At 40.7% G+C, this 135457-nt stretch overlaps 3 protein-coding genes across 3 annotated transcripts in view; 1 reads left to right on the forward strand and 2 right to left on the reverse strand.

The window, feature by feature from the left end:
* The first annotated feature begins 70610 nt into the window (after nucleotides 1-70610).
* On the forward strand, nucleotides 70611-78720 carry psmc5 (proteasome 26S subunit, ATPase 5). Its single transcript, XM_084077915.1, has 12 exons — nucleotides 70611-70652; nucleotides 72959-73030; nucleotides 73133-73202; nucleotides 73330-73427; nucleotides 73538-73594; nucleotides 73743-73973; nucleotides 75970-76096; nucleotides 76492-76682; nucleotides 77155-77253; nucleotides 77382-77492; nucleotides 77760-77846; nucleotides 78515-78720. The coding sequence occupies exons 1-12, from the start codon at nucleotides 70614-70616 to the stop codon at nucleotides 78566-78568; spliced, it is 1236 nt and encodes a 411-aa protein (XP_083934041.1). The 5' UTR covers nucleotides 70611-70613; the 3' UTR covers nucleotides 78569-78720.
* Nucleotides 78721-94160: 15440 nt separating this feature from the next.
* On the reverse strand, nucleotides 94161-120735 carry LOC311060531 (MAGUK p55 subfamily member 3-like). The gene is made up of 19 exons (XM_084078764.1): nucleotides 120577-120735; nucleotides 112272-112409; nucleotides 110306-110424; nucleotides 109133-109210; nucleotides 108844-108924; nucleotides 105790-105927; nucleotides 105586-105667; nucleotides 104721-104806; nucleotides 104524-104598; nucleotides 103513-103709; nucleotides 102541-102605; nucleotides 101471-101488; nucleotides 100765-100806; nucleotides 99052-99210; nucleotides 98494-98574; nucleotides 97681-97774; nucleotides 97227-97335; nucleotides 95861-95980; nucleotides 94161-95043 (listed from the first exon to the last, which is right to left on the reverse strand). Exons 2-19 carry the CDS (start codon nucleotides 112306-112308, stop codon nucleotides 94864-94866), a joined length of 1761 nt encoding a protein of 586 aa, XP_083934890.1. The 5' UTR covers nucleotides 112309-112409; nucleotides 120577-120735; the 3' UTR covers nucleotides 94161-94863.
* Nucleotides 120736-123310: 2575 nt separating this feature from the next.
* Nucleotides 123311-135457, reverse strand: part of lrp2b (low density lipoprotein receptor-related protein 2b) — a gene marked incomplete at both ends in the record, with an annotated part of 75901 nt that continues 63754 nt past the window's right edge. The window contains 17 exons of the mRNA XM_084078221.1: nucleotides 123311-123418; nucleotides 123901-123957; nucleotides 124446-124517; nucleotides 124662-124778; nucleotides 125907-126044; nucleotides 127060-127123; nucleotides 127481-127688; nucleotides 127850-127914; nucleotides 128035-128122; nucleotides 128221-128340; nucleotides 129849-130031; nucleotides 130293-130513; nucleotides 131278-131406; nucleotides 131784-131949; nucleotides 132415-132558; nucleotides 133118-133243; nucleotides 135080-135211. Of these exons, the coding sequence (XP_083934347.1) occupies nucleotides 123311-123418; nucleotides 123901-123957; nucleotides 124446-124517; nucleotides 124662-124778; nucleotides 125907-126044; nucleotides 127060-127123; nucleotides 127481-127688; nucleotides 127850-127914; nucleotides 128035-128122; nucleotides 128221-128340; nucleotides 129849-130031; nucleotides 130293-130513; nucleotides 131278-131406; nucleotides 131784-131949; nucleotides 132415-132558; nucleotides 133118-133243; nucleotides 135080-135211 (2138 nt within the window). The remainder of the gene's footprint in view (nucleotides 123419-123900; nucleotides 123958-124445; nucleotides 124518-124661; nucleotides 124779-125906; nucleotides 126045-127059; nucleotides 127124-127480; nucleotides 127689-127849; nucleotides 127915-128034; nucleotides 128123-128220; nucleotides 128341-129848; nucleotides 130032-130292; nucleotides 130514-131277; nucleotides 131407-131783; nucleotides 131950-132414; nucleotides 132559-133117; nucleotides 133244-135079; nucleotides 135212-135457) is intronic.

Below are 135457 nucleotides of genomic sequence, written 5' to 3' on the forward strand. Positions count from 1 at the left end.
AGATAAGACTCCTTTTTACGCTATGGAATTGATGAAAGATTATTGTCTTTAAGCCATTTACAGTACACAACATAAAGTAAAATGTTAGAATATCCTAAAAAAAAAATGTTTTGTAATAATGTATAATGTTTTTTTATTTTTTATTATTATGCTGTTTGCAGAATCAGACAGCCTACACATACATTTGAGGTTCTGCAGCACAGCGGAGCAGGTGGGTACAACAATACTGATATATATACAATATATACATAAACAAAATTGATTAAAAATGAACTGATTCACATGACAATAGAACTTTGTTGGAGGCGTGCAACAGTTAATCGAACGGTATACATAAGAGTGGGCACCTAAACCTTGTGGGCACCTCAATGTTAAATCGGCTATTTTTTTGTAAATGAAAAGAATACAGAACTTGGAAAATGATCTGAAGTAATGTAAACTATACAGGATTTGAACATGCATGGTACACCATTAAGAGACCTAAATTTACCCTTCAACGACTTGTTTATGCCCCTACTGACTGGCTGATCAGAGGTTTTGTAGCAATATTTTGCAAGTGTAGAAGTATTGGGCCTTAAATGTTCAAGCATGTTCATATCATGTATACTTACTTAATTACTTCAGATTATTTTCCAAATTCTTTCTATTTTTACATTTTGCAAAGAATAGCCAATTTAACAATGAGGTGCCCACAATGTTTAGGTGTCCACTCTTCAGCACAGTATTGCAACCTTTGTGAGGTCTGATCTTGGGTGGACAGTCACTGGCCAATCTCCACCAGGTGCCAGCGTTGAGTGGCTGTCCACCAGGATACAGGCAACATCTGTCGTAAATGTGTACAAGCCTCCACCATCTACACTGACCGTGTCGGCCCTACCGCTTGTCCAGGCACCTGCCATCTATGCAGGGGACTTTAACTGCCAGCACACTGACTGGGGATACTCCCACACGACACCAGACGGAGAGACGCTGTGTGAGTGGGCCTCCAACGCCAATGCTCAGCTCCTGTTCGACCCCAAAGAGCCACCAAGTTTCCAATTCCAGAGAGACAGGTCATCGATAGGTTCCCCCGGTCACACCACCGACCGTCTATCATCAAAGTCCCCTCACTGGTGCAGCCGGTAGGGGGTAAACCTGTCCGTAGGTGGAACTTCCGTGAGGCCAACTGGCAGGCATTCAACGCAGAGACAGAGAGAACGTCAGCCTGTCTCCCGGACCCAGACAATGCTGATGTGGACTCAGCATATGCAGTGCTCCTAAGTGCAGCAAAGAAAACAATCCCTCGCGGCTACAATGCGAGCTAAAACCCGGGCTGGGATGAAGAGTGCAAATACCTCCTGTGTGAACATCAGCAGGCTGGCTCAAGGGAGGATGTGGACGCGACTGCAACGGCACTACTCCACCCGAAGGGCCAGAGGGACTGAAACCGTTGAATCAATCAATTTCACCTAGCTGTAAGGCGTGGCAGATTATCAACCAGCTCACTGGCAGGAAAACAACACCCCCCAAGTGCCCTGTGACAGCAGATGCCATTGCAGCCCAGCTCCTGAAGAACAGCGAATTCCAAGGTGCAGACAAGAACTTCGCCCGCTCTACACAGCGCGAGGTATCTTCCCTCCTCTCTAGGGCACCCAGTCTCGATGCTGCTGACATCTCTGGAGAAATCAGCTTAGGGCGGCCATCGGCAACCATTAGGCAAGGCAAGTCCCCGGGGCATGATAACATCCACCCAAAGTTCGTGAGACAATATCTGCCTGGCTCTGCTCCTTTTTCTCATCCTGCTTCCAGAGGTCCAAATTCCTGGGCTCCGTCAGGCGTCTCGCCGCTCCATGAGGTCCGCAGGGCGCTTACGTCACACTGGGGCGTCAGCAGGTTCTCTTCAGGTGTACTGAAGTACGTTGAGCCTACAGAGATGAGTGGGACAGTAGTGTCAGTCTAGGATCATTTGCAGCATTATGTTGAACCTCCAATTCAGTGGTTCTGAAAGTGGGGTACGGGGACCCACAGGGGGTTCCCCAGCTAAATGTGTTAATATAGAATAGAAAGATGTTCAACCACTATACATTGGCTATTTGAAAATAGCTGATCTACAAGGTCAAAAGGGTACAAAAACTTGTAGATTGGCTATTTTCAAAAGAAATCTTGAAAAGATGTGAAACATATTTTGAAACACAAATCTTGTATGGGGGTCCATCCCAGGTACACACATATTTTCAGATGAGGTCTGTGGCCAAATACATATTCATGTGAGGATCCTTGACATTAAAAGTTTGAGAACCACTGCTATAATTCCATCAAATTTTGTTCTTTATGGATACTCACTCTTGGACTCGCTTCCCTTCCTCAGGAAAGCCGGGCTGAAGTCTTAGTCTTCGGTGGTGCGGAAACTGGTGGTGCTCTCCTGAGTGGCATAGAAATGACAAATGAAAGATGAAGGATTTTATGAAGTACAATGGATCCAGACATTACACTTTTGTTAGTAGTGTTTGTTGTGTGAAAAGAGCCCTGCAGATGTTAAACAAGTGCAATATCATGTTAATTCTGTACATTTCTGAATGGCTTTCTGAATGGCATAGAAATTACAAATGAAAGAAGGATTCTACTCTAATCTCTGGGTCTACAATAGATCCAGAGATTACACTTGTGTTAGTTGTGTAAAAAGAGCCCTGCAGATGTTATACAAGTGCAATATGTTCATTCGGTGCATTTTTCAGTTAGTACCTGGTGGCTCACACAGCTGGTGCATGCCCTGTGAAGGACAAGGATCCGAGTTCGAATCCAAGTTGCAAGTCTCTTTCTCCATCCTAGGGGCCTCTCGTCTTTCAACATGGCTGGAACCTTCTCCATAAGGAATTGCGGTAACACACCTATCAGCACAAGGGAAGTCATTGATTAGTTGATCGGCACATATTAATCAAACTAACTGTTAGTAATCAAAAGTGTATCAAAAGGATGTATTATGTAAGCATTTCTAATATGCACAACAACTTTACCAAATGCTTGTCATTCTATAGAATGAAAATGTGTTTTTGTGGGTAAACATATTCCTAACATTCCAGTACAGAGCCAGCCTCTGCCTCTACTAGACACTAGTAGATTAGAAATGAACTGTGGTGTCTAGAGTCTTACCGAAGTCCTGAGCGTTCTCAATGAAGCATTGAATGACTGCTCTCTGCAGCTTCAGGCGTTTCTCTGTGGCGTCCATATTCTTAGTTCCCTCTCCAGTTGGAAGGAAGTTTGGGGTCAAGACCACAGACAGGTTACTGCTGGCCATCTTGTTCTTTGCACTCCTAGGGTAGAAACAAACAGCAATCATAGAGTACAATTACAATCAGAATCTATTTATTGGCCAGGGAATTAGACTTGGTGCATTGATCTCAAATAGTAGAAAACACATAATAAGCATAAATCTGGAAGAACAGTACAGCATAAAAAGTGTGTATATATATATATATATATATATATTTTTTTTTTAAATATACATTTGTCTTTATTTGATCTGCCCTCCTTCTTTAAGAACAGAAAACAGTCTGTTCTTGAAGGTCAGACAGATGAAACATTATCAAATAAAGATTATGGAGCTGGAAATAAAATAATTCATTAACCACTTAAATCCCAGCATCGGTACTGTGGGGAAAGCTCTCCCCACAATACCAGAAAACAGAAAAGACACTAGTAGTGAGCCCTGAGGGAATTTTGGGTTTAAGTGGTTAATCTAAAAAGCTGGTGAACACACTTACCTCTTGGACACCTTGTGGAGGAAGTCAAAAACGTAGCGCAGCACACTGAGGTTTCTGTCAGGCAGAATGCAGGACAGAAGCAGTGTGGCGGCGGTGCGTTCCTCCTCGCTGTTCAGCTGCTGGGCCTTCAGGAAGGCATCATGCAACTTTTCGGGCAGGACCGGTCCCGGCAGCTCCCTGAAAAACTCCTTCACCAGGCAGGCCACATCGTAGGGATCTGCTGTGGACAGACACTCCTCGCCCGCATCCAACTTGACCTGATGAAACAATGCAAACAAGTTGTGTTTAGACTTCATTTATACTTCAACAGTGTCAGGAGGGCTCTCACGATCATGCATCTTACTTGTCGGTTAATTTAAATAATTGCAATTAATGATTTAATTGTGTTTTTGGCATTGAACATTGGTACATATAAAAAGGAATTGCATTTCTGTTTGCCTTTCATATTTAATAACTTTATACTTTCAAAAGTATATAAAAATAATGCAGAAATGGCCGATCTACAAGCTAAAGCGATACATTGTGTGCTTGTAGATCAGCTATTTTAAATTATTTTTTTATTGTGTAAATGATTATGATGATAATGCAAAAACAAAATCGCAATTAGGCAATTATGTAATCCTGCCTTCAGACCGTCAAGATCACCAAAGGAAAGCAAGGTCAATAGAGCCAAAAACTCACCCTGAGTGCTTTCCGACGAGCAATGGAACCTGTCTTTCTGAACAGGCCCTCTTTGTCTGCGTGCTCCAGCAGCATTGAACATGCATCCACCACAAACCTAAGAAAGCAGACACATGAAATGAAATTAGCAAAGAAATAAACACCTTTTGAACGGGAACATGACAGTAACTGACATTATTTGTTTTCTCCACTTAGGCACTTACCTTGGTACACTCCCATGTTCAGTGTCATACTGAGGTATACTCTCCAGCCGTACACCGAAAACCTTCACCTGAGCGAGAAAAAAAATATTAGAACAGCATTTTAGATTTCACAAAACAAATGGACAAGTTATTATCAATCAAATAGATTGAATGTGCCTTATAAGACTCTCAAGCACAAACATGTGATCTTTAATCTGGGATGGGATGAGTGAGTGTGCTTGGAGTTCTTAAGATACAAGAGATTTTATTCGTCACATGTATTGCTCATACAAGACTCAGTGAGAAAATGACACATTCAAGTAAATAACAATGCATGTTAGTAAGGTTTGTTTATCCATAGACTCACCGTGTTGGTAGATGGTGACTTTGACGTTCGTTTGGTTTTGTAGAACGACTTCTTGATCTTTATCCCGTATGTGGCTCTCAGCTGCTGATCAGCCATCAACCGCTGCAGGCTGGTCAGGCTGTTGATATTGATGTTTTTATTAACAAAAATGCGTATAGATGACCATATATTATTTGTACATATCTGTCAAAAGCAGTGGTTGTGAAACTTTTTTTAATTTCAAAGAGCCTCAGTTTGGTGTGCACTGTGCATGAGTCAGCCACGATAACGCTGAGTATGTACAAATGGATTTGTTACAGATCTGCAAACCCCCTCAATGACCCCTGGGGGTCCCCGAACCCCACTTTGAGAACCACTGGTCAAAAGGATAAAACACAAAAAAGCTGGAGAGCTTATTTACCTGTCATCCACGTCCTTCTTCAGGCCGGTGGAGTTCTGAGGTACTGGCAAGTCATTCAACTCCCCGATCCCACTGTCTTCTGACATGAAGTCGTCCAACTCCCCGATCCCACTGTCTTCTGACATGGTACCTGAGAGGGGGGGGGAGACAGGGAGAGAGAGACAGAGAGACACAGAGAGAGACAGAGAGAGAGAGAGAGAGAGAGAGCAATAAACATGTAGTTCAAATGATAAAAGCCAATGGTGGAAAAAGTACTCACATCCAGGCCAAGGCTTTATCCATTAGAAATGGATTATTATCGCATCTTTGATGTATTTACAAACCGGTATCGAAATGTACTCAAAGTACCAAAAGTAGAAAGCACTCATTATGCAGAATGTCCCATTTCACAAGTTTTCAAATGTATAATTAATAATATCTAAAAATCTTTTGAAAATAGAAGATCTACAAGCTCACAATGCGTCGTGACGCATTGTGAGCTTGTAGATGGGCTATTTTCAAATGGCCAATGTGGTTAATGTATGTTTTGTAATAATCAAAATCTACAAAGTAACTATGTAAATGTAGTAACTAAATAATTGTAAAAGTACAATATTGTAAAAAAAAGTAGCTATGTTAGCTTGCTGAGGGCCCCCTGGAACCCCCCCCAAGGAACCCCTGGGGGTCCCCGGACCCCACTTTGAGAACCAATGCTTTACACCACTGACAAAAACGTGTGCGTGTGTGTGTGTGTCACAGAGTGTGTGTGTGTGTGTGTGTGTGTGTGTGTGTGTGTGTGTGTGTGTGTGTGTGTGTGTGTGTGTGTGTGTGTGTGTGTGTGTGTGTGTGTGTGTGTGTGTGTCTGTGTGTGTGTGTGTGTGTGTGTGACTCCTCTCCTCCACGGCCGTTGAACCTCTTTATACCCCGCAGTACGACGGTGTCGCTTGTCAAAATAGGATCTACAAGCTAACAACAAGCTAACGTTGATAGATCTGTTCTGTTTTGACATGATGTGACATATGGTGATTTACAATGACAACCGGCCTTCCCTCACATTCACTAATCTGTTAACAACGGTTTAAAAAACAACACAACTAAACGTCTATGTTTGACATGATGACAACGGTCAAATTGGGGGCCCTTGGGGGGGTCACATCCAGCTAGGGGGTCCCCAGTAAAAGTAGCTAAGCTAACATAGCATCACAATCATTTGAACCACTTTAACCTTTTATACGTTGGCTATTCAAAAATAGCAGATATACAAGCTCATATATAGCCTAGGCGCAGCACCGAGTGCTATTTTTCAAAAATCTTGAACATTTTTAACACAAATCTTTGCTTCTGGGGGTCCCTGGCACAACACATTTTCAGATGGGGTCCGCGGCCAAAGATGTATTAATTTGGGGGTCCTTGACATGAAAACGTTTGAGAACCACTGTTCTAAAGACGTTAACTCAAGCTATATGAGATGAAACATTTGAAATGCTAACTCATTTCAACCTATATAGCCTTGCACCATGATGACTAACGGTCACCGGCATCAACAATAACTTGTTGTAGCTTCTAAAGACATATTAACTAATAAACGCTACAATCAAACACACAATAAGGCATTTTAAATAAATAGCATAATAACAACGACATTTCCCCCTAACCTAGCCATGGTTCACATGACGCTTATGACAGTCATGTTTCAGGGCTGCCCCTAACCCCAACGGCCCGAGCAGAGCATCATCAAACTTGAAACTTGACTCACCTAGGTGGACGTTAGTTGAAGAAGCTGGTAAAAAAAAGCAAGAAAATAGAAGAAAAACCGTCAAAATCGGACAAATTGTGATCTAAAGCCTGAGCTGTGATCAAAACTGTAGATTCTGTGGTCGTTGATGATAAATCCTCTGGTTTAGCAGACTAGCAGGTCCGTTGATGATGCTGATGTGAGTCAGTCAGTGTTAACGGCAGCTGTAGTTGAGATACGTCTGGTCCAAATCAATATTGCAGGGCATCTGACGATGTTCCCGCTGTTGAAGCATTTAAACCTGAACGAGCGAGCGATACCTTGTCGTTCATTGGTCAACTGACAGTTTGTTCAACGTCACGTGCCAAAGTTCAACTGCTGGGCAGTAACTATGGTAATGATGACGTCACATCATCGCCGTAACGATTTGCGTTGATTTTTTTAAGTGTATTATTTATTTATTTTTGTTTACATTTTGAATTTGAAAAGGAAAGACTCTTTCTGGTCATTAAAGTGACACATTGGGAACATTTCGATCATTTTGAATAGATCGCATAATAAGAAACAGGAAGTGTAGCAGACAGACGAGATTCGATAGGGACACAATTTGGGTGTGACGTTGCATAAGTAAAACACTTTAAACGTCACAGAAAACATGTTTCCCCACCTCAGGAATAAAAGCCCTATTACACCACATGCGATGCATTGTGAGCTTAATTGTAGATCTGCTATTTTCTGCTATATTTTATACATAAAAAAAACTTGTGAAATGGGACATTCTGCACAATGAATACTTTTAATTTTGGTACTTTAAGTACATTGTAATAACGATACTTTTTGAATCCCAGACTTTTACTTGTAACAGAGTATTTCTACATTGCAGTATTGATACTTTTACTTTTTAAAAATCCACCACTGTCGTTGTGTAATGTAACAAACTGGTTTCATGTGTTTATTTTTTTTTATTGCAATTATTATTATTTTGTTTTAATTTTTGTAGGTGTGCAAAAGATTTGATTTGTTTTAATTAAGTGACACATATCAAAATATACTTAAAGTAGCAAAAGTAAAAGTACTTTGCAGAATGTCCGGTTTTACAAGGTATCATAATGTATAACAATTATTAAAATCTTTTTGGCATCGCAAAAAGATCAACGCAAATCGTTACGGTGATGATGTGACGTCATCATTACCATAGTTACTGCCCAGCAGTTGAACTTTGGCACGTGACGTTGAACAAACTGTCAGTTGACCAATGAACGACAAGGTATCGCTCGCTCGTTCAGGTTTAAATGCTGCAACAGCGGGAACATCGTCAGATGCCCTGTACCATCGATTTGGACCAGACGTATCTCAACTACAGCTGCCGTTAACACTGAGACTGACTCACATCAGCATCATCAACGCACCTGCTAGTCTGCTAAACCAGAGGATTTATCATCAACGGACCTGCTAGTCTGCTACGGCCACAGAATCTACAGTTTTGATCACAGCTCAGGCTTTAGATCACAATTTGTCCGATTTGGACGGTTTTTCTTCTATTTTCTTGCTTTTTTTTTTACCAGCTTCTTCAACTAACGTCCAACTAGGTGAGTAAAGTTTCAAGTTTGATGATGCTCGGGCTGTTGGGGTTAGGGGGAAATGTCGTTGTTATGCTATTTATTTAAAATGCCTTATTGTGTGTTTGATTGTAGCGTTTATTAGTTAAAATGTCTTTAGAAGCTACAACAAGTTATTGTGGATGTCGGTGACCGTTAGTTATCATGGTGCAAGCTATATAGGTTGAAATGAGTTAGCATTTCAAATGTTTCATCTCATATAGCTTGAGTTAACCTCTTTAGAACAGTGGTTCTCAAACGTTTTCATGTCAAGGACCCCCAAATTAATACATATTTGGCCGTGGACCCCATCTGAAAATGTGTTGTGCCAGGGACCCCCAGAAGCAAAGATTTGTGTTAAAAATGTTCAAGATTTTTGAAAAATAGCACTCGGTGCTGCGCCTAGCTATATATGAGCTTGTATATCTGCTATTTTTGAATAGCCAACGTATAAAAGGTTAAAGTGGTTCAAATGATTGTGATGCTATGTTAGCTTAGCTACTTGCACTGGGGACCCCCTAGCTGGATGTGACCCCCCCCAAGGGTCCCTGGGGGTCCCCGGACCCCACTTTGAGAACCAATGCTTTTACCGTTGTCATCATGTCAAACATAGACGTTTAGTTGTGTTGTTGATAAAAAAAATGTTTTTTTTAAACCGTTACAAAGTTGTTAACAGATTAGTGAATATGAGGGAAGGCCGGTTGTCATTGTAAATCACCATATGTCACATCATGTCAAAACAGAACAGATCTATCAACGTTAGCTTGTTGTTAGCTTGTAGATCTGTTCTATTTTGACAAGCGACACCGTCGTACTGCGGGGTATAAAGAGGTTCAACGGCCGTGGAGGAGAGTGAAATGGGACATTCTGCATAATGAATACTTTCTACTTTTGGTACTTTGAGTACATTTCGATACCAATACTTACTATACTTTTACTCAAGTAAATTTTGAATTCTGGACTTTTACTTGTAACAGTACTTCTACATTGCAGTAATGATACTTTTACTTAAGTAAAAAAATGTGAGTACTTTTTCCACCATTGGCTATCATCTTGTTTGAACTACATGTTTATTGCTCTCTCTCTCTCTCTCTCTCTCTCTTTCTCTCTGTGTCTCTCTCTGTGTCTCTCTGTCTCTGTCTCTGTCTCCCCCCCCCCCTCTCAGGTACCATGTCAGAAGACAGTGGGATCGGGGAGTTGAACAACTTCATGTCAGAAGACAGTGGGATCGGGGAGTTGAATGACTTGCCAGTACCTCAGAACTCCACCGGCCTGAAGAAGGACGTGGATGACAGGTAAATAAGCTCTCCAGCTTTTTTGTGTTTTATCCTTTTGACCAGTGGTTCTCAAAGTGGGGTTCGGGGACCCCCAGGGGTCATTGAGGGTGTTTGCAGATCTGTAACAAATCCATTTGTACATACTCAGCGTTATCGTGGCTGACTCATGCACAGTGCACACCAAACTGAGGCTCTTTGAAATTAAAAAAGTTTCACAACCACTGCTTTTGACAGATATGTACAAATAATATATGGTCATCTATATGCATTTTTGTTAATAAAAATATCAATATCAACAGCCTGACCAGCCTGCAGCGGTTGATGGCTGATCAGCAGCTGAGAGCTACATACGGCATAAAGATCAAGAAGTCGTTCTACAAAACCAAACAAACGTCAAAGTCACCATCTACCAACACGGTGAGTCTATGGATAAACAAACCTTACTAACATGCATTGTTATTTACTTGAATGTGTCATTTTCTCACTGAGTCTTGTATGAGCAATACATGTGACGAATAAAATCTCTTGTATCTTAAGAACTCCAAGCACACTCACTCATCCCATCCCACATGTTTGTGCTTGAGAGTCTTATAAGGCACATTCAATCTATTTGATTGATAATAACTTGTCCATTTGTTTTGTGAAATCTAAAATGCTGTTCTAATATTTTTTTTCTCGCTCAGGTGAAGGTTTTTGGTGTACGGCTGGAGAGTCTACCTCAGTATGACACTGAACATGGGAGTGTACCAAGGTAAGTGCCTAAGTGGAGAAAACAAATAATGTCAGTTACTGTCATGTTCCCGTTCAAAAGGTGTTTATTTCTTTGCTAATTTCATTTCATGTGTCTGCTTTCTTAGGTTTGTGGTGGATGCATGTTCAATGCTGCTGGAGCACGCAGACAAAGAGGGCCTGTTCAGAAAGACAGGTTCCATTGCTCGTCGGAAAGCACTCAGGGTGAGTTTTTGGCTCTATTGACCATGCTTTCCTTTGGTGATCTTGACGGTCTGAAGGCAGGATTACATAATTGCGATTTTTTTTTGTTGCATTATCATCATAATCATTTACACAATAAAAAAATGATTTAAAATAGCTGATCTACAAGCACACAATGTATCGCTTTAGCTTGTAGATCAGCTATCTCTGCATTATTTTTATATACTTTTGAAAGTATAAAGTTATTAAATATGAAAGACATACAGAAATGCAATTCTTTTTTATATGTACCAATGTTCAATGCCAAAAACACAATTAAATCATTAATTGCAATTATTTAAATGACAATTAACCGACAAGTAAGATGCATGATCGTGAGAGCCCTCCTGACATTGTTGAAGTATAAATGAAGTCTAAACACAACTTGTTTGCATTGTTTCATCAGGTCAAGTTGGATGCGGGCGAGGAGTGTCTGTCCACAGCAGATCCCTACGATGTGGCCTGCCTGGTGAAGGAGTTCTTCAGGGAGTTGCCGGGACCGGTCCTGCCCGGAAAGTTGCACGATGCCTTCCTGAAGGCCCAGCAGCTGAACAGCGAGGAGGAACGCACCGCCGCCACACTGCTTCTGTCCTGCATTCTGCCTGACAGACACCTCAGTGTGCTGCGCTACGTTTTTGAATTCCTCCACAAGGTGTCCAAGAGGTAAGTGTGTTCACCAGCTTTTTAGATTAACCACTTAAACCCCATATTCCCTCAGGGCTCACTACTAGTGTCTTTTCTGTTTTCTGGTATTGTGGGGAGAGCTTTCCCCACGATACCGATGCTGGGATTTAAGTGGTTAATGAATTTTATTTCCAGCTCCATAATCTTTATTTGATAATGTTTCATCTGTCTGACCTTCAAGAACAGACTGTTTTCTGTTCTTAAAGAAGGAGGGCAGATCAAATAAAGACAAATGTATATTTAAAATATATATATATACACTTTTTATGCTGTACTTTTTTTTTTTTCTTCCAGATGTATGCTTTTTATGTGTTTTCTACTATGTGAGATCAATGCACCAAGTCTAATTCCCTGGCCAATAAATAGATTCTGATTGTAATTGTACTCTGTGATTGCTGTTTCTACCCTAGGAGTGCAAAGAACAAGATGGCCAGCAGTAACCTGTCTGTGGTCTTGACCCCAAACTTCCTTCCAACTGGAGAGGGAACTAAGAATATGGACGCCACAGAGAAACGCCTGAAGCTGCAGAGAGCAGTCATTCAATGCTTCATTGAGAACGCTCAGGACTTCGGTAAGACTCTAGACACCACAGTTCATTTCTAATCTATGCCATCAATTTTGACAACAAAATGACAGGTAACCACTTAAACCCTTTATACTTCATTGACCGGGATCCCCCAGGGATCTGTACTTGGTCCCCATATTTTTCCCCTCTACACCAAATCCAGTGGTGTAAAGTAACTAAAGTACATTTACTCAAGTACTGTACTTAAGTACAATTTTGAGGTATTTTGTTTTACTTTACTGCAGTATTTCCAATTTTCTGTACTTTTACTTCTACTCCACTACATCTCAGAGGCAAATATTGTACTTTTACAATTATTTGAAAACTTTGAATTCCAGACATTTACTTGTAACTTAAGTTACAAGTAAGTAAAACTTAAGTGACGAAATCTCATCACTACAAATATCCGATCTACAAGCTGTAGATGCTATTTTTGTCAAATATTATTGAATGTATAATGCTATTATGGCAAGGACAGTAAGGCCACAGCTTATTGGCCATGGTTGTAATTGAATGATTATCACCTGTTATTTGTTTAAAATAAACTAATTGTCTCCACCAGGGGGAGATGTTAGACTTTTAGTCATTAGGCAGAGGCTGGCTCTGTACTGGAATGTTAGGAATATGTTTACCCACAAAAACACATTTTCATTCTATAGAAAGACAAGCATTTGGTAAAGTTGCAGTGCATATTAGAAATGCTTACATAATACATCCCTTTGATACACTTTTGATTACTAACAGTTAGTTTGATTAATATGTGCCGATCAACTAATCAATGACTTCCCTTGTGCTGATAGGTGTGTTACCGCAATTCCTTATGGAGAAGGTTCCAGCCATGTTGAAAGACGAGAGGCCCCTAGGATGGAGAAAGAGACTTGCAACTTGGATTCGAACTCGGATCCTTGTCCTTCACAGGGCATGCACCAGCTGTGTGAGCCACCAGGTACTAACTGAAAAATGCACCGAATGAACATATTGCTCTTGTATAACATCTGCAGGGCTCTTTTTACACAACTAACACAAGTGTAATCTCTGGATCTATTGTAGACCCAGAGATTAGAGTAGAATCCTTCATCTTTCATTTGTCATTTCTATGCCATTCAGAAAGCCATTCAGAAATGTACAGAATTAACATGATATTGCACTTGTTTAACATCTGCAGGGCTCATTTCACACAACAAACACTACTAACAAAAGTGTAATGTCTGGATCCATTGTACTAGATAAAATCCTTCATTTGTCATTTCTATGCCACTCAGGAGAGCACCACCAGTTTCCGCGCCACCGAAGACTAAGACTTCAGCCCGGCTTTCCTGAGGAAGGGAAGCGAGTCCAAGAGTGAGTATCCATAAAGAACTAAATTTGATGGAATTATAGCAGTGGTTCTCAAACTTTTAATGTCAAGGATCCTCACATGAATATGTATTTGGCCACAGACCCCATCTGAAAATATGTGTGTACCTGGGAGGGACCCCCGTACAAGATTTGTGTTGTTAAAATGTTTCAAAATGTTTCACATCTTTTCAAGATTTCTTTTGAAAATAGCCAATCTACAAGTTTTTGTACCTTTTTGACCTTGTAGATCAGCTATTTTCAAATAGCCAATGTATAGTGGTTGAACATCTTTCTATTCTATATTAACACATTTAGCTGGGGAACCCCCTGTGGGTCCCCGTACCCCACTTTCAGAACCACTGAATTAGAGGTTCAACATAATGCTGCAAATGATCCTAGACTGACGCTGCTGTCCCACTCATCTCTGTAGGCTCAACGTACTTCAGTACACCAGAAGAGAACCTGCTGACGCCCCAGTGTGACGTAAGCGCCCTGCGGACCTCATGGAGCGGCGAGACGCCCGACGGAGCCCAGGAATTTGGACCTCTGGAAGCAGGATGAGAAAAAGGAGCAGAGCCAGGCAGATATTGTCTCACAAACTTTGGGTGGATGTTATCATGCCCCGGGGACTTGCCTTGCCTAATGGTTGCCGATGGCCGCCCTAAGCTGATTTCTCCAGAGATGTCAGCAGCATCGAGACTGGGTGCCCTAGAGAGGAGGGAAGATACCTCGCGCTGTGTAGAGCGGGCGAAGTTCTTGTCTGCACCTTGGAATTCGCTATTCTTCAGGAGCTGGGCTGCAATGGCATCTGCTGTCACAGGGCACTTGGGGGGTGTTGTTTTCGTGCCAGTGAGCTGGTTGATAATCTGCCACGCCTTACAGCTAGACTGGGTGAAATTGATTGATTCAACGGTTTCAGTCCCTCTGGCCCTTCGGGTGGAGTAGTGCCGTTGCAGTCGCGTCCACATCCTCCCTTGAGCCAGCCTGCTGATGTTCACACAGGAGGTGTTTGCACTCTTCATCCCAGCCCGAGTTTTAGCTCGCATTGTAGCCGCGAGGGATTGTTTTCTTTGCTGCACTTAGGAGCACTGCATATGCTGAGTCCACATCAGCATTGTCTGGGTCCGGGAGACAGGCTGACGTTCTCTCTGTCAGCCTGTCTCCCGGGCTGACCTTGTACACACCTACGGACAGGTTTACCCCCTACCGGCTGCACCAGTGAGGGGACTTTGATGATAGACGGTCGGTGGTGTGACCGGGGGAACCTATCGATGACCTGTCTCTCTGGAATTGGAAACTTGGTGGCTCTTTGGTGTCGAACAGGAGCTGATTGGCGTTGGAGGCCCACTCACACAGCGTCTCTCCGTCTGGTGTCGTGTGGGAGTATCCCCAGTCAGTGTGCTGCCAGTTAAAGTCCCCTGCATAGATGGCAGGTGCCTGGACAAGCGGTAGGGCCGACACGGTCAGTGTAGATGGTGGAGGCTTGTACACATTTACGACAGATGTTGCCTGTATCCTGGTGGACAGCCACTCAACGCTGGCACCTGGTGGAGATTGGCCAGTGACTGTCCACCCAAGATCAGACCTCACAAAGGTTGCAATACTGTGCTGAAGAGTGGACACCTAAACATTGTGGGCACCTCATTGTTAAATTGGCTAATCTTTGCAAAATGTAAAAATATTAAGAATTTGGAAAATAATCTGAAGTAATTAAGTAAGTATACATGATATGAACATGCTTGAACATTTAAGGCCCAATACTTCTACACTTGCAAAATATTGCTACAAAACCTCTGATCAGCCAGTCAGTAGGGGCATAAACAAGTCGTTGAAGGGTAAATTTAGGTCTCTTAATGGTGTACCATGCATGTTCAAATCCTGTATAGTTTACATTACTTCAGATCATTTTCCAAGTTCTGTATTTTTTTCATTTACAAAAAAATAGCCGATTTAACATTGAGGTGCCCACAAGGTTTAGGTGCCCACTCTTATGTATACCGTTCGATTAACTGTTGCACGCCTCCAACAAAGTTCTATTGTCATGTGAATCAGTTCATTTTTAATCAATTTTGTTTATGTATATATTGTATATATATCAGTATTGGTGTACCCACCTGCTCCGCTGTGCTGCAGAACCTCAAATGTATGTGTAGGCTGTCTGATTCTGCAAACAGCATAATAAAAACTAGACGCGTCGCAATTCCGGGGAAATTGCAGAGTGTGGTTGCGCCGACGCGGTCGGGACTCCAGTAATACGCCGGGAGGAATACCGTCGGAGACTGCGCCAATTACATCGTCACGTCACTCCTGAGATCGCCTGCGTTTCATTTTTAGAGGATTGATCCCCCAAAAATCATGTTTTTGCATCAAACGGTTACGTTTCGAGCATTCGTGGCGCCCCCTATGGATCAAAGTAGAAATGCTTTTGGGGATTGGTTTAGTATACCACCCTCGACATGTGATTCAAATTTGGGATTGACCGGACGTTTCGTTCGTGATTTATGGCATTTTTGGTCAAACGGGCCCCTCCCGCTAACTTTGGAAGCCATTTACGGACGGACGGTACGGACTATCAAAATTCCGCTTGGATAGGTTTATCGCATGGGTCCATAGATCACGTGTACCGATTTGTGTGAGATTTGGAAAAAAATTTAAGGAAAAGGAGCAAAAAGTGTGTTTTGAAGAAAATTCTAAATGGCGGAAAATCTATCCTGACGCAAATGGGCGTGGCCTATATGGGAAGATGCGTCGTGGCCCAAGGAATCCAGGGAAAAAGACATTTTGATTTTACGACCTACGGTTCAAGAGTTATAGGCCAAAAGGTAAAGGGGGCTGTTATAGCGCCACCATGTGGCCGACTGGTGTGATTATTTTCTTAATAATTTTTCAAAAAACTATTAACCTCCCCTCCAAGTTTTGTAACTGTAGCCCTTACGGTTTCCGAGAAAAAAATACTTGAATGGGAGTTTTTGCAATTCCCATTAAAGTGGATGGGGAAATTTAATGCAGAAATAAATCAATATCAAAAAATCTATCCTGACGCAAATGGGCGTGGCCTATATGGGGAGATGCGTAGTGACCCAAGGAATCCAGGTGAAAAGAAATTTTGATTTTCGGACCTACGGTTCAAGAGTTACGGGCCAAAACGTAAAGGGGGCTGTTATAGCGCCACCATGAGGCCGAATGGTGTGATATTTTTTTCAATAATTTCGGACAATATTATAAATTATCCCTCCAAATCTGATAACTGTAGCTCTTACGGTTTCTGAGAAAAAAATACTTGAATTTCAGTTTTTTCACTTTTCCATTAAAGTGGATGGGGACATTTAATGGCACTAATAAATTAATATCAATTAAACTATTCAACCAATCTCTTAGCCCTATACACGCGCACGATTCCCGATTTAGACGGTCATTTTGACATATGGCACAACATTGGGGGATAAAAACTGTGGGAGGAGATGCGGTCACAAAAAAGTTTATCTATAAAGAAATAAAGTGTATAGAGTACTATAGTCTGGTTGCCCTGTTGGGCAACCACACTAATAATAAAAAAACATTATACATTATTACAAAAAATATATATTTTAGCATATTCTAACATTTTACTTTATGTTGTGTACTGTAAATGGCTTAGAGACAATAATCTTTCATCAATTCCATAGCGTAAAAAGGAGTCTTATCTGCCTACTATGTTTAGGTACTGTAGCTTGTGTTTATGGGATAGGGTTTAAGGCTGGATTAAATTCAGAAGATGTGCTCAAAGTAACTGATGTGTGATAAATGTAGTTTTCTGGTAATATACTGTACATCACAGTGTGTCCATTGTATAGCAGCAGTAAGGAACTTAGGTCATGGTGGGACCGGGCTCAGTCTGTCCTCCCCCGCCCCTTCCAATTAATAGAAAATTATGATCTCATAGCCAGTTGAAGTTTACATCTGGTTTAGGGTGCATCACTCTCACATTCAGTGTGAGAGTTTTGGATGCAAGTTCACTGTACAGCTTTTTAGCACAAAGTCAAGCCAGCCCTTAGTTTTCCCTCTTAAGTCAAATGTGCCAGATTGTACAAGAAATAGTAACGTCAAACTGTACAGGTGGTGACGTAAATGTTTTGTTTTCTTTCTTTCTGTGTGTATTGAAGTTGAAGACGTTCCTTCACTGTGGCCTCCTGACACTGTGTGGGACCATAGCGTGGGCCCCAAGTAATGCCTCTTCCATGGCATTGTGCTTAATGACACATGATCCAATAATCTGAACTATCAGCTACCTGTTATGTATGTGCATGATTTGATTTGTGGCGTTGTGCATGTTAGTGCTGCTTGATTTGTTCTTGATTTGACACAAAGTGTGTGTGTGTGTGTGTGTGTGTGTTTCTGTCTCATTGTGTTACTCCTGGTTTTAAATCGTGGCATCGTAACAGTTGGTCTTAAAAAAAAAAGAGTGGAACCATTGGCGTGTATGATTTTATGTGGACTCTGTTCGCCTTGTTTGTTTTTGTATGTTATTTTATGTTGCTATGGACTATGTGTCCTTAATAAAGTTTGATATATATATATATAAATTGTATATAGTTTTAAAATGTATTTTTGCCTTTCTCTTTATTAAATATATAACAAATTCTGGAGTCATAGTGAATTTATTCACATGAATTAATATCCCAACATAATATATCGCTCTAAGGGACAAGCAATCACTGTGCTGTTATTTTAATAGAACTTCCAGGCTTAACTTCTTGGCTAAAAACGTCAAGTTATATGATTCACTGCTCTACCACTAGTGAGGATGTTATGATATGAAGGTTTCAACATAATAATCTACATTATTACAGATGATTTAAGATAGAGACAATTTATATCTGATCTCTGGTAACCTTGACCAGCTCAGCATTGCATTTTCTGTTTTTTGCTTCAATGATTCACTCTCTGCTATAATCGTTTCCAAAATGACATTTCTGTTCTAATAGAACAGCCAGCTGGGACAACCATAATACTTCCTGTAAGATGCATGTACAACAAAGACAAACAGACAGAGCTTGTAGATCTGCTATTTCTGGTGAACGTTCCCTCCCAGAATAGGGATGCTGGGGTTCAACTGATTAAACTGCTGCCGCAAGAAAACATTTAACACTCACAGTAAAACATCATTCAAACACATACACATGTCTGCAATTCATAATTTATTCAAATACTGCTTTACACACACCCTTTTCGTCTTTTTTGTGGTTTACATTAGATTGACTCCTTATGCACAACATCGTCAGTGAATATCATCCATAGACCACAGAAAAGTTGAAAAAGTATGTGATCTAGTCACGTGATCACATAAAATGCGTTATTACAAAACACTAAAGACGAAAAGGGGAGAATCTGAAACACTCCGCTCCGATCAAAACGAAGGTTTGATCAGCAGCACATTCTGACTAGTCTGCCTTTAATGATCAGAGTGAGCGCAGCCGAGACAAGCGTGTGTACGTCACATGCACGCGCTCAGTTGCGCACACGCTCGGGGGAAGCACTTTTCCTAACCCCAAACCTACAAGCGTGTGCACGCGCGGGCGACGACCGGTTGTTACACACCACAGGCAGGACACTCGGTCCACCGATCGTGAAGTTGCAACACGCGCGCTTCGCCATGAGTCCGTGCATGGAGTTTTATTGTCGTGTGCCATGCGGATTGGAGAAGACTACTGAAGGTACTCGCTCGCGTGACGTGTGTGTGTGTGTGTGTGTGTGTGTGTGTGCGTGCCCGCCGCAACATACAAGTGCGACCACACGCACACACCCACACACCGTGTGAAAACACCCGATCCACAAGCAAGCACACAACCTCTGAGCTTGTAGATCGGCTATTTCCCCACTAGGTTTATATTGCTATGTTGTGTGTGGATTTACTGGACTATTGGTCAATTTTGTTAGTTAGGCGGTAGACCTGGTTGCTGCTTATTTCTCGCTCACAACCTGGCGTTGTTTAGAATTTGCAGTGTCACGTGACCGCTAGAGCAGAGGTTCTCAACCTGTGGGCTGGGACCTCAACGCCTCGTTGTGAGCTTGTAGATAGTTATACTTTATTGTCCTTGCGAAAATTCATTTTGTACCAAGCAGCCATCAGGATAGGAAAAAAATCACAAAACAACATAAATACACAATACATAGACAGATCACACAATACATGGACAGTGCTACACATCTCCTCTCTTTACAGAGTAAAGAAGACTAGAAAAGGCTACCAGGGGCCAGGGCATCACATTACATTTTATGCACACTTGCATAGAACATGGGGCCTGTTTGTTCAGGAGTCCTATACTTGACTTGTATAGGACAAATGATCTTGAAGCCATAGCCTGCAACATTGGCACTGTGTATTTTCACAATATTTATCTGTGGAACCGATCTCACTGTGTGTGTGTGTGAGAGAGAGAGAGAGAGACACAGACAGACAGAAGAGAGGGCTAGCTTGTAGATCTGCTATTTCCACAATATTTATCTGTGGAACCTGTCAAACAAAATGGTGGTCCCCAGCTCAAATATGATTATTTTGGGGGGTCACAGCCTGAAAAGGTTGAGAACCACTGCATAGATTAATCAAGTGAGGTATATTTGGTTGCAAATGTTAGAGACATGATCTACAAGCTCAGTAAAAGCTTGTAGATCTGCTATTTGTTGCTATGAATACGGGTGTGGCTTGAGATTTTGACTTGTGTGGGCAAAAAGTTTGGAAAAGGAAGCTCTCGATGAATGTATTGATGTTGAACTTTGAACTTTTATTTATTATTATTTGGAAAAAAAATATTTTGGAAAAAAACAGTGAAAAATGTTGTTTGAAATGATGCAGTGTTCATCAAACCTTTTCATTTCAAGGACCCACAGTTTGATGTGCATTAGGCCACAGACCCATTTTAAACAATTTTATTTTATCTCTGGGACTCTAATCTACTCTGTAAAATCCTCAGTGCCCCCCCCCCCCCCTCTCCCTCTTTGTCGGTTGTTTGATAAAAATAGACAATGGGTTCATTATATCTGTGTGTAAACAAGCAACCTAAATAGTTAATATATATCATCAATTGTTTGGATGCATTTCCTGAAACTCTAATAAGTGAAATCCCCAAATCAATAAAATAATTTCTCATAACATTATACCACCTATGCAAAAAAACAATCAATATGATAATATGATGACCACATGCATCATCGTTATCTCTGTTTACAGTAAGATGGGGAACAAATCTGTGGGGTTGTTTGAGAAAAATATGATGTGGATGATGAACGGTGATTAGCTCCTCCCTGCCTTTTCGATTATTATATTGATATAAAAAAATGTTTTATTTGCAAACCACCCCAATATAGCATTTATATGTAACACTAAGTATACGAAACCACTCAGTCAATGTCCATAAACGGGGTTATTAATGTGTAGATTTGGTTATTTCCGGTCTCGTATCTGCCTGCTCCAAGTCTGCAGACACTCCATACTGTAGTGTGAGGCTGGCTCCTATCATTTGACACAAACCTCCCTCATCATCTCTAGAGGGCGCTGTTGTCAGTAGTTTGAGCTAAAAATCCATATTGGAGTTGGGCACTATCTTCCTGTCTACTATATTTCACAACTTTTGTAACAAGACAGTGAGAAAAAAAAAAACAATTGTGTGGGTAGAAAGAGAGAGAGAGAGGAGTGGATAAATGACCAGCACCAAGAGACATAGCAATTAAACCACACTGAACCGAACCGCATACACCACCATATCTCTTGGAAAGTGAATGGGACTTTAGAATACATGTTACTAATCAGTTGTTTCGTGTCCAGGGAGCTGCTCCACAACGACCTCCAGTCCTTCTGCCAGGGCCCAGAGTCAGACTGAATCATCTGTAGACCATCATAGCACCCAGATTCGTGACCTGCTCAGTGGCATGATGTCAAGTAGGACTTGATACCCAGGGTAACCCCATTAACCCAGAGACGGTCTCCAAATCAAGAAGCGTGGTGTTATCAACTAATATTTGAGCACACTATTGAGAAAATGTGGGCTTTGAATGTATGTCGACGTAGACATAATGACGTTCAGATTTTATTAAAGGACTCTAATATGAGACAATAACAAACAATCCATTGAAAGTGTTCTTAAAGCTACAACCCGTACGTTTTATGTAATTGTCTCCCTGGTGCTGACGGAGAGAGGTAATAGCAACAATGTACAAACTACAGCCAAGATGGCAGTACTGTAGGTGTCCTACCCAAAACCAGGGTGTTAATTAGATTGTATTAGCATATACATACTACTGTATACCATGCAGATTGGTTAAAATAATGTTGTATTCTTAATACCCCACTAAAGTGTTTGGCCAAATTACGGACACTACCTCATAATACTGTACCTTGTGATATTTATGGATACACACAGATGACATCTGTATTTTCTCCTGTCAATTGTATTGTATGAAAGTTGCTGTTTCTGTACCTTCGGTGATAGTTGGTGGTGTTTTTTCCCCCCATTTAAGACTTGATCAGTGAAATTCATATCACTGAAACATATTTTCATCCCCAGTAGATATTCAAAATGTAGCCTTTAACACCATGTATGTGTGATGAGGCCTTTTTTGATCCCTTGAGTATAGATAAGGCTTTAAGAAATACTGCTGTGGTTGTTTGTTAATTTGAAATGCAGTGGAACTGCTGAATTAAAAAGATAACATTAGTTGTGTCGGTTTCCTGTTTTCTATAGGCCAGATCCAAAACATGTTTGTGTATAGTGTTAAAATCACAGTTAACCTGTTAATAATAAACTATGCTTACACAGTTAACATGTTCATAACAAATCAATATTTATTATTTACAGAATTACATAAAATAGTATATTTACAATAAATTATAATTGGATTGAAAAATACATATGTTAATAAATTCCCTTTGAACCACATCATTTACAAAACACAGTCAAAACATAAAAAGCATGGGTAAATAAAACAGGTATCTGAGCAAAAAAACATCAAGGGTCATCACATCCAAGAAGAGAGCAGATGACCTCCAGGTACTGCACCCTGGCACTCAGCTGCTTCTTCTCTGCCTCCAGCTGCTCAACACGATCCTTGAGTGAAGCCATAAAGTCCTTCTTCTTTTGCTGTGATATTTTGGCATGTTCCTTGTTCTTTTGTAACCGCAGTTCCCTCTTGCATGAGGCGTCCATGGCAGACTGTCGGGACCTGCGCGTGGTGGACTTCTGACAGCTTGCGCCGGGGTTGCACTGTCCATAGGCAGACATGTCTGCTGTGGCAACAGGTTCTGCTGGCAGGGTTATCTGGTTGTTGGCATGCAGTAGCTGCATGCCAACAACAGTGTTGACATCAAGAGTGATGTAAGCGGGTGGAAGCCTAGGTTGGATGGCCTGGTAAACAGGAACATATGTTGGTCCTGAAGATGGAAGGACGTTCCATGACTGTTGAGACTGTGCTGTCTCTGGGGCCTTCATCACTGTAGGAGGAAGAGGAAGAGGTGGAGTTGTAGGGTTAACTAAAACGGTCCAAATAATAACAGCTAGAACCCAAAAACATGAGGCTTTACACAAAAACGATGGCTAACTGACACTGTATTGCGTGTTTACAAAACTAACTAAATACATAAATATCCTTAGTTAGTTTTAGTCCAATATTCTTCTTCTTAAAACATTGCGAAAATAGGCAATCCACAAGCTCACAATGTGGCACAATGCGACGCGTTGTGAGCTTGTAGATCTGCTATTTTCACTATTTTTCTAAGCTTTTTGAATCTGACTGACTAGTACCCCATATATTGTAATACAAAACCTAAACTAACACTCAAACTAATAAAAATGCAACTAAAACTAAGCCTTTTGAAAGTCAAAATGAAATAAAAATAAAAACGAATGAATATTTTAAAACTTACGTTGTGGCAAAGCTGTTTGTGGAACAGATGTTGGTCCTGGTGATGGAATGACGTTCCATGACTGCTGTGCGGTCTCTGGTGCCTTCATGTTCACCACTGTAGGAGAAAGAAGAAGAGGTGGTGTTGCAGGGTCATTATAGTTAACTTAAAACTAAAGGAATAACGATAAATAAATACATTATAGGGAACTGAAATGAAAATAAACAGGTTTTACACAAAAACGATAATTTTCTGAAACTGTATTGTGTGTTTACAAAAGAAGTAACTGAAACTAACTAAAATCATACAGAAAGTTTCCTTAGTTAGTCTTTGTCAGTATCCAATATTTTCCTTAAAGCGAAAATAGCCGATCTGCAAGCTCACAAACGCATCGCGATGCGACACGTTGTGAGCTTGTTGATCTGAGTTGAAAGGTTAAAGGGGAGTGACACAGACAGGTTTAGGGGTTAAGGCCAATAAATGCTTCAAAATAATCCATCCGATTTTTTCCCAGGTGGCCCGTCCAAAAACTGTTCTGTGTTCTGAATGCCAGACTCGCCCAGTTACTAATCTGATCAATGAATCGCAGCTGTAACAGCTTCCTCCGTCATCTCCAGCGACTGAATCCAAGCCAGCAGAATGGATCTAATACATGGATGTGGTTCCAACATGCTGTGGGCAATCCGTCATGGAGGTAGGCAGATCTGAGAGACAACATCAGGAATCCTGAATCGCGTCAATCTGTAGTTGTCCGAACAAAGTTCTGTTCAACTTCGGATGGAGTATGAATTGGGCTTTAGGGTCAGGAGTTACCCGGTGCTATCTGAGGCAGGGTATCAGTCGTTGTTCAGACACAGGAAGCCCATGATGGAGAACAGATAGACCAGGATGAGAGCTAACAGAGTGGTCAGCAGGATGGAGTAACCCGTAAGAAAGAGAGAGAGAACGAGAAATAGGGAGGGAGAAAGAGACATTTTTTTAGCATTTCTTGTACATGTTTGAATTGAGGCATCACTTTCTGAGCTGAAAACACAAAAAAACACAACTCTGATAATACTTATCATAATGTGTGTGTGTGTGTGTGTGTGTGTGTGTGTGTTTGTTTATTAAGGATCCCCATTAGTCTACACCTTAGTGGAGACTATTCTTCCTGGGGTCCAGGCAAAATCATCACAATACAAATCATAAAATGCAGTACAACATAATCAATGTTAGTGAACAAAAACAAAAACTTAGAGAACAGCATTTATATTAACAATAAAAAAAAAAATTAAAAACAAAACAAAACAGGTTTGTCTGTCCGAAATACCAAAAATAATAACCTAATCTAATTTCCTTTTTGATTATTGCTTCCTTAAGTTTCTTTTTGAAACCAAATGTATTTCGAGTCAAATATGGGGGGAGCACATTCCAGTATGCCATGGCTCTGTACATTACTGTTTTCTTAAGTGCATTGATTCTGGGCATAGGTAAAGTAAAGTGACCACTTGATGCCTGTCTAGTATTATAACCATGTCTTTCATTTGCAGGTAATAGCTGTAAAAACAAACTAAAGGGTTTCTGTGAGGAATACACATTCTTTAAAAACAGAATAAGGCTGCATGCCAGTCTTTCATCCACCCTCCTCCATTACAGCCTGGCATGCATAGCATCCACACTACTCCTAACAGAGCAGTGAAGTGCTAGTCTTGCCGCTCTGTTCTGAGCAAGCTGAAGTTTACCAAGTTCTTGCTTTGATGCAATAGACCAGATAACACTAGACCTGTGTGTGTGTGTGTGTGTGTGTGTGTGTGTGTGTGTGTGTGTGTGTGTGTGTGTGTGTGTGTGTGTGTGTGTGTGTGTGTGTGTGTGTGTGTGTGTGTGTGTGTGTGTGTGTGTGTGTGTGTGTGTGTGTGCATGCATACCAGTATGCTGTAGAATAGCTTGGAGACACACAGTCCCAGGGTGGAGGTCAGGACGTAGGCTAGATGGTGCTGCAGCTCCACTTTCATCAGCATGGCCTTGTATCTCAGGATGAACTTCCCATTGTTCCCCACCGGACTCACTGGAAAACAACACATTACTGTTACTACCTGCTCCCAGGTGCTTGATCGGTACTCATTTTGAACTGACTGTGATTTTATCAGTGGTGTTTAGTATTGTAGTATTGGAGTATTATTATAACTTTTTAACTAGGAGTAGTTTTAAATTATAGTAAGCCAATGGAACAGAATTTTGTTCAATTATGCATTTCATGTATTGATGAATGACAATAAGGATAGATAGATTTGTATCTATCTATCTATACGTAGTGTTATACCTGAACATCGGTGAACACAGCCAGGTTGAACGTCCTCTGGAGTGCTTCGGTTTCTTGTGATGATTTCGGTAACATGTTTGTTTTAAGGGACGAGGTTGTTAACCTCATTCCCAACCCCCAATATGGAGGACTAGGGATTGTCCTTGGTCTGACCCCTACCCTTTGAGCTGTCTGGCACGGTTGGACATGTCAGGAGAGCTCTCTGGGTCACTGGGATAACACAAGCTCCTCCACCAACGTCAAGGTGACAATCCATGGGAGGAGACCCAATTTAGTCATTGCCAATTCCCAAACTGTCCCCAAGTGTCCTGCAGTCCCTGTTGCTGCTATAAACTGCTATGTGCATCAAGGTTATTATAGTTAACTAAAGATAAATAAAAACTAGGGTAAAAAATACAACTAATTGAAACTGTATATCCTTACAAGACTAATTAAAACTAACAAGAAAATATCCTTACTTTTAGTCTTTGTAAATATTTCATACATAGACTTGTAATGTACCAGTTTTAACTGTGAATACATTTTTTTTTTGGTATGTTTTTATTACACAATACCTATGACCTTTCTGATTCTCACCCCTAAAATAAAAAACTAAACCTAACAATTAATAAAAATTAAACTACGCATTTTCAAAAACTAAACTTAACTAGCAAAGCCACTTTAAAAACAAACTAAAACTGAAAACATGGGAGTCAAAACTAAATACAGAACTAAAACAACCTTGATGTGCATCAGCAGCTTCTGCAGTGCAGCAAAAAGAACATGATCACTTGTTCCATCGCTAGCTTCCCACCTGCAAACACTGTAGCCAATAGTGTTTGTTGGAGCGGCCAGCCAAGCTGGATGCACTGCTGCTGCTGCTGGGTGTTGAACCCAGCTACCTGCGTGGTGTGAGTGTTTTACCTCTACCACACCCAGACGCTCCATAATAGATAGATAAGATAAATTAGACAGACAGACAGACAGACAGACAGACAGACAGACAAACAGTGTGTGTGTGTGTGTGTGTGTGTGTGTGTGTGTGTGTGTGTGTGTGTGTGTGTGTGTGTGTGTGTGTGTGTGTGTGTGTGTGTGTGTGTGTGTGTGTGTGTGTGTGTGTCGATAGATAGACAACAATTTAGGCATTTAGCAGACACTCCTAATCCAGAGCAATTTACAAGGACAACACAGTAATGCATCAATTGCAGATACATAGATAGATAGATAGATAGATAGATATACAACAATTTAGGCATTTGGTTTACAGTAAGCAAGGACAACACAAGGTAATACATCAAATGCAGATAGCTGACAGACAAGATACACAGATACAGTATATATATAATTTTTTTGTTTCGTTTTTATTTGTTTTTGTTGTTATTTTTGGATTATATCATAAGAAATGTATTAAATATACAAACCTGGGACCTACCTTTACTTTTTGGATACGATGTTGTGGAAAAGGTGATCTTGACTGCATTTGGACGGACTCTCACCTCTGTCGCTGGCTGGGTCTCATGCAGCTGGTCAGCCATTTCCACAGCACGTTTCCAGAGCGTTTGGGACCAGGAGGTTTGGACTGCAGCGAGCTGAGCGAGGCCTGAGGCTGCTGTGTCGTTCTCTCCTGGATAATAGAATTATATAAACTTTATTTATATAGCACTTTTCAAAAACAAGTTTACAAAGGCTTAACACACACACACACACACACACACACACACACACACACACACACACACACACACACACAATATAAAGGCAATTCAATGCTGGAAAATGTAAAAACTCACCTGGATCACCTCCCTGATGTTCGTAACCCACTCCTGTTTGGCCTTCATACTGGATGCCTTAAGAACAGTCTTCTTCTGAGAGGTGGGGGTCCTTCCTGCCCACAGAGCAAACGTACAGGGGTCCCCTTCAGTAAGCTCTGTCACCCCCATAAGCTCTGTCACTTTATTCGCATACCGGTACTTGGTTCTGCCAGCTGAGTCTCTGATCTCCTTGCTGAAGACCAGTGAGTTCTCAAACAGGAACAGGTGGTGGTTGCGACCCTTCCGGATGAGAGTCTTGGGGTTCCACACTTGGAAACTGTCATGAAGGATCAGGTCCCCCTGGACATCCAGATTCTCATCAAAACCCTCCAACATGGCGACGTTCATGGCATCATTGGCTTTCTTGGGCACACTGAGCATCACCTCCAAACCAGCCTTAATGTCTCCTCCCTCTCCCTCCTGACAGCAAGACAGTAAGTCCTTGAGCAGTAGCTGGTACTTGGTGATTCTCTGCACAGGCTTGATGAGGTAGAACTCGATGGAATTAGCCGGGCCCAGGCCATGTTTCTGCCGGATGTCATCAAAGAAGGTTTGATGTTCCAATATGAGGTGACTGGAGTCAGCTTTGTTCTTACAGTAGTCCACATACATGTGGAACTCATCGCCCCACATGGTGAAGCAGTGTCCCACATCCTCTGGCAGCTCGCAGTCGATCAACTCATTCAGGAAAATATTGCTGTGAAAGTCATATATCTCCTGGATGTTACCAAAGACGACGTGCTGCTTGTTGAGGATGCCTGCAGGTATCTCCTCATCAACTCCACTGGCCATCTCCCACTGGTAGGTCTCCAGACATTCGTGTAGATCTCTAACGTAGGCTTTCTCTGTCTCTAACAGCTCACCCATGATGAACTTCATCTTCCGGGCCGCCTTCGTCTTCTTCTCGTTGACCTCCTTGTCGTCGCGCAGCTTGATTTTCTGGTCATCGGTCAGAAGAGGTTGGCAGGGAAGCAGTTCTCTGGGGAGCAGCGACAGTCTCTTGTGAAGGACATGTTTGAGCTCTTCGATGTAGGTGGAGACCGCGTCCTCTGGCTGGGTGTGATCGGCGTCCACCTTGAAGAACTTCTCCATCATGGAATCCCTGTGTCGGTCGGAAGGCTTCTGGTAACGGACAACGTCCTCAGATATCAGCCGGGCACAAGTGTTGTAGTTGTTAACCATCATGATCACAATAATCAACAACTGATCAACTGTGGTTGTGAGCGGCGATTTATACCTGAGAGACTACGTTTAAAATCCAAATATCGAATTAAAACATCAGACGTAGTCTGTTGACCAATGGCTGCGCGAGTTGAGTAAACAACTTCTGAAGGACACGCCCACACCTCGTCCAACGTGCTGAACCCCGAGCTAGGAGCGACGTTGCCATGTCCGCTTATTATAAGCAACTTTGGGCTTGTTCTGTGAAGTTGCTTGTAAATATTGGCGTGTTGCGGTTTTTTGGGCTTGTTTCTAAAGTGTAGTTGCTTATTTGGGCTTGTTTATTAAATGTTGTTGCTGTAAACCAGCGGTTCTCAAAATATTTTCATGTCAAGGACCCCCAGATTAATATGTAATATGTATCATATCTACGGAGTGGACCCCCCATCTAAAAATATGTTTTGCCAGGGACCCTACCAGATTTGTGTTGTTAAAATATTTTTTAAATATAATCAAAATGTTTTGCTTTTTTATTTTTTAGATTCGTTTGAAAATATTAGATCTAACAAGCTCATGTGGGTCTACAGTACTCGCTTTTTTTGGGCTTATTTTCATAGAACTGGTTGCTTATTTCTCATGCAAAATCTGGCAACGCTGACCCTGGCCTGAGCCACGTTCAAACAACAACAACACGCATCATCGTATCAAATCAGGTACAGTCAGTTATAGTATAAATAATGCTATTACTGTATTCTGATGGACCTCTGTGTAACATGTCCTCTCTAGGATATAGTGATCAGCCTAAATCAACCTTTATTCATGCAGGCCAACACGTTAGCTTTAGCTAAGCTAACGTTAGCTACTGAAGTTAACATGAAACCAAGCAGGCAACTACTTTGTCCCAGTGGTGTAAAGTAACTAAGTACATTTACTCAAGTTCTGTACTTAACCTATGACTTAAGCACAATTTTTAGGTATGTTTTACTTTAGTGGAGTATTTCCAGTTTCAATACTTTTACTTCTACTCCACTACATCTCAGAGGCAAATATTGTACTTTTACAATTATTTGAAAACATTAGATACTAGTTACTTTTTAGATTTACATTTGTATTATTAAACATACATTAACAACTTAAGCTCTGTATATATTTGTTTGCCGATCTACAAGCTCGTAAGGCTTTGTGAGCTTGTAGATCTGCTATTTTCAAAAGATTTTTAAACATTTTATACATTTGAAAACGTGTGAAATGGGACCTTCTGCACAATGAGTACTTTCTGCTTTTGCTACTTTAAGTACATTTTGATACCAATACTTTTGTACTTTCACTTAAGTAAAAAGGGTGCATGTCTTCGTTCACGAATGTGCGTGTGCGTGCACCATCATGGCATCATGAACATGCCTGTTCATTTAAGGGTTTGAAAATATGTCAGTTGGAGGTCATGTCAGATTTGTTAGAATTGACACTGTTTTCTATATAAAGATGAAGTTTGTCAAATGTGTGCAAGGTCAAAGCTATAGACCACTAGATATAGCATCAACACAAGAACAGCCAGTGAGTACAAAATACACAACATTGCATCATGTGTGCACATTTGGAACATATTTGTCATCAATATGTATTTGTAATCTCATATTAATCCCTGTGTCAATTATGTTTTTATCACCAGACTCTCAAAAGGTAAAACTTCAAATGTAACTGTCACAGACAGACTGTGACTGACAGACAGACAGACAGACAGACAGACAGACAGACAGACAGACAGACAGACAGACAGACATAGACAAGAGAGAGAGAGAGAGAGTGTCGCTGTCCATGGTGCTTATAACTGGGTGTATGCAGCAAAATATGAAGTTTTTTTCTTTTGCCTGGCATCCCAAGGTTCTTAAATTTATTTCAAAATGTGGTCAAATTTCAAAAATGTTCTTGTAGATCTGAAATATAATTACTAGCTTGACGGTGTCATATTACCTTTAGCACCATAGGTAATAAAAGCTTACTATAGTGACTCTGATTGTATGTGACTAAATTAGATACTGGAGGTGAGAATAGACACAACTGTGATTTGCACAAGAGTTTCGCAAGAGGTGTCTCCCTAGGTTAACAAGTTTAGCAAGTTTAAGTCAGTTATTGGTTCTAAATGTCAGTTTTGATATCTTTTTGGTAAATTGCCCAGCCCTGGTGTACAGAACATAATGTTTACATGATTTAATGATGTATGGAACAGGGTTTATGCCCAGTATTGTAGCAGTGTACAGTATGTAAGTTAACATTATTTCATGATGTATGGAACAGGTTTTACAGGGCTGGGTAGGGACTCAGCCCAGACACACCTGTCCTGGTACATGATTGCTGACGAAGAGACCACACTGTCTGATCAGGTCACAAGAATTATTCATATGCTGTACTTGGTTGTATAAAGCAGAACGTGATAGAAAAACTACTTATTAAAGGTAATTTCATAAGAGGAGCAACACTCTACGTACCTAGATCTGTAGACGCGTTGTGGAGCTTTTGGATCGGCAGTTTTTTCTACTTTGTAAAGATTTTGAAAGTGGTTAAGTGTGTGTGTGTGTGTGTGTGTGTGTGTGTGTGTGTGTGTGAGAGACAGAACAGGACGTTATGACCATCAGACTGCTCAGTGAGACCAGAGACATGCTGGACAGGCAAACACCACACCAAAGACACAGTGTATGTGTCTCCAGTCCAGACTTCAGCACTGTTCTCAACACCTGTCTGAACCGAAGATTCTCTCGTCTTCTTGACAACCTGGCCGAATTCTTCCGCCGCCTCCCGATGATTCAGCTCTGCTTCTGGTAGGTCAGCTCCCCAATTAGCATGTCTGTGGACCAACCATGATTCTTTTCACAACAGATATTCTGTCCAAGTAGTACTAGTAGCCACCAATGGCTCTACTGTAATATTTAGTTGCTGTATATGTATAATGTGATACAGTACACTGTACACATATTTGTAAATAAATTAAGGAAAATTGTCTTTCATCATTCTGAATGTGCGGACTGAATACAGTTTTCATCATAAATACTTTGTGGCTAAATCTTAGAACAAACCAAGCCGACTGTAAACAGCGACAGACCACCTCCAAGCATTGGGGTGGTCTGCTTGGTGTGTGCGTATTTCTGGATCTTTTGTGCCTTAAGGGTCGTTCACCATTGTCTTTGTTGTAGTTGTGGTGTGGACTGGGAGTCTGTCTTCCACTTGAGTTAGAACGATTTTAAAAACAATATCTCTATAGTTATAGTGCATAGTGTGAAGGGCCCTTCAACTGATATCTCTGTGTCCGTCTCTCCAGTCTGTCAGTAGTCAGCCTGCCCCTAGCTAAGATCATCCCCATCGTCAATGGTCAGATCAACAGCATTTGCTGTGAAACACCCAGCCACTTTGTCCAGGTAACAACTCAATGTGTTCAGTTAGCCTGGCTTCACTTTGGTCCAGTTAACAACTCAATGTGTTCAGTTAGCCTGGCTTAACTTTGGTCCTGTTAATAACTCAATGTGTTCAGTTAGCCTGGCTTCACTTTGGTCCAGTTAATAACACAGTATGTTCAGTTAGCCTGGCTTAACTTTGGTCCAATTAACAACTCAATGTGTTCAGTTAGCCTGGCTTCACTTTGGTACAGTTGATAACACAGTATGTTCAGTTAGTCTGGCTTTACCTGGGCCCAGGTCAAAACCATTCCTTGGTGCACGTCACACAGTAAAATCCTTAGTTTTAATTTCACTCTGAGTATTTTACTGTGCACCCTTCCTCAGTCCATTGTACCCGACAACATTATCCTTCGTTTCTCATCTTCATGTCTGTCTCTCTCTCTATCTCGCTGTCTCTCTCTCTATCTCTCTCTTTCTCTCCAGGACTTGCTGATGATAGACCAGGTGAAGGAGTTTGCAGTCAATGTGTACGTGACCTTCAGCACGCCGCAGGAGCTGCAGAAATGAACCAGGAAGAAACAAACTGTACGAGAGGACGAGGAGGTGGACAATGAGGAGGAGGAGGGTGATTGCAATGAGCAGAGAAGGACGGAGATGGGAGTAGAACGCCATTCAACGTTCACTCCGTCCTTCTCTCACTCTCGGCACCCCATAGTAGCTGCAGAAATAAACAGGCTTGAGGGGAGAATGGAAAAAGAGGAGGATTTGGAGAAGGGAGAACAGAGAGAGAGACAGAGAAAGACATGAGAAGTGTGGAAGACTATTCTTCTCCAATCTCTCTCCCTCTCTCTCCCTCTCTCTCCCTCTCTCCCTCTCTCCCTCTCTCCCTCTCTCTCTCTCTCTCTAGTGGTGGAAGACTGTATTTGCATTTCCCACATTGACAGTTTGTAGGGAACGCCTGAAATATTTTGGGTTTAAAAAAGGAGGGTTTCGGGCAACTCACTTTGAATGCTCCAAACTTTATTGATCAAGAGTAGCAGCAACATTTTGATATTCGCTGTGTGTTCTTCAGTAGGTCAAAACATTGCTGCAGCTCTTGATCAATAAAGCTTGGAGCATTCAAAGTGAGTTGCGAGCCCTTCATTTTCTATGATTTCATTGCCCTTGCAGTTAGTCTCAGCACCAAAATAGGAAGATGTGTGTTAAATTGTTCTTGAATGGAATATTTGGATATTGATGTATTGTTTTGTGTATGTCATTGCTAATGAAATAAGGTATCTGGTTTATATAGAGGAAATGGAAAATATATCTTCAATAACTTATTAGGGGTCTAAAGTAACCAAGTACATTTACTCAGGTACTTAAGTAGTACAGGATTTCATTTTTTAAATATGTATATATACTACACAGGCAAATATTATGCTTTTTACTGTTGTATCCTTATTTTGGATGACATGTGATATGCTATCCTTGAATCTTCCTAATGTAACAGCCGAAAATAGGAGATGTAGTTGAGCTTGTAGATCTGCTATATCTGCAGCAAAGATATTTGGTGTCGAGGGAATAAAGGTGAGGTGGTCTACTATAGACCCTGGAGGAGGAGGCCAGTGAAGTTACGTATAAAGGGTTTAAGTGGTTAAACACATTTGAAGAAGGTGTACAACGTGAATCTAATGCAACAGAGAGAGAGGACCTCCTAATGTAAACATGAAGTCCTGTGAAAAACAGCCATATACTATGTTAACTGTGGTGTTACTAAAGGCTCAATCAAAGCATTTAAAACATTGGGTTACTAAAGAGAGGCCTTCAGTATCACTGTGTGGCATGAATGATAATGTTATTGGATGTAGTACTGTAATTCAACTGTTGCAGTGCAACTAATGAACACACAAACATTGGTCCTCAATGTCGGGTCTGAGGACCACCAGAGGTCCAAATGGACCCTTACGGGTCTGTAACTCTGAGAGTGTGCAAATGGAACAATTTGCAAGGTATTAAAAAGGGGATCCGATGCTTTGCCTAATGCATATCAAATTGTGTGTCCTTAACAATTCAAAAGGTTGAGGATAACTGCACTAAAATATATTTTTCCAGCTTGAGGCATTGGTTTCAAAGTGACATACAATACAAGCGTAACATTCATAGAAAAGGACTATGGGATTTTGCAGACATCTATTTTAGTGTGCGTCTCCACCGACTAGTGGTGACAGAAATGACTGGAGCACAAAACAGGAGTGTGAGCCTCGCCATACACCTGCTGACCAGCGGGCAGTGGTGTAAAGTAACTAACTAAGTACATTTACATTTACTTTTAGGTCTTTTACTTTACTGGAGTATTTCCAATTTCCAGTACTTTTACTTCTACTCCACTGCATCTCTGAGACAAATATTGTACTTTTAACACTTTCGTAGATGTTTTAAAGATGTTTATGTGATCAGTGTTAAAAACTTTGCCAGTTGTATATATCATATGGGGAGTCATTTGGAGACATCATGGCATGTTGATAAAAGGTTGATGGAATTTGCCAGATAATTTCAGACATTTCTCTATTCCATCCCAATAAATGTAACATCCACTTTTTGTTTTGATAGTGTAAATTAGATCAGAATCTTCCCCTTACTACTCTGTACCTCATAGTGTTGGCCAAATTATGGAGACTACCTCATAATACTGTACCTTGTGATATTTATGGATACACACAGATGACATCTGTATTTTCTCCTGTCAATTGTATTGTATGAAGGTTGCTGTTTTTGTACCTTCGGTGATAGTTGGTGGTGTTTTTTTCCCCCATTTAAGACTTGATCAGTGAAATTCATATCACTGAAACATATTTTCATCCCCATAGATATTAATAATTTAACATTTAACACCATGTATGTGTGATGAGGCCTTTTTTGATCCCTTGAGTATAGATAAGGCTTTAAGAAATACTGCTGTGGTTGTTTGTTAATTTGAAATGCAGTGGAACTGCTGAATTAAAAAGATAAAATGAGCTGTGTCCGTTTCCTGTTTTTTATATACCAGATCCAAAACATGTTTGTGTATAGTGTTAAAATCACAGTTAACATGTTAATAATAAACTATATTCATGTTCATAACAATACATATTTATTATTTACAGAATTACATAAGAGTATATTTACAAGAAATTATAATTGGATTGAAAAATACATATGTTAATAAATTCCCTTTGAACCACATCCTTTACAAAACAACGTCAAAACATAAAAAGCATGGGTAAATAAAACAGGTCTCTGAGCACGGCCAGTCTAAAATCCATCAAGGGTCATCACATCCTCCCTGTCCCTCCATCTTATAGCAAATAGAAAATACAATTCAGGTGGGTTGGCAATTTCACCCATCCAACCAAGGTGAACCCATTTATCAGCTTCAATTTGATCTAGTTCCAATTCTGTCAGCTTTTGTTTTGTTTGTTTCATTACTTCCAATTTCATTTATTTAATCTGTATCCTGTATGTGTTCTCTCTCGTGATTGGAGGGAATTTGTATCCTGACCTGGAAATGTCTATAGCAGTGATTACAAGGGAAATTAAAATATAGAGCTATTTGTATTTAACATTTATATTAACAAAATAATATCACTTACATACCACCTTTAAGAGTTGAAAGGTTAAAGGGGAGTGACACAGACAGGTTTAGGGATTAAGGCCAATAAATGCTTCAAAAGAATCCATCCGACTTTTTTCCAGGTGGTCCGTCCAAAAACTGTTCTGTGTTCTGAATGCCAGACTCGCCCAGTCACTAATCTGATCAATGAATCGCAGCTGTAACAGCTTCCTCCGTCATCTCCAGCGACTGAATCCAAGCCAGCAGAATGGATCTAATACCTGGATGTGGTTCCGACATGCTGTGGGCAATCCGTCATGGAGGTAGGCAGATCTGAGAGACAACATCAGGAATCCTGAATCGCGTCAATTTGTAGTTGTCCGAACAAAGTTCTGTTCAACTTCGGATGGAGTATGAATTGGGCTTTAGGGTCAGGAGTTACCCGGTGCTATCTGAGGCAGGGTATCAGTCGTTGTTCAAACACAGGAAGCCCATGATGGAGAACAGAGAGACCAGGATGAGAGCTAACAGAGCGGTCAGCAGGATGGAGTAACCCTTAAGAAAGAGAGAGAGAACGAGAAATACGGAGGGAGAAAGAGAACATTTTTTGCATTTATTGTACATTTGAATTGAGGCATCACTTGATTAAACTGAGCCAACAGTTTTGACATGGATTTTCACACTTTCTGAGCTGAAAACACATAAAACACAACTCTGATAATGCTTATCATAGTGTGTGTGTGTGTGTGTGTGTGTGTGTGTGTGTGTGTGTGTGTGTGTGCGTGTGCGTGTGCGTGTGCGTATGCGTATGCATGCGTACCAGTATGGTGTAGAATAGCTTGGGGACACACAGTCCCAGGGTGGAGGTCAGGACGTAGGCTAGATGGTACTGCAGCTCCACTTTCATCAGCATGGCCTTGTATTTCAGGATGAACTTCCCATTGTTCCCCACCGGACTCACAGGTGCTCCCAGGTGCTTGATGGGTAATGTAGTTTAGTATAGGGGTGAAACGTCTTCACTTTCTACGCCGGATGAGAAGAGCCCAACTCCCCCCTCCCATCCACACTACATTCTACAGGGGCACTATAGAGAACATCCTCAATAATATATATATATATAATAACAGAAGTAACAGCACTACTACTAGTATAGTTACCTTGTCCAGAGTTGTATGGGTAGAAGAAGGCAATAAGGTTGGTGAACACAGCCAGGTTGAAGATGGAAACCCACGGGGCAATTAGAGGGACGGAGAACCAATACAATACTGCCGTACCTGGATCACACACACACACACACACACACACACACACACACACACACACACACACACACACACACACACAAGTGAATGTTAGTAACTGCAATATTTACGGCACACTTTTGAGTACGGTTACATACGTACAATTTTATACATTCAACAATATTAGATTTAAGATTTAAGTTTGACAAATTTAGAAATGTGACCATTTTACTTATTTTAAATATATATTTCAAGCCAAAACTTTTGAATGCAAGCCTTTTACTTGTAACAGAGTCATTTTATATATTGTGGTATCACTACTTTTACTTAACTGCTACTACCTTGCACAGGTGTTGTGGCTGGTGTCTCCTTGGACGTCCTCTGGAGTGCTTTGGTTTCTTGTGATGATTTCTGTAACATGTTTGTTTTAAGGGACGAGGTTGTTAAACTCATTCCCAACCCCCAATATGGAGGACTAGGGATTGTCCTTAGTCTGACCCCTACCCTTTGAGCTGCCTGGCATGGTTGGACATGCCAGGAGAGCTCTCTGGGTCACTGGGATAACACAAGCTCCTCCACCAACGTCAAGGTGACAATCCATGGGAGGAGACCCAATTTAGTCATTGCCAATTCCCAAACTGTCCCCAAGTGTCCTGCAGTCCCTGTTGCTGCTATAAACTGCTGATGTGCATCAAGTTAAAGTTAACTAAAGATAAATAAAAACTAGGGTAAAAAAAACAACTAATTGAAACTGTATATCCTTACAAGACTAATTAAAACTAACAGGAAAATATCCTTACTTTTAGTCTTTGTAAATATTTCATACATAAGACTAGTAATGTACCAGTTTTAACTGTGAATACATCTTTTAAAATGGTATGTTTTTATTACACAATACCTATGACCTTTCTGATTCTCACCCCCTAAAATAAAGAACTAAACCTAACACAATTAATAAAAACTAAACTACGCATTTTCAAAAACTAAACTTAACAAGCAACGCCACTTTAAAACTGAAAACATGAAGTCAAAACTAAATACAGAACCAAAACAACCTTGATGTGCATCAGCAGCTTCTGCAGTGCAGCAAAAAGAACATGATCACTTGATCCATCGCTAGATTCCCACCTGCAAACACTGTAGCCAATAGTGTTTGTTGGAGCGGCCAGCCACGCTGGATGCACTGCTGCTGCTGCTGGGTGTTGAACCCAGCTACCTGCGTAGTGTGAGAGTGTTTTACCTCTACCACACCCAGACGCTCCATAATAGATAGATAAGATAAATTAGACAGACAGATTAGACAGACAGACAAACAGTGTGTGTGTGTGTGTGTGTGTGTGTGTGTGTGTGTGTGTGTGTGTGTGTGTGTGTGTGTGTGTGTGTGTGTGTGTGTGTGTGTCGATAGATAGACAACAATTTAGGCATTTAGCAGACACTCTTAACCCAGAGCAATTTACAGTAAGCAAGGACAACACAGTAATACATCAATTGCAGATACATAGATAGATAGATAGATAGATATAGAACAATTTAGGCATTTGGTTTACAGTAATCAAGGACAACACAAGGTAATACATCAAATGCAGATAGATGACAGACAGACAGACACACAGATACAGTATATATATTATTTTTTTGTTTAGTTTTTAGGGTTTTTTTTGTTGTTATTTTTGGATTTTATCATAAGAAATATACAAACCTGGGACCTACCTTTACTTTTTGGATTCGATGTTGTGGAAAAGGTGATCTTGACTGCATTTGGACGGACTCTACCTCTGTCGCCGGCTGGGTCTCATGCAGCTGGTCAGCCATTTCCACAGCACGTTTCCAGAGCGTTTGGGACCTGGAGGGTTGGACTGCAGCGAGCTGAGCGAGGCCTGAGGCTGCTGTGTCGTTCTCTCCTGGATAATAGAATTATATAAACTTTATTTATATAGCACTTTTCAAAAACAGGTTTACAAAGGCTTAACACACACACACACACACACACACACACACACACACACACACACACACACACACACACACACACACACACACACACACACAATATATAAAGGCAATTCAATGCTGGAAAATGTAAAAACAAAAAAATCACCTGGATCACCTCCCTGATGGCCGTAACCCACTCCTGTTTGGCCTTCATACTGGAAGCCTTAAGAACAGTCTTCTTGTGAGAGGTGGGGGTCCTTCCTGCCCACAGAGCAAACGTACAGGGGTCCCCTTCAGTAAGCTCTGTCACCCCCATAAGCTCTGTCACTTTATTCGCATACCGGTACTTGGTTCTGCCAGCTGAGTCTCTGATCTCCTTGCTGAAGACCAGTGAGTTCTCAAACAGGAACAGGTGGTGGTTGCGACCCTTCCGGATGAGAGTCTTGGGGTTCCACACTTGGAAACTGTCATGAAGGATCAGGTCCCCCTGGACATCCAGATTCTCCTCAAAACCCTCCAACATGGCGACGTTCATGGCATCATTGGCTTTCTTGGGCACACTGAGCATCACCTCCAAACCAGCCTTAATGTCTCCTCCCTCTCCCTCCTGACAGCAAGACAGTAAGTCCTTGAGCAGTAGCTGGTACTTGGTGATTCTCTGCACAGGCTTGATGAGGTAGAACTCGATGGAATTAGCCGGGCCCAGGCCATGTTTCTGCCGGATGTCATCAAAGAAGGTTTGATGTTCCAATATGAGGTGACTGGAGTCAGCTTTGTTCTTACAGTAGTCCACATACATGTGGAACTCATCGCCCCACATGGTGAAGCAGTGTCCCACATCCTCTGGCAGCTCGCAGTTGATCAACTCATTCAGGAAAATATTGCTGTGAAAGTCATATATCTCCTGGATGTTACCAAAGACGACGTGCTGCGTGTTGAGGATGCCTGCAGGGGTTATCTCCTCATCAACTCCACTGGCCATCTCCCACTGGTAGGTCTCCAGACATTCGTGTAGATCTCTAACGTAGGCTTTCTCTGTCTCTAACAGCTCACCCATGATGAACTTCATCTTCCTGGCTGCCTTCCTCTTCTTCTCGTTGACCTCCTTGTCGTCGCGCAGCTTGATTTTCTGGTCATCGGTCAGAAGAGGTTGGCAGGGAAGCAGTTCTCTGGGGAGCAGCGACAGTCTCTTGTGAAGGACATGTTTGAGCTCTTCGATGTAGGTGGAGACCGCGTCCTCTGGCTGGGTGTGATCGGCGTCCACCTTGAAGAACTTCTCCATCATGGAATCCCTGTGTCGGTCGGAAGGCTTCTGGTAACGGACAACGTCCTCAGATATCAGCCGGGCACAAGTGTTGTAGTTGTTAACCATCATGATCACAATAATCAACAACTGATCAGCTGTGGCTGTGAGCGGCGTTTTATACCTGAGAGACTTTACGTTTAAAATCCAAATATCGAATTAAAACATCAGACGTAGTCTGTTGACCAATGGCTGCGCGAGTTGAGTAAACAACTTCTGAACGACACGCCCACACCTCGTCCAACGTGCTGAACCCCGAGCTAGGAGCGACGTTGCCATGTCCGCTTATTATAAGCAACTTTGGGCTTGTTCTGTGAAGTTGCTTGTAAATATTGGCGTGTTGCGGTTTTTTGGGCTTGTTTCTAAAGTGTAGTTGCTTATTTGGGCTTGTTTATTAAATGTTGTTGCTGTAAACCAGCGGTTCTCAAAATATTTTCATGTCAAGGACCCCCAGATTAATATGTAATATGTATCATATCTACGGAGTGGACCCCCCATCTAAAAATATGTTTTGCCAGGGACCCTACCAGATTTGTGTTGTTAAAATATTTTTAAATATAATCAAAATGTTTTGCTCTTTTATTTTTTTAGATTTGTTTGAAAATATTAGATCTAACAAGCTCATGTGGGTCTACAGTAGTCGCTTTTTTTGGTGGGCTTATTTTCATAGAACTGGTTGCTTATTTCTCACGAAAAATCTGGCAACGCTGACCCTGGCCTGAGCCACGTTCAAAAAACAACAACAACAACACGCATCATCATCGTATCAAATCAGGTACAGTCAGTTATAGTATAAATAATGCTATTACTGTATTCTGATGGACCTCTGTGTAACATGTCCTCTCTAGGATATACTAGTGATCAGCCTAAATCAACCTTTATTTATGCAGGCCAACATTAAGCTGACGTTAGCTACTGAAGTTAACACGAAACAAGCACTAAGAAGGCAACTACTTTGTCCCAGTGGTGTAAAGTAACTAAGTACATTTACTCAAGTTCTGCACTTAACCTATGACTTAAGCACAATTTTGAGGTATGTTTTACTTTAGTGGAGTTAGTATTTCCAGTTTTCAATAGTTTTACTTCTACTCCACTACATCTCAGTGGCAAATATTGTACTTTTACGCCACTACAGTTATTTGAAAACATTAGATACTAGTTACTTTTTAGATTTACATTTGTATTATTAAACATACATTAACAACTTAAGCTCTGTATATATGTTTTCGCCAATCTACAAACTCGCAAGGCTTTGTGAGCTTGTAGATCTGCTATTTTCAAAAGATTTTAAAACATTTTATACATTTGAAAACTTGTGAAATGGGACATTCTGCACAATGAGTATTTTCTGCTTTTGCTACTTTAAGTACATTTTGATACTTTTGTACTTTTACTGAAGTAAAAAGGGTGCATGTCTTCGTTCACAAATGTGCGTGCGTGCACCATCATGGCATCATGAACATGCCTGTTCATTTAAGGGTTTGAAAATATGTCAGTTGGAGGTCATGTCAGATTTGTTAGAATTGACACTGTTTTCTATATAAAGATGAAGTTTGTCAAATGTGTGCAAGGTCAAAGCTATAGACCACTAGATATAGCATCAACACAAGAACAGCCAGTGAGTACAAAATACACAACATTGCATCATGTGTGCACATTTGGAACATATTTGTCATCAAAATGTATTTGTAATCTCATATTAATCCCTGTGTCAATTATGTTTTTATCACCAGACTCTCAAAAGGTAAAACTTCAAATGTAACTGTCACAGACAGACTGTGACTGACAGACAGACAGACAGACAGACAGACAGACAGACAGACAGACAGACAGACATAGACATCAGAGAGAGAGAGAGCATTGCTGTCCATGGTGCTTATAACTGGGTGTATGCAGCAAAATATGAAGTTTTTTTCTTTTGCCTGGCATCCCAAGGTTCTTCAATTTATTTCAAAATGTGGTCAAATTTCAAAAATGTTCTTGTAGATCTGAAATATAATTACTAGCTTGACGGTGTCATATTACCTATTACACCATAGGTAATAAAAGCTTACTATAGTGACTCTGATTGTATGTGACTAAATTAGATACTGGAGGAGAGAATAGACACAACTGTGATTTGCACAAGAGGTGTCTCCCTAGGTTAACACGTTTAGCAAGTTTAAGTCAGTTATTGGTTCTAAATGTCAGTTTTGATATATTTTTTTGTAAATTGCCCAGCCCTGGTGTACAGAACATAATGTTTACATGATTTAATGATGTGTGGAACAGGTTTTATGCCCAGGACGTTATGACCATCAAACTGCTCAGTGTGACCATAGACAAGCTGGACAGGCAAACACAACACTGTTCAGCACTGTTCTCAACACCTGTCTGAACCGAGGATTCTCTCGTCTTCTTGACAACCTGGCCGAATTCTTCCGCCCGCCTCCCGATGACTTTGCCCTCAGCTCTGCTTCTGATAGGTCAGCTCCCCAATTGGCATGTCTGTGGACCAACCATGATTCTTTTCACAACAGATATTCTGTCCAAGTAGTACTAGTAGCCATCAATGGCTCTACTGTAATATTTACTGTATATGTAATATTGCTGTATATGTATAATGTGATACAGTACACTGTACACATATATTTGTAAATAAATTAAGAAAAATTGTCTTTCATCATTCTAAATGTGCGGACTGAATACAGTTTTCATCATAAATACTTTGTGGCTAAATCTTAGAACAAACCAAGCCGACTGCAAACAGCGGGGGTTCATTGGGGTGGTCTGCTTGGTGTGTGCGTATTTCTGGATGTAGTCTTTTGTGCCTTAAGGGTCGTTCACCATTGTCTTTGTTGTAGTTGTGGTATGGACTGGGCCTCTGTCTTCCACTTGAGTTAGAACGATTTTAAAAACAATATCTCTATAGTTATAGTGCATGGTGTGAAGGGCCCTTCAACTGATATCTCTGTGTCCGTCTCTCCAGTCTGTCAGTAGTCAACCTGCCCCTAGCTAAGATCATCCCCATCGTCAATGGTCAGATCAACAGCATTTGCAGTGAAAGACCCAACCACTTTGTCCAGGTAACAACTCAATGTGTTCAGTTAGCCTGGCTTAACTTTGGTCCAGTTAACAACTCAATGTGTTCAGTTAGCCTGGCTTCACTTTGGTCCAGCTAATAACACAGTATGTTCAGTTAGCCTGGCTTAACTTTGGTCCAGTTAACAACTCAATGTGTTCAGTTAGCCTGGCTTAACTTTGGTCCAGTTAACAACTCAATGTGTTCAGTTAGCCTGGCTTAACTTTGGTCCAGGTAACAACTCAATGTGTTCAGTTAGCCCGGCTTCACTTTGGTACAGTTAATAACACAGTATGTTCAGTTAGCCTGGCCTCACTTTGGTCCAGTTAATAACACAATATGTTCAGTTAGTCTGGCTTTACCTGGGCCCAGGTCAAAACCATTCCTTGGTGCACGTCACACAGTAAAATCCTTAGTTTTAATTTCACTCTGAGTATTTTACTGTGCACCCTTCCTCAGTCCATACTTTTGGTGCTTTTGTGTGACGCTGTAGTATGATTAAGTAGTTTTTTTGCAAACGTAATTTGGGGAAAAACACAAAAAGTTGAAATATGGAGATAATAGGTTTCTGCCCGACAACGTTATCCTTCGTCTCTCATCTTCATGTCTGTCTGTCTCTCTATCTCTCTGTCTCTCTCTCTATCTCTCTCTTTCTCTCCAGGACTTGCTGATGATAGACCAGGTGAAGGAGTTTGCAGTCAATGTGTACGTGACCTTCAGCACGCCGCAGGAGCTGCAGAAATGAACCAGGAAGAAACAAACTGTACGAGAGGACGAGGAGGACGACAAAGAGGACGAGGAGGTGGACAATGAGGAGGAGGAGGGTGATTGCAATGAGCAGAGAAGGACGGAGATTGGAGTAGAACGCCATCCAACGTTCACTCCTTCCTTCTCTCACTCTCGGCACCCCATAGTAGCTGCAGAAATAAACAGGCTTGAGGGGAGAATGGAAAAAGAGGAGGATTTGGAGAGGGGAGAACAGAGAGAGAGACAGAGAAAGACATGAGAAGTGTGGAAGACAATTCTTCTCCTCTCTCTCTCTCTCGTTTCCCTACAGTTTGTAGGGAGCGCCTGAAATATTTTGGGTTTAAAAAAGGATGGTTTCGGGCAACTCACTTTGAATGCTCCAAACTTTATTGATCAAGAGTATAGCAGCAACATTTTGATCTTCACTGTGTGTTCGTCAGTAGGTCAAAACATTGCTGCAGCTCTTGATCAATAAAGTTTGGAGCATTCAAAGTGAGTTGCGAGCCCTTCATTTTCTATGATTTCATTGCCCTTGCAGTTAGTCTCAGCACCAAAATAGGAAGATGTGTGTTACATTGTTCTTGAATGGAATATTTGGATATTGATGTATTGTTTTGTGTATGTCATTGCTAATGAAATAAGGTATCTGGTTTATATAGAGGAAATGGAAAATATATCTTCAAAAACTTATTAGGGGTCTAAAGTAACCAAGTACATTTACTCAGGTACTTAAGTAGTACAGGATTTCATTTTTTAAATATGTATATATACTACACAGGCAAATATTATGCTTTTTACTGTTGTATCCTTATTTTGGATGACATGTGATATGCTATCCTTGAATCTTCCTAATGTAACAGCCGAAAATAGGAGATGTAGTTGAGCTTGTAGATCTGCTATATCTGCAGCAAAGATATTTGGTGTCGAGGGAATAAAGGTGAGGTGGTCTAGTATAGACCCTGGAGGAGGAGGCCAGTGAAGTTACGTATAAAGGGTTTAAGTGGTTAAACACATTTGAAGAAGGTGTACAACGTGAATCTAATGCAACAGAGAGAGAGGACCTCCTAATGTAAACATGAAGTCCTGTGAAAAACAGCCATATACTCTGTTAACTGTGGTGTTACTAAAGGCTCAATCAAAGCATTTAAAACATTGGGTTACTAAAGAGAGGTCTTCAGTATCACTGTGTGGCATGAATGATAATGTTATTGGATGTAGTACTGTAATTCAACTGTTGCAGTGCAACTAATGAACACACAAACATTGGTCCTCAATGTCGGGTCTGAGGACCACCAGAGGTCCAAATGGACCCTTACGGGTCTGTAACTCTGAGAGTGTGCAAATGGAACAATTTGCAAGGTATTAAAAAGGGGATCCGATGCTTTGCCTAATGCATATCAAATTGTGTGTCCTTAACAATTCAAAAGGTTGAGGATAACTGCACTAAAATACATTTTTCCAGCTTGAGGCATTGGTTTCAAAGTGACATACAATACAAGCGTAACATTCATAGAAAAGGACTATGGGATTTTGCAGACATCTATTTTAGTGTGCGTCTCCACCGACTAGTGGTGACAGAAATGACTGGAGCACAAAACAGGAGTGTGAGCCTCGCCATACACCTGCTGACCAGCGGGCAGTGGTGTAAAGTAACTAACTAAGTACATTTACATTTACTTTTAGGTATTTTACTTTACTGGAGTATTTCCAGTACTTTTACTTCTACTCCACTACATCTCTGAGGCAAATATTGTACTTTTACTCCAGTACAATTATTTGAAAACTTTAGTTACTTTGCAGATATAAATTATTATATTATAAAACATACATTAACCACTTCAGCCCTATTTTATGCATAGGCTATTTGAAAATAGCCGATCTACAAGCTCACAAGCTTGTAGATCTGCTATTTTCAGAATGTTTTAGTACTTTAAGTACATTTTGATACCAATACGTATACTTTTACTGAATTCCGGACTTTTACTTGTAACAGACTACTTCTACATTGCAGTATTGATACTTTTACTTAAGTAAAACATTTTAGTACTTTTCCCACCGCTGGTCCCGGGCCTGCATGCTTTGACCACTTGAACCCCAGCATCCATGTGAACTTGTAGATCGATGCAGGTGAATGCTGTATGTGAGATAAGTGTTTATTAATTGGTATCTATCACTGGACGTTTTGTAGTTTTTCTTTTCCTCGGTTGGCCTTTCTATCTGCACTGCAAATATACTGCTCTGTATTTCACTGCTGAAAGAAAATAAAGATAAAAACATAAGGACTGTAGAATGATTTCAAAGATTATTTTTATGTGTCTGACCTGCTTGATCAACCTTATTGCACTAACTAGCTACATGTATCATTTAATATGGGATTATTACTATGAACCATTTTACCATATTTTATTACATCACATTTTATTTTATCCTTAGTGTGTGGTGGAAAAAGTACTGACATTATTTTTCGCTGACATAACATGAACTACTTTATATAAGTAGTTTACATTATGTCAGCGACGGGCTGGAATAAAATGTAATGGGTAATATTAAATAACGCTTTTATTCCTGAGGTGAGGAAACATGTTTTCTGTGAAGTTTAAAGTGTTTTACTGACCTTTACTGAAGGTCTCGACAACCATAACAACAGACGAGATTCTATAGGGACACAATTTGGGTGTGACGTGATTCGATAGGGACACCCAAATTGTGTCCCTATCGAATCTCGTCTGTCTCCTACACTTCCTGTTTCTTAATGCGATCTAATAATGATCGATATTTTTTCCAATGTGTTACTTTAATGACGAAAGATCGTCTATTCTTTTTTAAATTTAAATCAAATTTTCAAATCAAAATAAATAGTAATACACTTCAAAAATCCAAATTGTTGCGGTGATGTAATGTCATCATATATTAACCACTTCATCAGCCCTACATTTTGCCCATTTGAAAATGCATAGCAGTGCATTGTAAGCTTGTAGATCTGCTATTTTCAAAATGATTTTAGATATATTATTAATTATACATTTGAAAACTTAAAATGGGACATTCTGCATAATGAGTACTTTCTATTTTTGGTACTTTGAGTACATTTCGTTACCAATACTTTAATATTTTTACTCAAGTAAATTTTGAATTCTGGACAGAGTACTTCTACATTGCAGTAAGGATGAGTACTTGAGTAAAAAAATACTTGAGTACTTGAGTAAAAGTACTTAAGTACTTGAGTAAAAGTACTTGAGTACAAGGAATTGAGTACTTGAGTACAAGTAATTGAGTACTTGAGTACAAGTACTTTCCACCACCACTGGCACTACGCACCTGGGTTAACTTTGGACCGTTGAACAAACTGCGCATGCGCAGAGAATTGTATACAATACGTCAGAAGCAGAACAGCTGTCCAATGAACGACCTGTAATCGCTCGCTCGTGCCGGGCTCCACGTTTAAAAGCCTCAGCACCGCTCAGAACCGTCAGATGTTATGAGACAGTTACTGTACCAGAAGCATCTCCTTGTTGATCATCAGCACACAACAACCTACAACTAACTAACTAACCGACGACAACCTACAGCAAACCAGAGAAATTACAACGACCAGAGGATTAGGCTTTTCCATCACCAGTATACCGGGGTTTTGTGAGAGATTTGACGTTTTTCAACCAACTTTCTTCGACTAACGTGCAACAAGGTGAGTTTAATATGCTCAGGGTTTAGAGGATAATTACATTTTAATGCTATTTATGCTGTTTAAAACGCTTATTTGTTGATATGTCTGATTGTAGAGTGTCGCTAGAAGCTGCCGTTGTCGTCATAATTCATAATGCTTGTCAAAAAAAAAAACGTTTTCTTAACGTTTCTTGTCTAAACTAAGAACAGCCTGTTTGTAGATCTGTTGTAGCTTGTTGTGTTACACCGTTGCTTGTCGTATAGTCTAGGTTTTAGCCTTATTGATATATGACCGATGTCGCTCTTGATCCGAGGCTAGCCATGGTGGTTCACACGACGCTCGTCTGTCATGGTATGACAGTCATGTTTCAGGGCTAGTTCAGAGGCTAGTCTATGAGTTCCATTTAAAACGTATCATCTAATATAGCTATTGAGTTGACATCTTTAGAAGCTACGGTTGACGGTTGTTATAGACGTTTGGTGGTGGTATTTTTCAAAAAGAAAACACAAAAAAAACGTTACAACACGTTCTTTACAGATTAGGGGGAAACACATGTCATTTTAATATGGCTAACGATCGACCGTTGTCGTCATATGCTTGTCAAAACAAGCGTGTGTGTAGTGTTGTTGATACAAAAAAAAAACGTTACACAAATTACATTTGATCGATTTTAAAATTGATCAAATACATATTTAGTCTTGATCCTAGTCATGGTTCACACGTGCCGAGCCCCCCTGGTTCATAGCGGTGTCCGATTTCTGTTACATTGCCAACTCTCACATGTACATAAACGTTCAGATTTCAAATATAAAGTGCTTACCCCCGAGCCGCGGATGTTACAAGGCGACCCGGACCGCGATAATTACCCGTATCTCCCGTATTGTTCAATAAAAAGCATTTTAATCCGATCGCCGGCCATTTTCTCCAAATTGTCTTCGATACTTTCAACCATGCGGTTGGGAGGTGTATTGCACTCTGATACATGACCCAAAAAAAGGAAATTGGCCGGAGATGGGATTAAAATGCTTTTTATTGAACAAAATGGGAGACACGGGTAATTATCGTGGTCCGGATCGCCTTGTAACATCCGTGGCTCGGGGGTAAGCACTTTATATTTGAAATCTGAACGTTTATGTACATGTGAGAGTTGGCAATGTAAAACAATCGAACACCGCTATACACCGGGGGACTCGGCACCATTTACTACATCAGTTACTACAAGTTCACAATGCATCGCTGTGCATTGTAAGCTTGTAGATCAAAATATTTGAAAACTTAAAATGGGACATTCTGCATAATGAGTACTTTCTACTTTTGGTACTTTGAGTACATTTCGATACTAATACTTTTACTCAAGTAAATTTTGAATTCTGGACTTTTAACAAAGTACTTCTACATTGCAGTAATGATACTTTTACTTAAGTAAAAAATGTGAGTACCTTTTCCACCACTATTTTTTTGTAATCTTGTTTGAACTACATGTTTATTGTTCCCCTCTCTCTCATATCTATCTAGGACCATGCCGTCTTCTGTTGACCAGTGTCCTGAGGACTCCATGGATCTGAAGAAGGACTTGGATGTGGATGACAGGTAAATAAACTCTCCAGCTTTTTAGGGTTTTTATCCTTTTGACCAGTGGTTCTCAAAGTGGGGTCTGGGGACCCCCAGGGGTCATTGAGGGAGTTCCAGCGGGACCTTGACAGATCTGTAACAAATGGTTCCATTTGTACATACTCACTCAGCGTTATCGTGGCTGAATCATGCTCACCAAACTGAAGCTCCTTGAAATTAAAAAGGTTTGACAACCACTGCTTTTGACAGATATGTAGAAATAATATATGGTCATCTATATGCATTTGTGTTAAATAAAACATCAATATCAACAGCCTGCAGCGGTTGATGGCGGTGCAGCAGCTGAGAGCCAAGTACGGCATCAACATCAAGAGGGGGTTCAACGGAACCAAACAAACGGCAAAGACACCATCTACCAACACTGTGAGTCTATGGATAAACAAACCTTACTAACATGCATTGTCATTTACTTGAATGTGTAATTTTCTCACTGTATGAGCATGGGACGAATAAAACATCTTGAATCTTGAGAACTCCAAGCACACTCACTCATCCCATCCCAGATTAAAGATCACATGTTTGTGCTTGAGTCTTAAAAGGCACATTCAATCAACTTGATTTATCATATTTTCTCCATTTGTCTTATGAAATCTAAAAATGCTGTTTAATGTATTTTTCCTCAGGTGAAGGTCTTTGGAGTGCAGCTGGCGAGCCTACCACAGTGTGAAACTGAACACGGTAGTGTACCAAGGTAAATGGAGACAGCTTGTTTAAAAAGCCACAAATAATGTCAGCTAATGTTTCTGTTCAAAAGTTTTTCGTTTTGCTGATTTCATGTGTGTGCTTCCTTCCACAGGTTTCTAGTTGATGCCTGCATGATGCTGCTGCTTCACATAGACACAGAGGGTCTGTTCAGGAAGTCAGGATCCATTGTTCGTCTGAAAGCACTCAAGGTGAGTCTAGTTGATTTTAGTATTAGTAGTAGATGTTCTTTTAGTATTGCTGTTTGTCCTGCAGCTGGGCACCATCTTTTTCATGGCTCTAGTTGATCTTGCTTTTATTTGGCGACCTTGACCCCGGGAGGTCTAAATGACATGCTATCCAATCAGGGCTGGGCGATATGACTTTAAATCAATATCATGATTATTTCAAACTATAATTTTCTTAAACAGTGACATTTGCAGATCTACCAGCTCTGCTATTTTCACTCTTTTTGCATCCTACCATTGTACAATGACATACTGTATAATACAGGTTTGAGTGGTTAAAATCAATTTAGTCGATTTATAAAAATAATCTGTTAGTTTTTTATATCAACGAATCAACATGAAATAGTCTAATCATAAAAACTAGCCAGATTAAGTCTGTTACCGTTCTAAATATCGGTTTCGATGAATTGCCCAGCCCTATATCCACTGCACATATGTGTATAAATTAAGTCTAACACAACGTTTCATTGTTTCTTCAGGCCAAGCTGGATGCAGGTGAGCAGTGTGTGTCCACGGCTCTTCCCTATGACGTGGCTGGCCTTGTGAAGCAATTCTTCAGAGAGCTGCCAGAACCCATTCTGCCCACAGAGCTACATGAAGCGTTTCTGAAAGCCCAGCAGCTGAACGACGAGGAGGAACGCAGCGCCGCAACATTGCTGCTGTCCTGCGCTCTGCCTCACAGAAACCGCTGTGTACTGCGCTACTTTTTCGACTTCCTCCAGAAGGTGTCCCAGAGGTAATATTAGACTGATGAAAGTGGGTTCACCAGCTTTTTTAATGAATGAATTATTTTACAAGGCTTAATCTTATATTAAAATAAATTGATGAAGAAAAACTAATATTATGTATGTATGTGTGAATATATATGAGATCAATGCACCAAGTCAAATTCCCTATGAATAGATTCTAATTGTACTCTGTGATTGTTGTTTGTGCCTACCCTAGGAGAGCAGAGAATAAGATGCACAGTAGCAACCTGTCTGTGGTCCTCACTCCCAACCTCCTTCAATTTGGAGAAGGAACTGCCAAGATGAACGCCGGCACAGAGAAACGCCTGAGGTTGCAGAGAGCAGTCATCCACTGCTTCATTGACAACGCTCAGGACTTTGGTACGACTCTAGACTTCACAGTTAATTTCTAATCTATGCCATTCATTTCGACAACAACCACTTACACCCTATACACTCCCCCCTGTCGATCAACTAATCAATGACTTTTTGTACTGGTTTGTGTGACAGGTGTGTTGCCACAGTTCATCATGGAGAACGTTCAGGCCTTGTTGGGCAGTGAGGCCAGCGCTGTGTCACCTCCTCAAGATGGACCCAAGGAACTCTTGGATTGGAAAAGGAAGTGTAGGCGCAGCTTTGGAGGTATGATTACTTATTAATACGCCAGAGAATTACATTTAATTGTATTAAATGCAGATGTAGCTATCTTTAAATGGTTTCAGTCAAGAAAATGTTATAAATGTTTTTGTTTGTTTCACATTTCAGATGTGGTTAGTGATAATCTGATCTTCAAAATCATCAGAACACAGACATATAGTCTCCAGTCAGCCACATATGGTAGGTATACCAAGTCTTCACTTCACCTGTTTTAAATGTTTTAATGAGCTTGTATTGAAACTGATTCACAACTGCCTTAATAATGAATGATAAGTGTGATTTGTATAATTTAATATTGCCGGTTGGGTTTTCGCTCTTTGCCTGTCTGCTTGTCCCTTTTGCAAATTCTCTTCCTGTGCTTCAATATCTGCTCATTGTCTAACTTATCTTGGTGCAGAATGAGTTTGCAGATATGATCAAAAATCCTTAAATCCTATCATGCTGTTGGTACAATGATTTTTACATTTGACTTTTCCTCTGCAACGCCCAACTCCAACCTTGGCAGTATTTGAAAATTGTTTCTTTTCTCTCTTTAATAATTGCAGATTGTGGTCCCTCAGACGTCTTACTACTGAGCTACAGGCATGCAGTGGACAACAGGTGTGTATTTATTTTCATAGTATGTTATATGTTGTATATTATAACGCTTTCCTTTGTGTTTCAACATGATCCTGACTCTCCATGATTGGGAAAGTTATCATACACTACACATCTTTAAATGTTTATAAATGAACTGTACACGTAATCTGATTTATTGCATTAATTTGATTAATCTGATCTAATTTTTCAGCGTGGGAGAAAAGCAACCAGCTTTTCCAGACTCCAAAGTCAACCAGACAGAAGAACCTTGCAGGTCTCTACGCTCACGAGTTGGCCTGGGGACAAGAGGCAAATATGTTGTAAGTGTTGTAGCCTGAAAAACATTTACATTTCAGATAAACTAATGACCAAATTGATTCAAATCGATGCCATGTTTTGTTACATTTTATTTATCAAACACTAATCCTATATCTATCGTCTCTGTCAGATGGAAACCACATGTGTCCAAAACTGTTACTTTTCAGGATTCAAATTCAAAAATAGCAACACGTTTCGAGCTTGTAGATCTGCTATTAAAAAAAAATGTAATCCTGAAAAGTAACAGTTTTGGACATGATGACATACAGTACTGTATTTCCACCCAACAGAGACATTTCATTAGTGGGACTTCCATTTTTTTTAAAATGCTGTTTTTGTATGATTTACAATGTTTTAACATTCAAACTGAAAGAATGTAATTCATTTAACACCAGAAGGACGTCTTGAACTGAACTTTACTACTTTTGCATGAGCTGTTAGGGGTTTATTTTTGCCATTTTTATCCTTTATTTAGATCGGAAAGTGTGAGGGGACACCAGAGCTGCCTGTAGGACAGGGAGAGGAGAGACCTGGATGGAAGAAGAGACTTGCAAGGTGGATCCTTGTGATTCGCAAGACGTGGAGCTGCTGTCAGAGCCACCAGGTACCCCATGGGGACATTTTCTTCTGCATCATACTGCTGTGTTGTGTAGAATTGTTTATGAGCAACAAACCCAATAATCCTGTTTCTTCTGAGTGAACCTGATCATCCTCTGAAAAACGAACTGAAACAGAATTAACATGATATTGCACTTGTTTAACATCTGTTGAGGCCCTTTTTAAGAACACGGCTAACACAAATGTTATCTCTCAATCTACTCAGGAGAGCACCAGCAGTTTCCGCACCACCGAAGACTAGGACTTCAGCCCGGCTTTCCTGCGTAAGGGAAACGAGTCCAAGAGTGAGTATCCATAGTAAATCGGCTTTGATGGAATTATAGCAGTGGTTCTCAAACTTTTAATGTCAAGGATCCTCACATGAATGTGTATTTGGCAACAGACCCCATCTGAAAATATGTGTGTACCTGGGAGGGACCCCATACAAGATTTGTGTTGTTAAAATGTTTCAAAAATATTCAAAATGTTTCACATCTTTTCAAGATTTCTTTTGAAAATAGCCATTCTACAAGTTTTTGTACCTTTTTGACCTTGTAGATCAGCTGTTTTCAAATAGCCAATGTATAGTGGTTGAACATCTTTCTATTCTATATTAACACATTTAGCTGGTCCCCGTACCCCACTTTCAGAACCACTGAATTGGAGGGTCAACATAATGCTGCAAATGATCCTAGACTGACGCTGCTGTCCCACTCATCTCTGTAGGCTCAACGTACTTCAGTACACCTGAAGAGAAGCTGCTGACGCCCCAGTGTGACCTAAGCGCCCTGCGGACCTCATGGAGCGGCGAGACGCCCGACGGAGCCCAGGAATTTGGACCTCTGGAAGCAGGATGAGAAAAAGGAGCAGAGCCAGGCAGATGTTGTTTCACTCTGGTGGGTCACGAACTCTGGGTGGATGTTATCATGCCCCGGGGACTTGCCTTGCCTAATCTGCCACGCCTTACGGCTAGACTGGGTGAAATTGATTGACTCAACGGTTTCAGTCCCTCTGTCCCTTCGGGTGGCGTCCAGCTTGTGGAGTAGTGCCGTTGCAGTCGCGTCCACATCCTCCCTTGAGCCAGCCTGCTGATATGCACCCAGGAGGTGGTTGTACTCTTCCTCCCAGCCCGGGTTGTAGCTCGCATTGTAGCCGCGAGGGATTGTTTTCTTTGCTGCACTTGGAAGCACTGCATATGCTGAGTCCACATCAGCATTGTCTGGGTCCGGGAGACAGGCTGATGTTCTCTCTGTCTCTGCGGTGAATGCCTGCCAGTTGGCCTCACGGAAGTTCCACCTACGGACAGGTTTACCCCCTACCGGCTGCACCAGTGAGGGGACTTTGATGATAGACGGTCGTGGTGTGACCGGGGGAACCTATCGATGACCTGTCTCTCCGGAATTGGAAACTTGGTGGCTCTTTGGGGTCGAACAGGAGCTGAGCATTGGCGTTGGAGGCCCACTCACACAGCGTCTCTCCGTCTGGTGTCGTGTGGGAGTATCCCCAGTCAGTGTGCTGGCAGTTAAAGTCCCCTGCATAGATGGCAGGTGCCTGGACAAGCGGTAGGGCCGACACGGTCAGTGTAGATGGTGGAGGCTTGTACACATTTATGACAGATGTTGCCTGTATCCTGGTGGACAGCCACTCAACGCTGGCACCTGGTGGAGATTGGCCAGTGACTGTCCACCCAAGATCAGACCTCACAAAGGTTGCAATACTGTGCTGAAGAGTGGACACCTAAACATTGTGGGCACCTCATTGTTAAATTGGCTATTCTTTGCTAAATGTAAAAATATAAAAAATTGGAAAATAATCTGAAGTAATTAAGTAAGTATACTGTACATGATATGAACATGGTTGAACATTTAAGGCCTAATACTTCTACACTTGCAACACATTGCTACAAAACCTCTGATCAGCCAGTCAGTAGGGGCATAAACAAGTAGTTGAAGGGTAAATTTAGGTCTCTTAATGGTGTACCATGCATGTTCAAATCCTGTATAGTTTACATTACTTCAGATCATTTTCCAAGTTCTGTATTTTTTTCATTCACAAAAAAATAGCCGATTTAACATTGAGGTGACCACAAGGTTTAGGTGCCCACTCTTACGTATACCGTTCGATTAACTGTTGCACGCCTCCAACAAAGTTCTATTGTCATGTGAATCAGTTCATTTTTAATCAATTTTGTTTATGTATATATTGTATATATATCAGTATTGGTGTACCCACCTGCTCCGCTGTGCTGCAGAACCTCAAATGTATGTGTAGGCTCAGGCTGTCAGATTCTGCATCATTCAAAAAAACAAAAAACATTATACATTATTACAAAAAAACGTTATATCAAGATATTCTAACATTTTACTTTATGTTGCGTAAATGGCTAAAAGACAATAATCTTTCATCAATTCCTTAGCTAGAGTAAAAAGGAGTCTTATCTGCCTACTATGTTTAGGTACTGTAGCTTGTGTTTATGGGATAGGGTTTAAGGCTGGATTAAATTCAGAAAATGTGCTCAAAGTAAGTGATGTGTGATAAATGTAGTTTGCTGGTAATATACTGTACATCACAGGGTGTCCATTGTAGAGCAGCAGTGATGAACTTAGGTAATGGTGCGATCGGGCTCAGTCTGTTCTCCCCCCCCCCCCCCCCCTTCCAATGAATAGATGATTATGATCTCAGAGCCAGTTCAAGTTTACATCTGGTTTAGGGTGCATCACTCTCACATTTAGTGTGAGATTTTTGGATGTGAGTTTTGGATGCAAGTTCACTGTACAGCTTTTTAGCACAAAGCCAAACCAGCCCTTAGTTTTCCCTCTTAAGTCATGTGCCAGATTGTACAAGAAATAGTAACGTCAAACTGTACAAGAGGTGACGTAAATGTTTTGTTTCCTTTATTTCTGTGTGTATTGAAGACGTTCCTTCACTGTGGCCTCCTGACACTGTGTGTCAGTGTGGGACCATAGCTTGGGCCCCAAAGCCTGTGTATGATTTTATGTGGACTCTGTTTGCCTTGTTTGTTTTTGTATGTTATTTTATGTTGCTATGGACCATGTGTCCTTAATAAAGTTTGCATATATTGTATATAGTTTTAAAATGTATTTTTGCCTTTCTCTTTATTAAATATATAACAAAAATTCTGGAGTCATAGTGAATTTATTCACATTGATTAATATCCCAACATAATATATAGATCTAAGGCACAAGCAATCACTGTGCTGTTATTTTAATAGAACTTCCAGGCTTAACATCCACTTTTTGTTTTGATAGTGTAAATTAGATCAGAATCTTCCCCTTACTGCTCTGTACCTCATAGTGTTTGGCCAAATTATGGACACTAGCTCATAATACTGTATCTTGTGATATTTATGGATACACACAGATGACATCTGTATTTTCTCCTGTCAATTGTATTGTATGAAAGTTGCTGTTTCTGTAGCTTCGGTGATAGTAGTTGGGGGTGTTTTTTCCCCCCATTTAAGACTTGATCAGTGAAATTCATATCACTGAAACTTATTTTCATCCCCAGTAGATATTCATAATTGGACCTTTACCACCATGTATGTGTGATGAGGCCTTTCTTGATCCCTTGAGTATAGAAAGGGCTTTAAGAGCTACTGCTGTGGTTGCTTGTTAATTTGAAATGCAGTGGAACTGCTGAAATAAAAAGATAAAATTAGTTGTGTTTGTTTCCTTAGTTTTTTATAGACCAGATCCAAAGCATGTTTGTGTATATTGTTAAAATCAGTTAACATGTTAATAATAAACTATATTTACACAGTTAACATGTTCATAATGATCAATATTTATTATTATTTACAGAATTACATAAAAGAGTATATTTACAATAAATAAATATTTTTACTCCACTACATCTCAGAGGCAAATATTGTGCTTTTACTCCACTACAATTATTTGAAAACTTTATTTAAGTAACTTTGTAGATTTTGATTATTATTACAAAACATACATTAACCACTTCAGCCCTATATACATTTCGGCCATTTAAAAATAGCAGATCTACAAGCTGTAGATCTACAGCTCTGCAAGCTTGTAGATCTAATATTTGCTTTTGTTCTTTTGCTTGATTTTGAATTTCGGACTTTTACTTGTAGAGTATTTCTACATTGCAATATTGTTACTTTTATTAGTAGTAAGTAAAAAAAGAAAGAAAAAAGTACTTTTTCCACCACTGCTTATGAAGCCACTATTTTTCAAAGCTGGCCTACAACTGTTCTCATTTATGCTCCGTCGTCGCACGACAGTGTCGTGTGCCCCGAAAATTGTAGCCCCATTTAGTACCTCTCCCTCCGCTATGTAGCTCCGAGATGAGGTCCTACGTGGAGCGGTGCCGTATGGTTGAAAAATGTCCGCACATTTTCCACTTTACATGTTTCTTACCCATTTCTGCACATCGTATCCAAAAAGTAAAGGTATTCTGAAATGATCACAGATGTTTGGAATTTTAACTCACTATAAAATCCATCCAACGAGTTGAAAAAAGTGTTTAAATCGCTTCTCTCCTCAGCCGGTTCAATAATATTGTGCATTAGAAGATGCAATTCAACATTTGACCAGTAGGGCAATCAGTAATGTTATCTCTATGGGCGCAACTCTTGCGCAATGTCTTAAAAACATGTAACCGGCGGAGGAGAGAGGCGAAAAAAGTGCTTTTTTCAACTCGTTTGTTAGATTTTATGGTGAGTTAAAATTTCAAACATCTGTGATCATTTCAGAATACCTTTACTTTTTGGATACGATGTGCAGAAAGGGGTAAGAAACATGTAAAGTGGCAAATGTGCGGACATTTTTCAGCCGAACGGCAGAGAACGACATGGAACCTCATCTCGGAGCTATACAGCGGAGGGTGAGGTTCCGATTGGAGCTACGAAAATTGCAGACCTACAAGCGCACAGCCTGTAGCATCCACTATGTGTTGTGAGCTTGTAGGTCGACTATTTTTGGTGCGCGGCACCGTCATACCGTACGGCCGATTTTTACTTAAGTAAAAGTATCAATACTGCAATGTAGAAATACTCGGTTACAAGTAAAAGGCCGGAATTCAAAAAGTAGAAAAGCATTGGTATAAAATGTACTTAAAGTACCATAATTAAAAGTACTCATTTATGCAGAATGTCCCATTTCACAATTTTTTTTTATGTATAAAATATAGCAGAAAATAGCAGATCTACAATTAAGCTCACAATGAGTCGTAATAATAATAATAATAATAATAATAATTATTATTATTATTCACAAATAAACACGCAAAACCAATTCGTTTAAGTTACGTTACGCGATGGCGTCATTTGAACAACCGCGGACCAATCAGCGCTCAGGGCCAGTGACCACCTGACCAACCAACGGCTCGTTCCACAGCTCGTGTCACGGGATGCTGCAGGTATAAAAAGGTTCTGCAGGCCCGGTACCGATCAGAATGCTCAGAGACTGTCTCAGAATCGGACGCATTCACCTGCTTTACAGCGATTGAACCTGCTTTACAGCAATATTATCACAAACGGACGGAGGATACATCACCAGAGGAATCTCTACACATTGTTTTGATAAACGTTTTGCTTTAATATTTGTTGCGTTTTAACCAGCTTTTCTTCCAGAAGTTGTAGTCTATTTGTTTCAAATAGGCTGCAACTGTCAACTAACCGGTGAGTTTTGATTGATTTCCTTGGGGTTTTGGGGGAACTGTCACTTGTAGCTGTTTAAAATGCCTATTTATTGATATGTTTGATTTTTGCGTCGAGTTATGTCTAAAGTTTAGAAGCTAAGTCAGTGTGGATAACATCTCTTCCGTTACCGCTGTCATCTTTAACGATAAACATGCTAGCTGACAGTGTCAGCTAGCATGTTTATCGTTAATAGATGTGTAACGTCTGTTATGTAACTTATGTTAGGTTTGTTGTTTATTTTTAAAACGTTCTTAACGAGGATTAAAGGGGTAACTGTCGTTTTAACAGGCTACTGGTTCTACTGGGTTTAATGAGTTACATATAACATCTCGACGTTGTGGCCTGTTTATGTTTGAGTCAGACAACGGCCGCTGTCGTGTGGAAAAAGAACAGATCTACAAGCTAACAAAACAACCTGTTGCATCGTGGGGCGTTGTTAGCTTGTAGATCTGTTCTTTTTGGCAAACGAAACGTCTCTGCTGTGTCCTGTTTACGTTTCAATCAGACAACGGCTGCTGTCGTGTGGAAAAAGAACAGATCTACAAGCTAACAACTTGTTGCATCATGGAGCGTTGTTAGCTTGTAGATCTATTCATTATTGGCAAACATAACGTCTCTTTCGTTGCTGTTGCTGTCATCTAGTTTATCGTTAAGAGATGTGTAACGTCTGTTATGTTAGCTGGTTGTTGATTTTCAAAACGTTCTGATCAGGATTAAAGGGGTAAATGTTATTTTGATAGGCTATTGGTTGTACTGGGTTTAAAAGCGTTGCATTATAACGTCTCTTATTGTGGCTTATTTACGTTTGAATTGGTATGACAGTCATGTTTCAGGGCTACGTTTGAATCAAACTGTCGTTTGTCGTTCAAATCAGAACAGATCTACAAGCTTAGCTTTTAACCTGTAGCATCAATTTGTGGGGCATTGTCAGCTTGTAGATCTGTTATTTTTTTGCCAAACAATACCGTCGTACTGTGTGGTACAAAGCAGCCAGGCCATGCCTGAATGGGATTTATTTTACACAACAATATTTAATTTAGTAGGCCCACTCAGATGATTTTATTTAGGGTACTTAAGTCAAAGTAGTAATACCACAATGTAGAAAATAGTCTGTTGCATGTAAAAGTCCTTGAAGTAGCCTACCAAAGTAACAGTACTCATTATTATGAATGGATTTGGCCCACATGTTTTTAAATATGTCATAATATTTCAAAAATAGCAGATCTACAAGCTCACAATGTATCACGTTGTGATGCATTGCAAGCTTGTAGATTGGTATTTTCAAATAGATGCAGTTACAAATGGGGCTTAATTGGTTAATAAGTATCTATATTTCAAAAATAGCAGATATACAAGCTCACAATATGTGGCATTATGATGCATTATGAGCTTGTATATTGGCTATTTTTGAATAGTAACAAATGGGGGTGAATTGGTTAATGTTTTGTAATAATCAAAGTAAATCTACACTGTAACTAATGTATTGTAATGAGATGTAAACATTATGGGCAGCATTACACAAGTATGGAGAAGACATTGCTTTCTTTTAAAGACCCTTTTACATTTAGAATTGGCTTACCTTTTATAGAAAGTACTTTGCTGGGTGTTTTTATTGTGGTGTATATCTATCTATGTATTGTCTTGTCTAGAATGTATGAATCTAATGAGATGTATTGAAAAATGTAAATACTCCATAGAGTATATACATTTTTACTTCCATATTACTATAGTACTGTGGCCTACCTCAAAATTGTACTTAATTAGGCTACAGTTGGTATCTGTTTAGTTACTTTCCACCACTGACATAATAAACTGACATATATCTCTCTGTCTTTTTCCCTTTCACAGGTGTCTCAGCTCTCTCCCTCTCAGCTCTTTGTCTGTCTGTCTGTCTGTCTGTCTGTCTGTCTCTCTCTCTCTCCCTCCACAGAGCAGGATGGAGCTGTTTCTCATCAAGATGATGGAGCTGTATCTCATCAAGAGGGTGGAGCTGTATCTCACCAAGATGACCAACGAGACGTCTTCCTCTGGACGTGCAAGTAAGTTACTCTATTATTTGACCAATAATGAATTACTCTAATACATTTCTGCTGTTTGACGTTTAGCTCCTCACTAGATCTACAAAATATTTGAATCCAATTTGGAATTTAACAAACATTTCAGCTAAAGGCAGCTCTCCACCGCACCGATTTTGGTTCTCAACCTTTTCATATTTGAACTGGGAACCCCCCCCCCCCCCCCCCCCCCCCCCACATAATCATATTTGAACCCTGACAAGCACTTGGAATTGTAGGAGTTGAGGCATTACATGTAGTTTGAACCCTGACAAGCACTTGGAATTGTAGGAGTTGAGGCATTACATGTAGTTTGACTTGGTTCCACAGATAAATATTGCGAAAATAGCAGATTTACAAGCTCACAACGGTTGGCTATTTTCACAATATTTGCGTCTTTCTTATATTATTTGACAATTGTTTAGGTATTAAAATTAAAAGGTAGGTATTAAAAGTCCTTAAATTGTCACTTCACTGTCCTCTGGGGACCCCCCCCCCCCAAAATCATGTGGGGATCCCGACCAACAGGTTGAGAACCACTAAAGTAGACTGCCAGACAGACAGACAGATAGAGATGTATGCAGCATTCTTGTAAGCTGGAAACTCATGGTTTTATTATGGTTTCTCACTCTGTAGGGAGTCACAGCGTTGATGTTCTCCTGGAGGAGAAGACAGAGAGTTGGAAGTGGTCAGTGTCACCATCCTCATCCTCATCTTCATCCCCCTACTGTGACAAGAGAGGTAAGCTATGCTATGCAGTAGATAGATGGATAGATAGATAGATAGATAGAGTTGTTCCGATGCCAGTCGGAAAAGCTGCCGATACTGCATAAAATGCTGGTATCGGCGAATATGCCAGTCTATGCCATTCCCATACCACGTATTGATGATAGTGTAATATTTTTTAATGTTTCAGTTGATGTTGCACTACTGTTTTATACTCTTACTGTACTCTTTCCGTTATTATTTTACTAACTTATAGCTGCAATTTAACAATTAGAATTTCTATGTTTTCCTAGATCCGTGGTTCTCAAACATATTTAATTCCAAGGACCGTACAGGTCCATTTGGTTCCATTTGTACACTCTCTGAGTTATTAAGAGTCCCCAGATCTCAGTTTGATTCTCAGATCCTAGATTTCATTTATTTATTACACACTGGTATCGATTAGATAGATGGATAGATAAATAGATAGATTGATTGATTAAACTTGTTTTTTTGTCTGTTTTAGACGACTTATACGTCCAACAAGAGCCTTTGGGGAATGGAGGCTATGGGACTGTCTTTGGAGGCTACCGTACAGCTGACAACCTGCCTGTAAGGAACACACACACACACACACACACACACACACACACACACACACACACACACACACACACACACACACACACACACACACACAGTATTTATTTACCTATCATTGATGAAGCCATGAATGATATATTTGTGTCTCTCTCCTCAAGGTGGCGATCAAATACATTCCTAAGGAGATGGTGGCCTACACAGAAGTGGTGAGTTGTTTTTAGTTGTTTGAAATGTTCACCAGTTCTTCTCTCTATAATATAGTGTCTCTCCCCATATTATTTATGTGGGACAATACATTTACCTGAAACCAGTCACTGTCATGGCCATTGTCAGTCAATGGCCCCAGTAAAATATACTTGTAGATAATTATGTAATAGAGTCTTTGTTACTGTGACTTCAGACTGTGAACGGGAACCTGCTCAGGATTCCCACAGAGGTGTTGCTGCAGAGACAGGTAGCAGGGACCTTGGTTGGTGAGTCTGCAGCCGTCACCCTTCTGGACTGGTTTGACCTGGGTCAGCAGGTGGTCCTGGTCCTGGAGAGACCCGTCCCCTCCATGGACCTGTTTGACTACCTCATGGAAAGAGGAGGCAGCCTGCCGGAGCATGAGGCTAAGGTAAGAGGATGGAAGGATGGATGGAAACAATTAGATTAAAAAAACACTGTGTGTGTGTGTGTGTGTGTGTGTGTGTGTGTGTGTGTGTGTGTGTGTGTGTGTGTGTGTGTGTGTGTGTGTGTGTGTGTGTGTGTGTGTGTGACTATGTCCATTTAGCATTAAATAGATCAATCTAGGTCATTACAGTAGTCCAACAGTCTCATAACATGTCTTTCTCTGTCATATCCCCTGGCCCTGTCTGTCTCTCTCTCTCTCTCAGACCATAATGGAGCAGCTAGTGGACGCACTGATAGAGTTCCATCAGAAAGGTGTTGTTCACAGGGACATCAAGCTGGAGAACATACTGGTGCAGACAGGCTCTCAGGGTCCAGTGGTCAGGGTCATAGACTTCGGCTGTAGCTGCGCCCAGACAGATGAGGAATATACCGACATGGCTGGTACAATATTGTTTTGTCTTTTTCTTTTTTGTGTGCCAACTTTTCCCCATTATCTGCCACTTATGGCAACACTTACATGTGTGTAGTCTTGTCACTGCTGAGCCCTACTGGTTGGTTGTTGGACTGGTTGGTCCCAGGGATGATATAACACCTCCTCCTATACACATGGAACCGCCTGCCGCTTCTTTTCATGTGCCAGTGAGAAGCTTCACCTGGAGGACGTAGTGTGTGTGGAGGAACCGCCCTATTCCTCACAGTTCAACATGCCTGCTGACAGGCGTCCTTGATCAACCTGTAGGAGTTGCTAGTGCAGTGACAAAAACACTGATTGGCTTCCCTCCCACAATATTCTTGTTTGACCATTTGTGCCTCTGTCTACTCTGGACATTGTATGGGCATAACATAAGGTTATGCCTTATGTTATGGCGTGTTTGGTAGTTCTCACTTGCTCTTACCCTTTATTTCTCTCTGTGTGGATTCTAGGAACCTTGGATTACTTCCCTCCAGAGTTCTTTGGAGTTGGGCGCTACAGGGCAGTCCCATACACCGTGTGGCAACTTGGAGTGGTGATGTACAACATGGTGTTTGGACGCTTTCCCTTCAACTTGGTCGATGACGACCCCCTCCAAGAGCCACAGATGAACCCTGAGCTGCTGTCCCAGTGTAAGCCATACACACACTCAAGTACACAGCAAAATACTTCCTTTTATTTATTTTGTCTTATCCTTTAAGCTTTAATGTCTTACTTTACCACGTGCTGTTTACATTTCTGACTCATAAAGTATTCAATAAAATAAACTATGAATGATTGTACAAATGGACCCGCACTCCAACACATTTAGACTGCGTATGGATGTTTGCAAACATGCTTGCCTTTCACACAGTCTCTTTGTCATTCTCTCTCACCCACGGTACACACGCAGTCACACACACACACACACACACACACACACACACACACACACAGCGTTTCACTAACTTTTAATTATATCTTTTCAGGTGGCCAGGACTTTTTGAGCCACTGTCTCGTCAAAGATCCAGCATCCAGGGCGACATTACTGGACCTGTTGTACCACCCCTGGATACATCTGGAATCATAGGGTTAGTAATAGGTAAGTAATATTGTTACATTTTAAAAAAATCGTGAAAATACATATATTTTTTAAAGTGAACATTTTAACTCAAATCTTTGCATCTGGGGGATTCTACATATGTCTTCTAAATCCTTTTTTTTTTTTAAGAATTTATGTTGCTATAATATCAGTGGTACTCAAACTGTTTTCATGTCAAGGACCCCCAAAATGATATGTATTTGATTTTGCTATTTTGTCTCATCTGTTTAAGGAAATAGGTAGCTGATATATTGTACTTTTACCTTAGCGCAAGGTATACTCTTGGTTGCTTGTTTTTGCAGAAAATGCACTTAAGACTTCTGGTGATTAGTAGTTTCGTCCCTACCTATGTTGAATGCACTTATTGTAAGTTGCTTTGGATAAAAGCGTCTGCTAAATGACTGTAATGTAATATTTGTCCGTAGACCCCCCCCACCCCCACCTCATCTCAAAATATGTTGTTCCAGGGACCCCCAGAAGCAAATATTTGAGTTAAAAATGTATATATATTCAAAAATTTGCACACATCTTCACAACTTCATTTTTCAAAAACAGTAGATCTACAAGCTCCTATGAGCTTGTAGATCTGCTATTTTTGAATAGCCCAAAGAAATCTTAAAATGACACTGATGCGTTCCCTGTCTTAATTAATTGGTGGTTGATAACTTTCTTCAGTTTTTGATTGATTGATTGAATAATTTATTAGTCAGAAATGTAAACGAGGTACAGTCAGTCATTAAGGCTAAAAGGATAACACAAGAGCAATAGTTGTTAAGGAAAAATACAACAAAACAAATGTCTGTCTGTCTAATTCATAATATCTAATTCATTATGGGGCATCTGTGTGTGGCAGAGTTAAGGTAAGTAAGGGAGGGTGATCTCTGTCTTCCTACAGGTTGGTTGGGCACCTGTTCAGCAGGAAGTGAATCTGGGAAGGTTTACATGTTCCTCTGCATGCATTAGCCCTCCCAGAGAAACTTCTCACTTTTTTTCTGTTGGCCGACTACTTTATAGGCTTTTAACTTTAAATAACTAAAAAATGCACAAAAAAACAAAACAAAAACTACAAAAAAAACAAAAACTACAAAAAAAAACTAAAATAGAATATATATCTGTCTATCTATCGTATGTATGTTTACTGGTTTCTTGCAGCCTTTTCTTTTGTCTGTCCTCTGTGCTACTCAGCGGTAGGTTTTATCTTCACCAGTCAGTTGGCCTCGCATCTGGCGGGCTAGCTTGAGCCGCCCTTCACCGTTGTGATCACTGGCCTTGGCGACTTGCGGGGCCAGGCTCTAGGTAGCGCCTTGCGCCTGAGCGTTTAGCGTCTGTCTGTCTGTCTGTCTGTCTGTCTGTCTATGGGGCGTCTGGGTGTGAGAGGTAAAACACTCTCCCACCACTGCAGCAGAAAGCTGGGTTCAGCACCCAGCAGCAAAAGCAGTGCCTCCAGCTTGGCCTGGCGCTCCATCAAACACAATTGGCCGTGTTTACGGGTGGGAATTAATCTGATGATGGATCAAGTGACCGTTCTTTTTGCTGCACTATAGAAGCTACTGGCAAGTGTGTATGGGAGGATGCACACAGTAGTTTATACCTCTCCCCAGCTGTGGAGGTGGTGGTGGTGCCAGCAACAGGGACTAATGGACACTTGGGGACAATTGGGAATTGGCGATGACTAAATTGGGATCTCCTCTCATGGATTGTTACCTTGACGTGGTAGAGGAGCTTGCGTTATCCCAGTGACCCAGAGAGCTACGCCCCTGGCAGGTGCCACCATGCTGGGCAGCTCAAAGGGTAAGGGATCAGACTAAGGACAATCCATAGTTAAAACAAACATGTTACAGAAATCAGCACAAGAAACCAAAGCATTCCAGGCGACAACAACACTTGTGCAAGGTAGACACTCCTCCTGGGAAGGTTTGGGCATAAAATGGACTCTCCTGGACCCAAAAGAAACCATCAGAGACGGAGCCTGGTACTGTATGTAAGAACTATTGTATAAACTGTTATATGACTCATTATGGCAATATTCACTTATTGTTGATGGTGCGTTCAGAACAGAGCTCTGCTATAAAGGAAACTGAGGTAACACTTTACTTAAAGGCCGGGTCTATTATGCATGCACTTAAAAGGCTTCATAACACTCGTTATAAATGTTTATAATTATAACAACTTACAGCAAGGTTTAGTAAGTATTATAAGTGCTGGTACATGATATCATGGTCAGAAGTACATTAACACTCATGTCAGTGGTACTGTAGTTCTGCCTCGAGCACAGGGCAGAGATCATAGTTATATACTGTAGCTGTCTGAAGGACAAACTGAACCATAACAAGATAGGCTATTGTAGAAGTATTATAAGTGATCGTAATCTATAAAGGTTAGATATAAGCAGCCATATCATTTCTTCCTCAGACCCCCTGGTGCCCCCCCACAAGGACCCCTCTGGGTACCTGGACCCCACTTTGAGAACCAGAGACTCCACAGGATGTACTTTTCTGTGCCTTGGCCCAGGGGTCCACAGGCTTAGGTCACTGGTTCTCAAACATTTTCATTTCAAGGAACCCCAAATTAATATAAATTTGGCCACGGACTCCCATCTGAAAATGTATTGTGCCAACTGCCAAGGACTGCGTCCCCCATACAAGATTCATGTTTAAAAACTATTCAAAAATGTATTTTTCTCAAGATTCTACAAGCAGATCTACAAGCTCAGAACTTGTGAGCTTGTAGATCGCCTGATTTCAAATAGCCGATGTATTTAGGGTTAAAGTGATTGAACTGTTTGTGACGCTATATTAACTAATTTACGCCCTTAAGGATCCCTGGGGTCCCTGAACCACACTTTGAGAACCACTGGCTTAGGGAACCCCTAAGCCAGATTCTTTGCTTGAATTGTCATGGTTTATTTTCTGCACCACCTTACAGTCCAAAGAAGTAGATACAACCATTAAACCAGAGGGGTGGTGGGAGGGACAATGCAGGACTTGCATTGTAACCTAAAATGAGTACATGTCCTGGTTTTCTGTTCACACTACAGGCTAGAGGAGAGCAACAAGGCCCTGGAGGAGACAAAAAGATCTCACTGAGCTGACCTCCACCCAGGAGAAGCTGTTGCCTACAGCACCGCTGATCAGGTGAGGAGTGGGCAGCCGCCCATGGCTTTTTAGCACCGTAGATTTAACTGACTGGGTTGCAGAGAAGAAAGAGGCCATTAAGTGGCGTCAACCAGTGTAAAATGAGCCTAAAGATGAGTAGAGTTGCAGTATGTTATGAACACACTACAGCAATTATTTCTGTCCTCTGGGCCTAAAAGCTTAGTCTTGGAATGGAACAGCAGGCCAATTAAAGCAGATTCATTTCTACAAACATGGAGTTTTCCCTTGATGACAACCATCGATTATAGAATGGTTAATTTAACCTTTTTTACTTGTTTTAGACAAACAATGATTTAGACCTGAGGCCTAACCTAAGTTTTCTGGGAAAAAAAAGAAGATATTGCTATATATATATATGGCAACAACTAATGTGACACAGATGCTGTTCCGGATTGAAAGGAATAATAACGTATAGGTTTAACAGGCCTAAATGTTTTTTTTTCTGTAACGGTGTGCAGCTGTAAGAAAAACAAAAAGGTGTGAATGGGCATCCCCCAGCTGTATGCCATGGTGTGTAGATGTAGAGAAAAAAAGATTGAACAAATATGTTTCTAATTAAATCCAAGGCAGCAACTATCCAATGTGTTTGGGCATTTCCCCCCGTTATCTATAAACAATAAAGGGAAATGACTATTCACTTGGCCTAGCTCAGTCTAAAAACTACAAAGAGATTTCCATTGAACTATCTCATAGTCATGTGATCTCATTACATTTTAAAGCATGTAGAAAAGGCAGACTGGAAAACTACCATCCTCCAATGTGATGGTTTGTTCACGTATAGGCCTACAGTCTTCTGCTATTATTGGCTATCACACAATCACTATAAAGAAAACAATATATATTTTTTTTTACTACTGTGACATGTTGTGTTGCTATAAGCATTGAGACAAAGGTGAAAGGATAGTTAAGTACTTATATAAGTTTCTGACTTTATGCGCCTCGACACAGCAGCAATGAGAAAGCAATGAGACTTTTCCAGGAGCAACACTTTTCTCTCGTCAGACCATACAGGAGCGGAGGTGCAATCAATCACAAAGTAGATTTATTACCAATCATTCACTGTAGTAATTATTCTGCTGTAAATAATGCCCTGTGAGGAAGCTGAACTAGTGGCATCACCCACACTCCACCACCTTAATCCGATGTTGTGCTTTTGTTCCCTCTAGCTGCTGAATACAGCCCATGTCAGTACCAGTGCTGTGTCAGGTCTCCATGCTAAGCTTAACAGGAAGAAAGAAGTGATACTAAATGTTTTTGTTTTCAGATGGATTTCTTCAACACTGATGTCGGGCCTACAAGGCAACCAAAGGCATGGCACCCCTACACCTCACTCAGATCAGCTAAAGCAGGAAAGCTGTCTGAACCTTCCCTAAAACACCCCGGGACAACACTCCACAGATCCCAGACTCTTCTCCCTCTGGCTCCCAAACTGTGGAACACAGACTTACTCCCAAATTTCCACCGACCTCACCCCCTAGCACTTGAACTCTACCTTTACCCCTTCCTGCCACCTTCTGCCTTGATTGATTCTAGCGATTAACCTAGATATGGCTACCATGCAGACATGTCTTGGTTATTTGTTCTCATGTTTTTGTTGCTTAGGCTTGTTTTTCTTGACAATGTTAAGAATGTAATTTAAATTAAGGTTATTTAAACTAGGTTCGTTGTTTACCTGGTATCACATAGTTTCATTGTACAGATTATCATTTGTGTTACTATAGTGTTTAGGCTGATGCTAGGATCTTGGTTTACCTGTGATGCTTGTTTACTGAGGCACTACTGTCTCTGCATTTGTCTCTGCATTTGTACTACTGTCTCTGCACCTTGCACCTACATTGTATGTCTTTATGTCTTGATTAATTGAATACATAGGACCACAATGGAAACAAGTCCTCAGGGCTTTTTGTGTTATTCTTTTAGCATGATTGTATAACTGTACCTCTGTACTTTTTGCAAACTGCAAACTTGACCTTTTAGGATGGTGTTAATGTTGAACATGTGTGCACAAGTCAGGTAGTTAATTATTGTAGTACATTATTATGGACAGAAGGTGGCGGTGTTGCACACATTACGCCTAATGGTGTTGCATTGATTCCAAAGCACTAAATGGAGTTGAATGCTTGTAATCAGGTCATTCCATGAGTGAGTGGGTGCAAAATGTTATTTCTGTTTTAAATAATGTAACCTATTTGATACTGCACCAGTTAAAACACTTTAAACTTCCCTGAAAACATGTTTTCCCACCTCAGGAATAAAAGCCTTTCATTGTCTCCGTTTAATTCTTACAGGAGACATATGATCTGCCTAACATCAACATTGCTGTATATTAGCCTAGCCTACACTATTGGTAGCATACAAACATTTCACCCTTTCTATAAATGTACAACAGCATGTAACTTATGTTAAGCCGTGTTTACTCTTGTTCTTAAAATATGTATTTCTGATGAATTGAGTACAATGGAAACAAGCCCCTGGGGATTTTTGTGTTATCCTTTTAGCATAACCTTTCACTATACTACTTGTACTGTTAATAATTTTGTTAATAAAGCATTTAAAAACTTGTGAAAGTATTTTATTTTGTACATTTTGATACCAATACTTTTGTAGTTTTACTCAAGTAAATTGTGAATTCCTTACTTTTACTTGTAACTGAGTATTTCTACAATGCAATATTGATACTTTTACTGAAGTAAGTAAGAAATGTGAGTACTTTTTCCACCATTGTGAAATATAAAAAAGTGTATTTACACATTCAGTCCATAGACTGTGATCTAGTAGTCATATAGGGGGCGCTGTGAGCACCTTGCCGGAAGTCTTGCATCATCTGACGAAGTCTGTGTTTGAGGGTTGCCATGTCCGCTCATTATAAGCGACTTGGCCTGTTTTTCTGTAAAGTTGCACAGAAAAAAATGGAAATATTGGTAGTTGCAGATTGCGGTTTTTGGGGCAGGTTGCATATTTTGGGCTTGTTTCCTAAATGTTGTTTAAAGCAGTGGTTTTCAAACATTTTCATGTCAAGGACCCCCAAATTAATATGCATTTGTTCATGGACCCCCATTTGAAAAGATTTAGAGCCCCATACAAGATTTGTGTTAAAATGTAAAAAGAAAAATCACAATTTCTTCAAGATTTTCTTGAAAATAGCAAATCTACAAGCTTGTAGATAGATCTGCTATTTTCAAATAGCCGAACGCTTCTTTTGGTCTTGTCTTCATAGACCTAGCTCCTTATTTCTCTCCCAAAATCTGGCAACACTGATGGGGTTTTCCAAGATGGAGACGGACGCCATGGATCATGTAAGTGCAGATTTCTACTCTTCTCTGTGTTTTAGACGTCATAGTGTGAATAAAACGTTGTGTTTCAGGCTTCAGGCGGACGGGCCGCCGTCAGAACGAAACGAGTCGCAGGAGCGTTGTGAAAATATAACGTCATTAATGTCAACTCAGTCAATAACAAACAATGACTCGTGCCGGTTTGCTGTCTCATTGTAGCTAGAAGCTAACAAGCTAACGTCATGGAGGCTATTGCTAAAGTTCACCATCTGTCAAACATTATAGTCCTCTGAACTTCTCTCTGTCGAGGTGTTTGTTAACTTACACTGAACTGAAAATATGATCATTAACTAGCACTGACATTGATTGATTGATTGATTGATTGATTGATTGATGTACTTTATTTAGTAAGACATGAGAACAGCACATGACAGTACATAACAGTACATGGAAGTACAAATTCGCAATACAAGGTCTACTAAACTGGATAGCTCAGTTAAGCACGTAGCTTGTTTAAGATGAGATCCCCACGCACACAAATCATGATGACATATAAGAGACAGACAGATATACACACTACTATACAGAATGTCATACAAACAGTTTACAGGTTACTGGTATGAAGAGTGAAAAATATGTACAAAAAAGAAAGAGAGGGGGGGGTAGGTTAGGTTAGGACATGGGGTAGGTTAGGACTTGGACAGGGGCCATTTTTGAATTGCAGCCTCCTGAAGGTGTATCTTTAGGGCATTTTTGAAAGTGAGTAGGGTTTTACACTCCTTTACTCCTTTTGGTAGGGCATTCCACATTTTAGATGAATAGCATGAGAAAGAGTTCATTCCCTTTGTTGTGCCAAATCTGGGTTGAACATGGTTTGTGGAGCTGCCTCTGGTGTTATGATCATGGACTTGATTAACATTTTGGAAGTATTTTGACAAATACAGGGGGATCCCAATGTTGTGGTGTATCTTGAAGACCAGGCCCATAGCAAGTTGCTGTACTCTGTCCTCAACCCTAAGCCATCCAATCCTAGCAAAATGGGCATGGGTTAGATGGGTTTTGTAATTGAGGCCAAGAAGTAGCCTTACAAGTTTGTTTTGGGATGTTTGGAGCCTTGTTTTTAGGGCCTTGGAGGTGTTGTGATACCATGAAGTGCATGCATAATCATAATGACCTCGTATGAGGGCCCCTACAAGTTCCTACATTCATATCTAAGTGGATGAAATGGGAAATGAGTTGGCACTTAAAACAAACAATGCAGTCTGGTAGAGATCAATTATTTTTAGGTATTGAAGTTGAGACATAAGCATATAATCTACACAATGCTGATCTGCTTATATTTCAACTTCAATACCTGGAAATAAATCATCTCTCTTGCAATGATTAGGGTTATTTTGAAGAGGGAAACATTTGATATGTTTTGGTCAAAACTTGTTTTTGCTAAAAGGTTAAATCACTATTCTGATAGTATTCATTGCTTTAGAGACTCGTTGGCTCAATAACATTTCTCTCTCACCATTTCTCCAGCTCTTTGATAAACAGATATTAATAACAGATAATACATTTTCAGGTGTAAGGAGAGTACCCAGTTCCAATTGTGTCTGCTCATTTCTTTGTGTCATTACTTTCACTTGTGTAATCTGTATCCTGTCTGAGTTCTCTATACTTATTGGATAAAATTGGTATCCTGACCTGAAAATGTACTTTCTGTTTAATAAAGAGCTGGAGAGACATGGAGACTCCTGTTACTGACCACTCTATATTATAGCAATGAGTACTATCAGAATATAGAGCCAATTAACACTTATTTTAACCAATTACCCTTCCATTAAGTGAATGCAGAATAGCATTCAGTCATTGTTTTATTTATCAGATGGACTATACTGTTTTTCGTATTGATTAGTTTGGAAAAAATGCAAACCTTGTTAGCTTCAAGAAGTATTTGTTTTTTTGTACAATTTGCCTGGGTTTCTCTTTACAATTAAGGCATTTAGCAGATGCTCTTGTCTGAACACATTTGGGACGGGAACCCCTTTCTGTAACTATACCTTTCAGGACGGGAACCCCTTTTGGGGTTCTTGTTGCTATGTACAGTATATAACAACATACATTTGTTGTAATCTTTGAATAAATATTTGAAGTTTTTCAGAAAACATAGGTCAGGATTTAGAAGGCGTTTTTAGAATCGGCCTCAGGTCTAAATGGGCCAGAGCAACAGACAAGTGCATCCTTTGCAATGTTGCTGTTGAAATACACATATACATTGTGATGTTGATCCTGAAAGAATGCAGCCCTAATTCTTACTCGTTAAATGTGCTTTGTCTCAACAGATGGAAATTGGGGACAGTAAAGGAGGCTCTGGCCTTCGGCAGTATTACCTGTCCAAAATAGAAGAGTTACAGGTGAGAGAAGATCATTTAACTCCTCGATTGTTCTTTTGATGTGTGTGACTGCACTGCTTCCTCGCCAGTCGAACTTGAATGTTTTATTTATTCCCTCTACAGTTGACAGTGAATGACAAAAGCCAGAATCTCAGACGTCTTCAGGCACAGAGGAATGAACTCAATGCTAAAGGTGCATCATTACTTGCCAACAACCAAGTTATCAACTTTTATTCTAAATAATATTTCAGACCATTCCTATGAGCAACAGAGTGTAATAACAAATTGTAAATTCAAATGCAACCTCTGCTCTGTTTTAGTGCGTCTTCTTCGCGAGGAGTTGCAGTTGCTTCAGGAACAGGGATCGTATGTGGGGGAAGTGGTTAGAGCTATGGACAAAAAGAAAGTGCTTGTAAAGGTGTGTGTATTGTGTATACCTGAGATCTGTTTGACAATACTAATGCAGAGGTAGCATACTATTATCATCCACTAGATGGTGGTCTAAACTGCTGCTCTTGTCATTTTCAGGTGCACCCAGAGGGCAAATTTGTTGTGGATGTTGACAAGAACATCGACATCAATGATGTTAGTACTGAAGCTTTCTTTGTTTATTATTTCGTTCTTATTACAAATGTATGAATAGTTTATTTTTAATGTTTGTATTTAGCACAGATAAACTGGACAATTGTTTTGTCACTATCGTCACCAACCAAATTCTTCAATCTCTTACCAGGTGACTCCCAATTGCCGCGTGGCTCTGCGCAACGATAGCTATACCCTGCATAAGATCCTTCCCAACAAGGTGGACCCTCTGGTGTCCCTCATGATGGTGGAGAAGGTGCCGGACTCCACCTACGAAATGATTGGTGGCCTGGACAAGCAGATCAAGGAGATCAAAGAAGTGATTGAGTTGCCTGTCAAGCACCCAGAGCTCTTTGAAGCTCTGGGCATTGCACAGCCCAAGGTACGTTACCCACAACACATAAAACAGACCCTCCGCCTTTCTGTGAAATTAGCTTTTTTTTCTATACAAATTATGACATCCCAATGAATTGCATCAATCCGAAGAGCGGCCAATCCGAACAGCGGTCAGGACCGATCAAATGAGTAAACTCATGCAAACCGACAGGTGTCTTTAGACAAGTGCACCCAAAACAGTCAGCGGTAATGTGCGAAGTCATGTCATCAAAGAGGTAACATTGTTAATGGAAAATATATTCTGGCTAGGTAGTAGCATAGCCTCACACGCCATCATAATTCTTACATTAGCAAACTGATGATTTCAGAGTTAAATGATGCATACCTAGTAATGCAACACTCACACTCCCATTCGGTTCATGAGTGCTACGCTAGCAGGCACAAAAGATAAACTAGAAAAAGTGAAATTTCACGGAAATTGCAAGCTGCGTGCATAATTTGAGGCATTTTGTTCAAAACGGACTAATCCTGCAAACTTTGGAAGCCAACCTTAGCCAATGAGGATGGAATATGGGAAATCGGACAGATCCGTGTTGATCACATGACTATATAGATACTGTGTACCGATTTGCATGACGTTTGGATAAAATCTGTGGTAGTAATATCAAAAAAAGGGTTTTGCACAAATCGGCCTCCTGGTGGCGCTATAACAGGCCCATGTGAAAAATTTGGGGCTGAGGTTCTGAATTGGCATCCAGGGAGTGTGTGTGCACTAGAGATGCGCGGATCGCGGTTTTAGCCGCGGTTGCCGCAGTTAACCGCAGTTTGGGTGGATTTGGGTCAATCAAATATAATTATTAATTAATATTGGATAAACCGCGGGTGAAATAATGCGGGAATTAAATTAATGATATATCAATCTATAGGCCTATAAAAGCTTTTGAAAAGCACTACATTTCACCGTGTGTGCGTTAACTGCGTTTGTAGTATTTTAATATTACGTCATTTTACACCAGGCACAAAATAGCCGCTCACTACATGTTGCTTTGCAGCCAGCCGGTGTGAGTACGGTGTTGCCAGGTAGGTTGCGAGAGAAATAAGCAGCCAGGTCTATGAAAACAAGCCCAAAACAAGTGCCAAACCTTTACAGTCTATGTGCCAAACAAGCCCAAAAGTCGCTTATTAAAAGCTTATAAAAAGCCGACATGGCAACAAAGTGGTTGAAAGCGAAAGTAACTCAATGAAGACGTGTGCTTGTTGTTACTATGGTTGTGGATTGTATACAGTCACTGCATAAATAGGATGATATAATTACCGCGGGTGGATGACGGATGGATAATGAATTTGTTAACGCGGATTCGGGTGACAAAAAAACCCATCCGCGCATCTCTAGTGTGCACAGTTTCACAGCGACCGGCCCGGGCCAACGGTGCGGGAGATTAGCTGCTCGCACACGGACAGGACACATGGACGGACGACGGACAGACAGGGTGCAAAACATACTCTCTCGCCATGCCTTTCGGCCTGTCTCATATCAGGATTTGTGCAAAGCTGCACTACCGTGTATCGGCTTCCTGAAGGCAGCAATTCATAGTTGCTGCTTAGAGGATGCCGGATGAACATAATTTGTATAAAAGGCATCTGAATGCTACCTGAGTTTTGGCTCCTGTACCTTCATTTTAAACCAGGTTTTTTTTGTAAAATATATATTTTTGATTTCATTGATAGATACAGTAGACTGACAGGAAATGGGGAGAGAGAGGTGGGGAGTGACACGCAGCAAAGGTCGTTGGGATTTGAACCCGCAATACACTGAATTAGCAGCCTAGGTGCCCGGACCACTACACTAGCCGTCCGGGCCATTTCAAACCAGTTCTTGGACTAGGAGTAATGCGTTGACAATTCACCTAAAAGAAATAAGATAAACATTAGCCATCTATTAGGTGAACTTGATTGGGTCATGAAATGTTTTTGCAATATGTACTGTATTTCTGCTACATTGTAAATGGTTCTGATTAGTCTGTCTAACTCCTTGTGACCAGGGTGTGTTGCTGTATGGGCCTCCAGGCACAGGAAAGACCCTGCTGGCCAGAGCTGTGGCCCACCACACCGACTGCACCTTCATCAGGGTCTCTGGCTCTGAATTGGTTCAGAAGTTCATCGGAGAGGGTGAGTTCCACACGGTGGCTCATTTAATTCTAAAATCAAACCTGGCCTCTAGATAATGGGTCCTCAGAGTTACTACAGGGGAGCTGCTAAATCTTATGTGATAGGAACCTTTTCTTTTTTTTACATTAACCACTTGAACCCTAGCATCCCTATTCTGAACATTAGCCGAAAATAGCAGATCTACGGTCTGCGAGGTTAATAGATCAGCTATTTTCCTAGAAGAGGTTTGGTGTAGAAGGAAAAAGAAGCAAACCAACTATCACCTAACTAACACAATTGTATACAATGTAGTGGGGGTCCCTGCTTCATCTGTCTCTGAGCTAAGGGGTCCTTGGCCTGAAAATGTTGAAGACCCCTGGTCTAGATAAAAATCTGAGCAAACGTTCTCGTTCCAGGTGCCCGTATGGTGCGCGAGCTGTTCGTCATGGCCAGGGAGCACGCTCCTTCAATCATCTTCATGGACGAGATCGACTCCATCGGCTCATCGCGCCTGGAGGGCGGCTCTGGAGGAGACAGCGAGGTGCAGAGGACAATGTTGGAGCTGCTCAATCAACTGGACGGCTTCGAGGCCACCAAAAACATTAAGGTAGAACACGCACATTATGATCTAAAGTCATGATCTAAAGCTGGGGTTTTTAAAGTGTGAGGTGCCAGAGCATTGGAGGGGAGGCACCGAGAGACGTGAGGTGAAAGGGACGGTCTGAGGGGATGGTCAACGGGAAGATACTGTAGTTGCGGCCGGAGATTCATGCAATAACAGTTGCCTAAATCTAACATATTATGAAGCACAGGAGCGGTCGTTGCTTTTGGTTTCTATTAACCGCTATCCTACTGCACGCTCTCATTCATGTGTAATGGCGTGTGTAAACTTCAACTTGGCAGTGGCAAACACAGAGCTATCAGCTGAAAGTGACGCATTCTGTTCACAAGGAAGACCTGACTCTCTGTATAATTGGTTTTCCTTTCAAGCATGTCTGTGATAAATATGTGTAGACTTTTTCTTCTATTGTTCAACTATGTATGATAATTCTTAACTTACCCCTGTTTATCTCTTCAAGGTCATCATGGCCACCAACCGTATTGACATCCTGGACTCTGCTCTGCTGAGGCCAGGCAGGATTGACAGGAAGATTGAGTTTCCCCCTCCCAATGAGGAGGTTTGTACCACCCAGGCACTTAGAATTCCTGTAGTTATACTCCCATGTTTGTGCGCCCCCATACATATCTTGTGTATTCTGCTTTTGACCGCGTCTCATTTCATTGCCCCCCCCCCCCACCCCTTCAGGCCCGTTTGGACATCCTGAAGATTCACTCGAGGAAGATGAATCTGACACGTGGCATTAATCTGAGGAAGATCGCCGAGCTCATGCCTGGAGCCTCTGGAGCTGAGGTCAAGGTACGGTTTGGGAGCCGAGACACTGTTTAACCACTTGAACCCCAGCGTCCATATTCTGGGGGTTAACATTAGCCGAAAATAGCAGATAGTGAGCTTGTAGATCGATAGATTTTTATCGGTCCGTAAAAAAGCATTAAATATTATTTATTAATCAGTCTCATAAAAATGTTACCTATTTGACTCTGCTTGGCAGTGAGATACAGTGTAGCAGAAGAACGCAGCAGGCTGCATTTCATTGTTTACATGGTGGGTTTTGTGTGTTGACAGGGTGTGTGCACTGAGTCAGGGATGTACGCTCTGAGAGAGAGGAGAGTGCACGTCACACAGGAGGACTTTGAGATGGCCGTGGCAAAGGTTTGTTAACCACACACAAATACTTTAAACTATTATAGGACTCTGACTGCATCAGATTTTGTTTCCCACAGGATCCAACACAAACGATTACTCTACTTCGGTTGAGATTAGGCGGTGAGCACCATCATTGTCGGATAAAGAATGACATTTAATGAATGAAATAAGCTTACACACATTGGTTTTAACCATACGTTCATTGTCCTCCAGCAAACCTAATGCTTTTTAGATATCAACACATTGGTTAGGTGATGTGAATTAAGCTCAGTCATTTCTTGCATAGGCTGGTTATAGCAGTGTTAATTTTGTGCAGTGTTGAAATTCTGATTTAGTCTTTTGAATAGCATACCATTTAGTTTTAGTCCTATTTTAGTCATCTGAAATTGTTTAGTCTTAGTCAACAAAATTAACACTGGGTTATAGCCATCCATGACCTTCATGTCTTCATCTCATGAGTTGATGAGATGAAGGTCTGGTAATACAAGATTAGTCTACCCGCATAGATATGACCGTATAGGCAGGCCATCATCACACTACATGCGTTTACAGCCACCTACTTTGCCTGGGGACCTGACGATGCTATTGCTCTGAATACCATATTACTGATGCTAACGAAGGTGTCTGTACCGTAACGTTTCTAAACTGGTATATTTGAATGTGGTTTTCACCAGGTGATGCAGAAGGACAGCGAGAAGAACATGTCCATCAAGAAGCTGTGGAAGTAACGTCCCTTGTTATTACTGAACCCCTCCCAGTGCAGACACTGCAGACACTTCCCATGCAAACACACATGTATATTTTTTTTCTTTTTGTTTAAGATTTGGTTTGTAATTGTTACCGAAAAGTCATTCTAAATAAATGTTGTCTCCAACTAAGATCGTGGGTGGTTGGAGTTTTCTTTTATATTAACTTGTAGACAGGGCAAAAGCTATAACAACCTGATTAACGGGTGTATCTAACTTCTCTCAGTGGTTCTAATATGATTTTTCGCGTAGAATCCATTTTTGCTCGGGCGATTTTTGTATTGCGCATAGTTAATGAGAGCACTTGCATATTTGATTAAACTTTGATTATGTGGGTGTAGGAGACGGAGTAATGTCTTTAAGGCCAGATATTAAGATTGTTAACAAATATAATGTGTATATAACATTTGTTTTTAGATAAGATATTGCAGATCAATTATGCAAATTAGATACATCTTTACATTTATTATTAATGCGTGAGTTCTTCATAAGAACACAGCAAAACTAATTATTTTAGTAAACTAGCCTAAATATTGTAGGGTCTAAGGTTGTGCATTAGGCTCGTACCCAGGCTTTTTGGTGTGCATTAGTCAGGAGAGGGACTTCCTAGCTTGCCTCGAGACACACATGCACACACACACACACACACACACACACACACACACACACACACACACACACACACACACGTCTATTGTGCCGTTATCGTGTCATTTACTTGTTTTTTCTATGGGAAATGTCTTGGAAGGGATTCTCTGGGAAGAGGCAGAGAGAGAACTGGATGCCAGTGAGCAGAGGGTGACAGTACCAGTTTATACCTCAGAAGATGCCACCCTCTCGTACTGGCAAGAATGTGCCAGTGCAGCTAAAGAGTGCAGGCATGAGGGATTCAGGCAGCAATGACTCTGCATTGGGAATCACACTGGTAGCGCACCACCTAAAGGAGGTGCCTTGCTACAATGGAAATGGGCCCATCAACAGTCCTCCAGGTTGAAATAAGGGCTCAACTCAATGGCTTGTCTGACAATGAAACTGAATCTGCCCACCTTGCCTTTGGAAGGACAGACGTTACATGCACAGACAATCCTCAGACCAGAGGAGAATTTGACCAGTCTGCCTTCGAGGATGACAATTGTCCAGTAGACGGAGGAGAAAAGCTATCACAATTTGTGTCATAGGTAGGGACCAGGCTAACAGCCAAGCACTTAATCCAGTGCCTTGTTCTTCAAGTTTTTCCACAGTTAATTCAACACATGTGTTTGTATATGGACTCATTTTAATGACCCTGCATTCAAATAAAATGAAATAAATACAATAAGATATAATCAATTTAATTATATTACTGAAATAGAATGTGACCATGAATCATAATTGTTTCACAATGACTCATGTGATATGTCATTGTCACTCTGTTAACACTATAGTTCATATTGTTGTTAGATGTTTGATAATATATTACAGATTTTCTTTTATATTATAAAAAATGTCTGACAGACATATATATATCCCACGGGTCTACTATCCTTTTTCGCCTTTATCATAAAGGTTGCTGGACAATATATAGAGGATGAAATGCATAATATATTAAATAATATAAAGGTAATTTTGAGTCATCAAAATTCATTATCAAAAAATTTGTTAGAATATTAATTTTAATGTATTTAATTGTAGAAACCACCTACATTAATCTTTAGAAATAGTCTGTACAGGGGAGGATGAAAAAATAAATTAATACATTCATATAAGTATTTTTTTAAGGTAATTCTACATGTTTCGGTAGTGACATATTTAGGGAGAGGAAAGATATTCCAAAAGATTATGAAAATACAATATGATAATTGACTGTACTTTTACTAAATATGTGTCCCTTAGATCTGGTGCAACGCGAATATGGTCAAAGTCTTTCCAAAATAGAATAAAAATTTCACACACACAATTCGGTAGAATGGCTCATATATTATTATTATTATTATTATTATTATTATTATTATTATTATCATTATCATTATTATTAGTATTATTACAAGGAGTGGAGCAGTCCAAATGTCCCATAGCCTGTATGTCCCAGCCACCCCGCCCCCACCTATACCTGCCAACCTAATTATAGAATAGCAGATCTAGAAACTCACAACACATTGCAATCCGTTGTGAGTGATGGTGTAATTGTCAGGCTTTCAGCTTGGCGATTCCATGTTCAAATCCCAGTCCTCCAACAGTTGATGGAGTGCTTTAAGTTTTCGAAGGCTAAAATACAAAAGAACAACTCAAAAACACAATAAGTCAAATCTGGGGTGAACAGGAAAGTTACAATATTATGCAGCTTTAAATGCTGAAGTATTTCAACTTTACTAACTGAAGGCTAACATACAACAGAATGTTTCAACAATACTTGGAGACATCTGCTGTGAGTCACTGAGCGATGGTGTAATGGTCTAATGCTCAGACTCTCAGCACAGAGATTCCATGTTCAAATCACAGTTGTTTTACATAAAGAAATTCAAAACCATCTAATTCAATTATCTCTTCCTGCTGTAAAGTAGGCCACAGGGCTCTACTCTTGTACAAAAGCCAATGGATGGTTTCTTTTGATTGACCAACAATTGACTTGATTGGGTAGCACTTTACAATAATGACCCGTTATAAAGCATTTATAAACGTTTATAAGTAGTTTGTAGACTATTTACAAATCATTAACAACCTGTTTGTTGACATTCGTAAATGATTACTAAAACCTTTATAACTACAGTTACAAATCATTTGTAAAGTATTAGTAAGTAGTGAACTATTCATGAATAAGCCATTTATATACATCTGTAAAAGATTATTAAATCATTTGTAACGACCCATTCTAAAGCATTTATAAACGTTTAAGCAGTTTGTAGACTATTAACAAATAATTAACAACCTGTTTATTGACATTCGTAAATGATTACTAAAACCTTTATAACTACGGTTACAAATCATCTATAAAGGTATTAGTAACTATTCATGAATAAGCCATGTATAATACATCTGTAAATGATTATTAAATCATTTGTAACTGATGTTACATAATATATACAAGCTATTGGTAGCTTGTTCATGTTTAACATATGCTTTGTTAAACATTCCTAAAGTATCTATAAATCCTTAGTACATGTTATTATGTGCCCTATAGTAAAGTGAAGACAGTTCATCATTTACAACTGTCTGTTAATGTGTTTGTTCATGTTTAACATGCTTTGTAAAACATTCCTAAAATATCTATAAATCCTTTGTACATGTTATTATGTGCCCTACAGTAAAGTGAAGACAGTTCATCATTTATGACTGTCTGTTAATGTGGACTTTCTCCTTACCTGTTGCAAACTACCTGGCTTTCATGAATGCAGACACCAAACAATTACTAGAATTATCATTCATGTTAAGCAAATGATGCGTAAGACATTCGCAAAGAGTATGTAAACCATTTGCAGACGTTATCATGAGCCTGAGCCTAGTTGCTTCTTTTAGGCTTGTTTTCATAGACCTGTCCGCTTGTTTCTTTTGCAAAATCTGGCAACACACTGATTACCTGCATTACACCTGCAGTAGCCTGCTAGGGAGGAAGTGAACAGTGATGCAGTTGCAGACTGGACAGAAATATGTCTAATTCATGTTTTATGTGTTTTAACTGTCTTGTTGCAGGTGATCGAGGTAACATAAAATGGCTAATCTTACACACATGAAGTAGCATTATGACTAGGGGGTATTTTGATGGTGGCTGTTTGTATCCACAATGTTTGTTTTGATGTGTAGGCTAGTAATGTCCTCCATGCTTAGCAGTTTAGCTTAGCAGCTAAAGCTAACTTGCACTGGGAGGTGGTGACTGCAGAGGCTCCAAGCTGCTACTCTGTGATTCTGTTGTGATTAATTTCTTTGTTTAAATGTCAGTGTGTGTGCTGTGGCCAAGAGTTGCTACATTTTATATCTTAATAAATTGTTGTATACTTGTATACTATATAACGTTACTTTTGCCACTTTTTGATGTCACATGTTTTACTAATCACTGTCTTCACTTTACAACAAGGCCCATGATAACGTTAGCAAATGGTCAACACACTCTTTACGAATGTCTTACGAATCATATATTAAACATGATTCTAGTAATTGTTTGGCATCTGCATTCATGAAAGCCAGGTAGTTTGCAACAGGTAAGGAGAAAGTCACATTAACAGACAGTTGTAAATGATGAACTGTCTTCACTTTACTATAGGGCACATAATAACATGTACTAAGGATTTATAGATATTTTAGGAATGTTTTACAAAGCATATGTTAAACATGAACAAACACATTAACAGACAGTTGTAAATGATGAACTGTCTTCACTTTACTATAGGGCACATAATAACATGTATTAAGGATTTATAGATACTTTAGGAATGTTTAACAAAGCATATGTTAAACATGAACAAGCTACCAATAGCTTGTATATATTATGTAACATCAGTTACAAATGATGTAATAATCATTTACAGATGTATTATACATGTCTTATTCATGAATAGTCATAAAATACCTTTATAGATGATTTGTAACCGTAGTTATAAAGGTTTTAGTTTCTTCGGATTTTTTCGGATTTAACTTTCGTTTCGGTGGTGACCAACTTTCGTTTTGGTAGTTTGATTACAAAATGTAAGTTGTGTAAAAAATAATCTGACTATACTAAGTTGTTATTTGTTTGTTTAAGTCAGGCTATACTCTACTCAGAGTCATAAGTTTACAAAATGTACTAAAGTACAGTGAACGTCTGTGCGGTTTGTCTTCATCACTGAAATTAACGTACATGTAAACTGATATAAAACTGCTGTCATGTGCAGTTGGGGTGAAGAAACACAACCATTTCACCCCTAATAATACGTATTTGATTTGACATCCTGACTTGCTGCTGTAGCTGAGGCTTGAACTTGTTACCTGCGGCTCACTAGTCAGTGACTCTATCCATTCACCTACAGCTGTTTCCTTGGAATCTGTGGTTCTGAAACATTTTGTTGTCAACCCCCCAAATTGACATGTATTTGGGCAGTGGACCCCAATGTGAAAAGATGTAGTGTCAGGGCCCCCCATGAAAAAGATTTATATTTATGCTGTAACACATTTTTTTAAAGTTATTTGTCTTGTTTGTTGTTCAAGTCAAAGCACCAGGAAAGCTGTACTTGTCAGCCATCTGTTAGCTCAATGGGTTGAGACGCAGTATTCATGATCCAGAGGCCATGAGTTCAAATCCCATTAATGTCTTTCCTATGATTCTTTCCTTTGCAGACTGGCTTCCAGAAGATCAAGTGAAAACTACCAGGAAGGCTATATTTGTCATCCAACTGTTAGCTCAATGGGTTGAGACGCAGTATACATGATCCAGAGGCCATGAGTTCAAATCCCATTGATGTCTTTCCTTTGCAGACTGGCTTCCAGAAGATCAACTGAAAACTACCAGGAAGGCTGTACTTGTCAGCCATCTGTTAGCTCAATGGGTTGAGACGCAGTATTCATGATCCAGAAGCCATGAGTTCAAATCCCATTGATGCCTTTCCTATGATTCTTTCCTTTGCTGACTGGCTTCCAGAAGATCAACTGAAAACTACCAGGAAGGCTATATTTGTCATCCGACTGTTAGCTCAATGGGTTGAGACGCAGTATACATGATCCAGAGGCCATGAGTTCAAATCCCATTGATGTCTTTCCTATGATTCTTTCCTTTGCAGACTGGCTTCCAGAAGATCAACTGAATACTACCAGGAAGGCTGTACTTGTCAGCCATCTGTTAGCTCAATGGGTTGAGACGCAGTATTCATGATCCAGAGGCCATGAGTTCAAATCCCATTGATGTCTTTCCTATGATTCTTTCCTTTGCAGACTGGCTTCCAGAAGATCAACTGAAAAGTACCAGGAAGGCTGTACTTGTCAGCCATCTGTTAGCTCAATGGGTTGAGACGCAGTATACATGATCCAGAGGCCATGAGTTCAAATCCCATTGATGTCTTTCCTATGATTCTTTCCTTTGCAGACTAACTTCTAGAAAAACAAGTTAAAACCACCAGAAAACCTGTAACTCTCAGCCAACAGCATAGCTCAACTAGTAGAGCGTCTGTCCAATGACTTGACTTGAGTGGGTTCGATTCCCACTCGAGTCAAGTGTCCCCGGTAACTTGGGGCAACGGATAAATTGACTGATATCCTTAGTGATGCTTCCCTATGCAGACTAACTTCTAGAAAAACAAGTTAAAACCACCAGGAAACCTGTAACTCAGCCTACAGCATAGCTCAACTGGTAGAGCGTCTGTCCAATAACATGACTTGACTTGACTTGAGTGGGTTCGATTCCCACTCGAGTCAAGTGTCCCCGGTACAAGTTAAAACAAGTTAAAACCTGGTGGTTTTAACTTGTTTTCTAGAAGTTAGTCTGCAAAGGGAAGCATCACTAAGGATATCAGTCAATTTATCCGTTGCCCCAAGATACCGGGGACACTTGACTCGAGTGGGAATCGAACCCACTCAAGTCAAGTCAAGTCATGTTATTGGACAGACGCTCTACTAGTTGAGCTATGCTGTTGGCTGAGAGTTACAGGTTTTCTGGTGGTTTTAACTTGTTTTTCTAGAAGTTAGTCTGCAAAGGAAAGCATCACAGTAAAGACACCAGTGGGATTTGAACTCATGGCCTCTGGATCATGTATACTGCGTCTCAACCCATTGAGCTAACAGATGGCTGACAAGTACAGCCTTCCTGGTACTTTTCAGTTGATCTTCTGGAAGCCAGTCTGCAAAGGAAAGAATCATAGGAAAGACATCAATGGGATTTGAACTCATGGCCTCTGGATCATGAATACTGCGTCTCAACCCATTGAGCTAACAGATGGCTGACAAGTACAGCCTTCCTGGTAGTATTCAGTTGATCTTCTGGAAGCCAGTCTGCAAAGGAAAGAATCATAGGAAAGACATCAATGGGATTTGAACTCATGGCCTCTGGATCATGTATACTGCGTCTCAACCCATTGAGCTAACAGTCGGATGACAAATATAGCCTTCCTGGTAGTTTTCAGTTGATCTTCTGGAAGCCAGTCTGCAAAGGAAAGAATCATAGGAAAGGCATCAATGGGATTTGAACTCATGGCTTCTGGATCATGAATACTGCGTCTCAACCCATTGAGCTAACAGATGGCTGACAAGTACAGCCTTCCTGGTAGTTTTCAGTTGATCTTCTGGAAGCCAGTCTGCAAAGGAAAGACATCAATGGGATTTGAACTCATGGCCTCTGGATCATGTATACTGCGTCTCAACCCATTGAGCTAACAGTTGGATGACAAATATAGCCTTCCTGGTAGTTTTCACTTGATCTTCTGGAAGCCAGTCTGCAAAGGAAAGAATCATAGGAAAGACATTAATGGGATTTGAACTCATGGCCTCTGGATCATGAATACTGCGTCTCAACCCATTGAGCTAACAGATGGCTGACAAGTACAGCCTTCCTGGTGCTTTGACTTGAACAACAAACAAGACAAATAACTTTAAAAAAATGTGTTACAGCATAAATATAAATCTTTTTCATGGGGGGCCCTGACACTACATCTTTTCACATTGGGGTCCACTGCCCAAATACATGTCAATTTGGGGGGTTGACAACAAAATGTTTCAGAACCACAGATTCCAAGGAAACAGCTGTAGGTGAATGTATAGAGTCACTGACTAGTGAGCCGCAGGTAACAGGTTCAAGCCTCAGCTACAGCAGCAAGTCAGGATGTCAAATCAAATAGGTATTATTAGGAGTGAAATGGTTGTGTTTCTTCACCCCAACTGCACATGACAGCAGTTTTATATCAGTTTACATGTACGTTAATTTCAGTGATGAAGACAAACCGCACAGACGTTCACTGTGCTTTAGTACATTTTGTAAACTTATGACTCTGAGTAGAGTATAGCCTGACTTAAACAAACAAATAACAACTTAGTATAGTCAGATTATTTTTTACACAACTTACATTTTGTAATCAAACTACCAAAACGAAAGTTGGTCACCACCGAAACGAAAGTTAAATCCGAAAAAATCCGAAGAAACTAAAACCTTTATAACTACGGTTACAAATCATCTATAAAGGTATTTTATGACTATTCATGAATAAGACATGTATAATACATCTGTAAATGATTATTACATCATTTGTAACTGATGTTACATAATATATACAAGCTATTGGTAGCTTGTTCATGTTTAACATATGCTTTGTTAAACATTCCTAAAGTATCTATAAATCCTTAATACTGTACATGTTATTATGTGCCCTATAGTAAAGTGAAGACAGTTCATCATTTACAACTGTCTGTTAATGTGTTTGTTCATGTTTAACATATGCTTTGTAAAACATTCCTAAAATATCTATAAATCCTTAGTACATGTTATTATGTGCCCTATAGTAAAGTGAAGACAGTTCATCATTTACAACTGTCTGTTAATGTGACTTTCTCCTTACCTGTTGCAAACTACCTGGCTTTCATGAATGCAGATGCCAAACAATTACTAGAATCATGTTTAATATATGATTCGTAAGACATTCGTAAAGAGTGTGTTGACCATTTGCTAACGTTATCATGGGCCTTGTTGTAAAGTGAAGACAGTGATTAGTAAAACATGTGACATCAAAAAGTGGCAAAAGTAACGTTATATAGTATACAAGTATACAACAATTTATTAAGATATAAAATGTAGCAACTCTTGGCCACAGCACACACACTGACATTTAAACAAAGAAATTAATCACAACAGAATCACAGAGTAGCAGCTTGGAGCCTCTGCAGTCACCACCTCCCAGTGCAAGTTAGCTTTAGCTGCTAAGCTAAACTGCTAAGCATGGAGGACATTACTAGCCTACACATCAAAACAAACATTGTGGATACAAACAGCCACCATCAAAATACCCCCTAGTCATAATGCTACTTCATGTGTGTAAGATTAGCCATTTTATGTTACCTCGATCACCTGCAACAAGACAGTTAAAACACATAAAACATGAATTAGACATATTTCTGTCCAGTCTGCAACTGCATCACTGTTCACTTCCTCCCTAGTAGGCTACTGCAGGTGTAATGCAGGTAATCAGTGTGTTGCCAGATTTTGCAAAAGAAACAAGCGGACAGGTTTATGAAAACAAGCCCAAAAGAAGCAACTAGGCTCATCAGGCTCATGATAACGTCTGCAAATGGTTTACATACTCTTTACGAATGTCTTACGCATCATTTGCTTAACATCCTACTATAATTCTAGTAACCTCACGGTGGTGGAGTCTTGGTTGGTTTTGGTTGGGGGGACTCTTGATCAAACTGCGCATGCGCCGTTGCCAGGTTTCGCGAGAGAAACAAGCAGTAAACAAGGCCAAACCAAACGAACCCTACAAGCAACGAGGTCTATCAAAAGAAGGCCAAACGAAGCGCCTTCACACATATACCTTGCCTATTGGAAAACAGACGATCTACAAGCTCACAACGCGTCCCCACACCCACCTGCGCTTTCACAACCAACGCCAAAACACAACACCACCAATATTGCCAATAAAGCGCTTACAATAAGCGAACATCGCAACACCGAGACACATGATTCCATTCACTGCGAGACCGCGAGTGCGTTCCGTTCACCGCAGCACATCAACTGCACAACAGAAACACGGTGACATCATTTACGCACGTTTACACAGAAAACATTCTTACAGATGTCTCTCTCTCTGTGTGTGTGTGTGTATGTGTGTGTGTGTGTGTGTGTGTGTGTGTGTGTCTGTGGTGGGGGGGGTGGACGGGTCCGCGGCCTATATGCGTGTCAACGCATACACGGCTCGAGGGAGGGAGAGAGAGAGAGAGAGAGAGCGAGAGCGTGGGAGGGAGGGGGAGAGAGACACAGAGAGAGAGAGAGAGAGAGAGAGGAGAGGGGAAAGAGAGAGAGAGAGGGGGAGATAGAGAGAGATCCGCGCGCCTGGTGTAGCCGCTATCATTGATAATCACTTGGATCTAAACAAACGCGCTGGACGATCTCTGTGTTTGTGTGTGTGTGTGTGTGTGTGTGTGTGTGTGTGTGTGTGTGTGTGTGTGTGTGTGTTTTTTGCGACGGGACGACGGGAGCATGTAGCCTACCGTGGTGTGTGTGTGTGTGTGTGTGTGTGTGTGTTCGTGTTCGCGACAGGAGCATGTACCGTGGACTTTACTATATAACTTGGGGTCCAAGACATAAAAATGCCATTAAATGGGGGTCCATAGCCCTAATGCATGTCAAACTGGGGGTCCTTGAAATTAAAATGGTTGAGAATCACTGCTAGAGCCATAAAAAAAAAACACTCTTATGGGGGTCCCTGGCATATCTTTTCAAATGGGGGTCCGCGGGCTAACAAGTGTCAATTTGGGGGTCCTTGACATAAAAACGTTTGCGAACCACTCCACTACACAGTACAAACTCACTTTCGATCCCTGATACTGTCTGTTCTCGGCGCATAAGCCAAACTGCACACGTTGGGTGCTCATATTCCCCTACGGGTATGGTCTAGTGAATGATAATTCTAGTAATTGTTTGGTGTCTGCATTCATGAAAGCCAGGTAGTTTGCAACAGGTAAGGAGAAAGTCCACATTAACAGACAGTCATAAATGATGAACTGTCTTCACTTTACTGTAGGGCACATAATAACATGTACAAAGGATTTATAGATATTTTAGGAATGTTTTACAAAGCATGTTAAACATGAACAAACACATTAACAGACAGTTGTAAATGATGAACTGTCTTCACTTTACTATAGGGCACATAATAACATGTACTAAGGATTTATAGATACTTTAGGAATGTTTAACAAAGCATATGTTAAACATGAACAAGCTACCAATAGCTTGTATATATTATGTAACATCAGTTACAAATGATTTAATAATCATTTACAGATGTATTATACATGGCTTATTCATGAATAGTTACTAATACCTTTATAGATGATTTGTAACCGTAGTTATAAAGGTTTTAGTAATCATTTACGAATGTCAATAAACAGGTTGTTAATGATTTGTTAATAGTCTACAAACTGCTTATAAACGTTTATAAATGTTTTAGAATGGGTCGTTACAAATGATTTAATAATCTTTTACAGATGTATATAAATGGCTTATTCATGAATAGTTCACTACTTACTAATATTTTACAAATGATTTGTAACTGTAGTTATAAAGGTTTTAGTAATCATTTACGAATGTCAACAAACAGGTTGTTAATGATTTGTTAATAGTCTACAAACTACTTATAAACGTTTATAAATGCTTTATAACGGGTCATTATTGTAAAGTGCTACCGTAATATCAAATACATTGTAAAAAATGAGAGACATGATGCTTTATTAGCAAGACAGTCTTTTATTATATTATTCCTCATTTTGCTGGTTTCCCCTAAAACCCTCTTGCTGTTACAGCATAGAACTGCCTTAGAATCTCTGCTGGTGATGTGGCCATAGCTGAATGGTTAGAGACCCTACCTGGTAAGTCATAAATCCCAGGTTCGATCCCAGGCCTCAGCGGAGTGTCCCTGAACAAGACTCTTAAAAGAATAGTTCACCCAAAAAATACCCATTTTCTCACACTCCATGAAGCTTTGAATTCATTGAGATTTATTTCTTTTAAGCAAGAGGTTATGCCACACCGTAGGACTGGACAGGGGGTAGGCAACCTTTATTATCAAAAGAGCCATTTTAGTCCCAAAAGATTATTAAAAATCTGTCTCGAGCGGCCTTTTTGTGTGCTTTTTCTGGTGTTTCAATATAACTTTTTTCTTATTGTTTGCTAATTTCTCAAAGCAGACCAAGTATACCAGTAAGCCAGAAATGATGGTGGTGAAAGCAAACAAACCAAGCATTAAATATAGCTGCAAGCAGCGATAATACGGGGCCAGGAGAGAGAGAGAGAGAGAGAGAGAGAGAGAGAGAGAGAGAGACCTGGAAACTGGAGAGAGAGAGAGACATGGAAACTGGAGAGAGAGAGAGAGAGAGATGGAAACTGGAGAGAGAGAGAGAGAGAGAGAGAGAGAGAGAGAGAGAGAGAGCGAGAGATAGAAACGGAATAGATTGGAGAGAGAGAGAGACATGGAAACGGAATAGATTGAGGAGAGAGAGAGACATGGAAACGGAATAGATTGAAGAGAGACATGGAAACGGAATAGATTGATGAGAGAGAGAGATGGAAACATAATGGATTGATTGGACATCTCAACCTATTGCCATTAACAGGAATCGAACTCTCAACCTTCGGACTAATAGGCTGCAACACTACCTATAGTGCTATAGCTTTGTCCAGGCTGATGTTGTCTGTTGAAGATCATAAACTCTTGCCTTCTGTCATGAACCAAGCCAACACTAAGATCACTCGTTCACAAACCATTTACCAATAGAGAAATTGTATGTCTCCTCGCAACCGAAAACAGTGAAAGCAGCCGATCTACAAGCTCAGAAACACGTTGCTATCTGAAAAGTTTTGAGATTGTAGATCGTCTATTTTCAGAATGAAGTATGTCATACATTGAAAAAACGTACTCTCAAATAAGCATTTCAGGTTATCTTTACCATTTGCACATGCATTCATTGATACAGTCATGTTGTTTGCAATTCAACTTAAACTTGAACTGGCGACCTTGAGATTGTGAGGCACTCATTTAAGGGAGACGCCATTGGACCAACAGACAAGGAACTGTGAAAAAGGAGATGACACAGATGATACAGTTTCACGCAAATAGCTGAAAAATCCTGGGTTTAAGTGTTTTTCAAACTGCTCAAAATTGCGGACAATCTAAGGGCGGAGCTTACTGGTCAAAGCGATATATGTGTTCCTCATGAGTCAAGGCACAAGTGTAAGCAAGTTTCACGACTTTCGGCCAAACGAGGCATGACTTTTGCCTGTTTAAAGTTTGCATTTTCAAAAAATTGCTATAGTGCCCCCCTTTGGCCAATTGGAGTGAGATTGGTTTCAGTGATATTTGGAATGACATTACTGCAACGTTTCAAAGAAATGTGAGTCTTGCATGTATGTGTTAGGGGCAGATGAATAATTTTCATAAAACTGCAATAGTTAAAATCTATTTCCTCCTGGGATTTTTGAGTAATCTGCACGAAACATTTTACACATGAACTTAGGACCTTTGCCGACAAAACAAAAGCGGCGGAATTTCCATAAGTGAAAAAATGCAGAAGTTATGAGCCAATGGCTGTTTTTCATATAATTCAAAATGGTGGGCGATCTAAAGGTCAGAGGTCAAAAGTCAGACCACGAAAGTTGTCGGGCATGAAGAGACGCATGTGTGTATCGAAGTTTCATGGTTGTAGGTCAAACAGGGCATGAGTTGTACCTGTTCAAAGTTGGCACTTTCAAGTGAGTGCTTTAGCGCCACCCTTTGACGAATGAGTGTGAGAATTATTTCTTGATAGTTTTTCATGAGCATCTACCATATGGCCGAGTTTCGTAAAAAGCATATGCACGGTTAAGCCAGAACTGCCAAAAGCAAGTATTTTTCAAACTGCTCAAAATTGCGGACAATCTGAGGGCGGAGCTTACTGGTCAAAGCGATACATGTGTTCCTCATGAGTCAAGGCACAAGTGTAAGCAAGTTTCACGACTTTCGGCCAAACGAGGCATGACTTATGCCTGTTTAAAGTTTGCATTTTCAAAAAATTGCTATAGCGCCCCCCTTTGGCCAATTGGAGTAAGATTGGTTTCAGTGATATTTGGAATGACCCTCAACCTTTCTGCAAAGTTTCAAAGAAATGTGAGTCTGCATGTATGTTTTAAGCGCAGATGAATAACTTTCATAAAACTGCAATAGTAAAAATCTATGGAATCCTGGGATTTTTGAGCAATTTGCACGAAACCTTTTACTCATGAACTTTGGACCTATGCCGACATAAAATAGGGAGCGGATTTTCCATAAGTGAAAAAATGCAGAAGTTAGGAGCCAATGACTGTTTTTCATATAATTCAAAATGGTGGGAGATCTAAAGGTCAGAGGTCAAAAGTCAAACCACGAAAGTTGTCGGGCATGAAGAGACGCATGTGTGTATCCAAGTTTCATGGCTGTAGGTCAAACAGGGCATGAGTTGTACCTGTTCAAAGTTGGCATTTTCAATTGAGTGCTATAGCGCCACCTTTTGACGAAAGATTGTGAGAATTATTTTTTGATCGTTTTTCATCCATCTACCATATGGCCGAGTTTCGTAAAAAGCGACAGCACGGTTCAGCCAGAACTGCGAAAAGTGGCAGAAGAAAAAGAAGTAGTGACAGAATACTGCCAATAACAAAACAGGTCCAGAGCTGAGCTCTGGCCCCGTAATAAATTCTTTATTTTCCTTCAATGATTAGTTTCTTATTTTTATCTGGTGTAGTATGGGCGACACTTTTTTTTACCAATAACTTTACTTTAATAACTTAACTTTATGCCTAAAGTAAAAAAAAAAACAGAAAGAAAACCTCTTATTCCTTTGCATACTTCTTTGCCCAAACAACTGGGAGCCACGTGAGAGGGCTCAAGAGCCACATGCGGCTCTAGAGCCGCAGGTTGCCTACCCCTGCCATAGGACAATGGCTGGCAGCAGCAATCTATTCCATACAAACACTCTTCAGACTGGTTAACCATATAGTAACACAAACGTATTTGACATGTTCGTTCTAGTGTATCTTGATGTGTCTTAGTTTAACAGAAAGTACAGCTTTATGGCATGCCCCCCCCCCCCCCTTAACCCAGTGCACACTCTTGGACGCTATACTATTTAGGCTAATTTAGTCAAATAATTTGCTTTGCTATGATATTCTTATGAAAAGGAACTCATATTTTAACAATAAATGTAAAGATTTACCTAATCTGCATACAAAATCTGCAAAATTTTTTTATTTAAGCATGTCATATCTCATAACAATTTGAATATGTTGTGCCCTAATTACCACTTATATTGGTTTACCTACACCCTTATTATGCTAATTTCCACTAATTTGCTAAAATATGCAAATTATCTAATTACATATGCACAATCCAAAAATGTCCTAAGCAGAAATGGATTCTACAGGACAAATTACCTTGGGATCAACTGTGAAAAGTTTGCATAATATATGCTAATTAGCTACCATAAACATACCCAATGGTTACACTGTAAAGGTCCTTACACCTGAATGAGATCAAATGTTCATTATTTTACCAGAAAACCACCAAAACACAAGTTGGATGACCTCTACTTGTTATTTCTGCTAGTTTAATAAAATATGCAAATTGTCTAATTAACTATGCACAATACAAAAATGGCCCAAGCAGAAATGGACTCTACGTGAAAAATCATAATAGGAACAACTGAGAGAAGTTAGATACACCCGTTAATCAGGTTGTTATAGCTTTTGCCCTGTCTAATGGTGTTCGGCAGGCCAATGACAAATTGAAATTTAGTTTTCTTGTTCTCTTTTATTTGTGAGACATTGCTGAATCAGTTGTGATGATACAGATTCACATAAGAACAACATTTCCTAGCATGGAACACTGTATGCACATTTTATTCACTTTACAGTTTTTTAACAGATCTATCATGTGAAATGTTCATATTCTTACTTTGACACAGCACACACTGATGTTCCAGTATTATATTATACTAGATATACATTTTCAAATAGGCGACAGAATTTCTTTCAGTAAAGCCCTTTTTTAGCTTTGGCCTGCATGCAGGTATTACATGCCCTTTCAGACTGGTTACATTGCCGGATACGACTGTTAACGGTTTAGATACATTTACTGTAGCATTTACAATGTGTATGTATCCTTACTCTAAACTGAAATGGACAAAAACGATTTACTCAGAAGTCCAGCTCAAGTGTTCCTTTATGGCAGTGGTTCTCAAATTAATGTGAATTATTCTCCGGACCCCTATCTGAAAAGATTTTGTGCCAGGAAGCCCAATACAAGATTTGTGTTAAAATGTTTCGAGATTTGTTTTGAAAATAGATATAGGGTTAAAAGTGTTTAAACTGTTCTTGATGTTATAACAAATTTAGCTCCTGGGGAGAACCACTGCTTTGTGGTACTAACCTCCACTAGTCCAAACATCACACAGACGTTCATTCAGGGAATGGGTGTAGTAGTATGGCAGTGAACACTAGATGGTCCAAATCCTCTGTGAGGTTCCTGACAGGAACCTCAACACTTCACCTCTTTGTCCATCACAAGGCCCCACAGCGGTCCTACTAGCTGGGCCTTGAACCAGTCCAGCTCAAGTTCCTCATGAATCTAGGTCCTGACCCAAGAGACGGGCACCCACTGGGGCCCGGCTTCCACTCTCTCCAGCATGGCCTGGAGTTCAGCTAAGGCACTGACTGGGTCCTCCTTGACCAGGATGCGGTCCACCCAGTGGCCGTAGCGCTCGTCCATCTGCTCCGCTGACTGTCTCATCTCCTGGAAGTCCTCCCCCTGTAGAAACAAGCATGTAGTCATATTGAAATTGGAATACTGTTCCAAAAGGCTATGCCTTCTGAATCAGTAGTTCTCACACTTTCAAGATTTAAAAAAATGTTCAAAAATAGCAGATGTACAAGCTCGCAGTGCGGCATGAAGTGACGCGCTGTGAGCTTATAGATCTACTATTTTTGAATATCTGATGGTAAAATCTAAAATGACACTGATCCTTTCCTGGTTTTAATGGGTTTCAGATACATGTCATTCACTCTAGTAGTTGCTGCTGTAATGTAAACTAATAACTTGAAAGTAGAATAGAAAACTAGTGCGGACATTGATGATCAAATCCTAGTACAGGTTTATGTATTCTTAATTAGGAGGACCAGTGATGTCATAGAACAAGGGTTCCGCGTCAATATGCCAACGGCTCATTATTCCGACGGTTACTAACCCTATACCAAACCCTAACCCTAACCCTAACCGCACGCGGAAGCCATGTAGTTGGACTAATGGGCCGTCAGACTTATGGGCAGTTCCCAGAACAAGCCGTCACTGTCGGGCAGAAACCTTGTATAACTATATCCTTTTTATGGCCTATTTTATACTCCGTTGTATGAGACAGTGTTACGCAAAAGTTCTACAAGCTCACGATGCCTGAAATATGTAGAACTATTTTTGCAAAGATTTAGAGAATGACATGCTTTAAAGCGTTTTAAAGTTTAAAGCGGTTATGTCTGCCTGTTGATTTTTATAAATATTTAACCAATGAAAAGTATTAACAAGAACATGTGACTAAATAAAACCATAGCATAATACCCCTGTTCTAACTTACCGTGATGGAAGAACTAAGTGAAGAGGACGAACCGGCCTTTCTGCAATGGCTTTCCTGGAACCGAGGCTTCACAAAGATAACGTATGGTTTGAACTCAGCAGTACGTAGTGTTTTTAACGCCTGTTTAGAGGAGAAAATAGCCATGATTATGGCAAAAATAGCATATCAAACAGCCCACAATGCGTCACATCGCGACAGCTTGAGCTTGTACATGGGCTATTTTCACTATTGGAAAATGTAAGGTTATAATGACATGCCCAAAATAGGGATGCCAGAGTGAAAGTCGTTAATAATCCCTCTCTTAGAAATGGAGTTATATCATATCTGTTGTACACAATACGAGTTTAAAGTTTATGGAAAAAAAACACCTATTTGGCAGGTTAAAATCATTATAATGGCCTAGGCTAACTTTGGTTCATCATGTAAGCAAGACAGCTGCAGCTAATGATTTGAATAATGGCGGTTTTAGAGTCAGGTGTGCACTGCCAATATGACCCAAAATCCAGTTGACTATTAGTTTATTTGTATTGTCAATACTAAATTAGTATTTGCGAACGCGGAAAAAGTGGAGCCTACTATGTAACTCGGCTCGGCTTGTGTCTCTGTCTGTCTGTCTGTGTGCAGTATGTGTGCAGCCGCGCCCCCATGTGACTCACGCTCTCATTGGCTCGCGCCCCCATGTGACTCAAAACTCTGTGACTGAAATATAGCAGCTGCACTACCTGTGTGCAGCCGCCAGAGTGCGCCAGAGTTCACTACTACAGTGTGGCTGAAATATAGAACTGCGTTCGCTTCCAGCGTTCGCGCGTCTTACTTGTGATAATACTAATAAACTAGCACATTGGCACACCTAAAGTCAATCTAATACAGGTTTTATTAGCTGCAGTTGTGTTGTTTACTATGCTTACATCGAAGTGTGCCAAAGTCAGGCTAGCCTGACTTTGGCACACTTGATGTTTAGCTTGATGTTACTTTTACTTTGCATGGTAGCAGTGTCTTGGTTTAGTTCCCCTTTAAGATGAAACTGCCTAAGCTAGCTTCCTTTGAGCTGAACTTGGCAACTATGATAATATGATTTTGTTGCTGTCCGGCAGAAACCTTGTATCTCCATATTTCACGTTACGTTTCACGTATGTTTTTTCGTAAATGAATGCCCTACTTTACATCAAGAGTGTCACACAAAAGGAGTGAAAATAGCAGATCTACAAGCACACAATGCATCGCGATGCTATGCGTTGTGAGTTGTAGATTTGATATTTTCGCTATTTTAAAATGATGAAAAAGGAACTGTTTTGGACATGCAAGGTTTCCACCTGACAACAACAATTTACAGCGTATAAATGTGGGTGTGTTACATGAAACTCACCTCTGGCTGCACGTCCACCAGACACACCTTGTTTCGATCTAAAACACTGCGGATGGAATCCAGACTGGTGCCGTACAGGTTTTCCTTATATTCCCCATACTCAATGAATCTACAGAAAACAAGAAATCACCAATCAGAGAAGGTAAAATGTTTTAACTTTTCAGATTATTTCAAGCTCTTAATATCCACAAAAGGACTGATAACAGTCCATGTACTCCATCTCTCCTCAAATTTGAAAAATATAGATTAGAAATATGAGACAAATAGCAAAAATAGACATTTTACAAGCTCAGTGTTGTGAGCTTGTAGATCTGCTATTTTTGCGGACTGTTTGCCTGTTTTGCTGAATGTTCGCCTATTTTCGCAGAATGTTTGCCTATTAGGACATGCACAGACTAGGGAGTTGGGGTTTATGTGGTTAAATATCCCTGTCGTATCCAATTTGAGGACTCACTTGTTACTGTGGATGTCTGCATCAAAGGCTGCTTTAGTAATGAAGTGATACTCTACTCCTTCTCTCTCGTGACTCTTCCTGGGCCGAGTGGTATCTGTGGGTCAAAACATGGAAAGGAATAATTAAGGAGAAACAAATTACGCAATGTAATGTTTCTACATGGATGTGTTGAATGATTGCCTGTACATTGTTCTTGTGCACAAATGCATAATGCCTGCTGAGTAGGTACTGTTGTAAAAAACGAAAGAAAATAAAAATAAACCTGGGTGTGCATTTTGATCCATCCTTCTCATAAACAGCAATATTTCCAGGAAGCACTTTTGATCCATGTGTAAGTGTGGGCCATGATCACTTAACTAAGTTAAGTCGTTAACTCATTTTTAGGTCATTTGAACAGTGCTATGTGCCATTCTAAAAATGAAAAATAAACAATTTTCCTATTTAGAAAATCAAATAACAACATATGCCTGCATATTGCTGTGCTGTTTCTAGTGTGTTCATGCTGGTTTATGTACGTATGAGAGGGCTCATACATTTATATTAGCTCATGGCTCCTGAACTGGTACCCAAAACAAGCTCTGAATCAAAGAGCTTGAGATCATACAATCTCATTGGCTAATAAACCCCCCCCCAGCCAGATCCAGATATGTACAGTCTTTAATTATGGTGCCGACATTAAGGAATGTCGGCTTCAAAGCAATCACACCGTAGATGTACCCAATAGCTCTGCTATGTGACACCAGTATGCTCACAGCACAATGGAGAGCTGTTTTAAAAGAGCAAGGCAGAATAGCTTGAAATGACATGACTCACGAGGAACAGCCACTCCATATCGTCGAGGGTTCTCAGCGATCACCTTCTGTTTGAGTTCATTGAGCCTGGCGCCTAGGGAGCCTATTAAAAACACACACACACACACACGCACATGCACGCACACAACTCATGTAATGAGAGGCAGCACATGGTATTGGACTGAAGTGCATTTTGTAACCAGGTAGTACAAATAAGCATAATAAAACATATAATCTTAAATATTAATACAGTTAACCACTTACGTCCTATGTACTTTGTTGAATGATGAATAGCGCAAGCACATAAGAAAAACATCTTTCCACGTAAAGGAGCAGTGGCTCTACTCTGAGTCTCTCCCAGACTACTGAGCTTCTTAACCTATCCCTAAGGGAGATGCCAGCATCCTAATTCATTTAGGATATTTTAGACATTTTTGGAACTGTTTGAAAATGCACTCCAATAATGACACACCCAAAATTGGGACACCAGGTTGAAAGTGGTTAAGTTACGGTATGCATCATAGAACCAACATTTGACATACATTTTGTCAGTAAAAGTAATGAGCAAAGCTGGACCAACCTATCAACACTATGAGGCGGGGCCTGTCATTCGGACTTGGCTGATATCGTGTTACTTCCTCATAGATCATGAAGTCTGTCTGTGTGGCGACTGGAGTGCCAGGTTCTCCTGGTGAACCCTGGCGGTCTTTTTTGAGACGGAAACTTCTGCGCAGGCCAGCTATGATCCAAGACAGACAGACAGAGACAGACAGACAGGTGAGATGGACAGAATAAAACCCTCTGGACAACCCTACTAGAAGTCTGATGTGCCACTTTGAACCCCCAAAGTAAAACAACTTATTTCAAAAGTCAGCAAAATAAATGGAAACACTTTCGAGCACACACTAATTTGAATAAATCCTAAAAGAAAACTCCTGCCAGACAATAAAGCCACGAGAAAAAACACAAACACACTGAATGACACCAATAGAAGTCAGTAAGGGTACCTGCGTAAAAATCCCATGAGAAAGCACAGGAGACACGGGCCGCCTTACTCTTAGGAGAAACTACAACTAGCATTAGACCATTTATTCAAACAGCCCAATGTAAATTCAATAAATCCCAGCAAATAGAAGCAGGTAAGCTTGGTAGCCATGCGTTAAATTGCTGCGTCGGCAATGCAAGAAACGCTTTGCCCGAAAACAAAGCATGTCGCATGAAGATAAGATCACTTGTGAAGCACAGCAAAAGGTAAATGAGCTGCTATGAGGAACAGTAGCGCAGTGAAATTCAAGGGTTACACTATTTTGAAAAAGAGCACACCAACAAGCAAGCACACTGTAATTTATTACCAAAACTGAAAGGGCTACAAACCACATCCATAGCACATAATACCTTTTAGTTTTGATTCAACTGACGTTTCAAATTTTAACGTTAAAATGCAAAGGGATGTCACAGGAAACTCCCAGAATCCACAGCATTGCCCTTTGAATAGAATAGGGGGTACAGGCAAATACTGTAGCTGCTCTTGCATTGATTCAGGCTTTAAAACCACACTTAAAGATTGGTTTTATAGTGATATTGAAAGCGACATGTTGATTCAAAGGACCGACAACTGACACCAAGAAGGCCTACTGTCCAAAACTGAATCCACACAAAACACTACTTGGATAAAACAAAACCGCTGAGATGAGTCTGCCCGAAGCAATTGCCCACAATTCACCAAATAAAAAATCTTAAGCCACTTAGCAAGGTATTGCTTATCGTCACTGTTGGGCAAAAACCTTGATTGTCAGGAAATGGAAAAATAACCTGAGTTCCAATGGATCCAATGGAGTTATTATTTAATCACAAGCTATTCTTAGTATTTGTCATTGGTTAAATATCAACAAAACCAACAAAGACTTAGCCAACTCCAACCTGGCATCCCTATTTTGGGGATTTATTTCCAATAGTTGGGAAAATAATAATATAACATAAAAAGATGAAATGTGGAGATATTATACTGTCTTTTATATTATATTGTTGCTCATTTCGTTGCTAGTGCTACAACTTCTCTCTACCCTTACATGTATTTTTGTTTCATCCAAATTGTGCTGCTTGCTATGACAGCTGAATTGAATTTTTATAAAAGGTCTGTCCATCTGTCTAGCCATCTATCTAGACACCAGGTTTCTGCCCGGCAGCGATAATACACACGGTAGAATTGTTGGCATGATGTACAGTAGAGGTGAGCTAAGCTGTGGCTGGGCCGGCGATGGTTCTACAATGCCGTTGCATCATGCCTCCTCACCTATGTCCTGTCCACTCAGGGAGCCCTCACTGTCACAGTCTTCTGTAGGGAGGCAAGCAGGGAGAGAGAGACAGGGTAAGAGGTGCAGGGAGGGAGGGAGGGATGCATAGTGAGGTCTGTCAGTCAAGGGTCTGAGGAGGAGGGCAGGATAGAATGAATGGAACAGGCAAGTGACGTGTGGGGAGTGGAGTGCATATGAAGGCAAGTCAAGGGAGCATTAACAATGGGAATGTTGTGTGTGTGTAGTCAGTGTGTGTTTGTGTATGTGTGTGTGTGTGTGTGTGTGTGTGTGTGTGTGTGTGTGTGTGTGTGTGTGTGTGTGTGTGTGTGTGTGTGTGTGTGTGTGTGTGTGTGTGTAGAGAGAGAGATAGAGAGAGCGAGAGAGTGGGAGAGAGAGAAAGAGCAGAAAGGGGTTTAACCACTCAAGCCCTATTTTATAATTTGGCTGTTAGAAAATAGCTGATTCACAAAGCTTACAACGTGTTATGATGTGACGTGTTGTTAGCTCGTAGATCGGCCATTTTTGAAAACTTTTGAAAAGTCTTGAAATTGTCAAAAAAAGAAAATATTGTAAAAGTTTTGAAAGATTTCTCCTAATAACTGATATGTCAAAAATCAGGACACCAGGGCTAATGTGGTTAACAGAGTTTCACTTTCTAAACCATCAAAGCACAACCTGTGTGCTGAGACCTTCAGGACCACCTACCTCTCTCTGTCCGATCATCTGAGGTTAGCAGTGAAGGAGGTAATGAAGAACAGCAGAGTATGACAAACATTATGCTGCAGTAGTGAGTCATCATGTTAAAAACAAAACCACATGCATTTAATGCATCGTTTCGTCTACAGTAGTGTATTCATTCAACAGCTCTATACCCCAGAGCTGGAGAATTAAGCACTATAAATCATTACAGCAATTACAAAATGTAATGTAAAAAATATATACAATAACTTTGGTGTATGCTATGATAGTAAGATAGATGAGAGAAAACATTAAAATTCAAAATAAGAGTTTAACTCATGGAAATACAAAAGTGTACATGCAAACCGCGGGCCTAAAAATCAGAATGACCCTTACCTCCAACTGCTACAAAACATTGACAGAAGCAGAAGGCACTGTGATTTTCTGGCAATTATTCTAAACGTATAGTTTATTCAATTAAGTATATAATGATGATGTCATCAGGCAGCTATGCACAATCCACAAATGTCTGCACGGTCAGATTACAGTATTGAATAGCAAGAGGTCAGTTGAGCTACACGGATATTAACAAGGGAACAGTTGGTTTGGCTATAACAATATGGAATTATGAAACGAAAAATAACGCTCATTCATGCCGAGCTAAACTCCCCCCAGACGCCTTCTTCTATGGAGAGACCACCAGGTTTACAAGCCAAATAATCCAGTCAATCTCCCCCCTTCAACTAAACTCAACCAACTGACCGACCAACCAGCCAGATATAACCTCACATCCTAGAGAAAATCTGTACTATTGATCATTTATCTCAAGTCATGTCAAGTTCTGGTGAATTGTTTATCTCACTATTTGTTTACCTTAAAATTACAGTAGTCATAAGTACCAGGCGAAATGGCAGATTATAAAATTTGAGGGATTAATTTCACATTTCCTGATCTCTTCTTCTCATGCTGGGGGTATGTGTAAACAGCTTTGTGAACATCCATACCTATGCATTATGGAGTACGGTATAATTGGTATTTTGGTATAACCCAAAATACTGCTAATGTTAGTGTGAATTACTAGGATGAAAACAGCTTACATGTGGGTGTTTTTGGAGATGCAGGGGCTGGGAAAGTCCCCATTTTCATTCTGTACCTCAGGCGCCTGTGGAAAAATAAAAGGAATGAAAGCATAAAGACAAGACAACATTATTATTATTTATTTTTCATCAGAAGCCGGGAGCTTTTGGGATGCCATCCTCATGGCCAATATTACGGCACTGTCCACTTGGAAGGCTGAAGTTTAACGAAACAGTTCCATAAATGTGAACAACACTCAAACTCAGAAATGAAAATGATTCCTGAACATTATTGACTGAAAATGCTCGCCCTGCCTTACCGGTGTTATTACAACTAGACCATACCCGGTCGGCGCAGCGCAGCCGTGGGGGGATATGCGCACATGATCTGGCAACCCGGGAGGCAGTTCGTCCCATAGCTGGGCAGCCCCGTAACCATGGCGACAGTGTTTGACACAAAAACGCTAATAAGAAGCTGAGATTTGATGAAATTGAAAAACGGGCTTCACAGTTGTGTTCAGATGGTAATGGTCAATGGCTGTGTGCAAAATCAGAGCAATTGGTCCAGCCAGTGAGGAGAACCGGGTAGCTTCACTCAGAGCAATTGGTCCAGCCAGTGAGGAGAACCGGGTAGCTTCACCACCACCACCACTACAAACGCACAGAGGTTACTAGAATTATAGTAGGATAGTAGGATAGTAGGATAGTAGGATAGTAGGATAGTAGGATGATGATCAGTGTGTTCAGGTTTCGGTACCCAGCATTGGCTGGGTAATTGCGTGGGTGAAATAGGCTTTCTTACCTTCTCTCACTCCCTCCCCCTCCCCTCTCACTCGAATGTATTATTATATATTATTTATAAAGCACAATTTAAAAATAACCACAGGCATGTCCATATTTGGGCATAATCCAGCCATCCGTGTGCCACAGACGATTAACTTGTTACACTAGATGTAGTTCTATAAGTGAAAGGCAGAGTAGATCTTTTCTAACCTCTCTTGGAACTGTGTGGAAGGGATGAGAGCAGCGCGCAGGTTGGAGTCGCCCACTCTCTTGGCCTGCCACCATGTGGCATCATCGTGGCTCACGACCTGCAAGACGTCTCCCCTCTTGAAAGGAAGTCCTGCCTCCTGACAGGGCGTGGCCTTGTCCTCGAATGGCGTGTAGTCAAACAAAGCCCGCAGGTAAACCTGGAGGGGTATGTGAAGAGAATTACTCAGCTATAGCTAAAAACATAAGGATCAAATAGCTGCTGTTAGTCATAGGAGATCATCAGTTGGTACAAGACATCTGTAAGAACCTAGATCCAAGGTTAATTTGTGCGAGAGCAGAATTATATGGTTACAGATTCTGATTTATTGGCTGCATTTCTACAATGGCATGTGAATGAGCCATTAACCACTTAAGCCCTATAGTGACTTTTTTTTAAAATCACATAATATAACTGTTCCAAAACAAAAAAAGAGTTTTGGCATTGTGTCAGGAAGGTGGCTCTGTATCATCTATATTTCATTATATTAGACATAGTCTGTGTTTGGAGAAAATTCTACTAATTTGGCAGCGAATCCGGAAGTATCGTTGGAAAACTACATCACTGTTTCCACTGAAGCACGTCACGCGTATTATTTAGTTTGTTTGATGAAACAACTGAGAACTGACAACGCACGTGATGCTGATTATGTGTGCTGGTGGCGCCATGAGGCGGCTGCATGTGTAATGGGAGATGTAGTCGTTTGCAGGAGGCCTTTTATTTTCTTACTCTTTGGATAAATTAGTACTTTTTCAGTAATTGTTGATGCTTTGTAGCCATATAAGTAAAATGCCAATTTATTTTTGGTACACAATTCTTATATGATGTGATTAAAATCTATGGGTTTTTCATTGGGAAACAACACTTGACATCAGGACTACTGTACTCTACATGTGAAAATAGCCGCTCTCACGCTGCATCGCAATGCATTGTGAGCATGTAGATTGGCTATCTTTGAATTGAAATGTGGTTACCCAGCTTTCTTTTAGTTTGTCTTCCTCCATGATGGCTGGGATGATTTTGAGGGTGATGGAGCCTTGGGCTTGGGACTGGTAAAAAGAAATAGACAGAGATATCATCATCTGTCATCAGCTGGCCATCAGTGAATAATTGCATTGAAAAAAGGATTGATATTACAATGCAAATTAACCAATTTATATGCTGCCTTTACCAGAATCTGACTGATTTCATCGGGTCTTTTGTGTATTATCAGATTTCCATTGACCTCTCGAAGTTCATCCCCGACGTGGACCAGGCCTGGAACACACACACACACACACACACACACACACACACACACACACACACACACACACACACACACACACACACACACACACACACACACACACACACACACACACACACACACACACACACACACACACACACACACACACACACACACACACACACACACACACACACACACACACACACACACACACACAGTGCAAAAAGCACATTATCCAGAGCACAGAATGTCTTTTCCAAACATAAGCCCCAGATATGAGCTAAACAGAAATATTTTTTCCATCACCATTAAAGGGGATATTATTGCCATGGCAACGTGCTCGAACAAGCCTCATTAGATTTGTAATCTCACAAGTTGCAATCCCGTGGCACTAATCTCAAAGATTTCATCTCTGTTGACAGTTGTGGTGAACTACTTCCATTTTAGCGGAGGCCACAGCGTCATCTCTCCTATCACTTCATCAGTAATTGATAACAAGTCCTGTTGGGTAGCAGGAAGCACACCTTCTCAAATCTAGTGTTTACACTTTCATAGAATGAAATGAATCCAGCCTCTAAGAGCAGAGATGAATTCACCTCTGGTGTAAGGTCGCAGTCGCACACATACAAACGTATTGTGTCATTTATGACGTGACTTTGATTAAACTACTGTAGGCCTTTTGTCAAATATTAATTATGTAGCTCAGAATGTTATTTGGAATCATTTTCATATGTTCTTTTATACAAAGCAATAACAACAAAATTAACATGCATGCAAATGTGTGCCATAATTTTGCTCTCACCACTGCGGTCAGCGGCCCCTCCCCTCATGATTCTGGCCACAATCACAGCACCTGTTACCTCGTCTCTTCGGATTGTTGCCCCCTGGAAGATAAAAAAACAAACCAGTAAACCAGTTCAGCCCCGTTCAGCACACACACACACACATTTGCTCATCCAGATTGTCCCTAACAGTGTGGCAGTGAATTAATATTCTCGGGTCTCACCAAAGGCTCCTTGTTCTTGACCAGGCGGACTATCTTCACTGACTCCTCCTCCAGATCATCATCTAGGTCATCAGGCAGTGGCGGCAGGACGGGGTCAAAGTTCTTCTGGGCTACCGTGTCATGAGCTGACAGCACTGCCTGAAGGGGACAAAGATACGCACACATATAATATATGCAAAGAAAAATTGTTGATACCAGTGGTGGACACTAACTAAGTACATTTACTTTAGAACTGTACTTTTTTTGTATTTGTTTGTTGTTTTAGTTTTTTTGCAAGCTGATGACTTTCACTCCGCTACATTTTAGAAATGATACAATACAACAAATGTGCACGGGAACAGACACAACTCAGTCAGCACATCCACAGATACAAAGAAATGTGTTTGTGATGCTAGAGGAAAAGCCGTGGGATTACCAAAATCAGCAGGGATCATCCCGGGATATGCCATCTAGATTCGGACATATCTCGTGTGAAAAGTGGGTATTAAGGCCTGAGGATGGCACTAGCAAGAGGACAGCTCATGGGGTCACTCAAATAGCCAGGGTTCATCCAGGGAACATGAATGCACTCAGCAAGTTGGAAGGTTTGGCCTAAGGTTGGCACACCCTGTATAATCATATATGTTGGCTAATTATTATTACCAGAAATCATGTCATTGGTAATCAGGTATAATCATGTATTTCAACTATGTTGCCAATTTGCTTTTATTATAATGCAATCATGTCAATTGTAATTCTATATAAGCATGCCAATTTTGGGATTTATGATGCAATCATGTCAATTGTAATTCTATTGCCTCCAACTGGCACGTTTCCCTCCGATATTTTGTGTACCGTTTTTGTATTGTTTAAAATAAAAATGCTGAATAAATCAAAGGTTTCATGGCAATCTGCAGATATCATGTGTGCAACTGGAAATTGTGCCCTACAGGTGGTACTTGACTAGAGGAAATGCCATAAGGTCACCAAAAATATTGTCTGGGGAGCATAAAGGTGAACAGCAAATTCTACAGCAATCCAGACAGTAGTTATGAAAGTAGCATGATACAGACTATGATACTGGCATGATAATACTGACCATGATACTGACATGATACTGACATGATACTGACCATGATACAGACATGATACTGACATGATACTGACATGATACTGACCATGATACTGACATGATACTGACATGATACTGACCAAGATACTGACATGATACTGACCATGATACTGACCATGATACTGACATGATACTGACCATGATACAGACATGATACTGACCATGATACTGACATGACACTGACCATGATACAGACATGATACTGACATGATACTGACCCTGATACTGACCATGATACGGAATCACATACTAACAGTCCAGTTTAATGTAAAACCGGATATTTGGAAATCGATATGTTATTTGGCTGTAAAATGTGTGCGAATGGAAATTTTAGTCTGATGGTGGCACTTAGAGGAAAGGCCGTGGGGTCACCAAGATCAGTAAGGTTCATCTGGGCTTCATGAAAGTGTATAGACAATAATACAGCAATCCAGCCAGTATTTTTTGAGAGTATATTGTTTGGGACCAAAGTGTTGGGTGGATGGACCGAGCAACCCGACATAAAGTATCCATCCTAAGGACAAAAGAGAGAAATAGCTGAAGGAAAGTGAAGAGAAAGAACACATTCTCCGGGGCTACTTTCACAAACGAGCATTCCTAATTAGGAAATTACTGTGTAAGTGTCACAAACTGGCATCCACTTCCCACCCGTCAGGCCCAGAAACCATTAAACTGAGCATAATCACTTGATAACTATGATTAGGGACTAGGGAGGAATGTCTGCACCCTGACAGACCGTGGAGGCTTTACACACAGCCCAGCACCACGGCTGGCTGGTGTTATGTAATGGATGATCGTCTTAAAAGAGGGAGGGAAAACCCACCGGCTTAGAAAAGGGAGAAGCACTGATTTTCAAGAGATCAAACGACCGGAACGGAGTGGCAGTGTCTGATTATAAAGCCATGGGAAGTGGCATTGGTCATTATGCATTTGTGCGTGAATAGTGACATTTGGTTAGTGTGCTATACGTGTGTGCGTGCGTGCGTGCGTGCGGTGTTTGAGAGTGTGCAGCTTTCACTTTCATGTGTGTGCTGAACTATGGAAGCCAGCAATGTGATGCATTTTGATTGACTGACATTTGTGATGAAAAGTAAAAGATCAAATAAAAGTCATAATAGGGGTGTCAGTGGCTCAGGAGGTGGAGCGGCTGCTTGGGAATCGGAGTGTTCCCGGTTCGATCCCCGGCTACCCCTGGGTTAGTGTCGAAGTGTCCTTGAGCAAGACACTTAACCCGTAACTGGCCCAAAATGAGCAGGTTGGTGCCTTGCAACTTTACTGCTTTTGCAAATATGAGAAACGTTCTCAAAATAATTAGATATTTGCAGATACTTTCTCAAAAACAATGACTTAATATCTCAAAATGAGTACATTTATTAACTCATTATTTTGAAAATGTTTCTCATTATAATGACCTACAGTGTTTCTTAAATGGGGTACGTGTACCCCTAGGGTATGCATAGGTACTACAGGGGGTACATGAGAGAAAGTGGAACATTTTCGTTTACGGTTTATGTTTAATGATTAAACCATTACAAACGTTGTGTGAACCTCCTGATCTGTAAAGTGTTCGACCAAATAACATTTAACACTTGATTAGCACAACTGTTGCTGAATAGCAAGCAATACTTATTCACCATTATGCCGTTTTATTTTCGAAAAACTGGGCTTACTGAAATGTTTTTGGCCAAAGTTGAAATTAAATATGCTTAGGAGGCACTAATTGCTCTTTCACTCCATTTCTAATTTGTAATGTTATGTTTTTCAAAAGGTGAGTTAGCATTCATTCATAGCATCATTATGCTAGTTATGGTTTTCTAAGCAAAACTAATTCAGAAATCAGGGAGAGGGGGTGTTGACGCCCAAAAAGCTCGAGAACCATTGACTTGGAGGATCATTTTCTTTTCATCACATTGGTGTTAATGTGTGTCCGCACTGAGCAGTACCTTGAGGTGAGGTGTACTCAGCAGCAGCAGCAGTTCTCTCTCATCGTCTTCCATTGGTCCACTCTGGAGCTCCTCTGCCAGCTGGTGGTTGGAGCATCAGCATCACACAAATGGTACATGTGTATACAATAAGCATAACACATTTTCTAATGAAGTTCTACTTTTCTAAAATAGTAAAATAATTCAGTAAAATTATGTTTGCGTCGATGTCAATCAACGCGTCTCAAATTCCATAAAAATAAATTGGAATGTTTTATTTATATTCATGTTGTTACATTCATGCACTTACATCTTCCACTAGGCAGGAGGCGCTGTGTAGAACCGGTGTGGGACTCTGCTTCTCATACTGCTTTAGCTTCTCATGGATCTGTGATCCAACAGAAACACCATGCGCCGCGCGCGCGCACACACACACACACACACACACACACACACACACACACACACACACACACACACACACACACACACACACACACACACACACACACACACACACACACACACACACACACACACACACACACACACACACACACACACACACACAAAATGTCATGAGGAAAATATATATTCATATCATATGCAAGCCATATATTGTACATGAAAGCATAGACATTGCACATACATTTTTAATTAAGCACCATATGTTGAGGACAATGGGTTGTGATTTTTGTGCGGTGCAACTACCCCTATATGTGAGGTTTGGACATAGATCCAAATTGCACCCCCCCAACCCTGCGCTGTGATTGGCCACCAGTGTACCCCCCTAACCCTGCACCGTGATTGGCCACCATGACTCTATTCAGGCCTGTGATTGGCTAGAAACACATGACACATGTGCATAGCCCTATAAATACGCACGCACACTTAAAAAAACACATTTATGTTTTTTTTTAAGTGAATCACTTCCATCACTGTGATGACCACTGTTAAATTTGTGATTAGCTAGCAAGACACCGCCCACTTCACACTGGGTGTCATTTCTTTTATTATGTATACATCTTCTTAAGGTTTGTGTCTGTAATGACAAACATCTAAAAGTCATCTTTGAACAGAGAGTACAAGGAGTGGAGCAGTCAAAATGTCTCATAGCCTATTTAAACCTAGTGGTATGTCCCAGACACCCTAGCTCTGATTCATAACCTTGAAGGAGTTCCCCTTAAGGCTATGGGACTTTCGAGCCTTTGCGCTCGCACCACAGGCTGCATAGCCTCTCGTCTGTAGTAAAAAAAAAAAACACTTTTGGCCAAAATGTCATTTTTTTCACCGGAAAGAAAACATTTTTTAGTTACTCCGCTGCGCCCTCTACAGTTCTTGTCAATAGAAAAATTCCATTGACCGGATCTAAATAGATCTTCTATTTTCAATACGACAAATAAGACAAACATAAAAAGTTGAAACATGGAGATGAAACAGATGTTTCTGCCCGACAGACAATATAATAAATAGACGCTTGTACCTTCATGAGATAACCGAGGCTCTTCTCACTGAAGACATCCTTGAGGAAGACCAGGTCCTCTTTGTGGTTAGCATCAGGGTGCAGCTGAGAGGTGAGCAGAGCCAGAGTCTCATGAAGACCTACGATAATAATAATAATACATTTTATTTATATTGCACTTTACATTTAAAACAAATCTCAAGTGCTGCAACACATCTAAAAAAAAGGTTTACGAGAGAGAAAAAAGGGAAAAAACAGCAGATATACAAGCTCATAGCGCGGCAAAATGATATGTATTTGTCCCGGCACCGGGAATCGAACCTGGGACCTTCCATTTCCCAGGTGGCCTTTCTACCCATTCAGCTGTGGTCGCCCTATCATGCATGAAAATGCTAAGCAGGCCTGGTTGACTTCGATTTTTGGATCAACTTGTCAAGAGGAAAATTATCTAAATGAATATGAATGCCGGTTCATTATTGGGGCGTGGATGGCAGGAGCTTCAGCCTTCAGTCACAAAGACTGCTCAACTGGTTCAATAGGAGTAATGACTAAAGTGACATCTGCATTTCGATCTGTGGGAAAGACATCAGTAAATAGAAATTGTGGTCAAAAGCACACATTCAATGATCGTGACGCTTGTGCATTAGTATGATAAGGACAAACAGAAGAGCAACTCTTCCTTGGTTGACTGAGGATGTCAAAGCGGGACGTGATCAGACTGTGTCAGCAAGAACAGTCCATCAACAACTAAATAGAGAGGGATGTTATAGTAGGGTTGCAGGCAGAATCAGAATCAGGTTTATTGTATTGTATCACAGGTTTACAAGGTAAAAAAGTGGATGAAATTCACTTTCGTACATTGTTCCCATCGCAACGTTATTTCCATAGTAAGAAGAGGGGGAGGAAGAATGGGGGGGGGGGGGGGGCAAGTGGGAAGGGAGATCAAACCAGAGAGTGCATTGCATATAAACCCCTCATTACAAAGACAGATGTATATTTGAGAGTTCATTGCTGAAAAATCTTAGGCAATGGTGTACAGATGTGGAAAAAAAGCGAGATGAGTCATCCTTCACTTTGAATTAGATTTTTTTTTAAATAATTCTTCTCTTCTGGGGATCCCTGACACAAATATTTTCAGATGGGGGTCTGCGGCCCAAAAAATACATATACATTTGGCTGTCCTTGATATGAAAAATGTTGAGAAACACGTTAGACGTGCGCTAGACAGCGCTCTTCACTACCATCATCAAAACACCAAATGAAGGAATATCTTTTGTTAGAATGGTGCATGTTCAATCCCTCCAGTAGAGTACCAGAGACAGTATACAGTTTAAGACAAGGTGTAATGAAGCTGTTCTGAAGGCTCGTGGTGGCCAAGCCAACTAAGAAACTCACAATGCATGCTTGGGTCAGGACCCATTTGTGGGTCGCAGACCCATTTTTATGGGTTGCGACTGAGTAAATATCCCTTTACCCTTGAGTCCTACAAAGAATTTTATATTATTATTTATTTATTTTATTTTTAATAAATAATATTATTTTTCAAAGAATTTCATAAAAAATATAATTGTGAACACAATGCTCACAATGTGCATTGTGAGCTTGTAGATCAGCTATTTTCACTAGTTTGAGTCCCGGAGAGACATCACATTTCTCGACACTCAACACACAACTCACTTGCAGTTTCAAGAAATGTGGAAAGAAATACAAAACCAAAGAAACAGAAAAATAGGTCAGATATCAACATGGCCAGAAGAAAACAACAGAATTGAAAGCGGGAGCTCATACGGAAGCAGCATTCCCTCGATGGTGCCATATATACATCTCCTGCCCACTGTAAACACTCATTACTAATCATACACACAGTCTAGAAACATCTCAATTATGCATGATTGTTGTTGTAATACATGAATCATGTATATACACCCATATTTATAATGCAGAGAGGCTAAACAAACGTTGGATTGGACATGGTATTTGACTTTACCTGTGCTTGCAGACAGTATGGGCATGGCTTCAATCATTTACAGTGAGCTGAAGGGACCAGATGGGAGGAACATGGGGGTGGGGGACAAAGATGACAACTCCTCTCCTCCCGCTGCTCCTGTCCTCGGTTATGACAAGGCTGTGAAAAAACACACAAACAGTGAACAGGAAATTATATATTGATAACGCAATTCTAAAACAATCTGGTAGCACTTACTATGCATCCCATGTGTATATTACAATAGCTGTTTAACCTCAATAGCCCTGGTGTCCCTATTTGGGATAAACCTTCATAAATGGTCAATATTTTAATACGATTTTCATTCTAAAATAGTACAAAAAAAAAAGTGCAGATCTTCAACCGACAGAGACGATATCATTCCTCATTTAAACAACTTAAAGCTGGATCTACAATTTCAGAGGTCACTGGTCAACCAGCCAGTGGCAGTGATGAATCTGCCTCATTAAGCCTCACACGACGGTGCTGTGCAGCAAAAATAGCTGATCCACAAGCTCACAACACGGCGCGGATGCGACGTGTTGTGAGCTTGTGGATCAGCTATTTTCGGCGCGACACCGCCATACGACAGATAGCAGAAACAAGGCCTTTACACTGCTGAAGTCTCTCAACATAATTAAAGATAGGTAATGGTTTCTCTCACAGCTGAAGCAAGAGACACAGATTTTAATCTAAAAAAAAGATTGTTTTGTGTCGAGAAGCTGAAAATGTGGGGACTGATAATCCTGACCATTCTGTCCAATAGGAGCCTACCCCTGAACGTTTGTTGACACTGTTATATTACATGAACCATAACCTTGGCGTCCCTATTTTGGACATAGGTGTATAACTTTTCCAAAATAGCAGATCTACAAGCTCACAATGTGTCACGATCCAATGCGTTTCGAGCTTGTAGATTGGCGATTCTCACTATGCGTCATACGACGAAGTATATAGTGGTTAATAGCCATGGATGTATCAGAAAGAATGAAAGGAAAGGTGTACAAGACGGTGGAGAGACCAGCTGTATTGTGTGGTTTACTTTAGAGACAGTCGCACTGAGGAAAAGACAGGAAGCAGAGCTGGAGGTAGCAGAGACTAAAAGGTTGAAGTTCTCTCTGGGAGTAACAAGGAGGATGGATAGGATCAGGAACGAGTACATCAGAGCCTGAGGGACAGCGCATGTTAAGATGTTTTGGAGATAAATCCAGAGAGGCCAGACTGTGGTTAATGTGCAGAGGAGGGATAATGAGTATATCAGTAGAAGGATGCTGAGGTTGGAACTGCCAAGCAGGAGGCCTAGAGGAAGACCAAAGAGGAGATGTATGGATGGAGTGAAAGAGGACATGAAGTTAGTTGGAGTGAGAGAAGAGGAGACAGAGGACAGGGTGAGATGGAGGCAGATGATTCGCTGTGGCGACCCCTGAAGGGAACAGCCGAAAGGAAAAGAAGAAGAAGAAGCCATGGATTAGAGATGAGAGTGATTGACTGTATTGGATTTTCTTTCATTCATAGTCTTGTCATACGGGTCAGGATATTGAATACTAAGGACAAATGTGTTGCCGCCTTCAATATAAAATCAATATAATGTAAAAGCGTACACAATGATCATCTACACAGTAAATAACATATTGATGAAGACCAGACTTTCTAATGACAATGTGCACAGAAATGAAAATTTATATTGTGGTCTTGATTGATTATCAATACAAAAACAAATAATTTATACTGAACAGCAAATCAGATTTATGACCAGTATATATGAACACGTGACACCTGACTTTAAAACAATGAAAGAGAAAAAATCATACAAAAAAGAAAAAAGGAAATAAGTGCACAAGGGCAGATAATTGTTATTAATTTCCCTTCACTCTAATCTCTCTCTCTTAATATGTTTTGTTTTAAACTAATGGAAGATTACCCCCTGGAGATAAGAGATCCAAATCTAAATCAATTACAAGTACCACATGATCACTGTCAGGACACAGATATGCAGTATTATTTAGTCCACACAGTACATTTCAAAGCGTCAAGGCTATTTAAGCGTTCCCTGTTCACTATAGTAGGACTGCAACGATCGATTATTTACTGACAGATTATTGCATCAATTACTTTTTCAATTAATAGAATAATCTAGAAGCTACACTTTTGGATCATATGCTGTATTTTTTGTGACCTGCTGTGCATATACCTGTTGTTGCAGCTGCTCTGGGAACAGCTGTCTGTGTGGGTGGAGGGGCAATATGCCATTTGGAGCACGACCACATGCATAACTACAGGAGAGTAATGACTTACCAGTTGCATGCGTGTGTGCCTGCGTGCGTGCGTGTGTAAGCTGGAGATGGAGACTGTAAACTTTATGTGAAGGTAGGCACTGCACTGTATTGTATTGTACACAAACACTCTAACACAGTGTATCCACCCCATTATCTAATATCAACAGATTTAAGAGCTTAGCAGCTGATAGCAACGGGTCACCACCAGTAGCAAATCTCCTCCTTGTGTCCGTGGCGACTGAGCAATCAGATCTGTCATCCAACAGTCATCCTTTCCCTGGCAGATTAATATCAACTATACCTAGAGACACAAACGTAAGCGCACGACATAAACCCATCGAGGACGTTCATGTTTAATCTGTGGGATAGGACGATACCTTTCACTTCATCTTCTCCATACACACTAAAGCCATACGTTAGGATGGCAGAGAGAGGCCTGGTGGTTACAGTGGTTACATCTGTTTTATCTAAAACGTCACACACTCAGAGCCAGAGTGTGTGTCCATGTGTCTGGACAAACTGTACACTGAGACTCTACTACTCACTGCAGGTTCATGTGGATAAAAGCCTGGAATACATTATACATGAATAGTTGCAGCACAGATGTAAAACGGACTTTTTCTGACCACCAGTGATGATGACCTTGTGTTGAGGACTCATATGGCATATTTAGGAAGGGATGGGCAGTATATCGATATATCAATACGGTGAAATACATTGTCAGAGATTTGGGATATAGTAATATATCATATTAGTGCTGTCCTTTCTTGGTTTTGAATCACGTAAACCTTATTTTACACTTTCTATAGTGATCTACAAGCTCACAAGCTTGTTTTTGATTGATTGAATACTTTATTAACACAATTGGTAACTCATTCACTGGCACAATTATTGCTTTCCGCGTTTGCCCACTGCCAGAGATTTTTCATTGAAAAAAAAAAGTACTCAGGAGCCGAGATACAGATTTTTTAAGTTTTAAGTTAACAAGGAAGTGGATGGGAGTCTAGATCTTCGAAAAATCATATCTCCTTGGTCTTTGGGTCAAATTTAAAAAAAAAAAACACGTTTTTTACGTTAGTGGCAGTATTGGTTAATTACGTCAATTACGTCAGAGGCAGTGAATGAGTTAACAGTACAGGTAGTACAGTCAAAGGTTATGCGTGAGCTTGTACATTGCTATTTTTGCAATTTTTCTTAAATAAAAAAAAAAATAATCAAAAAGAAAAAAATATATAAATATTGATATTGAGGTGTTTGGTCAAACATTTTGATATTTTAGTTAGTCCGTTACGTTTTTGTTTGACAGGAAGTAATTAAGATTGGATGTTTGATATTTAAAATATATATATATATTTCTTTGGCATCAATTGTTTAGTCTTTTAACCACAGATATGCTCTAAAAGTGTGAAAAACATGTTTTTCATTTTGGCTCGTATTTAATGGCAACCTCCAAAACGGCAAGTCGACTCATCATGTTGATACCTTGACAACCAGTATAAAATATTGAAGCACATGGCTGTGCTGGTGTGTGGCCCAGGTTGCAGCCATGGCCAAGTTATGATCCATCCGTCTGTGCTTCAGAATGCTGATTGATGGCACACATTGCCTTGATGCCTCCCACAGCAACAACTCAAACAAAAACACATCTAGCCTGCTCCGATATGTGCTGAATAACACAACGATAACATAACTTTGACCCAAAATAACTGTCACACTGTGCTAACATTGCACGTTTATTTTCATGCTAAATAAACTGAATCAAATGCTTCCTCGAGAATCAAACCACAGTGTGTATGTCATCATCACGACATGTATGGGGTGGCACAGTATCATTACGATGGAAAGTCACAGATTTTGCACTCCGGAATTTGGACGGATGCACAATGTGAAAGAAACATGGGCCCCATCTTGCCTTACCCCTAATGCCTAAAATTGGCTTCTTTTTTTGTATTACTATTCATACAAACATTTTATAATAGTTCAAATAGCTGATCTACAAGCTCACAACATGTCGATGTAGATCAGCTATTTTCACTATTCTAAAATGTTTTTCTAAATAGTAAAAAATGCCCAAAGGTTTAGGCATAAGGGGCAAGAAAGGGCCCATAGGATATGTATAAACAGATTAGACTATTGTCATTAGCATGCTACAGCACATTATGGGTGGGATAATTAACTCAGTGAGACATCTTGCTAAGTAATTAACAGAATTTCATCGACTCTCTCTTTTCTGTTTCCCTCCTTCCTTGTCATGCTCTACTGACACAATTTGGGTCAGCCAATAACATTGCTGTTTATTATAGGTGAAGAAACAACAACGTTGTTAGCTGTTTGCTTCATTCTCTCTCCTATCCTCTCTCTGTCCCTCCATGTTTACATTTAGCGGTCCTGCCTGGCTGGCCGCTTGACCCGTGTTCATGAACCCCTTGCTCTCTCTCTCTCTCTCTCTCTCTCGTCTCCTGCCTCCAACACTCTCCATCTCTAATTACACATGGCTGAGAAAAGCTTAGAGTGGTCTCTCTCTCTCTCGTCAGTGAAGCTGTCATCTGAACACCCTGGATTTACACTGACCATATGGTGAAGGATATGAGAATGCTCACGGCGTCATCTGGTCTCCGTGATCCAAAGACCACACTGGCTTATGGACCGCCGCGCATCGCTGAGGATTTCAATTAACACAATGCTGGATTAGATTACTAGACTGTCTAGAATAGATCAGAATACAACGCACCAATGATGGAAAGGAGGCTAAGGACTGGTCCACTCCATTCACACAGATATTGGCAGTTTTTACCCTTTCGCACCTCTCATTTTTTCTGGCAGTTTTCTTTAGTTCAGGATCTCAAAGATCCACCCCCCCCCCCAAACAAACACACATTTTTTTTCTTTTTCTTATCTAATTTTCACACAATTGTGAATAGACTATTTTCCCCTCAAACATGTGACATAGGCATCTGGAGGAAAACACTGAGAAATAAAGTCCTAATTGTGAGGAACCCCACCCCCTTGTATTCAATGGAAATATGCTCTGAGTTTCCCCAGTAAAAATAAACAAAAGAAAGTCGTAGGCGACTAGGTGCTCTAATAACGTTCCTCAAGATGGACTGTTGGCAATTGTGGATTGTTTCTTGTTTGTCATATTCTGTCATGTTGATGCATCACAAAGGCAAATTGTGCAACGCAGTAAGTCATGCCGTGTTTGATCATACTGACAGAATGCCAGTGTGATCCGATATATAGGCAACAACACAACACCTGTTTTGCTTTTGTCAGCCTCGTTCTCTGCCACACCAAGCCCAGGGGAAAGAGAGACAAGAGGAAGGTCATGTGCACACACAGCCATTGCCATCTGTCCACTAACCTGTATGCATGCGACTTTGCCACTGTGTCCGTGCGTGTCTGTGTGTGTGTGTGTGTGTGTGTGTGTGTGTGTGTGCTGGAGCGTGATATTAACTGTGATACCATCTACCACCCACAGTGCCACCCACATGTCTGGTCTGACCTGTACTAAAAATGTGTGGATATGGCAGTTTTCATGCCAAGCATGTACCCTACAAACGTCTTCAGATAATCTATGGAAACATCAATAACAATTCATGTGTATAATGTTTTTACTTTGAACTCTTCATAATAGTGTGAATATGCGAATGCAAATGGTAGAACTGGAGACCGGCAGAGGACTGGCTCTCCAGGAAGATTAGGTATTAGTGATTTAATTACACTCTATTCCAGGCTCCTCTTTCCAAAATTCAGTTTATCTCAACATACCAAAATGCTATCTCAAAGACAAAAATGTCAATTCTGCAGAACCATGTATTCAAACAGAACTTTAACTATGATGCAGCCTAACTTGTAGGATTTCATTATAGATTTCATGTGGGCTAAAGGGATGAAAGAAATGCAGTGATGGAAAGCGAAAAGAAATGAAAAAGAAACCATAAAAGTCAGAAGCCAGACAGCGTATAAGAGGCTTAAGCTTAATTTATACTCGATAGCACGGCGGTGTCACTTGCCAAAAATAACTTATTTTCCGGCTAAGAGCACTACGGAGCATAAATTAGGCTTAGAGGAACATTACCTCAAAACACCTGTACCATGGTCCTCAGAAGCAGCAGGCTGTGTGGAGAGCGGAGACTACACTCCATTTGTGACGTTAACAGATTCATTCTGGCTCGTGACCACAGGGGACCACGCCATCTGGCACATCGTCATAAATCATCTGCCAAATCTGTATTTTAGTGGCCAACTATGATGCTTCTAGAATACAGCAGCGCCTCCTCCAGACTATTATAGCTGGCTAACTGCCCAGATGGTTTGTGGAGTAGACAACCTTATCAGCCATAACTAAAGATTGAGCAGACACTGGTAGGTTCCTCGTGAGCTTGGATAAGTGTGAATGGATCGGTCCGAAGCAGCTTTAGCTCCATCGCTCTAAATCAGGGGTCCTCAACGTTTTCAGGCCAAGGACCCCCTAGTTGAGAGAGAGATGAAGCAGGGACCCCCTACTCTATATTGTATAAAATTGTTTTTTCAGATGTTTTACTTTAGTCTGCTCTTTTCTCCCTCTACACCTACATATAGCCTCTTTGCCAAAAATAGCCGATCTACAGGCTCTCAACGCCTCGCAGCGCAAGGCGTTTTGAGCTTGTAGATCTGCTATTTTTGGCTAATGTTAAAGTGGTTAATGTAAAAAAAAAAAATATCCTATCACAGAAAGATTTGGCGGACCCCTATATTAGCTCTGAGGACCCCCTAGGGGTCCCGGACCCCCTGTTGAAGACCCCTGCTCTAAATCAAACTCAGTTGTGCATCATTTCTAAGAAGTCACCACAATTTTCTCACCGTAATTGTTTGTGAATTGTGATGATTTGTCACAAAACACATTGCAGGGTGATGAGGAAAAAGGAAGCATACGATAGCAGGTGTGATGGGGAATCCTACAAAATCTAACCCAAAAGCTGGCATTAATCTAAACCTAAATCTCTCAAGAGTTGTTTTTTTAAAGGACAAGTTCTTGTTTTTATGAAATGAATGGGTTCCCAGATTGATTTAACTCGGGTAAATGTTGACACTTGAAACTCTCCCTGGACCCCAAATCTTCAATCTGGGTCCAGCTGGTTCCATTTATATACTCTCAGAGTTAAAGGAACACTCATAATTTTACAGTGTACTGTAGGTTTCAGCTTCTGCCTTGGGTCTTTGATCCACGCGGGTCCTTTGCTGCATACGATCTCCTCCATCAGTCCTGCCATCCAATAAAACAGCCAAAGCTATAAAGCCACCTTCAGCCTCCAGTGCGCTTCATGGTGTCACCTCCATAAAACAAGGCTCTGTAGCTGCTCTGCACTTAAGCATGACCACCGACCAGCCTCATACAGGCCACCTCTCACTGTGGGAGGTCACAGAGGATTCTGAGAGTGTCACAGACCTGCTCATTCATATTAATCGTGTTAGAAACTAAAGACAATTTGATTTTAAGTGACACACACGATCCAATTCGCATGATTCGAAATTTTAATTTAACTCACATTCCTTCGCCTGCACTTGTTGAATGCCACGACTGGAGTTACATGTGTTAATCAAAACACTGTACATCTATTACTTACATGATCAAGCATCTGAACTGGCATTTGCTGCATACAGCAGTAGTACTGGCAGGTGCATGCATGATGCACATCATATAAGCTCATGTAACATTTAAAGCACACAAGCCAAAATGCCATGAGAAAAAAAATCATATGCAAGCCATATACATGAAGGAAAATAAACATTGATGTGCATTCTGTCTTTTCATCTGGCATCATTCAGGAGATTCCTCTGTTGACTCTCTCCCTCTCTCACACACGCACGCACGCACGCAGGCGCGCGCGCGCACAACACACACACACACACACACACACACACACACACACACACACACACACACACACACACACCTCTCTCCCCTGCTGACTGACTGTCTGACACAGGGTGCAGGGTTTATTTATCATGAATCAACAACAACAAAACACAACCAGAGCATCCATCCTTACCTTCTTCACCACGCTCCTGTGTGCTGGTGCTGTTCTGCTGGCAGCCAGGCAGTCTGTGCGTCCCTGTGGACCTGCTGCTGCTGCTCCTGGCGCCTCTGGTGGCGACTCCCTGCTATAGCTGCGTCTCGTTGTCTTTCTTTCTTCTCTCTCTCCCCCTCTCTCTCTCTCTCTCTATGCTTTACCTTGGCGTTCCCCCGTTGTTTCATGGGCTATTAGGGTTCGCTCTCCCCGTCGCAGAAATCCGCGTTCATATCTTTGGCTGTCTCGGTCAATCTCCCCTTCCCCCTCTCTGTCAGTCATTCTTTCTTTCTTTCATTCATTCATTCATTCATTCATTCAGTCATTCAATCAGTCAGCCTCTCTCCACGCTGAGCTACAGCTACACACCACCACAGCACAAACACACACATACAGATATATGTTAGCCCCGCCTCTTTCCAATCTCTGTCTCGCTGTGTAAAGACTGGCTGGCTGCGACCTGCGACTATAATTTATGCTCCGTAGTACAAAGGTGTGTGTGTGTCGCTTATTGCCAAAAAGAACAGATTTAAACAGAGTTAAAGACGCGTCGTCGCGGTTCGTTTTGGCAAGCGACACCCTGTAGTTTTAGGATGGGGTAAATGCAGGGACTGAGTTTCAGGTGTGTGGAAATGTACCTGACAGAAATACCCTACAACACCTAAAGGGGACACAATTATGTTGTTATTATTATTATTATTAATTATTATTATGGTTGTTTATTGTTGTTGTTTTTTGTCGTTAATTAAGCTTTCCTACCTATCTATCAATATTGGAATTTGGGATTTGATAAACCAACATATTTGGGGAGGGGGGTGGGGCTACTGACACGTTTATGATTAATCTTTGACCATACAGTCATATCCCCCCTCTCTCTCTGTCTTGCATTCTGATTGATTGATTGAATGCTTTATTAACATTTTGCAAAGACAAGCACAGTTCAATAGGTCTGTTAATAGGATTTTAAACCCAAGAAAGTACTATAGGCTTGTTTCCATTGGGGTCCTTTGTACTCAATTCATCGAAACATTTAATGACAGACAAATATACACTACTATGCGAAAACATCATATAAACGGGTAGGTTCTCCATCCTCTTATCTGCGTCTTATCTACCTACCAAGAAGGGATGTATATATAGCGAATAGTATCTAGTTGTGGGCTCTCTCTCCCTATCAAGAAGCAGGGATATATCTAGTAGAAGTGGGCTCTTTCCCTCTCTCTCCCTGTGCCCTAGTTGTGGTAAATGTGCTGAGAAGAGGCCTTGATGTGATGAGACATGTATCATGGTGTGAGAAGAGGGGACAGGAGAGGAGAGGAGACGAGAAGGGACGAAAGAGGAGAGAGAGTATGGAAGCACTGACATCATTGTCTTTGCTCTGTGATCATCATCACGCTGATCATGAAATTAAATTGGTGACAGAATTTCAGCCAAGTTCACTGGGTCACTTACTAACGGGGATCAGTGTCCTATCTGTGGTGATGAGAGTGGATTAATACTGACTATCAACAGATCTCTTTGACATGTGTAGCCTACCGTACCTTTGCACAAGGGAAGGAGGCATATATGGAGGCAGAGAGAGAGAGAGAGAGAGAGAGAGAGGAAGGTGAATGTGAACAGGGCAATGCTATTTGCTTAATGAAATTAAGTGTTTAATACCAGCGGCTCGGCCTACACACTTTCCACTTCATGTTCTCTGAATAGCATATATTGCAGGCCAACTAATTTGCAGTCATTGAAATTTTATTGAACACACTACGATTTCTACAATTTAAAATATACATTAAAACAAAAAAACATTTAATGAACCATAACAATAATTTACAATTTATTTTAAATACACACAATTAAAGAGATTGTTAGGTCTTTACAAAACATTTGGCAAATTAGTTGTAAAACCCTGATAGGATACGTATTCTGCTATATCATGTATTCAGTCTCGTAACTGTCACTAAAAGATATTAACAACCATAGGATGTAGTACACAATGGCTAAAATGTATGGCTAATGTTTCTCTCTCTCAGACAGAGATATACCCTACTGGTAACTGATGTAATATGCATGAGACTTGACCCATATCCCAGTATCTGTACATAATCTCACAACTATACTTAATCCCTCTTAAACTGTGTAAGCATAATAGTTAATTATACTAACTCAATCCTAAGTATATAGATACGTATGTGTTTCTGATGCCATGTGCTCTTTATCAGGATACTGCAGGCCCACGTGTACACAGGGTGTAACTGAAGTACAACTGTCACCTACTTGCTAAATCATCATGTTTTCTATCTATTCCTATTTCTGTCCTATCTTGCCTACTTCTGTTTCAGTCATGACTCACACATACGGTAACTCACTGTCACGTATTATGGCTTGTGCAAAGGTATACTGTATATTCTGTGCGTGTGTTTAATAGACTTTGGTGTCATGTTGTTCTCTGAGCTCAGAGAATGGTAATTTAGTCACCACCTCCTAGAGGACAGCGATTCTAAATCACAACACCCACTTCATCAGAATACATTACAATAAGGAGCATGAATAATATCTTTCAAAGAGATGCTGGGGCCATCATTATATGATGGCATTTGACAATTTCACCCAAAACACACAGCAGTGTTGTGAATGCTTATGGATACTAAACCTGCTGATGTTAGTACTATATTAGCTAAGCCACAGATACGTTGATACAGAATATGTTAGAATGGCTACACCTTCAAATTAAACTGAATGAGTCTTCGTCCTGCTGTAGAGAGGTGAGGTCTAATGTTAGTCCTGGTGTCAGATCAGGTGAACCTGCTGGAGCCAGGGTCTGTGTGGAGTCCTGTTGGACGATTTTAATGTATTGTTATCATGCTGTAATGTGTTGGAAACAACTGTAAAATACATGCTATCAACACAAGACGCATTTCCAAATTGTTAATCTTTCAATCAAGCACGTGAACCCTAACGTCCCTATTCTGGGCATGTCATAGGCGAACATTCTGCATAATTTAGCAGATCTAGAAGCTTTTAAATCTGATATACACAAAGTATATAATGGTTAACCATGAAATCTTGTTCTTGGATAATTAATTTTTTTTAATTGACAAATGATGGTGTTAAGACTCGTGTAGTCACCAGAGTTTTGTTTAACCCAACAAGCACGTTGCACAGGACCTTTATAGATCTGTGAATATGAATGAAATTCCTCCCTTCAAGCAGCACAGAATAATAAACAGCTTGGGGGGGGGGCGGGGGGGCTAGCCATGCAGGTTATCTGTTGAAATATTCACTGTAGCTTTCCTGCTGTGCTTCTGTACTCACCAGGTACAGGGGGTTTATCATCGTGTCAGCGGGACTGTCATCTGGCATGGGTTCAAACTGGCAGGGAAAGCAATTTAAAAGGATTAAAGATGGAATGAAGTGCTTCCAACTCCAATTTCCTCACACGTTTGGTGTAAAACTGTCGTATACGGTATGTGTAAAGAGAGGAAATTGAATTGAAGCCACAGTCCCCCCACCCTGAGTCTATGTATTTTCTACAGAAGATTCCTTGTCTTTTGGCAAGATTCCTTGTCTGTGAAACCAAAATGGCAGTTTCTCCCACGCATCTTTTAGTAACAACTCCTGGTATTGTGTGGGCAGTTAATGAAATAATATACAGTATATACACTTGAGGAAATCCTTTTTTTGTAGAAGGCAGTGGATATTCAGCCGTCAGACAGCATTGGTACGAAAAACTGTAATTTTGGGTGCTCCCCTCAACCAATCAAATGGCGTAGATCACGGGGGTTCTGATGGCTGATCCACTACCTTTTTAAAATGAGTGAATCGTGATTCAGAATGGACTGTGTTGTCTCCATGACTACCTGTTGTTCCATGGCAGGTGGTTGCTCAGGGGCGATGTCATCATCGCCATATGCTGGGTTGTCAAAGGGCACCTAAAATGGCCACCAGATAAGAGAATTGAGAACAGTTAAAAGGTATATCAAATCAAACCTCAGGGTCATTGTCAGCTCCGCATGTGGGAATGTCTGGTCAATGTTGAAATGGGAAATGAGCCCTTTGATGTTTATGAAACGAACCTCGATGCTGACAATGGTGACAGGTGCGGCTACACTCCCGATGGGCTCTGCCACAACTTGAACCTCATCTGCATATAAGGGATTCTTAATGTTCACCTCGGAATCTGTGTTTTCTCCCTAGTAGGAAGAAAATATACGTTGAGAACCAAACTTCAACTCATTGAGCTCTTCAAACAGTGTGTCTGTAACTAACTGCTATGTTAACACAATAAAGCCATACGCTGAATTGACAACAGCATGCAGCTGCAAGTGAATGTTTACAGGTTGGACATTCACTAATGGAATAAAATGGGTGACCGAGGTATGAGTGAAACCCTCGTAGCGAGAGCTCCAGCGCTCCAAGTAGATCAAATCGAGTAGCTGTCCCCACTCCCCGGCAGGCAGAGCTCAAAGACAGGGAGGAGAAGTACAGACGTTCGATGCTCGTCTCTTGCAGCTTGTTTGTAAACAATGTATACAGTACATTTTAGGTAAGAAATAGGCCATGTAGTTGCTCAATCACGGCTTGCCGCTCTGTCTCGAAGGTCAAAGTCAAACTTTTCTCAACTTTTGGCGCTCTTCTTTTTGCTGGCTTCCCCCTGTTACGGTGGGGAAAGCAGCAGTCACTCCTCTACATGTAGCTCTAAGCGTAAGTTCAATAAGGAAGATCTCTTTTCTCACGCTTTTATCTTTCTTGCTGGGAATTCTCCTTAATTCACAGCTTGAGGTGTGAGCTTTACCAGCCAATCGTAATCTGGCAATCTGCAGTCAGCCAATTAAGCGATTGGGCTCCGTCTTTAAACATCACTGCCTCTGATCCTGTCATTCTCTTTTCAGCAAGCGACGAGCAAATGATCTCCATCCCCAACGCCACCTTGTTAAAATCTCAATTGTCTTCTAGAGTTGAGAAGGAAGGAGGTTCATCTGCACTGCCAGTGCCACCACCAGCATAAGACTCCAGGGGGGTTCTCTCCCTATTAAAAGCGAATCTTATACGCTATATGTTAATCGGGTCTAAATCGCCAAAATGTTTTATATTTTATTCAATAAAACATATTGTTTGCATCAAAACGATCTCTACTTTATTGAAATAGACAATGCATTGAACCTTGCCGCTTTCTCAGAATGCAGCAGTGAAAGTCCGCTTGTTGGTGTGAATTCAGCATAAAGGTGAAAGTGATTCACAAATCTACGAGGTTGATGCTGTAAAGGAGAGTTTCAAATGAATTCAGTGCAACAAGGAGCAGTGAATGTAATTCTATTGACCTTGACTGATCCATCAGGAACCGTCACCGTAGTCTCCACACTGCTGGGAGCTGGGGGCTCTGCGCTGTCGTAATCGTATGCTGGGTTCTCAAAACTCTTTGCCTCGGTCTCCACCATGGATACATTCAAACAAGGCACCTGAATGAGTAAATTAAAGACATGGAGTTGTCCAAAGAAGATTAGGGCGGAAATATATTCAAATATATATTTATCAAGATGCAATGTAATGTAAGAGAAATCAGCCTGTAAAAAATGTTTCGGTACAGCGCTTACGGTGCAGATACACTGTAGGTGGAGCAAGGCGATTTTGTAATCACATGAACCCTAGCGTCCCTAATCTGGGGCAAACATTAGGCAAAAATAGGAGCTCTGTAAGCTCACAATGCGTCACAACGCAATGGGTTGTGAGCTTGTAGATCAGCTATTTCTGGCGAAGAAATTTGGTGTAGAGGGAAAAAAAGAGCGGGCCACAAAGTATATACTGTAGGGTTTAACCCTTCCCAATCATTTTATATGGAAGCAGGCGTCAATCCCGTGCAAAGGATTGTTGGCTTGATGGCGGGGTGGAGCAGGCGAGGAGAGTGTCAAAAAGTTCAGTTTGTCTCAAATATGTAATGTGTATGTAATTGTGTATGTAATTGAGAAACACATTTCAGGGGCCAATCACATTGTTGAACGTGACAGGGTAGCAACCACGTAGCAACCGTTGATTCAGTGACACACTACGCCAATTGAGAATGACAGAAAGGAGACTTAGCTTATCATGGATATACACTAAAGGTAATAACATACTATGTGTTTGTTTCATTCAGGAGTTTCTCTGTGCAAGCAGTTATCCATGCTTGTGTGAAATATACCAACAATTAATATTACCTTCAGCTGCTGTCCATTTATTAATCTCACTGAATTGGTAAAGAGAAAAACTAAATAAAGCATGGTGAATGTTGTTGGAGAATGGAGAGGTGTTTCTAGTGGGATTATTAAACATTTAAATCTTGCATTCTTGTAGTTGGCAGTGAAATCGATTTGCTCCAGTTACATGTTTCTTCACCAATAGAAAATGTATGAATGTGTTATTGGACAGGTCTGTATTAGATTTGAAATGTTTGCTCCTATAGTTGATTAAGCGGTGAGGTGCACCAGTGCCACTAACTGGTTCAGCATTTGGTCTCATATCACTTGCGGTTGTTTCCGATCCATTTGGAGACTGAGCTTTTCTGAAAACAGAACACATACAGTATGTGACACAGGTGGAACGGAACATCATTGAAATTCAATAAAATGTTGAATTGGCTCAACTAGATAATTGCAATTTAATGGATACAATTCCTGGCTTTGGACCAAAAGTACAGTATGTTATCCTGTCTCTCTCCTTCCTTTCTCTCTTTGCTGTTCTATCTCAGACAAGCAGATATGCCTTAATAGTCACATTAATGATGACGATGATAATAATAATATATTTTTTATAATAATATAATAATAATAATAGTTTTTATACTGTGGTATTCATCCTGAAGCATAATGCTGAATGCAGAACAGCATCAGCCACTGAGTGTCTGTTTTCTCACTCTCACCTGAAGCTGGGCAGGGTGGGCATGGATGGCATGGATGGCATGGAGGGCATGGAGGGCATGGACGGCATGGAGGGCATGGACGGCATGGAGGGCATAGTTGGCACCTTGCTCCGTAGCGTCTCCAGCATTTTAGGCTTCTTGTGAGCAACGTACACCAGGCCACCAAGGAGAGCCACGATCAAAACTGACACACCGATTGCTATTCCCACTGATGGACAGAGAGGAGGCAAGGAAGCGTGTTTGAATGTGCGTGCGTGTGTGTGTGCATGCATGCGTGTGTGCAGGGAAAGACAAGATGTCATCCTCTTACCACTAGTAAAAGACATTATAATTGACATGACATGACATTATAATTGACAATAATTGTACCTGATGATGCGATTGTGTGGAATACATTTATCTCACAGTAGTCTCCCCTCCATTCTGGAGAGCACCTGAGAAACAATACAATGCAAATGTTGGCCAGAGCTTTACTAGCTACCATATCTGCATCTGCTTGTGTGTGTGTGCGTGTGCGTGTGCATGTTAATGCATTCATGCGTGTGTTTACTTACTTGCAGAGAGCCTTATTGTCGTCAAAGTAGCAGGTTCCACCGTTTTGACACTGGCACGGTGGAGGCATAGTGGGGGGCGGGTCAAACCCTGAACAGGTGAACAGAATTCATCGTCAATATTTAATTTGTTTTCCTTCTCCACAGACGTACACAGAGTAAGATTATAAGACAAAATACGTTTCTCACCGGCATCACATTCCGTGTTGCTGCCAGAGACCATGCTGGTGCCCTCAGGACAGGCACAGGTGTATCCTCCGGGTCGGAGCAAACACAGGTGACTGCAGGTGCCTTTACATGGGCTCGTCACTGGATGGAGAGAAGGTAGTGACAGCGTGTTTAGCCCGCTAAGACCTGAGGCCGATTCTACAAATGCCTTCTAAATCTGTAGTTCTCACACTTTTTCTTAGTTCAAAATAATTCAACGTTTTTCAAACGCTTTCAAGAATTTTCAAAAATGTTCAAAAATAGCAGATGTACAAGCTCGCAGCACGGCACGAAGTGACGCGCTGTGAGCTTGTATATCTGCTATGTTTTAATAGCCAAGGCTAAAATCTAAAATGACAGTGGGTTAGATCCTGATCATTGTTTTGTTGAGTGTCGTAAACACATGAACCGCAGCGTACCTATTCTGAGACGAACATTCGGCAAAAAGAGCAGATCTGAAAGCTCACAACGTGTCGTGTTGCAACGCGTTGTGAACTTGTAGATCTGCTCTTTCTGGTAAACTGAAAAGGGAAAAAAAAGTCCTGGGGACTGGGAAAGAAGTCCCAGTCAACTCAGGATAGGGTTTAAGTCGCTAACCACTTTCAACCTGGCACCCCTGTTTTGGGAATGTCATTTCTGGCAAAAATGTTCCAAAATAAAGAAATTAGCTGATCTACAAGCTGTCAACATGTCACACTGTCACGCGTTGTGGGCTATTTTCACAGCGAAGTATACATTTGGGCTCAGGTAGTTAAAGAAAATGCAAATGTAAAATGGAACACGATACGCACATTAATCCATTTGTGGCGGGAACCCCTATTTCTAATTATACTTTTCAAGACGGGAACCCCTTTTGGGGTTGTTGTTGCTATGTACAGCATATAGCAACTTATTAAAAAAAATAAAAAATGAATACATATTTGAAGTTTTTCAGAAAACTTAGGTCAGGATTTAGGAGGCTTTTTTAGAATCGACCTCAGGTCTAAATGGGTTAAAGACAATGATATGACTACGATGTGTGCATGCTTATGCATGCCAATAGGCCCTTGGTGTTTTGCATGCTTACGAGCACATGCTACACTCTGCGTGGTGTGTCATGGCGTGCGTGTGTGCATGCGTGCAGTGGCGGCCTTTCCTATGTTTCACCCGTTTCAATTGAAACGGGCCCCCAACCTCAGGGGCCCCCCCCCCCAAAAAAAAAAAAAAAAAATTTTAATATATTTTTTTACTCGCATCCCAGTCCGGGGCCCGCCTGTGGCTGGCCGACGTCCAAGAATTTCATACAAGAAGATGATGTAGATCTGATTGAATCAGGGCTCAGCTCAAGTGAATCATGTGAGTGAGTTGTTTTAGCTGTCTGTCCATGGTGGAAGTGCAGATAGCCTAATTAATTTAGTTCGAAAATGCATCACTATGGATTGTGGAAGCAAACCAACTTCAGTCCACAATTTTTTTTTTAATCAAAAAAAAAAAAACTTTTTTTTTTTTTTTTTTTTTTTTGGGGGGGGGTGCATATGGGGCCCCCATATGAGCTCTTGAAACGGGCCCCCAGATCATTAAGGCCGCCCCTGCATGCGTGCGTGTGTGTGTTGTCTGTGTGCATAACTAACTGGCTATGGAGTTGTATCTCTGCTGCTGGTAGACTGATATCTGTGTAAGCCAGGGCCCGGCGGTGAGCAGCTTGGTCTTGGTGCCGCGGCCAAACTTGTCCTGCCGGAACACCTCCCCCTTCTCCTGGGTGCTCCAATAAACATGGTCCTCGAACACACTGACACTGAAGGGGTTCCGTACATCTAGACAAGGTAAAAAATAGCAGGGTTTATTTTAGGGGGAAAAAGTAAAAAAAAAAGGCTTCTTTTAAGATATTCTAGGCAAGTTATCAAATTTACAATAAGATCATTTGATCACAACATCTTGAAAGAATAAAATCTGAATGCAAGTAATAATAATCACTTGTTAAGCTTGTCATTTTTTGCAGTTAAAACACCATTCGTGCTTCTATTCCCATACATACAGTATTGCCTTTTTACTGTGTCCTTCCAGCTCCCTCTTACCTATGTATACAGCAGTCCTTCTGTCTTCTCCTGAAGGCAACACAGACTCAATGCGGCTCTCCTTAGAGTCGGACCAGTAAAGCCTATTTTCGTTGGTGTAGTCGATTGACAGGCCAGTGGGCCAGCCCAGGCCCTCAGCCACAAGCACTTTCCTCTGCTGGCCATCCAGCCAAGAGTACTCGATCCTGGCTACCTTGCCGCGGTCTGCCCAGTACAGCATGCTGGAGAAAACGAAGGATGGAGTGAGGAAAGATGGAGGGATGTCATGTTATCTTGTTTTGATAAATGTTGGATGCTACTGTTTTTAATATGCTGCTCAGTTTCAATTCACTGCACTTTAGGATTTTATGCTTATTTTTTATTTATTGATAATTATGATCCTGAGTACGATTTTCGTTTAAAGTGCAAGCATGTAAATGACAAATAAAGTGAACCTTGAAAATTGAAATGGATTTTGTGAGGCACTGGTTTTAAATAGTTATTTACATATTAGAAATGAAATGCCTAATTTGCAGTGGCTATGCCAGTAATAAATGCAGGAAATACACAATAAGATGACCTACAGAATTGACAATGTAACATTATTTTAATGTGATTTTAAGGTTGCAAACACTATTCAGTTGCACTAACTGCTGAATTTCTATCTTAGGAGAAAAACATTACTGCTCTGTAAATATAAACTTTTGAGTTGTCCCCAAACTTTAAATTGTAGAAATATCATGACCTTTCTTCCAGCTTTTTGATTGTCTTTTTTTGAATTATTAGAAGAGGCAGTGTGGTACGGATAAATATTTAAACAACTGATAACAACCATCAAATAAAATATTAAAGCTAGAAGAACTGTAAAAAGAAGTACTGTGCTTTGTTGGAGGTTTTAACAGTATCCCATAAATTGATTGAAGTTCTCTAAGTTTCAACTGTCTGAAACACTGTCTCAAAATTCCAGGGTATATCAGCAGCTGTGGAAAAAACATTTTCTTCTCACCCCAGGCGTGGGTTGACGGCCACGGCCGAGGGGTGGCCCAGATCGGTTTTGACCAAGTGTTTCCTGTAGCGCCCGTCCAACATGGCCACCTCTAACCTCTTCACCCTGGAGTCTGCCCAGTATAGGTTCCTGTTGGCAGAGGAATTACAAACCTATAAACGCAATGCAAGAGCAACACAGTTAATTTAATTTTGCCGTACTGTACAGTATGTTCAGTGTGGGGAATCTGATATTCATTCATCATTTAATTATCTAAAAAATAAGGGTAATTAAAAAGTCATTACTTTGTGATGAAGACAGCCACAGACAGATATCACCTGGAGTTCTTTAATTAGCATCATGTTTTTATTTTGTGCAATTAATTAAAATCACATTACAATGCAATTAAATTAGTTTTTCTGAACGGTTTACCAAGACATGAACATAACTGTAAACAAAAGGAAATACGCATAAAAGGGGAAAAGAAAACTAGTAGGCTGCTGCAAAAGCTGCCACTGCCACCTCACCTGCCCACCCAGTCTACTGCAATTCCATCTGGGCTGGTGATGTACTTGATGCCAAGGTCAACGGCAGCACCGATGTTGTTGCTGCCATCATCCACTGTTGGTAAGTATGCCCTCTTAATGGCACCCGGTATCGAGTCCTTACCAGCCACAGTGAAGTACACCATACCTAGTCAAATATGGGCATCATTAGCCATGTTCTCTTTAGTTCTTTATCAACTTCTCTTATTATTGTTGAAAGATTGTCTTTTCAAAGTGAGGAGCCAGTTGTCTTTTTTGTAAGTAGTATGTGATGGGCGGATATGTGATCATGTATCCAGTCTGTAGACATGTGTATTAACTTTATATATTGTGCATTCTTTCTTCCCATTAGACCTTTTGCACAGCAGCCACTGTGACATTAAGTAGTAGGTTAAACACATGTGTTACCAATGATATGAAATACTATTCTGTTCCATTCAGGTCAAACAGCCAGGGTGCTGCTATTGAACTTGTTGCTCACTGGAAAGGCTACACTAAATTGAACTGAACCTTAGAGTTCACTGTCTTTATTCCATGTCTTTCAGTATGTGTGTCTGTGTACGCATGTGCGTATCATGTGTATCATGTGTGTTTGTGTGTGTGTGTGCCTCACTGAGTCCAGTGTTGTTGTGATCCCAGTCATAGTCCAGAGCCATGACGCGCTCCTCCTCCTTGAGGAAGTCGTGGTAGGCCTCCGTCTGCAGGTTGAACCTCCGGATACGGACGTTCTCCGGCAGCAGCAGCAGGGGAACGGACCCTGAGGGACAACAAGGCCGACGGTTATCAGGTAGTGGTTTACTTCCACAAGACATGGGGCTAACAACAACGGACATGATAACGATAATGTTCAACCTTATTACTATTATAATTATTTTATTACATTTTAGGGGGCTAACAAAGAATATTGCACACATAAAACACATGCACATGATATGTGATAGGGATTTTATTTTTTTATTTTTACATTAACCACTTGAACCCTCGCATCCCTATTCTGGGGGGAACATAAGCCGAAAATAGCCGATCTACAAGCGCATAACGCGTGAAGGGGTTTGGTGTGCAGGGAAAAAAGAGCAGACCAAATACCGAGCCAACGGTCAATACAAAGTATTGAGGGTTTAAGTGGTTCAATGTCTTAAAACACACATTTAACATGAATCCGATATGTACTGTGGGCCCCTGTTTCATCTCTCTCTCAGCTAAGGGGTCCTTGGCCTGAAAAAACGTTGAAGACCCCTGATAAAGGGCATAAGTGATTCCACTGAGACACACTGACAGTTCAGAAGCCAGAGTGACAGTGGTGTAAAACATCTCACCTTCAGCCTCACACATGGCGCCGGCTCCCACGGAGCGGTACCCAGGAGCACACTCGCAGTCATAGCCACCCTTCCTGTTCTTACATGCCTGGGGGCAGGTTCCATACACCTCACACTCATTAATGTCTGCAAAGAGATGGTGGAATGAAGGCATTTTAGAAAAACTGGCAGATTTTTTTTTTTAACCCATTAAAGCCAGGAACGCATCTGTGTCATTTTAGATTTCTTTGGCTTTTCAAAAATATCAGATATACAAGCTCATAGCGCGGCACCGAATGCCGTGCTACGAGCTTGTATATCTTTAAGCAAACATTTTTAACTCAAATCTTTGCTTCTGGGGGTCCCTGAACTTTTTTTTAGCCAAATACATATCATTTTGGGGGTCCTTGACATGAAAAGGTTTGAGCACCACTGACAAAAAAACTGTTAGGATTTGGAAGACATTTGTAGAATCGGCCTCAGGTCTTAATGGGTTAAGGAAGACTCCTTAGACAGTGAAGATAATAGTTTTTCTTTTCATTTTAACATGCTCATAAAGTTCTCTGTGCTCAAAGTGATGGGTGCAAAAAAGGTAGCAAACGTTTCGGTCATAGGACCTTCGTCTGTGCTAGAATAGGACGTTTAAACATACAACGCACACTGGCACATGATACTTTGCATAAGTGCACACAGAAAACACATGCACATAATGTCAATGCACATACACATGTACTGTAGTATGCATGTAAAAATAATATTTATACACATGTACAGCACAGTGCAGCTCAGTGGCCTTGTGGTTAGTGTAACAACCCTGAGATTGAAATGTCAGAGTTCAATACCCGGCCGAGTCATACAATACCAAAGACTATTAAGAACACGGTACCCAACACCTCCCTGCTTGGCCCTCAGCATCAAGGGTTGGATTGGGGGTAAGCCCCTGTGACATACTAGCGTCGGGGGTGTAGCCTACTTGTACATAAAGCTGCCTAAGCCGCGCTAAGGAAACAGGAGATAGGCTTTTGACCTATGGGCCACATACTGTAGCTCGGGAACAGTTGGTTCCCATGGCTACTTACCACTGCAGTGCTCACATACACATACAGTACACATACAGTATGGACAACATTTAGAAGTACGAGCCAAACACACAGCTCCTTCAAACATGGCAAGCTATGACTAATGTATATGACCAATGTAGAAACTTTCTGCTATGACCAATGTACTGTACATGTTATATTTGTTTTACTATTGCTGCTATTATTTATTATTTCTTTGTTATTGCTTATTCATGTTGCCATAATGTTGAATTTGACTATTTTGTAATCATATATAAGATGCAACACTACAATCTTGAATTTTTAATCTTGGAAGAGACATGGCTGTGTTACATAATTTGACCTTATATAACCTTATTTTTTACAAATAAAAATAATTACATTGATAGATTATTATAAGTACTCTATGAGTCATCGTCAACTCTTTAAACATTTTAGTGTTATCTGTACTTTTCTGTGAAATAAAACCATTTCAGTGTTGTTTGGTGTCCTGGAGGCCTCGATACCACTTTTCACAACGAATGACATGCTTTTATCTGCGTTCCCTCAGGAGGTATTTTCAGGCAAGCTAATAAAAGCCTATTTTATTTTCAGTTGGGTTTGAAGAGGGACAGTTTCATAAATGGAAGAGATAGGAACGGATGCAGTCGTTAAAAAACTATATTAAATATTGATCGTGTGCATATCTGGTTGGGTGTGCAGCATGGGCAAACACCCCTGCTCTGTATACTGTATGGGTATTTCTCGGTGTGTGTGTGTGTGTGTGTGTGTGTGTGTGTGCGTGTGCATGTGTATGTGTATGTATGTGTGTGTGTGTGTGTGTGTTTGTGTGTGCAAAGTTTTGTGTGGACACAGGCTTGTGAATGTTGTGTGCGATGCGTGCATGTGTGTGTGTGTGTGTGCGCACGCACGCGTGCATGCGTACCTAGGCAACTGTAGGTGCTGTCTGGGTCCACTTTGTATCCAGGGTTGCAGGAGCAGATGAAGCCTGTACCGTTGAGGTTCAGGCACGTGTGCTGGCACAGCTTCTCCTCACAGTTGCGGTCGTTGCCGAAATCTGGAGCCAGACAACACAGACCTCATAACAGACCCTCATTAACTGTGCATAATTGTAAACAAATGGGAGCGGTAAGGGTCCATTTGGTTACATTTGCGCAGGATTTCAGTGTAGGGCAGTGGTTCCATTGAAACATTGCAGAGTAAAAACACTGAATGTAGATAAGCATCCACCTTTCAGTGTCAAGTTATGAAATCAGCTATCCACCATTTTTGTTTTGCTCATAAAAATATTTGCTTTATAAAA

Source organism: Gymnoscopelus microlampas (genome assembly GCF_963454915.1).
Source record: "Gymnoscopelus microlampas genome assembly, chromosome: 14".
NCBI classification, from domain to species: Eukaryota; Metazoa; Chordata; class Actinopteri; order Myctophiformes; family Myctophidae; genus Gymnoscopelus; species Gymnoscopelus microlampas.

Excerpts from the sequence above, each read along its gene's own strand:
- psmc5 (XM_084077915.1), top strand. The coding sequence starts at position 70,614 with ATGGGGTTTTCCAAGATGGAGACGGACGCCATGGATCAT. Across the intron at positions 70,653-72,958 it reads AGACGGACGCCATGGATCAT|ATGGAAATTGGGGACAGTAA; the intron begins GTAAGTGCAGAT and ends TTGTCTCAACAG. Across the intron at positions 73,203-73,329 it reads GAATGAACTCAATGCTAAAG|TGCGTCTTCTTCGCGAGGAG; the intron begins GTGCATCATTAC and ends GCTCTGTTTTAG.
- LOC311060531 (XM_084078764.1), bottom strand. The coding sequence starts at position 112,308 with ATGATTGAAGCCATGCCCATACTGTCTGCAAGCACAG. Across the intron at positions 97,775-98,493 it reads ATATGGAGTGGCTGTTCCTC|ATACCACTCGGCCCAGGAAG; the intron begins GTGAGTCATGTC and ends TTTGACCCACAG. Across the intron at positions 95,044-95,860 it reads CACTTAGTTCTTCCATCACG|GGGGAGGACTTCCAGGAGAT; the intron begins GTAAGTTAGAAC and ends TTGTTTCTACAG.